A 144,179-nucleotide genomic window follows, 5' to 3' on the forward strand; every position below is an offset into this window, starting at 1 on the left:
CTGATCGCCGAAGAATTGATGCTTTTGAATTATGGTGCTGGAGGAGACTCTTGAGAGTCCCATGGGCTGCAAGAAGATCAAACCTATCCATTCTTAAGGAAATCAGTCCTGAGTGCTCACTGGAAGGACAGATCCTGAAGCTGAGGCTCCAGTACTTTGGCCACCTCATGAGAAGAGAAGACTCCCTGGAAAAGACCCTGATGTTGGGAAAGATTGAGGGCACAAGGAGAAGGGGACGACAAAGGACGAGATGGTTGGACAGTGTTCTCGAAGCTACCAGCATGAGTTTGACCAAACTGCAATACAGTGGAAGACAGTGGAAGACAGGAGTGCCTGGCGTGCTCTGGTCCATAGAGTCACAAAGAGTCGGACATGACTAAACGACTAAACAAAACAAAACAATTAGTCCCCTTAGGTTTGCAGCAACAAATTTGTGTTATTTTCTGAATCTTGCTAACCCAGTTGCAGAAACTGGATCACAGGGGCTGTGGCACTGCTGTTCTTTGGGGCTTAATTCCACCATGTCCCTGAAAAGGTCTAAATGCATTTGAAACTTTCCAACTGCTTGACCCCTTTGTGTGCTCTGTTAACTGTGAATCCTCTAATTCTTTTTATTTTACTTTTAGGCACAATTGCATTTTTACAAGGATTGTGCCAATATATTGTTGTTATTGATGACCCTTTGGGTGTGTCTTTAGCGCAATCAATGGCTGTCATTTTTTTTCAGTTTTGTGCACGATTAAGTCATTCTCAAATCCTAAAAGCTTACTTGGAAATCACAGGCCCCATTAATTTCAAAGGCGCTTGCTTCCAAATGAATGGAATATTAGATTTCCCCCCCTCCCTTGTTATGTAATATATTTTGATTGATATAATGGTTGCCCTTATCCTCCAAACTGTTTAATCCTCACAGAAATTTCACAGCTGAAATATAATCTTGCTTAGGAACCAGCTATAACTACTTCTGAACTGACTTAATTAAGAAAGACCTAAGTTGCGACAAATATTAACTTAATTCCCAAACTCTAAGCAGTTTAATGTCTGTGGCCTGATTATCAACCCTTGGCTTGTTTGAACTGACACCCACCTTTGTGTGCTCTTGCAAAGCTCATGAGGTTTTGGCATGTGAATGCTAATAACCATGACAGCATAGATGCATCATGCTCTGAGTCGTGTATGTGTTTGTAGCTGCTCATATTTCATGAATATGAGCTCATTTGACAGCTGCCTTAAATTCTCTTTTAATACCGTATCAGGAGTAGTCATAAAGTCCATAATGGCCTCATTATTGAGGCAATATAGCTCTTGGATAAAGATTAGGGAGCGTAATTCTGTAATGAACCCTTGCCAAAGATGGAACTCCTCCTGAAATCAATGTGAGCAAATGGGCTTTGGATTTGGGCAAATATTGCAAAACTCTTGGGGTGGGGAGAGGGTGGAAGCAATGAGAGGATCCGGTCAGTTTAAAAGCTGAAGGATATGTCATTCATATAAGCAGCAGTTGGCGAGGGAGTTCTCTAGTGGGGACATCTGACCTCACTGATAGGACCTCACTCTTCCACATCTGAAACCATTGAGAGGTGTGGGGTGGTTTGATGAGAACCATGCAAATGTGCAGTTTATGATTGGCTATGGGTGCAGGTAAAAATTGTGGGAATGTTAAAGATAGTAGGAAAGGATTTATTGAATAAGTATTATCCTACCTGCACTCACGCTAGTGAAGTGATGTAGCAAAGCAGATTCCCCACAATATTCTTGGAAGGTACCGTATTTTTTGCACCATAACACTCACTTTTTTCCTCCTAAAAAGTAAGGGGAAATGTCTGTGCGTGTTATGGAGGGAATGCCTACGGGTGGCATGCCTACGGATTTTCCTCCTCTAAAAACTATGTGCGTGTTATGGTCGGGTGCGTGTTATAGAGCGAAAAATACGGTACTTTGCAGATTTGTTTGAATCTCTTAGTTAAGTTTGTTTCCTGGTGTCCCCTTTTGATCCCTCTTAAAAGAATAAAGACACAAGAGTCTTTCTGAGTAAAGTAAAAAAAAAGTTTACTCAGTTGACGATTTGATAGTTACACAAAGAAATTATGAATATAAATTAAAAAATTAAAAAAATTGTCCAGTAGCGCCTTAGAGACCAACTAAGTTTGTTCTAGGTATAAGCTTTCGTGTGCATGCACACTTCAAAGCTTATACCCAGAACAAACTTACAGTGGTACTTCGGGTTAAGTACTTAATTCATTCCGGAGGTCTGTTCTTAACCTGAAATTGTTCTTAACCTAAAGAACCACCTTAGCTAATGGGGCCTCCTGCTGCTGCCGTGCCACCGGAGCACAATTTCTGTTCTCATCCTGAAGCAAAGTTCTTAACCCGAGGTACTATTTCTGGGTTAGAGGAGTCTGTAACCTGAAGCGTATGTAACCCGAGGTACCACTGTAGTTGGTTTCTAAGGTGGTACTGGACAATTTTTAATTTTATTTATTTATTTCGACTATGTCAGACCAACACGGATATCTACCTGAAAGAAATTGTGAGTTTGTCTCGTATGGAGACTGAACTGGTGCTGCTGGCTAAGAGCCAGCAGACAGCAAAATTACATTAATACAACAAAATGGCTGCAGGAGAGCAGCATGACAGCAAAAGATCAGCAAGACAATAGAAAGATAAAACAGACTGCAAGTAAGAAAATGGCTGCATGACTCGGCTGTTTTGTAGAGTCAGCCAGGACCATGCCCATCTCCTAGATCACATGCAGGGGGAATAAGGAATGTTGCATTTGACTGTACCAATGGATTACATACCACAAAAATGAGCTTTTCCCTTCCTCCTGAATTCCCCCATAGTGACTGTGGGTATCTTCTGCTGCAAAAGAAACCTCACGGGTTGCCATGGCTGCTAACAATACTGATGTGCATTCATGATTGCAAAGATAGCCATCCTGGTATCCTTGACCCTTGCCTATGATCTGGACCACTTCTGCACCATAACATAATTCCACTTTAGCAGTTGTGGCTCCCCCTGAGCAAGAATCCTGGAAACTGTAGTTTGTTAGGGGTGCTGAAAGTTATTAGGACACCACTATTCCCCTCACAGAGCTACAGTTTCCAGGTTTTGCAGTCAGTTTCTCTTTCCAGGGAGTTGCAGCTCTTTGGGGGAATAGAGATTTCCTAACAATACTCAGGATTCCTAACTAACCACAGTTTCCAAGATTTTTTGGGGAAGCCACTATACTACATTGGCCCAATTTGGTGCCTATTGATTTGTTTAATGGGGTTTGCTTCCTCATAAATGCACTAGGAATTGCAGTCGCTGTGCAGGACAGACACTAGGTGGTTTCTTTTTCTACCAGACTCTCTAATGTAACATTGCACTCTCCAGATTTAATTCATTTGCCCGTATTTAAAAAATTAGAGATGGAGCCTAAGAAGTTATTTATATCTTTGCTTGAGGCAGATGATTTATGCAAAGGAGTTAGAGGCAGGAAGCTGGTGCTTTTTACTATTATTTTTGCCACTCGGCAGGCTGGGATGTTTGGTGTATGAATATTTACTCTTCCTGCCACCAAACTTCAGGGCACAATATTTGGTTTGGGTGCATCAAAGCTTTGGGGATCCTAACTGAAGGCGGAAGAAAATTCAGTCAACCTGTGCAAATAATGCACATGTCAGAAAATGACAGAACTTCACATTATTACAGATAAAACAGGGTGGGTTGTTGTTGTTGTTTTTTAAAAGTTCAAAGCACCAGTGGCGTAGCGTGGGGGTGCAGGGGGGGCTGGCCGCACCGGGCGCAACATCTGGGGGTTAGGGTTAGGGGGCGCAAATTACTTGTCTTGCCCTGGGTGCTGACAACCCATGCTACGCCACTGCAAAGCACTTCTCTGCCAGGCTTTATCTCAGTAACCTTCAGAACACTGCGCATGAAAACTTATAACCAGAACAAACTTAGTTGGTCTTTTAGGTGGTACTGGACAATTTTTAATTTTTTTTTTTTTTTTACTGCGTCAGACCAACTCGGCTACCTACCTGACTTCAGAAAACTGGTACAAGATAGCTTGGTTTTATCATCACCATTTTACAGAGTGATTTCTGAGGATGAAGGGAGAAACTATTGCCTGAGTCCAGCTCATTTTTTTAAAGTGCTAAAATGTGCTAAAATACATATTTTGATAGAAACTACATTTAGAAATAAGCATTGAGTTTAGTCAGTCCACTGCAGAAAGCAGACCGAACCAACCCCTCCCCCTTCCTTCCTTTTCAGAAGCAAGTTGATATTTATAGCCACTTTGGTGCGCTTGTTACTTGAATAGCCCACAGTATCGTTAAGAGAGAAAGCATCTTCATTTTCTGAAATGGGAATTATCGCTTAGCTTGGCATGTTGCTATTTTGTATTTTCTGTTGCATTTTAACTGACTGGACTATTTTTGTTTTTCACACAGTGGTTTGCTGGCTTAACTGTGTCCCCTTCGCTTTGGAAGAGGAAAATTCATGCTATCAATTTTAATATAAATAAAATAAAATAATTGATATAGGAAAACAGGGACACAGGACAGTTTCCATGTAAACAATTCCTGTGATTTGGTGCTGACATTAGAAAAAAGAATTATGGGGGTGGGCCAGGAGGGTCAGAAAGCATTTCAAGCATGAGGAAGCTCAACCATGAATTCTACTTTACTGGAAGAGAAATATTCTATTTTTAATCAATACTTCCATCTAAATATGTTTTCTCTGAAGTCAATCCTTTTGATTTTGATGAGGCTAACTTTCAAGTAAGCATGCATAGGTGTGAAGTGCCACAGCAAGCATTAGGGAATTACACGATGGCTCGGTGGACGATTGCCTCAGGTCACATGCAGGTTTACTGTCATATGACCAGGGCCAGTGTTATGTCCTGAGTTGAATAGGAGCCAAAATGCAGCAGTCTGATTGGTCCTAGAACAATAGGATTCAGAATGCAGCAGTCGGATTGGTCCTAGAACAATGCAGCAGTATGATTGGTCCACAGGAGCCACCCAATCCAGCTGCAGGTGGAAGTGAATCCACAACCTGATTGGCCTACAGGAGAATCCCAGAATTAGCCAATCACGTGCAGCCCATTGTGTAAATAATGTATATAAAGCAGATATTGTGGGGGGAACTTCCATTCCTCCTCACCACTATGAGCTGAATAAAGAGCATGAAATCCACTCTCAACTTTGAGTATATTTCAGCTAGATTTAGGTCTGATGAGGCCCTAAGTTGCTAAAGGTAAGGGGGCCCTTTATATGTCCAGCTGTCCTTGGTTGACAACAAATTGTCACAGTTTTTTTGTGTTGAATATATGCTATAATAGGTATCCAAAGCCATTTGCACTTGTTGCCATGTAACCAGTCCATGCAGAATGTAGGTACCCTGTATATAGAAATGAGCAAACTAGTGATATTTTAGGGAGCAGGCTAGCAGGCAGGGCCTATTACTTACATTATAGGAGCCTACACAACACAGAGCACTGTTGCTGTATGTAGGTTTTATTTTATTTGTTTTTTATCTTATATTTTGGAAATATACATCCAGTTATTTTTTTCCTTTAATTTTTTTGGGGGCCCCCAAGAGAGTGGGGCCCTAAGCTATAGCTTGTTTAGCTTATATATAAATCCGGCACTGCATATGCCTGAGCATCGGTTCAACAAGCATGCATCTGTGTTTGCCATGTGACAACCTGTGCCTCTGTTGTGGCATTTCAGTACTTAAATGTGACAGTGAGGTGCCTGGATTCACCCAAACTAATTAAAAGAAATAGGATAGATCAACTGAGTAATAATAATAGCAAAAGTAGAAATAAATAAATATTTAGTCAGTGTATAAACAAGGAATCCATTTATTAACTGGGATATTAATTCCCAAAACTATTGCTAGAAATTTTTATTATTAGTAACAGGAGAAAAAGCTGTTTGATTGTGACTTCCGTTGCTACCAGGAATGTGATGCTAACTCGACAAGCCTGCCACATTTTTCAAAGCCAAGCATCTCAAGTTATGCCCTGCTGGAGCGGCCCCATAATATCTGCTTGGTATTCACTTCAGTCGTCCTCACCACTCTTCCCCATCATGATAAAAGTTGTGGAATAAGGGAAGCTGGGTCTCAGTGCTGTCATGGTTAGAGAACATAGGAGATGAAGCTCCACAACATTCCCTCGTCACCATGCATCTGCCCAGCACATCTGCATGTCTTTGCTTCTCTCCATCTTTCTGAGAAATAGCGATGTACAATACGACAAGGAGAAGCTGGGGAATAAATGAAATGGAGGGCAGAGCCATCAGAAGACCATTAAAAAAACATTAAATGCTATTCATTTCAGTCACTTGGCTTACAGTTGCAAAACCGAGGATGGGGGATGATGACTGTGGGCCGGTTCTCTAGTTAGTTTCTCAAACATGAATTGAAGTTTTTAACGTGTGAGAAAATACTTGACGCACCCTACTGTACTGAGAGCTATTGGTACTATCTGCCACACCAGTGCAGGCTATTTAATCTGAATATTGGTGCAGAAGGACATGGTGCAACACAGTGTAAGATCTGCTCAGGGTGACTTTATTCAAAGGCTCAGTCCTCAGAAAATGTTTGTCTCTCCTACTGTGGTAATAGTCTGACATCAAACAAACAAACAAAATCCATGAGGGAAATTTTAGATAACCAGCATTCTGTATCTGTACAAACTCATGAATAGTAATTCACTCTGGGTCAAAGAAATAAATAAAATGCAAGTGGTGTGTATTAGGTTGCTAGATTTCTTTCTTTATATTCATTTCTTTACATGAATATTTATAAACCACATTTCACCTTACAGTCACAGGGCAATGTACAGAAAAGGACAAGTAGAAAACATTAAAAGTAACATAATTAAACAGTACAAGAGGGGCAAATTAATTTTTTTTTTAAAATTTATTATTTATACCCCGCCCATCTGGCTGGGCCTCCCCAGCCACTCTGGGCGGCTTCCATAAAAACCAAAAATACAATAAAATATCACACGTTAAAAACTTCCCTGAACAGGGCTGCCTTAAGATGTCTCCTGAATGTCAGGTAGTTGTTTATCGCCTTGACATCTGCTGGAAGGGCGTTCCACAGGGCGGGCGCCACTACCGAGAAGGCCCTCTGCCTGGTTCCCTGTAGCTTTGCTTCTCGCAATGAGGGAACCGCCAGAAGGCCCTCGGCGCTGGACCTCAGCGTCCGGGCAGAATGATGGGGGTGGAGACGCTCCTTCAGGTATACTGGACCGAGGCCGTTTAGGGCTTTAAAGGTCAGCACCAACACTTTGAATTGTGCTCGGAAACGTACTGGGAGCCAATGCAGGTCTTTCAAGACCGGTGTTATATGGTCTCGGCGGCCGCTCCCAGTCACCAGTCTAGCTGCCGCATTCTGGATTAGTTATAGTTTCCGAGTCACCTTCAAAGGTAGCCCCATGTAGAGTGCATTGCAGTAGTCCAAGCGGGAGATAACCAGAGCATGCACCACTCTGGCGAGACAGTCCGCAGGCAGATAGGGTCTCAGCCTACGTACCAGATGGAGCTGGTAAACAGCTGCCCTGGACACAGATTTGACCTGTGCCTCCATGGACAGCTGTGAGTCCAAAATGACTCCCAGGCTGCGCACCTGGTCCTTCAGGGGCACAGTTACCCCATTCAGGACCAGGGAATCCTCCACACCTGCCCACCTTCTGTCCCCCAAGAACAGTACTTCTGTCTTGTCAGGATTCAACCTCAATCTGTTAGCCGCCATCCATCCTCCAACCGCCTCCAGACACTCACACAGGACCTTCACCGCCTTCACTGGTTCTGATTTAAAAGAGAGGTAGAGCTGGGTATCATCCGCATACTGATGAACACCCAGCCCAAACCTCCTGATGATCTCTCCCAGCGGCCGCATGTAGATGTTGAAAAGCATGGGGGAGAGGACAGAACCCTGAGGCACCCCACAAGTGAGAGCCCAGGGGTCTGAGCACTCATCCCCCCCCCACCACTTTCTGAACACGGCCCATTGAATTCACCCAAATCATCCTACCCACCATCCCAAAACTTGGTGGAAGAGGTACATCTTTAGCTGTTGATATTGAAGCAGCAAGATGCACCTCAGGATATTCATATGCACAGAGCCACCACTGAAAAGCCCCTTCCATAGGATGCCACATTTCATCCAACACATGGACCATTTCTGGTGGGGAAGCTAATTTTATGATCTAAGGAACTGAACAGGTCAATATGAGAGTTCTTTCAAGTACCTGAGTTTCAGGTCACTTAGGGTTGTAAAAATCAACCTAGGCACATTTTCACAGGGAGGGGATGCCAGTCCTATAATGCTCTGCAACACAATGAAAGGATTCATTTGCAAACTTTCCTCTAACACCTGCAATAGAGTCTGGTTTTTGACCCACCAAAAGTGAAAGATGAAACTGACACACCATGAGTTCTCTGCAATGGACATTAATAAACAACAACATACATTATACATAAATAAAAATGTAAATTGTTTTGCAATGTTTGTTAATTACATATTTGCTGACGTATTATAGGAGCCTCTTTATTTATTTTTTCTTGTTTCTCACTTAACAAGGAAGTTGTTTGTTAATTATTCGTTGACACAGGCAATCAGAGGTGAGGGGTGTTTGCCTCCAGCACAATGATGACATAAAACCTTTTCTTACTACCTTTCTTTCTCCCTTGTTCTATCCATAATATCCAAATATGATGTATTCCCAAGAAATCATTCATTAGGCAAATGTTCATATAATGAGTTGGCAATTTCCACTGATTCCTATGGGAAACTTTCTAATTCATCCCTGACCACAGAATTGTGGTTCCCAAAAGCCAAAATAAACCCCAGGAAAAACCAGGGGAAAACGCTCTCTGATTTCTCCAATCACTCTCCCTCCTTCATTCTTCAGCCAACTAGAAAAGGGCAAACAATGAAGTAAAAAAATGCTCTCTATTCAGATATCTGAATCTGCAGCATGTATAGCAAGGTTTGAGTACTAATTTCTCATGTTTGGATAAGTGAATTTTTGTATAGCAAATATTCATAGCGTGTAAACCCCATTGTTCTCCAACCACCTCTGTCTAATGGTAAAGCAAGTCTTGTTTTCAAAATGTAGAAAAATTAATATTGGATTTGGTGCCACATCTTCCAAAAGCAAAATTCTGGGTGAATTTGGCATTCCCTGTTTAGGCAAAAGCATATGAGAGAATGCTTTATTTTTAAGCAACCAGAAAATTGTAATCTTAGTAATGTTTCTGACAAAAGTTTTGTTATCTTTGGTCACCTCCAAATTTCATTTCCCACAAACTTCAAACATTTAAAGACTCCTGCTCAGATGGAACATTTGCAGGAAGTTAATGGAAAGACAGAATAATGTGAAGATAATTGGCATTTTTCCAGGAGTTTTTCACATATTTCTGTACTCAGATTTATTGCTGTAAGTAATAGGGCAATGTGACTGTTACATGTAAGACTGTGTGATGATGACTAGCTTCAAAAAAGGATGATCATTACCTTTCTGGTAATAACTCAGGAGGAACTAAAATGAATTAATGATATTGAGAGACAAAGTGAATTAAAAATGACAGGTTATTTATTTCTGGGCTGAGATAGCCCTTCGGCAGCAGAAAGAGTCCAACGAAAACTGCTTTCGAAAGCTCTCCCCTTGTTAAACCTTCCCTATAACTCTTCCTGCCAAGCTGGCAAGTAAATAACTCCTCTTGTCTAATGGATATAGTTCTAATTTATTTTCAATAGAGAGTCCAGGTACATTAAAATAAAAAATAAAAACCTAAATTGTAGAGCTAGAAGCTTCACAGCTACCACTAGTCTGAGTACAAAGTAGGGGAAATGATGCTTATTCAAGATGAGTTGAATCTAGTTTATGTATTTTGGCAGGTAGTTCTGGTGGTCCACCATGTTTCTGAAACCCCCTGCCATGCCACCCACTATGCACGGGTCTTTCTTTTGCAATTCTGAGACAGCAGCTAGTGTAGAATTCAGTGGTCAGCTTGCTGACCATGATCATATAACATCGATTGAGGCAAAACTTCATTGGCTCCCTGTTCTGGAGGATAAAATAGAAGGTTGGGGTAACAGAGGGGAATGATGAAATACTAAGATCATCACCACAATAACTCACTGTTCCGCGCCCATTTCTAACCATGCAAGTGGAATATACTGAAATTCAGAAACATGCAGAAAAGTGCACTGTTGAAATTAGTTATGCTGTCCATACTGTATGTGCTTCTTTTCTTTTTTTAAAAAAGTATGACAAACAGTGGTTTTTTGGGGGGAGGAATGCAGAGGTATACATACCCCTAAACATTTTGTGAATCTTTGTACTTTTGTCCATTTACTGTATTTTTCCCATTTTGAACAATAAAATGGTGATTTTCTTGAGTCAGAATGAGAGTACCCCTAAACATTTTTTTAAGAAAAAAAGCACATGATGATGATGATGATAAAGAAAATGTGAAAACCAAGCAAACCTCTTCTCTGACCACCTCTGATTTTCATATAAGATATAAAGAAGATGGAGGTTGTGGACCATTTAGTTTTTCCAGGCAGCATTCAAATGTGTTGCTTGGCTAAGGATTGTTGTTTTCAGCTCTAAACTTAAAGCTTCCTAAGGGACCGAGGAAGCTCAGATGTACTGGAAGTATGTTAGAGAGAGATTGGCTTAGAATATTTCTGCATACCACTAGGTTAAGCACTTTTCCACTGAGCTCAAAGCAATTAGGGATATATGTATATAAATAGGCTCTAACAAATCATCTAGGGGGTTGGGTACATTGAATTACTGTCTTGCTTAAATACTCCTAGATGCAGACACCTATAAATGACATTCTTCTCTCTGTAAGCACCTGTTCCTAGTAGAAACAAGAGTTATATTGATTAGCTGCAATTTATCTTCTCCCTGGATTTTGGTCCTGACAGTGTGAGACGATTAATTGGAATTAATGGCATTTGCACAGCTAATTAAAGTCACTCTCGCTAAAGTCAAATCAATTCCTTTAATCAGGGAAGTGACAGAGTCTTGCTTACTTGCTACAGTCTGCATGTAAATGTGTTCTGGCTGAATAAGCATTTCGACAATCATTTGTGATTGAACACACTAACTGCTTAGGTTACCCAGTAATTTCCATGATATTTAAAGGGCACAATTCACAGTAGAATAATACTGTCCCAGATAATACAATAAGATGTGACAGGGATGAAAAAATATATAGATTTTTGTCTGTTCTTTAAGTAACCACTATTAGGGTGCACTGTGGGGACTAGAGAAGCTTCCCCAAATCTGGTGCCAGTGGCGTAGCGTGGGGGGTGCAGGGGGGGCCGGCCGCACCGGGCGCAACATCTGGGGGTTAGGGTTAGGGGGCGCAAATCCACGGGTTAGGGGGCGCAAATTACTTGCCTTGCCCCGGGTGCTGACAACCCACGCTACGCCACTGTCTGGTGCCTTTTAGGTGTTTTGGACAACAAATCCCATCACCAAGGCTGTCTTTAGCATATGTGCTGCTGGGGTGCAAAGATCTGCCCAGCGCCCCCAAATTTAGTTTAGCCCCCAAATTAACTTTTATTATGCTTATGTCACTATTATAATTTGATAAATAGTGCTCACACCTACATGGCTACAAAAGGGGGGGGGTTTTGTGTTTTTTGTTTAAAACCAGCTTTTCTAAAGAAGACAAAGAACACATTGGGAGTTGGTGTAAAGACTCCATGCATGCACTTACAGTCATTGGGAGGTGTCTGAAAGATGAGATGGGCGGGCATTGTGCGCATGCGTGGGAGAGCCATCTTGGGCAGCCTTTCATGTGGGAGCAACCTTATATCTAGAGGAGCTGGGAGGGCCCTTGCAAGCACGCATATACGAGTTCTGCTTCTGGAGCCCGTGCACGCTCCTGTCACTAGATAGGCGTGTTCTCTTTCTGTCCGTCTCTCCCTCTTTCCTGTCACTCTCCCTCCTCCCGGCTTTGGTGTTAAAGTTATACGTTTGATATGCATAAAAATGTAATGTTTGCATGCATTTTGTTTGAAAATATTTTATAAAGAGAAGCTTGCATTAGGCAGGAGGTTACTTATGTGATTACTTATCCCTGGGGAAACCTGAAAACTCAGCATCACAGCAGGAGATGGAGCCATCAGCAGCTGTAGAAGAAGCTTAGTTCAGTATTGTTGAACAGGCTCAGGATCTCTCTCTGGGAACAGAGAGAGTAAAGTTATTGAACCATGTTAAGGACTTAAAGAAGATGGGACCACATTGTTTGTTGTTTAAGAGAAATGTGTTACTTTGTATTTTGTAACATTTATTTGTAACTATTTAAGACTCTGAAACTCTGAAACTTATTCTTGTGGCGGAGAGCATATCAATTTTCAGCACTGCACAAGGTCTGGATCAGGGATTCCACTTGCAGCAACTCTTAACAGACTGCAGCCCTAATCCCATTGATTTCAGGGGGAACTATTAATCTGCTTACATATCGGCTGAATTGAGTCATGCACACATGAGTTACATTGTCAGCATTCCTTTACCTACTCTACTATTTACTGAAAGCAAACCATATAGAGTGATGGGTAGACAGAATTCAATACATCTGAGAACAGAAGAAGAAGAAAAATGGCTTGAAAATCCTCGGTCCTGTACACACACACACACACACACAGCATGTGTTTGTGCACTTTTTGGGAGAAAGAATACTGAACTGTGTTGCTCATTTATCTTCCTCATCAGTGTTCAACTCTTTTCCTTGTGGAGAGCTTGACTAGTCAGCTTTGTCCGCCTACTGCTTATCCAGCTCATTAATTTTGTTTTTCATGGTCTTCTAGGTCAAGACAGTTTGATACTGAAGTTTTTTTTTCAAAGTGGCTTGTTAAAGGCCCAGTATTTCTGTTCTCGTGCAGAAAGATGTCCTTTAGAAAACCTTTTTGCTTTGTTTTTTAGCTGTTATCACACTTTGGTTGTATTAGTTAGCATCACCTATTAAGGGGATAGGATCTTGAGATGTTGCAGCTGAGACTTAGATCTGGAGCTTTGTTGATATGTTGTCAACTGAAACCAGTTTTCATTGGTTAAAGTTATCGTATTGCCGTTAGAGATGAGAGACAAATTCAATTCGGTACACATTTAAAGATGAGCCTACCTGCTTGCCACTTGCCCAAACAGCATAGCCCTCTTTCAGAATTCACATTTTTACAAATTTTGCAATGCAGTAATCTAGTCATGTAGGGTATACAAGAATGTATATACTAGGGTGTGAATAAAACTATAAGCATGAGTGAAAATAACAGAAAAATGCATTATATTAGCAAAAATTGTACAAATGTGTGTATATTAGGCAAAATGCTGATGATATTTCATTAGATGTTTGTTCTATTTTAAATAATAATAATAATAATAATAATAATAATAATAATAATAATAAACATAGCCTGATGTAGAAATAGATCTTTAAAGCCCACACGGCCTTGGCCCAATATACCTGAAATAGTGTCTCCACCCCCATCGTCCAGCCCAGACACTGAGGTCCATCTCCGAGGGCATTCTGACTGACTTTGGAGGCTGACAGATCTAATGGGTTTCCAGGCGACTCCAGGGGATTATCTGGCTGATATGACTGGTGCCCTGGCTAATCTCTGGCACATCTGAATGGCTTGGGGCATTGACACAATCACCCTTGAGTGCCATCTCCCGCTTCATGGAGCCCATTTGGCTTCCTGATATTCTCCAGAGCTTAGAGTGAGGAAACAAGAAGAGAAGACTCAAATGAACATAGAGGAAAGATCTGGCAATCAAATGCTGGCGAGTGCTCATCATCAAGCCTACCTAGTGGCAGTGAAGGGAACAATGAAGTCATAGTTTACTGCCCTCATTGCATACTCGTTGTACTGTCTGGAGGAGCTCCTCTGGTAGTGTGGGGCCTCTTTCAGTCTGGCCTGGAGGAGGTGGCAGAACCAACGGCAGCTCACTGTGATTTGTTCGCAAATCATTTTGAGGATAAAATTGCTTGCATCCACCAGGATCTTGACTCTGCTATTACAGCAGATGAGGCTCAAGTTGTGTCCAGAGAACTGCCTAGTCCTGTTGTGTTGAAGGGGTATGTAGCTTGGGGGTTATTCTGGATCCTCTGCTTTCGTCTGAGACTCAGGTGGCCTCAGTGGTGTGGAGTGCCTTTCATCAGCTTTGGCTGATGGCCCGGCTGCGTCCCTATCTGGACAGGGATAGCTTCACTTCTGTTGTCTATGCTTGGGTAAACTCTAGGATAGATTACTGCACCATATTATCTGCCTCTGAAGATAGTTCAGGAACTTCAGGTGCTGCAGAACTCAATGGCCAGGTTGGGGCAAGATGGTTTGACCATATTACACTGATCTCCTGGCCCAAGTGGTTTTAGGGTTGCCATATTTCAAAAAGTGAAAATAAAATCCGGACCTCTTTTTATTTTTGGCCAAAGTTGGTGAGCTTATTTAAGTTTTGCTCAAAAACTTCACTTCCGACATGGGCTGCCATATGTCCAGATTTTCCTGGACATTCCAGCAATTTTTGCCCGGATGATGTTTATGAGGGCTAAATACCGACTATGTCCGGGAAATTCCAGGCGTATGACAACCCTAGCCAGGTTTTGAACTATAAAGACTTAAATGGCTCTGGACTGCAATACCTCAAGTGCTACCTCTCCCCGTATGAACTGATCTGGATCCCGCAACCATCAACTGAGACCCTTCTTTGTGTGGCTCGTCCATGATAGGTTCAGAGGGCGAGGACACGAGAATAGGCCTTTTCTGCAATGGCTCCCTGTTTCTGGAATGCTGTCCCCAGGGTGGTTCGCCTGGCTTTTTCATTATGTATCTTTAGGCATCAGGTGAAAACACTTCTCTATTAACTAGGCCTTGGGCTAATTAACATTCTATGGCCTTTTCAATGTGTTTGTGGGTGGGGGGTTATTGGTTTGCTTTATTATGTATTTTGTGTTTTTATTGTGTATTTTAATGTTATGGACTGCCCCGTGACCTTCAGATGAAAGGTGGGATACAAATTTAAGCAGCAGCAGATTCTCCAAATGAAATAAATAAATCCATATATTCTATAATGCAACCTGGAAGAAGACCATCCTATTTGCGAAGCTGATTTTCTAGCCAACATCTAGCAGCAGCCAGAAAAGACAACTAACAACTTCGTGCTGGTTGAAATATTGGCAGTGCCGGTGGCCAATCTTATTATACCCCCTCTGCTCTGTTTGCATTGTATCAGGGATGGCAAAGGTACCAGATAAATATCACATCCATGCTGCAGTTTTTCCCTGCTAATCACTCTCCTCGGAAAGTGTGCAATATTGTCTTTTGTTTGCCGCCTGGAAACGAAACATATGGCATCATCACCAAGGGGGTCTATCTGCTAGCCAGGCTTAGTGGAGGCAGTGATCTGATAGGAGTTTGGCTCTCACTGTTGGCTGAGAGATATTGCCATGGCCTGGGCTTGGTGCGGGGAATTTTTATTTTATCTTAAACAAACTCTAAAAGCAAGTCTGAGCAGAGCTGAACTGTCTATTCAAGCCCTCCTAGAGTTGACAGGAGCCATGGAGGAGCCAAGCTTGGGCACAGCAACATGTTATTGTGGGTGACATGGAGATTCTGCTGAAAATGACATCCCTGCATTGACTTCTCCACATCTGCTGCTCTCCGCCTGTTCCTTGCAAAGCGCAGGATCACCTAACCCTGTTGTGACACCATCACATTGCACATTTCTCCCCTCTCTGCATTATTGCCTACCACTGGTAGGTGGGAATCTGCACAAGATGACATCATATCCAATAGGAGAATTCCTCACAGGAATCCTTGTGTTGCCTAAAATGAAGCAGTTTTAGGTATAAAGTAATAAATAAATAGATCACAAGTAGTTTATCAAAACATCACCAGCAGTAAAATTCACTGCATGCTGTTCGTTGAAAGAAAATTATATGAAAATGATATATCGCTGGTATCTAACACTGAGTAAAATTGCTAAAATGTACAAAACAAGTTCAAAATTGTGTTGGAAATATAAAGAGAAAGAGGGTACCTTTTACCATATGTGTACCTTGGTAAAGGCTTTCTGGGAAATGATATATAATGAACTAAATAAAATGTTTAAAAATACATTTGTCAAAAAACCAGAAGCCTTTTGACTAGGTATACAATGGAACCTCTGGTTATGTACCATCCTCCTTACAAATGCTTTGGGTAATAAGCTCCGCTAACCCAGAAGTAGATGCTCCTGGAAGCAAACTTTGTCCCAGGATGTGAGCAGAAGTCGCGTGCCAAAGGCCCCATTTGCGAAAGCGCGTCTCAGGTTATGAACGGTTTTGACTTAAGAACAAACCTCTGGAACGAATTAAGTTCATAACCAGAGGTACCACTTTAATAGGTGAAGAGTTGCCAAGAGAAGACAAAAGACATTTTATGTATGCAACGATGGCAGCAAGAATGCTACCAGCGCATAGATGGAAGGAAGGAGAAATACCAACAAAAGAAGAATGGCAGATGAAACTGATGGAATATGCGGAAATGGCGAAACTGACGGGGAAGATCCAAAAAAGGAAGATCAAGTATTTTCTAAAGACTGGAGTAAATTTGTAATTTATTTAAAAGGCCACTGTAAACAGTTTCAAATCTTTGGCAGGGATGTAATGACACTTGTAATGTGGAATTATTTATGGTTATATAATTGATGGATAGCGGTAAAAGATGCAGGAAACTTATATTTAAATAATGGAACCCATGGAGGGAGGGAAGGAAATCTGATGATTGTATTAAAATACCTTGTATTTTAATGTTTGAAATGGTTTTGTTTTATATGTGTAAAATTATCAAAAACTCAATAAAAAATATTTTTAAAAAAACATCACCAGCAGACTCATGAACCACATTTTTCCAGTGGTTGGAGCCACTGCATATCTCGACCAATCCCAGAACACATTTTTTTTCTAGGCTCAAGTCTGGGATTCCAGGTCTGTGTTTGAATCAGAGCAAATGGCAACCAGGCTTTCCATTGCTGCAGTGTTTAAACTACTTTTTATGTATTTGGTGTTTAACTCTTAGATATGTGGTATGTTTAAGTGTTTATTCTGACTGAAAGAAAGGCAGACTGTTCATTTCAGTATAAAGTAATCAATAAATAAATCACAACTTTTGGGGGATTTCTTTGAGTTTCCCAGCAGTGCTGGGCATTCCCTGCTTGTAATAAATAAATATAATCACATATAATATTTAAAATGACGATGTACCAAAAATTACAGGACATGTGAAGCTTTTAAATGTGTTACTAGGAATAAATGTTTTAAGACAGCATCTGAGAAGCTTTACACAGTATTAAACCTTTAAATTATTTTTATTCATCGTTAACTTTTTTATAGTATCAAGGGCAATTTTTATGCATAATAAGTTAGCCCAATTAGTGAACCCCCAGTGATCAATCCCATTGCAATGGGAAGAAACGCAAGTACCTTAAGGGCTATAATAAAGGAATGAGTGGTATGGCAAATTTCAAGAGGGAATGGATAGCATATATGCGAAAATAATTCTACTGGCCACAATTCAAGACTGGAGATGAAACTTTTTGCTGGGCCATTTCTTAAGGAATAATTAGGCAAGAAGTGAAAGCCAAAGATGGTCTCATAGTCAGCATAGTGAGGAAGCTGCCAGTCCCTTGTGACCTTCTGGTGTTGCTTCTGCACTCTCTGTTCTCCTCATTCTTACCTTGCTCACCCCCAATTAAGAAAGCAAGCTACGAAAGGAATCAAAAGAAGGTGCATCAATATCTATGATCTTTTGATGCAGACTAGGGCCAGAGGCAACCATAGGAGCATACCCTCCAACATTTCTCCAATGAAAATAGGGACTTCTTCTTCTTCTTCTTCTTCTTCTTCTTCTTCTTCTTCTTCTTCTTCTTCTTCTTCTCCTCCTCCTCCTCCTCCTCCTCCTCCTCCTCCTTCTTCTTGGTGGCTTCCAACATATATGAAAACGTAATAAAACATTAAATATTAAAAAAGCTCAAAAACTCTTGTTGTTACTTTTTGAAATATGGCAACCCTATGCTTACTTGCCCCATAGATTGTGGCGAAAGGGCTTGAATAACTTCAAGAATCTATGAGCTACGCCATGCAGGGCCACACAAGACAGACAGGTCATAGCCGAGAGTTTAGACTACATGGTGATCCACCTGGAGAAGGAACTGGCAATCCACTCCGGTATTTTGCCAGGAAAACCCCATAGACATAAAAAAGGAGAAGCTTTGAGAAGAAAGTGAGAGTTTCCAAGGCATGCTCTGGTTCATGGGGTCAAGGAGAGTCAAACACGACTTAGACGACTAAACAACATGCTTACTTGACCTCCTGGCAGGTTAGTCACTGCTGCTTAACGGGAGGGAGAGGTGCAAGGCAGCAGGGATGGAAGTGTGGTGCAAACATACCAGGAGGGGCACTCAATTGGTTCCCTTAGTATGTCTGCACCGCTTTGAACTCATCACTGCCTCACCCCTTCCCCTTCCAGTAAGCAGTAGCGACTCATCTGTCAGGAGGTCAGGTAAGCACCCCCTCAGCACCATGTCATCTGCTGCTGCCTGACCCATGTAAGGAAATGCACATGGGAGAACTTCCCAAGTAAACATGGATTTGCTTGACAAATCTGGGCAGCAACTGGCAGAACTCGACAGGGGTCACCAAATTTGCACAAGCACCATTTTGAATTTTGAGGAGGGCCTTCTGCAAAATGGTTGCCATGTCTAAAGCAGCAATAAAGAGAGAAGAGATCACAAAATGACCTGAGCATGTCCCTTCTATTAGTGGAAAGAGAAGAACCTACATCAGCTACCGTTTTGTTTACTGAGGCAGTATTTAATTAATTTATTGAATTTATATCCTGCACTTCCTTCTAAAGGAGCTCAGGGAAGCTGTCCACTGTCTGGTTAAGATGGTCCTGTTTGGGTAGGGGTTTTGTTAACTGTTTGATGTTCTGCTAACTCTGCTATTTTAAATCATCTTTCACATTATCCCTTTTCGTTTTCATTTAGGCCCCGTCTGTGAGTTTCCTCACAAGTATATCACACAGAAGGTGCATTTTTTCCGCCAACATGAACCTTCCCTCTCAGGAGCTAAAATGTCTGTGAATATCCCATACTGTCAGCGAAGTGGTGCAGGATGAAAGATGTGTGGCACATTTTAATACATTATCTATACCTGGAATCTACCTGTGATTAACTGCAGCTTTCAGGGTTAGAGCTATAATCCTGAATATTGCTTAAAGATACTTTTTTGAAAGTCTCAACTTTTCTGTCCAAGGGCAAGGCCATAAAAAGTCAATCTATTCCGGAAAATGTTTAAAAGATAACAATACTTGTACCACAGCCAATGGGGGGGGGGGGATTCAGTCAGAAAGTTTATTTCTTATGGGAGAATAGTCTGAAGACTGTTGAGTACTATCACCAAAGTTTCAGATCGTTGCTCTAGGCTACACTGGTCCCCATATCAGTACGTTAAATGGCTTAGGGCAATACTTAAATGTTGTATATCAGAGAAGCTGATAAATTGCTGAACTATGGAATTGTTCCCCACAATCTTGAGTGCTCTCAAAACAGATAAACACTTCAGTTTTTCATTGCTGTAGCTGCTTTTGGAACCCAGCACATTTTTGCACAGTGCTTCAGATACTGTTGACTGAACCTAAGTTCAAGTTAACATCTGCAATGAAAAGCAAGAGGTTTCATGGCTCTTTCTGCTTTGTTTTAAAAACAACAACACCACACATACAGAAATATGAACAGAATACCTTTTCTGTGAAGTGTCAAATAGGTGTTGTTCTTCCATAACACGGGGCATAGCGAGAGAGCCACCAGAGAGTTGTTGGACTACCAGTGGCCATGTTGGCCGACCAGTAGCCATGGTGACTGGAGTTTATGGGAGTTTATGGGAGTTGGAGTTCAATAATACCTGGAGGCAGGGCCATGCAGAGAATGAAGGGGCAGGTGAGGACACCTGTTGGTCACAATCCAACAGAGAGTTGCATGGGTTTATGTTTATGTTCAAGCTGGTCAGAGACTGTATAGCCCTTGAAACAGGACAGCTTCCTATTAGGCTTGGGCTTAGTGTTCCATTTACATTGGGAATTTGCCGGTTGTGCAGTTAGTAAGCTGCTAGTCTGATGGAAATGGGAATTTCAAGCAAATTTCTGCATTCTGTGGAATTCTGCAGCAAAGCAACCTTCTGGCATAGACTCTTTGCACCTACGCTGACATATTTGAAATGACAATGTAGCAAACTTGGGAAGTGGGGCAGGTTGCCACAAAGGCTGCTACCATTTCCTTTCGTATGCATGATCCAGTACAATTCCAACATGCTTACATCTCTTTGAATACAAAGGAAGAATTAAGCAGAGGTAGTTTTAGGGGAGTGCAACTGATTCGGTTGCACTGGGCATGGAGCATGGAGCATGGAGCACCCCATCTTACCCCCATGATTGAGGGAGCCAGGGCTGTGCAACATGAGCACACTGCATGGCATGTGCACATGACATCAGCAAGTCCTGTGGCATGCTCATGCCATGCCACAGAGCATGCTGGTGTGTAGTGTGCATGCCCCGCTGTGTGTGTGCATGACCACTGGGAAATTCTGAGGTGGCATGGCCCCTTCCATAAATTTATTGTGGGAGCTTTGGCCCCCTGGTCCCCACCCCCAATAGCGTGCCTGTCTATTATTTAGAATGGAGCACAAGAGGCAGTGGGGGGGGCTGAATTTCGGTGTTGCGCAGGGCACTGTTGGAATTTGAGATCCTGAGATCCACCACGGAATTAAGCATGTGCTTAAAATAAAATAAATAGGACTCAGAACAGCTTAACGTCAAGACTGATTTGTGCCTATTCTTTGCTTAATCATGTGGACAAATGTACTTTTTGAACTTTTCATTCCTGGAATGTAGCTGCCTTTTCTATTTTTTCAAAAAGTTAAAAGTAGAGAACTTCCTCCTTGATCTCAGCTAATGCTCAATGTTATTGATCCTCTTAGGCTTGATCTCACGCCATTCCTAATTGTTGCAGACAGGAGGGCTAGTCTAGACTCTTAGGTGTGCCTTAGCCTATCTGATTTGTGTTTGTTTTAAAGATCCAACATTAGCCATCTGGCAACGGCATCTTTCATTGCATTAGGGAGCAATAAATTAGGATTTAAGTATAGGAGGACTTGGAGCTGGCTTAATAATACTTAGAATAAATTGTTACTCACAGATACACCTTATATATAACATACATGTTGGGAATACTTTGAAATATGAATTAGGATTTTTTTGAAAATAACCAAGAACACCTATTTCTTGTTATATAGGATGCCGCACCAGCACCTGACATAGTAAGGGGAAACTTGTGCCCTTGGCAGGGTACACAGCTTCTGATACCAGGCTGCTATCTCCCATCTATGTGGTGCCAGCACTGAGAGGACTCTGTACTCCAAAACATCAAGAGAGCACCAGGTTGGCAAAGGCTTTCCCCCTGTAACATCCACTTTATGCATAGTGCTTCCAAAAGGGTTCTGCCGCTCTGTCTCAGACAGCCAGACTGGCATGCTGCATACATATGCTGACTGAAGGCTTGAATGGGTGAGAGTTAAGCACACTTAACTTCTTCTTACGCCTCCCTCACGGTGGTGTTGTGGTCTAAACCACCGAGCCTCTTGGGCTGGCAGATCGTAAAGTCAGCAGTTCAAATCCACATGATGGGGTGAGCTCCCATTGCTCTGTCCCAGCTCCTGCCACCCTAGCAATTTGAAAGCATACTAGCACAAGTAAATAAATTGGTACTGCGGCGGCGGGAAGGTAAACAGCGTTTCCATATGCTCTGGCTTCCGTCACGGTGTACTGTTGTGCCAGAAGTTGTTTAGTCATGCTGGCCACATGACCCAGAAAAGCTGTCTGCAGACAAATGCTGACTCCCTTGGCCTGAAAGCGGAGATGAGTGCTGCACACCATATTCAAATTCAACCAGACTTAACCATCCAGGGGTCCTTTACCTTTCTACCTTTTACCATGAAGCAATGATAAATGGTATTTAACTTTGGATGGACCATGACCATAAATAGTATTTGGAAAATATGCATCATAACCTGTTTCTCTAGACCCAAGGGTTTGGAGTAGGCTGGGAGAGTAAGGTGCTTTGCCATTTAATTAATAACAAAATGAATAATGAATGGGATGTCTAATTCACTTGCAAGCCAGAGTATGTCGATTAATAATGTATAATAATAAATTAGCATTTAGGTAAGACACTAGAGTGTTCAAAGCAGTTCATCTGCATTATCTCAGTGGTCCTTGCAACATCCCTGCCAGGTAGGTCACTGCTATCTTGGTTTTGCAGAGGAAGGGTGGTGGTGGGCTGAGGCACAGTGAAATTGGCTTGCCTAAGCCCTTCTGGTATGTTAATTGGAAGATTAAAATTTGAACATAACTTTTCCTGGTGTACAGCTTTGTCTCTTAGCCACTGCGCACAGTTAGATTGACAGAGGGGTGTGTTTGGGAAAGGGCCATAGCTCAGTCTTAGTGTTATGTACTGAAGTTCTCACCCTAGGCCAGCAGGGGGATACTGTAGATAGTTATGCAAATAAGGGATCGAAAGTGATGTTCAGTGATTGGATAGTTTTAGAAAATTGTTACAGTTACATTGTACTGGAGCTCTATGTAAGCAGGCTGACTGAAGCCTTCAGTTCAGTTCTGTCCTGGCCTGTGAATAAACAAGAGCTGTTTGAAGAATCGCTGTGTCGTCTGATATGTTCACCCACAACTTAACACTTAGAGCATCTGGTTTCCTCTGGACTCCTCCCAAGCAGATGTAAACTATGGGGAGAAGAAGGGATCCCCCTCTGGGCCTGTCTGGCCTGTTGCTCAGCAATCTCTGTGTGAGAAGAGCTCACTCTAGAGGGAATGGCCAGCTGCTGTGAAACTGAAGTAGTATCTGACTCCTCTTTCTACTCTCTATCAGTCTGCACTCAAACTGAGACCTTCAGCACCCAGCCCTGTCCTTGAAAGACTTTCTTCTTCTGAGTCCCCAGTTTCACTCACGCTTCCTGCTTCTACCATCTCTCAGCTTGCCCTTTCCTCTGAACAGTCCCCTGTATCCCACCACCACTGCCTCGGGTCCAAGTCTTCTTCATCTGCGTCATCCCTGGAGGGTTCTTGGGTGGGTGGCACCCGCCACTCTTCCTCATCCAGCAAGTCCCTGACACAACAGCCTCTCGCAGTCTATTCTAAATCAGAGTTGTGGTGCCCCCAGCAGCACCCCTGAACCTCTGTGCAAAGGAAATGTTAATAGTGAGTTGAGGCCCCACCCTCGCTTGGAGATAAAATAAGACAGGATAAAATAAGATATGGCAGCTAAGCAGAGGGTTGTGGAGAATTCCAATCATTGAGATATTGTGATCACGAAGGTACCCCCCCCCCCCATTTTTTATTGAATTTTAATAATGACAACCAGGTTACAGAAAAAAGAAATGAAACAAAAATTAGTTTAAGAAAAGATAAGTTGTCACAACTGCCAATAAAGAAATATAGGATACAGTTATGTGATTTACTGAGTCAATAATCAAACATACCAAGAGAATCACAAAGGTTTGATTAATGGATGCCTAACAATTCTGCTGCTGGGGCCCTGCATTTTTATTATTATTTCGATTGCTGAAATTGATTTGAATGAATACAATACTTAACAACATGAAGAGGAGAGCACAGCTCATTCTTTCATAAACTGTAAACATTTTCAGCTGCAGCACACATTTACCATAATGTCTGGTATCATGGATTTGCATTCAACATAATGCCATGGGTAGCATTACATTGCAAGGATTACCCCTTCTGCAATTGAATATTCTCTCCCTCTCTCCCCTGTGCATCTCCTAAATACGTTATGTGGTTTTCCCCAAACCTCTAGAGAAGATTTAGGAATGGTGTGGGGTGCAAGTGGGGGGAAAGGGTGCAGGAACTTTCTCTTTCAAGTCCTGTTGTGCTAGGTGTAACCCTTGTATTCACACAACTATTTAGTTGAATACCACCCAAGGCCGGGGCCTTGAAAGCCATTTTGCCCATCTCTCTGGTTGATGCAATAAATTCACAGCCATCCTTCAAAATTTGCACTTCTCTTTTAGATATCCGGACTCATATAACCAACATGCTTAACTCTAATTAATGCATGAAAGGATTAATACCATAGTGTAAGCTGTCCTGTCAGGCTTAGCTAGATCACTCCCTCTCACCTTGGAGCAAGGGTTACCAAGCCTTTGTTCACCCACATTCCACCATGTGAACCCTACCAGCAAGGAGGTTTAAACTGGATGCTGCAAGCTTGGACTGTGTGGTTAAAGCAAGCCACCTTTGTATTTCTACACAAATAATTTAGAAACATTTACCATTTTGGAACCTAAGTTATGCTGCCTGTCTTTTCTTGCTGCTGTATGGAAAAGCACATGAATCTGACCTTTGAAGAGTGTAAGTAAGTAAACCACTTTTACCTTACTAAACGTGTTGTCTCTTTTTATGCTAAGGAAAGTGAAGAATTTTGGAAGCAACTTAGAAGGGGATATTTTAAACGTCTAACAGCCTATGTTTCAAGCCAAGGAATGTGTACAAAAATGCATATGCCAGGGTAAAAGAATTGTGTACAATGTCATAACAGGTTCCTCTTTCCCCTTCACTCATTGGCTCAGTTTTTAAATGACTGTGCAACTATGTTCAGTGGCAGAGGAAAAAGAAGAAGAAGAAGAAGAAGAAGAAGAAGAAGAAGAAGAAGAAGAAGAGGAGGAGGAGGAGGAGGAGTTTGAATTTGATATCCTGCCTTTCACTCCTTTTAAGGAGTCTCAAAGCAGTTAACAATCTCCTTTCCCTTCCTCCCCCACAACAAACACTCTGTGAGGTGAGTGAGGCTGAGAGACTTCAGCAAAGTGTGGCTAGCCCAAAATCACCCAGCAGCTGCATGTAGAGGAGTGGAGACGTGAACCCGGTTCACCGGATTACAAGTCTACCGCTCTTAACTACTATACCACATTGACTCCCAGGTAAATGTGCGCAGGACGGCAGCCATAAACCATTAACCATCAAAAAGAGCATAATTGGCTCTGTCAAGTTATCATAAGGATACAGAGGGTGAGTTATCTGAGTTTAGTTATGAAGAATTTTGAGACCATTCCTTTCAGGATATGAGAGGACATATGATATATTAATTGACTCTTATCATATGTAATACTTCCTTACCTTATACACTGAAAGCATGGTGACCTTGATAATTCTCTTTGACTGGGGTTCCATAATATACATTTGCGAATGCATTCAATGGACACAGTTCCTCCATGGCAATGAAGTCCTTTCCCAGTATACACTTCAGAATAGTATCCTGGGTAACCACAAAGGGATTTGCATGCCCTTGGTATCCTTTCCTCATGAATTGCAAAGCTGATGAGTTAAAAGCAGCCTTTGTGGTATTACTGTGTATTAATCAACCCTGTGATTCCTGTCTTGTTTAATCAAGAAGACTATGTAAGGCTTTCGAGCTTGGCTACCTCCCCACATCTCAGGTTAATCACATGCTGACTAGTTTTTATGTTAAACAAATTAAATCTTACTTTCCTTCTAGCCTTTCCTGGATTGCTCTGTCATGGAAGGTGATGGCTTAGAATTCACAGCAATTGACTTGGACGTTTTTGTATAGATGAGATCTGATTGCTATATAAACTAATTTAAAGCTAATGTTTCATATGTCATGCTTGACGCTTCCTGACATAGATGTCGTGTAGAAGCTGAGTGAACCAGTGTTTCCTAAAAAGGTGGCTTCTATTCCTAGCTCTGTCCCAAACTTTTACCTCCAGTGCAACCCCCCCAACATCTTTCCATGCTTGCCTTGATTTTCCAGGAATGTTACATCCTCTGCACTGAAGCAAACAAGAATAAACCATTCATTGTTGATCTAAATACAATAGACCTGCAGAACTATTGTATTTGAAAAGCATAGAATAAGAATGCTTTCAAAATTCACCACAGTTGAATTTCTCCCTGGATAGAAACTCCAGTGGGTGCAGAATGCCACAGCAAGACTCCTTACAGGGTCCACGCCACGGGATCTATAGTATAGCACCACCCGGTGCTATACTAGCTGCACTGGCTCCCGGTGGAGTACAGAATCAGGTTTAAGGTGCTGGCTTTAACCTTTAAAGCCCTATATGGCCTCGGACCCTAGTACCTATGGGACCGCCTCTCCTGGTATGTCCCACGGAGGACCTTACGGTCTTCAAACAAAAACATCTTGGAGGTCCTGGGCCACAGGGAGGTTAGGCTGGTCTCAACCAGAGCCAGGGCTTTTTCGGCTGTGGCCCCGATCTGGTGGAACACTCTGTCACAAGAGATTAGGGTCCTGCAGGACATGACATCTTTCCGCAGGGCCTGCAAGACAGAGATGTTCCACCAGGCCTTTGGCCAAGGCACAGTCTGACCCCCTCCTTTGGTAATCCTCATAGAACTGTAGCCCAATGGTTGCCATTAATTTGATTCTGAATTGATTTTAGAATGAATTGATTTTAGAATGTATTTCAATTAATTGATTGTGATTTTATGTAAGCTGTGTTACTTTTATTGTTGTTAGCCGCTCTGAGCCCAGCTTCGGCTGGGGAGGGCGGGATATAAATAAAATATTATTATTACTATTTTGAGGTTTCCATATAGCTGATCTCGTTCCTAGTGCAGCAGCAAAACCTGCCATTCCTTTCTTTCTGATATCCTGACTACCGCACATGATCAGCTTGTTTGTCTTTTCTTTTTCTTGTGTTACAGATTACTGAGGTGCAGAAGGATATTGATTAAAGCAGGGCAAGAAAGTGTATTCATGATGAAATTGCACAACAGCATCAAATTTTGTCTCTGTGTTTACCATGAATTGAGGGAAGGGCAGGCATATCAATTTTGGTTCTCTCCATTTTTCATACTCAGTTTCCCACATTCCTGCAGTAATTTGAAATTTTTATTAAAAACCCATGAAAATGTGTCAGTATTTTAGTGTGGATTTCTCCAAATAATCACATTTTTATATGCAGTTTTGAATAACCTGCACAATTTTTCAAGCAATTTCCCCAACATTTGTTTGCTATTTTCACTAATATATTAATTTCATTTACCCCCCCCCCCCAAATATGCATTTCTTTATCAACATCATTTTGCTGAAGAACTGCAAAATTCAGAGAAGTGCAGATTTTGAAGGGTGACTGTGTTTTGGTTCTCAAGTTGTTTTGGAAAGCACGAATTAAGTAGTTCCACAATTAAAAGTGAACGGAACAAAATTTACCCCCTGTCCCTACACTAATCAATCAAACTGTGTCACCAGAGTTGGCCCAAGACATTATAGCATCTGAGACAAACCCAAAAATGGCACCCCCCTTGCCCAGAGAAGAAAGGAACATGGGGAGAATCAAGTCAGCCTTACCTGATGGTTGAAGTGGGAATCAAATGTCATCATGGGGGCAGAGGGGCCCATTCTGTTTCACACCAGGTGGGTGCAGAACCCAGGAGAGCCAAGAGGGCAGCCCCATCATTTCCTCCCTAGAGGTGTGAGGAGACCAGCAGACCTCCTATTCATTGAGAGGCCACTGTAGAGGTGTCAGGGGGGGGGGGGGTCTGCCAAGAAGGCAGAAGATCTGGCCTTCAAGCAGCACACAGCAGCCATTGCTGCCACTGCAGCAGTAGCAGTGGGCAATTTGTTCCTTGGAGGCCAATTCTGCTACCCCTGTGGATCTTGCCACCTGAGGCGGTCCCCTCACCTTGCCTCATGGGTGGGCTGGCCCTGTGCGGCACACGTTGTTAATGTGTATGTGTGGCAGGGGGAGGTGCAAACTGAGTATCAAGGAAACTGCAACATTAATACAGTGGTACCTCGGGTTAAGTACTTAATTCGTTCCGGAGGTCCGTTCTTAACCTGAAACTGTTCTTAACCTGAAGACCACTTTAGCTAATGGGGCCTGCTGCTGCTGCCGTGCCGCCGAAGCACAATTTCTGTTCTTATCCTGAAGCAAAGTTCTTAACCTGAAGCACTATTTCTGGGTTAGCGGAGTCTGTAACCTGAAGCGTATGTAACCTGAAGCGTATGTAACCCGAGGTACCACTGTACATGTTTCAAAAATTCCAAAGTTATGCTGCAAAACAAGCAGAGCAGAATATAGGACATATCAAACATGTGGAACAATTGCAGAATGAAAATCTGTCCCTCTCTAACGTAGTACAGGCCGCCAAAGTTCTTTTTTAAAAATGTATTTTTTATCATTCCAATAGCAACCTCATTATAGAAATACCAATTTAATCCAATTAATACAATTATTAATGCCAATTATTCAAATGTCAAATTATACAATTCAATTAAACTGCCCCCCTCACATGCTAGAGTTGATGAGTTCATTCTTCTACATTTTATCTGGTATGACGCTGCCAAAGTTCTTGAGACATTGCTAAGGCAGCTGAACGTTAACATCACAAGCCAGAATCCTTGTCCTGGAAGTGAGGTGATCCCAAGAACCAACTATGAGCCAAGGCTTGGTTTATACCTGCAAAGTCTAGTATATGCTTTCAGTCTGGGCTGCTTATTGCTGATAGGGGCAGAGGAATTTTATTTTATTTGAAGTGAATTGACCAAAATTGGAACACCGTTCTGCGATTCTCTGAATTTTGCAGTGCAGTTTTGATTTAGAAATGTACAAAAAGCTGAATATTCTATGGTAAACATGTGCTGTATACCAAAATGCATATTTTATGGGATGAGTGCATTCCAGCTGTGCACTTTGGGGAGAAATGCATGCAATTTCAATGCTTTTTTTTCATGATTTTTTTTTTTTTTTTTTTTTTTTTGCCTCTGTGTTGCATTAAAATCCACAATAAACAGGACAGGACAGAGATGCATGTGATGTAGCTCGTGTGAAACTGACATAGATCAGAAACCAGCTAATCCCTCCATTCCTACTAAGAGAGACGACTAGGCTATATCCCTCTGTGCTTCCAGTTTGATTGACTCCCATTGCTCCATTTGCTTGCTGCCTCTCCTGCCATAGGGTGGGAGCAGTGCTGGATATACGTATAAGCTAAGCAAGCTACAGCTGAGGGTCCCAGTCTCTTGGGGTCCCCCCCAAAAAATTAAAGGAAAAAACCCACTGGATACACATTTCCAAAATATAAGATAAAAAACTAATAAAATAAAACCTACATAAACTTAGAGCTTAATAATTATTTCACTGTTAATATACTTCTTCTTAATTGTATTTCACTGTTTTAATATACTTCTTCTCAACTGTATTTCAGTTCAACAATTATTTTGATAAAATACAGTGGTACCTTGGGTTACAGACGCTTCAGGTTTCAGACTCCGCTAACCCAGAAATAGTACCATGGGTTAAGAATTTTGCTTCAGCATGAGAACAGAAATCGCGCAGTGGTGGTGCAGCGACAGCGGGAAGCCCCATTAGCTAAAGTGGTACCTCGGGTTAAGAACAGTTTCAGCTTAAGAACAGACCTCCAGAGTGAATTAAGTTCTTAACCCGAGTTACCACTGTACATATTTTGTTACGTACAAATGGCTTTAGATACCTATTAGGTCCATAAATTACCATATAGCATATATCCAACACAAAAACAGCAACAATTTGTTGTTGACAAAGGACAGCTGGACATATAAAGGGCCCCATTACCTTCAGTAGCTGAGGGCCTCATCAAACCTAAATTCGGCCCTGGGTGGGAGGCTGAATCTTGAAAAAACTCTGGCCTGGGCACCTGAATCATCCCTGACAGAAGTGTTAAGACAGCGGACAAGTCATATTTTGCAGGCAAAAATGGCTTCCCAAAGCTTCTGAGAAGCCTACAAGCACTTCATGTAACAAAAAAAGATGGTTGATTTTCCAGCAAACGCTACAGTGGGCATGATTAATTCCTCATATAATCTTTGTGGCACTTTTCCTATATGGCAGTCGATGCACTCTTTCTTCTCAAGCAAATAAATAATGAATAAAAGCTGGATGACCTTATTGGAGCCGGAATCCCAGGGACGTTTCTATTCTCTTAAGATGGACATGAAAAGCCCAGTACATGAAATATGGATACTTAAAGTAAAGAGCATGAGCACTCCCAAAAGACAACGAGGCATTTGAAGATTGTCTCGTTAAATATTTCGGTTCTTGCTGCAGATTCTTCCATGTTTGTTTTGCAAATGAATTGAAAAGTAACTTTTGAAAATATATTTCACTCCCAAACTTTTTCTCCCTTTTTCAGATTAGCATTTTTAGCATTCTGCTGAAACACACACAGGGCCCCTTTCCATGGGAATAGAGACCATCTATCTCAATAACATTTTCCATAATTCATCACTTGGTTTTCCAAAAGAGTGATAACTACATCTGTATTTGTTTGTTTGTTTGGGGTAATTATCTCAGCCAGATGCACATAGCATATCATTTGAGAAATAGAGCCATTTTGAACACGGTAACAATCACATGGAAATCCACACATGGAAACTCAAAAGCATCTCCACGTCGTAGCCAATGGCATGTCTAACAGCACAATCCTATGCTTCAAACACACCAGCTGGAGAGCTTTAGGAGTCTAACTTAAATCCCATGTGCTGGGTAGATCCTGAAGATATGCAACTACTGGCATTGCTTCATAGGTAGATCACAAAAGGATATCCCAGCATAATGTTTTATCAGTGTATCCATTCTACATCATTGTTGTGGCACCCTCTGCAGAGCCGGAGCTCAGTGCAGATGAACAGTCGTGCTACCCTAAAACTGCCTCTGCTTCCAGTCAGACAACTAATCACCAGCTCCTTTACAAGGCCACAAACCTGTCTCCAACTGCAGTGATATTAGTCTCATGAATAACAAGCTCACAGAGACTAAATAAACACATAAATAAAATCCAAACTCACTGTGATACTGCAACCAATGGGAGAAGGAAGGAAAAGTATCTCAGGAACTTCTAAAAAATAAATTAGTCCCTTCAGGGACATAAGGATACCTGAAACATTGACCTTTATCCATAAGTGAAGGTTATTTCTCAAGGGGCTTACTCACCAAGACTCATCAGAAGCTTGTATAGAATCAAAATAAAAAAATTCCTTCCAGTAGCACCTTAAAGACCAACTAAGTTAGTTCTTGGTATGAGCTTTCGTGTGCATGCACACTTCTTCAGGTATCTGAAGAAGTGTGCATGCACACGAAAGCTCATACCAAGAACTAACTTAGTTGGTCTTTAAGGTGCTACTGGAAGGAATTTTTTTATTTTGACTATGGCAGACCAACACGGCTACCTATCTACTACTTGTATAGAATCAGTTTAACATTTTTGTTTGTTGGTTGGTTTTAAAGAATGATTATTGCACCCTAAAAAGGAATAAACGTGTTGATATCAAATATGGTCATGTCCTCCTAATAGCTATGCTAAGCCTATTAGGCCTAATTAGTGTTTTGTTTCTGCAACGTTTCGTTCGTTAAAAGCTCACCCAAGTCTGAATCAAAATCCAAGTACTGAATTGATGTCGCACAGGCATTCTTCATTCACATCGTGTGCTTCAAGAAACTGCTGTATGTTTACATATGTAAGCCATTTTTAAATCTTTGAGCACATGCTCAGTAACAATGGAACTTAAATCTACATTCAAGGATTAGTGGGGGATTATAGCTTTGGTTGGCTGAAGGGGGACTTGGATAGGTGGATAGAAACAGCACCAATGAGATAAACAGATTTGTGGACTGAAGGGGCAATATTTTACTGAGTCCTGTTGGGCATGATGATTTCTGCTAATGGAATGAGACCCTGTCCATGTGCCCTGCCTATACTCTTCCCAAATCTTCCCCGAAGGGCTGGGGGAACCCCTAAAGAAGATTTAGGGGCTGTGGGAGATGAGATGGGGGGAAAATCTGTTATGCAAGCAGAAGTCCTTGTGATGATACAATACTTGCCTTAGTGCTTTGTTGCATTCCACCCAAGTCAGTTTATGGAAAGAAGGTCAGATTGTAGCAACAATTATCTTCACTGTAGATACACAATGCTGCAGGGTTCCTCGTATTTCAATTCTTTCAATTACTGTAGGTACTACAGATAAACTTTCAACAGACTGGTCTTAGAGGAATGACTCAAGGAACAAAATTTACTTGAAACAAATAAAATGCATGTCTATATAAAATGCATGGCAGTTTATACTGTTGATTGTAATTATATATATTACAGAGATTGGGGACTCATCCAAACATCCTTTTGTTGTGATTTCATGCTTATGTGTGCTCATGCTTGCATCAGAGCAGTAACACCTGATTCTGCTTTCAATACTGTTTATGCCTGCAAAAGTTTCCAGGTGTCATACTGTGCCATTTCCAATTGGCAGATGCCCCAGAACTTCCTGCAGAAATCCTGAAACTTTTTTTGCCACAAAGGTCTTGAGAAGGTGTTGTCAATATATGATCACAGAGGAGAAAGCAGCATTTTTCCCCCAGTGTTCAAACCCCATCATCACATGTTTGTTTCCCTTTTCACACAAAAAGTCAAAAAGGGGGTTTATTAATTTCGATGTTATGTTGGAGCGAATGTTTTGAATAATTATTTTTACATAACTGACAGAGAATTGGAAGCCCCTTCCTTCCTTCCTTCCTTCCTTCCTTCCTTCCTTCCTTCCTTCCTTCCTTTTCTCCTCCTTGTTTGTTTCCATATACATGCACATCTCTGTCTCTCCCCCCCCCCCCACTTTCTGCTTTTCTTTTCATGTAGATTAGGTTTTTTGGTTGTATCAAAAAAAGCTTTCATGGAAAAATTGTGGAGGGGGGAAGCAAGCCTGCCCCCCGAATGGCCCTAATGTGATAACCTTGTAGCAGCATCACAGAACGACGAATAAAACAGAATTATGTGTGGATGGTCCTATATAAATCCACCATTAACACAGTCTTACTGTGTCAATGGCATGTTGCCGAATACACCAGTAAGAAACACAGCTGTCTGTGGGTGATTTAAGTAATCCCTGTCAGAAAACAGCCCATAAATGTGTTTATGTGGGTTGGTGTTGGATGCTTTGACTGGTCCTGCAGTCCCTGACAGATTTTCTAATCAGTGGGACTTTTTTCTAAGTAAATATGATAGGCATGAGAAGCTTATGTGGGGAATAAGCCTTACTGAAGTATTTGAGACTTGCATCCATGTAAGCACAAATACATCAGGCTACACAGCACTGCTTGAAAATGGTCCCCTTTTTTTGTTGTTTTAAAAGAGACAAGTTTTGCCTAGGGACAATCAGTGTCACACCTGTTAAGCTGGCTAAGCCTCACAGGTGTACAAGGCTGCTATCCAGAAATCTCTTGTGATGTATTTTTAGATGGCAAACTTCCACATACTGCGACTCTGAGAGGGTGGGGGGTAGGAGAAACAAACCCTGAATTCTTGTGTGTGTGTTAAACCACCATATATAAATATATATATATCACAATTGCACCGATCTCTCTGAAATGGATCCAAGGCTCAGTTGTCTCAGACTGGAATGCTAAATTGCTACTGCAGGACTCGGAGGACACAGACAACATCTTCCTGCAGTAATTTAAACGTCTTCTGTGATAAGGCTACTGATCCATGAGAAGGTTAACAGCCTTCACATCAAAGAGCTGACATTTTTCATTTTGGTGTGTTTACTGGAAAGTGTTTGTTGATAAACCCAGCAACACATATGTGTTTTGAAGTTTGTTGGTCTTTTTTAAAAAAAATCACTAATCCTGCCCACACGAGAAATGTGAGTTCTGTATGCTTTTTATTCCTACGATGTTGCAATCTTCTCCTTAACTTGTTCTGTTACACCAGAGAAGCCATGTTCTGCGGTTGTGCTATTAGGCATTGTTTCGTCACGTACAAGGGCAGACGTTGTGCCGGTTTGGCTCGGAGGTCTCCTGTACGGTACATTCAAATTACCATGCAGTTTCTTCGAAAAAGCCTTCTAATCATCAATCAGCTGGCTCGAACACAGAACTGGATTGTACCCTGTCTCTGGATGGACAAATCATTCAGTTTTGATTTCCCTCAGATTCTCATTTTTCTAATCTTACATTCACTTCTTGTGTTCGCTTCTTATATTCACCCTGCCACTGCCCCTCCACCAAAGCCTCTCATGAGATCTCACCAGAAGCCCCTGCTGCTTCTGATTGCTTCGCTGGAGGCAGCAGCAGGGAACCACAAGGGTTTCTGCCCATGCATACAGCAGCTCCTTTCTAGAGACCATTTCCACCACCCATGTAGGTGCTGGGGGGCAGTGGATGCAGCAGATGTGGTACAGAAGGGTTTCCCAAACTTGGGTCTTGAGAAGTTTTTGAACTACAGTTCCCATTGTCCCTGACCACTGGGCCAGCTAGCTAGGGATGATGGGAGTTGTAGTCCAAAAACTGCTGGAGACCCAGATTTGAGAAAGCCTAGGCTGGGGTTAGCCAGTGCAGCCTCCCTCTTTTTCTCCATGCATTATGTTAATCACATGAGTGGATGTCTGAAGAGGAAAAGTGATATTCTGTTGTTTTGTTCACTCTTATATTAGACGTGAGTGGCTGAAGAAAAATAGGACTACCCATAAATGAGACTAGATTCAGAATACTCGAGAGAAACCCCAGGTTAACTAGAAATACATGTCCTTTGGAATGAAGCCTTCAAAAGAAGGCCAACAAAAAATGATGTTTGAGTACTGCACCTCACAAACTTATTTTGTTCCCTTAAACATTCCCACTCCCTTTGTTCTGTACGGAGTCCCGGCTGTGTACACCAGCATATTTTGGAAAGAGGCTCAAGATGAGCAGGTCCACGTAAGAAAGGTGGCTGGTTAATCTCTCAACTCTAGAAATAACAGGATGGCATATCCAACACACCATCCTGGCATACCACAATACTGCTGATCTCAACACATAAATCTGGGGCTGCCTATTCTAATGAGTGGGAAGTATATCTGATTAGCAGATAACATCTGATCTAGATGCAGGAAGGCACAAGCAAAGGAAATGAACATCAGCTTGAATGACACATCATAATCAAGCTGTCCCAGGGGAGTGGAAATGGAATCACAGCTTGATTTGACTGCAGTTTCTCGTATGAATCTATAGCCATTTATTTCAAGCACACAGCTGCTTACAATACAACACTTCCTTGCTTGCTAGCACACCTCAGATTAAAGTGTGTTACTGCTAATCCCAATAGTTTTCTTCTGAGATGAGCAACATGTCCCGAATATATGTGGGATGAAGGAAATAGGTACCAGGGGCATTTAAACTAGGGCTGTTCATCACATCTGGACAAATCCTCAATCCCAAGATGTATTGGATAAAATTGTGAGGTTTCTCTGAAGCTAAGTGAGATCTCGCTGAAGCATTCTGAACCAAAGTGGAGACCCCCAAAGTGATTTAGAATGCTTCAGAGATTTGGACATTTTTTTAAAAAACAACAACAACACAACAAGACTGCAGACAGTGTGCCTGCAGAAACCAAAACATTTCTCTGCAAGTTTGCTGTCTAAGGAAAACACCATAGTGGGAAGACAGAGAGGGACAGCTCTTTTGTAATGGTTAGACCTAATTTACAACCTGAGGAAATGGCTTTACCAGGTCTCCCCAATCACAGAGTATTGGAGGAAAGATGTTGAAGTAATTTTGAAGTGATTGTTATCTTTTTTTCTTGTGCTCTTTGCCAGTTCTCTTGGTGGTGTTTGCTTGGACATTCATGTCTTTCTGTCTCTGTGCCACATGTCCACACATCGACTCCAGTCAAACAAACTTCACATTTACTTCCTGCAACTATTGGTGCCAACTGGGCAGAACACAAACTTGAAGCTGTTATTTTTAATTGGTAATATTTCCCTAGTCCCTGCACCTATCCTTCTGAGATTCTGGAGGTACGGTAATTTCCCTAGGGGCATCTTCACTATGTGACCATTTTCATAATAAAATAATTCCCCACAAAGCCACAGAGAAGGAAGTGAAATCCTTTAAATTCTCCTTCCTCCCATCCTACCAAAAAACACAAAACCTTAAGGGACCCTGAAACACACATGCAAAAGCATCTATCCTTCTGAAATTGGTCAGCTTTCTTCCTTAAGGGAATCTCTTTGATATATGCTGCTTTCATATCAATTGCCCATAAAATAATATGGGAAACTAAGTGAATCCTTCTGCAACCACCCCCAAGCTGTAATGGCTGCCCTTTCAGGAAGACGATGGCAGCTAGCTCATAATTCAACCCATTTACTGTGCCTTTCTTCCAGGAGTGTGGGGGCAACCTTCCTTTCCCACCTTTTATCTATCAGGGAGGGAGAACTTCTAGACCAGGGGTCAAATTCTACCCTCCAACTTAGCTGGCCCCTCACTCAGTACGTAAGTAGTAAGAGTCATGGACTGTTTGAGTCATGGAAATTCCAGATTGAAACAATGGTTCCTTCCATCAATCTTTCTTCTTTTTCCTTTCATGTACATTACTGTTTTGGGGGGACAGGAGGCGGGCAGGTGTGGAGGATTCCCTGGTCCTGAATGGGGTAACTGTGTTCCTGAAGGACCAGGTGTGCAGCCTGGGAGTCATTTTGGACTCACAGCTGTCCATGGAGGCACAGGTCAAATCTGTGTCCAGGGCAGCTGTTTACCAGCTCCATCTGGTACGTAGGCTGAGACCCTATCCGCCTGCGGACTGTCTTGCCAGAGTGGTACATGCTCTGGTTATCTCCCGCTTGGACTACTGCAATGCGCTCTACGTGGGGCTACCTTTGAAGGTGACTCGGAAACTACAACTAATCCAGAATGCAGCAGCTAGACTGGTGACTGGGGGCGTTCGCCGAGACCATATAACACCAGTCTTGAAAGACCTACATTGGCTCCCAGTACGTTTCCGAGCACAATTCAAAGTGTTGGTGCTGACCTTTAAAGCCCTAAACGGCCTCGGTCCAGTATACCTGAAGGAGCGTCTCCACCCCCATCGTTCTGCCCGGATGCTGAGGTCCAGCTCCGAGGGCCTTCTGGCGGTTCCCTCATTGCGAGAAGCAAAGCTACAGGGAACCAGGCAGAGGGCCTTCTCGGTAGTGGTGCCCGCCCTGTGGAATGCCCTTCCAGCAGATGTCAAAGCGACAAACAACTACCTGACATTCAGAAGACATCTTAAGGCAGCCCTGTTCAGGGAAGTTTTTAACGTGTGATATTTTAGTGTATTTTTGGTTTCTATGGAAGCCTCCCAGAGTGGCCCTACTCAGCATGGATAGCAGGACACAAGTGAGAAGCAGGGCCTTATTGATTATCTCTCCCACCTAGCACCCACTCAAAGAATACAGATATCTGATGGGATGGACCAGTCTTTGTGTGTCCAGGCATCCATGCAATCTGGACCCCTGAATGATGCTTGTATCAAAATTATTTCTGCATGATGTCAATCAATGGAAAAATGTTAGTCATCATGGCTTAGTGAAGTCCTACTGATTTCACCAGCAACTGAACCTAAACCGGTTTAGTCTGGATCCAGCACAATGTGTGTTGCACAGACAATGCAAATGAACATTGCAGAAAAAGAAGAAGTAGGTGCTTATTGTGAACTGTAATTATACAAAATGAAGCCATCTCCATCCTGTAAGGGGAAATGAAACATAAATATGTAAAATCTTAACAAGTTACAATTTAGTACATGATGAATTGAGTGCTCTGTAACAAGTGACAATTCATTATTCATGTAATAGAGAAGGACCACGGCCGGCATCAGGGCTCACTCTGCATTCAGTTAACAAATTACAAACACAGCTCTGGGGCATAATTTTGGTGAGAAATTGAACAGGCTCCCTACTTGTTTTGAGTGGAAAAGGTTGGATTCTGGGAAATAAATGTTTAATTTAAATCAATGTACCTACAGCTTTATCCATCTTTAGGAGAATAGCTGGGAGGCAATTAATGCAGGTTATCTGCAGTCCAGTAGTTTAGGCAGCAATTTTAATTGGTGCAAGTGCCTCAGTCAAAAATGTGTGAGGGAGCAGATTTTGCAATGACTTGTCTTATCTCAGTGTATATATCTCGTTCAAAGGGAGGAATTTTACATCACACTTTTCCAATCTTTGCATCAGCACAAGCATTTCAGCTTGCCCAATGGAACAATTATCCCTCACCTCCCACCAAGCACTGTTCTGGGGGTTCCTTCAGACCCCCCCAACCCAGTTTAGGGAGCACAAGAGGTATGCAGGGAGAAGAGATGGGGGAATGCCCTGTTACATCAGCCTCATTGCTGCTGGATCCTGCAAGCACACATGCATGGTTGAATCTGGCCCATAGTTTTTGAGTTCTTCTCGCGTCCTCCCTGCCAGAGGCCATCCAAGAATCACTCTGTGGTGCAGACCTTGACAGAGCAGTGCCACCTTAGAAGTTGCATGAAGATTGCCTGCACTCAAATTTCCCCTGTTCCTCATACCAGGTAGAATTAGTTCATTAATTCAGTTACAGTATATGATACAACTATATCACACAGGACAATCAAATGCAGTTCTTGATGGATTAGTAGAATGATCCCAACCAATCAGGGACCACACACTGAATAGCAGTATACAGCAGTTCCTTGTTTTCCAAACAGCTTAGTTCTCGAATGTTTTGGCTCCCAAACGCTGCGTACCCAGAAGTGACCTTTCTAGTTCGTGAACTATTTTTGGAAGCCAAATGCCCAACATGGCTTCCAATTGACTTCAAGAGCTTCCTGCAGCCAATCAGAAGCCACGCTTTGGTTTCCAAATGTTTTGGAAGTCAAACGGACTTCCGGTACGGATTCCATTCGACTTCCAAGGTATGACTGTACTCTGAAAAAAAGTTACCAAATGGGTCTGGGGGAGAAGCAGTAATTCTACAAGAAATTACTCACATTGACCCAATAATTACAGTCACTCAGAGCTCCTGATGGTCATGCATAGCTCCTGATTGTGCATCGGTCCTGAGAGATCTGCATTGGCTCCCAGCATGTTTCTGAGCACAATTCAAAGTGTTGGTGCTGACCTTTAAAGCCCTAAACGGCCTCGGTCCTGTATACCTAACGGAGCATCTCCTCCCCCATCGTTCAGTCCGGACACTGAGATCCAGCACCGAGGACCTTCTGGCGGTTCCCTCACTGTGAGAAGTGAGGTTACAGGGAACCAGGCAGAGGGCCTTCTCGGTAGTGGCGCCCACCCTGTGGAACACCCTCCCATCAGATGTGAAGGAAATAAGCAGCTATCTTATCTTTAAAAGACATCTGAAGGCAGCCCTGTTTAGAGAAGTTTTTAATATTTAATTCTGTATTGTTTTTAACACTCGATTGGGAGCCACCCAGAATGGCTGGAGAAGCTCAGCCAGATGGACGGGGTATAAATAATTTATTATTATTATTATTATTATTATTATTATTATTATTATTATTATTATTATTATTATTATTATTATTATCCTCCATGCAATCTGACCTCACTACCACCCTCCCTCCCTGCTCCATTCCTGTCCAGGTAACCTGTAGCAATGGTGGCGATAGGAGGGCCATTCTGTGGTTCTCTCCCACCACACTGACCGCTACTAGGTTAGACCCCTATTTTCCAAAGCTACTGTCATAGCTGGTAATATTAGGCTATAGGCATCTTAAAATAAGAATGTTCTATCAACTTGTACTTGTGTTTCTGCACTTAATCAAATACATCCCAGTAACCACCTTCCATGGAAACCAAATCTCCCCTATCAAGAATGAACTATTTTCCTTTTAGCAACGAGGATTGCTCCAAAACAAGATGAAAGAGAACTTGACAGAAGGGGTGGAAGACAGGAGATTTCATTTGTTGTTTTCTGGGGTGGAGGGAATGATGTGACAAAATATTGATTTTGAGCTGCAACAAAATTAAAGCGAGTGAACACAATGTGACAAGAAAGGGCCTTGTGTGTCACACCTTATTCCTTCTGAGGTTTCTTTTGGAAATGGTTAAATGGTTTGTCAGGCGGTAAAAGGTAAGTCTCTGTCGGAGCAAGATCGTCTAATTTAAAAGTATTGATTACATTTATTGCTTTCGGCGTTTGGGGGAAGCAGAGGCCCTTCTGTTTAAGGGAGGAGATGTGAGACCTCCATCTGTAGTATTCAGGAGGTTGGGGGTTGCTGGTGAGGATTACGCCAAGGCAAATTGCAATTTGACATTTTGGAGTGTCTGTAAAGAGCTGTTTCCTCACTTTGCCAGGTTCAGAGTGACAAGATAGCAAATAATGGAAATGAACTTGTAAAGATTCCCCCACTCACCTCCTTCATGTTGTCCTTAACCCTTTATCAAACACAACAATTGCCCAAGTACTTAAACTGCTTTGGAGCTTTTTCAAAGGAAAACGGGGGGTGAGTGGGGTGGGGTAGGGAAAACACTCTTACCACTGCTCAGAGGCAACCTGAGACAAATTTGTTGTAAGTACTATCATTTCCAGTATTCATTTTTTAAAAAAATCATTAATATCCACACAGAAATTGGATCCCCATGCAGAACTCCGATGAGCTAGATTTTAATGGGTTTTTCTATCCCTAGAATGAAGCACTATTTCAGAAACAAAACGTAAGGTGCAACCACTTTGCTACTTTCCTCATCTTCAGCAGAAAGTGTCTACATCTGTTACATAAATGTAGAACATTTCTGGCTGAAGGTAAGGCAAGTAACAGAGCGTTAGGTGAATTGGTGAGGAATCAGGGTGGTTGGCACGTCTTGTAGAACTTGAATGCAGAAACCCCCCAAATGGAAGCACCTTTAGAGATGAGTGTGTACTGCTGATTAGTTTTAAATGCTTTTTGTGTGGCTTTTGCACCAACCATTGCCCTCCAAGCATCTCATCACAGCAGCTTATCAATACAGATCTCTAATCAATGAAAGTAAAAATAAAAAAATTCCTTCCAGTAGCACCTTAAAGACCAACTAAGTTAGTTCTTGGTATGAGCTTTCGTGTGCATGCACACTTCTTCAGATACACTGAAACAGAAGTTGCCAGATCCTTCTATATAGTGAGAAGGTGGGGAGGGGTATTACTCAGAAGGGTGGTGGGAATGGGTGATTGGCAGATAGCTGAGATGAGCCTGTTGACGACTCTTAATGACTGCAATAGGTCTTACAGGAAAAGGCAAGGGGTGAGAAGGTGAAATGGCTTAGTCATGTATAATGAGATAAGAATCCAATGTCTTTGTTCAGACCAGGTCTCTCCATGGTTTTACGTACTTTACAATGAAAGTAAAAGCGATGAAAAGCAAACTTATATACTGCAAAAGCAATAGTAGGTTGTGTCAAGGACCACACACATACAAAGATAGGTTGTGTGATTGGAAGCAAACGTACAGACTGTGACTAAACAGCAAGCTAATGCTATCTTAGGAATGGAGGAGAATTGTAGTCACAACACATTTTAAAGTGAACTGAACCCATTTGCCTAGACATATATGGATTAGAACACAGTAAGACATCAAATAGGGTATGTTTCTCAATTTTGTGACATAATTTCAATTTATTTCATTTTAAAAAATTAATTAACCCCCCCCCACACACACACGCAAAAGATACCAGTAAGTAAAATGCATGGAAGCTGATGTTGGTGCTGAACTTTAAAGCCCTAAACGGCCTTAGTCCAGTTTACCTGAAGGAACGTCTCCACCTCCATCGTTCAGCTTGGACACTGAGGTCCAGCTCTGAGGGCCTTCTGGCAATTCCGTCACTGTGAGAAGTGAGGTTACAGGGAACCAGGCAGAGGGCCTTCTCAGTGGTGGTGCCCGCCTTGTGGAATGCCCTCCCATCTGATGTCAAGGAAATAAACAACTTCCTGACTTTTAGAAAACATCTGAAGGCAGCCCTGTTTAGGGAATTTTTTTAATGCTTGATGTTTTGTCGTGTTTTTAATAATCTATTGGGAGCCGCTCAGAGTGGCTGGGGAAACCCAGCCAGATGGGTGGGGTATAAAATAATAGTTGTTGTTGTTGTCATCATCATCATCATCATCATCATCATCATTATCATTTTCTTGAATCAAGTGTCATCTCCCAGTTATCCTTATGCAACTTTAGCTCAGTCATAATGCAATGTTTCCCCTTTCAGCTCTGAGTTGATGTGACTGCTTCTGACCACCTAATGGGTGAGCTGTCTCCGCTGGAGGATGATGGAAGTTGGTGTCCATCATCACCTAGGGAGTCACAGGTTTCCTAACCCTGATTTTACATCCTCTACATTCAGCAAAAATGTGTGTACAGTTTTGACAATCCACCCAAACGTATAGTTTTCTCTTATGCACCGGTGCTTCCCTTGTTGGTAATCCATAACCTTTGGATGGGTACTCTGTGTTGTAGGAGTGGAAAACAAGTTGGCCAGACCCTTGGGGAGAACCAAAGTGTTTTGGAATACAATGTAGCTATTTTGTTCTTGAGTTTGCAGCAGTGCCTTTGACCCTCAATGGCACACACTGAGTAGTCAAAGATGCCCTTATGACCAAGATCATCTTCTCCTTTTCGTAGAAAAGCACAGACCAAACCACCTGGACTTTTTGTTAAGGATAAAATTCCCTCACCTGTAGACTTTAGGAGCAAAGAGAATTGAGGGAAGGGTTCATTCTTTGAGACAGGGTTGTCTTTCATCTCTCCGTGATATCAAAGGACTGATCTAAATTTCAAGAAAATGAGAGCTCAGATCAAGGTTAAAGGTGTCCATCTTCATGACAAGTCTAGCAGTGAGGTGTTCAGCAATCTCAGGAACTATAGTAGTGAAAAGAGTTCAGTTCAGATAACTGCAGCTGTGTGAGTTAGATGGAGATGACTTCATACCCTGTCTTTCACATCCCCCCCCCTGAATTTGTATGTAATTCAACAGGCTGTAACTGAGTAGGAAGTGCTTGGTAATTCTGAAGCCCCTGCTAGGTAATCCAAACTTTATTATTGATCCTGACAACTCAATGACAGGTTGCACTGTGTGAAAATTAGGAACAAGGGGAGGAATTTGATTCTGTGCATTTAGAGGCGAATCTATCAAACCCACACTTCCCAAAACCAATATGATATCTGAAACACAGCAATCCCTCTAAATTCGCACTTTCCTGAATTTTCAAAGGGTTCTTCTTTGTCTTTTTTTAAAAGTGCAAATTGCTACAGAAAAGTGGAGAGTTGAATTTAAGACTGGGGAAAATGGGAAGCTGAGAGATCTGAAATGGACAGGTGTTTTCATCCCTTGTGACAGCACCGACCTCTGCCCATGACACATACACCCCCCCTCTCTCTATATATACAGTGATTTTTTTCTGGGGGGAACGCAGGGGAACGCATACCCCTAAACATTTTGTGAATCTAAGTTTGGCCTCATTGAGGGGCAATATTTCAATATGAGTAGGAAAATGAGAGTAACCCTAAACATTATTTATTTATTTTTAGGGAAAAAGCACTGACTATATTATTAAATTTTCACATAGTCCATTTAAGAACATCACAAGTTACCATTTTTGTTTTTCTTTGACTTCCCATATCACTCAATAAGATGTTATATCTAACATTATACAAAGTATAAAATATAAACCTGAAAATAGCATAATCTTGTTCTTCTGTTGTTCAAGATATAAATCCATCTCATATTGAAAAAGAATTACCCGAAAAGGGTTTCCAGTCTTCTACAAACACCTCATCGTATTAGTTTTGCCATTTTGGCATAGTCCATTACAGTGGTACCTCGCAAGACGAATGCCTCGCAAGATGAAAAACGCGCAAGACGAAAGAGTTTTCCATTTTTTGAGTCGTTCCGCAAGACGAATTTCCCTATGGGCTTGCTTCGCAAGACGAAACGTGTTGCGAGTTCTTGCGAGTTTGTTTCCTTTTTCTTAAAGCCGCTAAGCCGCTAATAGCCATGCTTCGCAAGACGAAAAAACCGCAAGACGAAGAGACTCGCGGAATGGATTAATTTCATCTTGCGAGGCACCACTGTAGCTTGTTAATCCGTTCTTCTTTTGTGGGTATTGCTGTTTCCTTTGGCTCCATAACTCTTGTTTGGAGAACAAAACTGCTGCAAGAATACAGGAGCTGGTTCTCCTCAGTATCAGGGCCAGCATCAGCCACTGGCATCCTCTGGCAGTGCCCGTGAAGGAAGCTGCCTTATATTGAAACAGAACACTGGTCCATTTGTTTCAGTATTGCCTACTCAGAAAAAACAACAACAAACAAACCTGGAGGTGCTGGGGATCAAATCTGGGACCTTCTGCATTTGAAGCAGATATTTAACCACCAACTGTTTGGATCTAGGCACCCATTTAATTCCACATGATGCCCCAAACAAATCACTGTGACCCTTTTTGAGCAATTTAAAGGCTAGCAAGTCCCAGCCAGGAAACCCTCGCTAGGGCTCACTAAGAGAGGAAGGAACCTACTGGAGGACACTGTGCACAAGGCCTCTTCAAACATGGATCTGGCCCTGCCTCATCTAAATTGGTAACATTTGTGCATTGGTTTTACATTTGAAATTCTTAGAGGTGCTCACACCAGTTTTCATGCAACACAATATCTATTTTATGGACACCTACTATGCATTTTGGAAAGGATCAGGTGCCTGAGTCTTAGACCGAGTTAACAGAAAGGCAACTTTGGCATCAATGCAATACCCTGGCTTGATGATTCATGGGACGACTTGGAAATAGGAAAGGTGAGTCACTATTGTGCTGTTAAAATAACAAGATGTAGTAAAAGGGGAAATAAAGCCTCCCATTTGAATTATGCTAGCTATCAGGGGATATTTAACAACTTGTGATTGGGGGACATGGTTGTGCCTATTGAACAGGAAAGACATCAAGGAGAGAAAACCAAATAATCAATTTTATCAGGCTATGTTTATTAATCCTGGGGATTTTGACCTGAGTCTCCAAATCCATTCATATAATACAGCAATTCCTTAAAAAAGAAAAAGAAAAAAAAAGTAGACCAATATAAGAAACAGAACTACAAGGAAAGACAGAAGGCTGAAGATCTGATCTGGAGTTTTCTGAGGCAAAGCAGAGGGTCAGCTGAGATATTGACTCTACCAAGGATTCTCTACAGAAGCTCTGTTGATCTATGTAAGGAATTGCTGTGTTGGATCTTCTTCCTGAAAAAAAATCATGGTTTTCTGTAGAGATGTTCAAATACGTGAGCACCTACCTGTGGATAAGGGCACTGTAGGATCAGAACACCTGGTTGAGGAGTACTTAGGAAGTAAACCAAGGGCTTACTCTTTCATTTTGTTCTGGTTTTGACACTGTAAAGCTTCCTGGAGCAGCTTTCAAAGCCTGGAAAATCTGTTGTGCCAGTAATTGTTCAGGAAGGAACTGAATATCATTTTTGTGCGATTTTGTTGTAGTTGTTTAGTCGTTTAATCATGTCCGACGCTTTGTGACCCCATGGACCAGAGCACGCCAGGCACTCCTGTTTTCCACTGCCTCCCGCAGTTTGGTCAAACTCATGTTCGTAGCTTCGAGAACACTATCCAACCATCTCGTCCTCTGTCGTCCCCTTCTCCTTGTGTCCTCCATCTTTCCCAACATCAGGGTCTTTTAAACAGCCTCATATAACCAACATGCTTAAGTCTAACTAATGCATGAAGGGGTTGATACCATAAAGTAAGCTGGCCCACCAGGCTTAGTTACATTCCCTTACCTTGGGGGGGGGGAATGGGCTATTATTGTTCAACCTCCAATCTACCTGAAGAGCTTAGTGTCTAAAGAGGTTTCAACTAGTTCCTCCAGCTCAGACCGCATGGCTCTCACAAGCCACTCTTGAGTTCCTATACCAATAATATAGGAAGCTTCACCACTTTGTAACAAAGCTAAATTTTACTGCCTGTGTAACTTTCTGAAGCACATGAGTCTGACCTTTGGAGAGTTTGCAAATTAACCATTTATAACATACCAAAAATGTGTTGTTTTTCTTTGCTAGGGGAAGCGGGAAACTTTGTAAAGAAACTTTTTAAGGTAACTCACTTTAAAGGGCAGGTATTTTAAAGGTCTGACAGTCTATATTTCCATGCTTTGCTTTGCTGCATATTTTGTGATTTTTAATCTCTGCTGAGGTTCTCTCATCAAAGAGTACTTGGCCCAAACTTGGATTTTGTTAACCAGGAATCTTGCACGCTTGCATTGGGGGGAGGGGGCTGGTTCCCTGCAAAATCCAACCTCAACTGAAATCCTGTATGCCATCATAACCCTAACCCCAAAATTACAGGTAGTAGAACCAAAATATAATTTTATCGTTTCAGAGAGAGCTTGGCCCAGTCTGAGGAATCTCACTGCAAAGCTTGACTAAGAACCTCTCAAGGTGGAGTCTCATTAGAAGAATGCAAGAACCTCCCCAAGTAATTTTGTTCATCTGATCAAATCTCTTTTTTTTTCTGCCCCAGAAAATTCTGTTGTTGTTCTGCCTGGGTAGGAATCTCAATATTGTCTTGGGATGTTGCTGCAGGTGAAATTCATTTCCAAATATTCTCCAACTACATATAAAGAAAGGGGGTTAAATATGTAACAGTTAAGATGGGGGGGGGGAGACCCGAATCACTGTAGCGCACTGTGTCATGCCTTTGCTCTATTATTAATGGAAATATAATCATCAAGGCTAGCTGTGATCTCTGAATATTCATGGTCATTCTAAAGCATTAGTCCTTCCTTTTTTCCATTAAAAACCTATTTTATAACAGTTAAGCATTTAATAGAAATTATTTGTCAGCCAATTTAGAAGGTAACGCTCAGCTCTGCAGTGCTTTTTACTTCATTTTATTTGAATTGTGGTAACAGCGTTGGCACACACGGCTAATACATAACTGGGACTTATTCATACATTTGGTGCCCAGTGATTTAGACCCATCTCCCTAGCCTGCCCAGTCCATCAAAAACCAGAAATGCCTTTTCATTACAACGAGGAACGGCTTTTCACTTCACAGGTGCCTGCTGTGTCGGGTTCCAAGTTTTCTACTTAATTTTCTGAAAAGATCATTTTCATTCAAAATCACTAATTAATTGAAAGCCTCGATATTGGCACCAGTATGGTGGAAAAGCTCATTTCGCAGTATCAAGCTGTAGAATGGTAAGGAGAAATCCCAGTGAAATATGTCAGATCAGCTCAAGAAGTCCAAATGCTACATGTAAATGAGGATACTAGTACAAAACATCTGAGGTAATTGGTATTAGACACTGACTGCTCCAAAGGCAGATAGGGCAGCTCAAGCCGTGCTCTGTTTCTTGATTGGTCAAGGGCAGTCAAAACATGTTCCACTGTGGGTGGTCCAAATTATCAACAACCAAAATTGTGTTTCGACTTTTCCAGGGCTTTTATTACATTTATCTTCAAAATTGCACCTTGTAACCTCAGAAGTCAAAGAAAAGTGAGCTTGTCTCCATTAATACATTCCTTGACATTATGGTAAAGGTGCAAACTTTCTACATAAATATACAGACTGAGTATAAAGGTACCCCTGCCCATACGGGCCAGTCTTGCCAGACTCTAGGGTTGTGCGCTCATCTCACTTAAGAGGCCGGGAGCCGGAGCCGTCCAAAGACACTTCCGGGTCATGTGGCTAGCATGACGAAGCTGCACTGGCGAGCCAGCACCAGCGCCGCACACGGAAACACCATTTACCTTCCCGCTATAAAGCGGTACCTATTTATCTACTTGCACTTAGGGGTGCTTTCGAACTGCTAGGTGGGCAGGAGCTGGGACCGAACGATGGGAGCTCACCCCGCCGTGGGGATTCGAACCGCCGACCTTATGATCAGCAAGTCCTAGGCACTGAGGTTTTACCCCACAGCGCCACCCGCGTCCCCAGACTGAGTATACATCTTGTTTATTATACAAGTCACATTCTTCTGTTACCTGTTTCCATCCAGGATTTGTGGCAAATGCTTGGGCCATTCCCTTGTGCTTTATTAACATAAATCATTTTATTTATTTTTTGTAAAGCAAGTTGTTAGGTTTATTGCTTTTCCCACCTTTTGATCATTACATATGTCCTTCCTTTCTTGTCAAATTGGAATCATGCAGCAACCAGTTCTTTAACAGTGCATTCCTATGAATATTTACTTGGAAATAAATTTCCTCGGTGTTCATTGGGGCTGATTCCCAGGAAGCTATGCATTTAATTGCTGCTTAAGTGACTGAAGTTACTCAGCCGGTAGGGACTCTAGCACAACAAGCTTTCATGCCTTGCTGTTTGACCAGGCATGGGAGCAGCCAATGGCCAGTCAGACAGTGAGGCACTGCCCACTAAGGGGCCCAGTAAAGGGGCCTCTGATAGGCCCATTCATTTTCAGCTTTTGGCAGGCAGCCCCACGTTGCAGTCCGGCGGCCAGGAAAATTCCCAATGGCTGGTTGACTATGTGTGCTCTGGCTTCCGGGGATGGCAGCTGGATGTGAGGGGCCGCAACTGCCACCAGGGCCAGATTTAGGTTTGACGAGGCCCTAAGCTACTGAAGGTAATGGGGCCCTTTATATGTCCAGCTGTCCTTTGACAACAAAAAATTGTTGGGGTTTTTTTTTTTTTTTGCTGTTGTTGTTGAATATATGCTATATGGTAATTTATGGACCTAATAGTTATCTAAAGCCATTTACACATAACAAAATATGTATTTTATCAAAGTAATTGTTGAATTGAAATACAATTAAGAAGTATATTAATAGTGAAATAATTATTGAGCTCTAACTTAAAATGATCGGGGGCCCATTATTTACATCATAGGAGTCTACACAACACAAAACACTGCTGCTGTATGTAGGTTTTATTTTATTTGTATTTATCTTATATTTTGGAAACGTACATCCAGTTTTGTTTCCTTTAATTTTTTGGGGGGCCCCCAAAGAGAGTGGGGCCCTAAGCTATATCTTGTTTAGCTTATATGTAAACCTGACTGCTGCCCACCCAGGAAAAGGGTAAGCAGCCATTACTGTACTTGGTGGGAATGTTCTGCTCTGAAGCTGAGGCTCATTCCCCTAAGCCAGGGGTGGAACCAGGGAATGAAGGCAAGCCTCTTTTTCTGATCCTCAGAAATCTCTCCATGTCATGCATTTGCCTGACTGGAACTGTACTTTGAAGTATGATCTTGCGTACCTTGATGGAAGGTGGAAAGAAGTTGGTGAAGGATGGAAAGAAATCTCTGACTTTTATCTGACCTACATTACAATGGCAAGTCTTGCATCCATTGTACCATCCATTTTTCACTTTGGCTCTACCCACTACCGGTATATGATCCCCAGATGTTTGTCTTCTGGCCCTCAACCATGAGTGGATCTACTATGAAATTAATGAAGCTTACACTTCAGGGACCCTAATTCTTTTGGCCACACTGCTTAAACCTTTTGGGTCTAGTAGACCCAATTTGAGTAGCATGACACAAATTGATTATTTTTGTTGTTGTGTATATTTCAACAGGTGTTGTAAAGGTGTGGTAATCCATCATGGAACAACCCCATTGAAGGAGATAACAATGGTTATCCAAACTCGTTGCTGGTTGTGAAGGGGATCTCAGGCAGAGGGCCTTCTCAGTAGTGGTGCCTGCCCTGTGGAACGCCCTCCCATCAGATGTCAAGGAAATAAACAACTATCTGACTTTTAGAAGACATCTGAAGGCAGCCCTGTTTCCACAGCTTCAGGGTGGGGGGCTTCTGAAACACTTTAAGGAAATTGATTCTGGGTTCTTTACAGGCCATGTCACATATCTCTAGCAGTAGCTGTAAGGTTGGGCCTTTCTCTTTCCTTAGAATTGAATACCCATTTCCTGTGTTGTTTGTTGGTTCTTTTTCCACTGCTATGTAGTGTGTGGATTGGGATTTATCCCTTCGCCCTATATCATGGCGCTGTGGTTTAAACCATAGAGCCTAGGGCTTGCCGATCAGAAGGTCGGCTGTTCAAATCCCTGCGATGGGGTGAGCTACCATTGCTCGGTCCCAGCTCCTGCCAACCTAGCAGTTGGAAAGCATGTCAAAGTGCAAGTAGATAAATAGGTACCGCTTCGGTGGGAAGGTAAACAGTGTTTCCGTGTGCTGCTCTGGTTCGCCAGAAGCGGCTTAGTCATGCTGGCCACATGACCCAGAAAAACTGTCTGTGGACAAATGCTGGCTCCCTTGGCCAGTAAAATGAGATGAGCACCGCAACCCCAGAGTCGTCCATGACTGGACCTAACGGTCAGGGGTCCTTTACCTTTACCTATATCATAGTACAAGGGTGCCAAGTTAAATAAAATATTGTGGGGGCCCAGGTAAGCCCCACCCTATAGAATAAATCACATGATGCAGTGCACACACACTGTTTGAATAGGAATGTCCATCAACTTTGTGGGGGCCTGGCCCCCTCAAATATTTTATTTTGGGGGATGAATTTCCCACGGCCGCGAGGAGCAGGCACCTATGTAACAATATATTTAATATCAAAGGCTGATTGACTTCCTAACATAGAGGGCAACAATGTGGCTCAAAAAGCTAGTACAAGCCTGTCTGAAGAGGCTTGTAGAATGCCGGTAGCTAGAAATTTTGGCAAGCATACAAGATCCAATTGTATGTATAATCAAAAATTTTATTCAGCAGGGGCACTATGTGCTGAAGAGAGATTATTCCAGCTGCTCCTAGGCCAAGCACACCATCTCAAAATGATATTCAAAATAAATCGAAATAACCTCTGATGTTTCACACTTTCAAAGGGAAGAGTAGTTATTTCTCCTTTGCCTTCACATGCCTTAAACTTGAGGTCCTTTCACACCAGGCACAATCTAACCTGGGATGGGTGGGTGGCAGAGACCTTTTTTGACCTGGGGAGTCACATTTCCTTCTGGTCACCTGTAGCCAAGTGTTTGTCAGTGCTTTTGTTCTTATTTTTATTTTTAAAACACATTGTTCTATGAACCTCTAAGTAGCAACAACTATTCCGAGAAACTTTAGAGGTGTGGGTAGAGAACAGAGTGGACAATGGTGGCCTTGCCTGCACCTTTCACAGCAAGTCTTTCTTTTAAATAAGTTGTTTCTTGCCTTCTGCTGTCGATGCCAGACAGGCATGTCAGTGAAGTCTGCCTTCCCCCTAGCAAAGACAAGATCAGATGATTTTTAGATCAACAGGGGGCCACTCACCACCTCTGGCTAATGAATGCTTTGTCCGCCTTAACAATTCATTTCCCTCATCAATATTCTTTGCACTTCACTTTTTCATCCTGCCTGGGCTCTGCCGCTTGCGAATTGGTTTCTTGGTTATAATTGCAGCCGGCATAAATTCAGAGCCACTAAAACACAGCTTGAGATGCTAGGGACTGATTTTGTCTATTAGATAGTCGTATTTTGACAACTGCTCAGGCTATTGGCAGTCCAGCCAAAGCACGATCTAGAGGATGGAGCGAAGTCAGAGACTGTCACACAAATGGGACTGCCAAAATGAAAATGAAATAAATAAAAAGGCTCCAACTGTCACTGAATGGAAGTATTTTCTGCAGAGTGTAAAGTCCTTAAATTGAGGGAAATGTGTTTTTTAGTTACAGAGCTGTGAGTGTATGAAACAAAGAGATTTTGCTTCAAAGCAACATGAGAAAACTGTTGACTTCTAGATGTTGCTGAACCACAGTTCCCATCATCCCTGATCATTGGCCATGCTGGCAGGGGCTCATGGGAACTAGTATGAGTCCAACATAATCTGGTTGGCCACTTGGAAGCCCATTATGCCTTAAAATAAGAGCAGCCTTTTAAAAAAAAAAAAGACATACACAGCAAGTCTTTATGAAAAGACCATCCATGAATCATCAGAACCTGAATTGATCAAGTGGCGATCTCTCTTTAGTCCCTCAGATTCGGACCAAGTTAACATCATTCATTTGTTTGATCCATTTGTCGTTTTCCACCAGAGTCTCAAAGTGATATGCAACAATAAAATTCACCCAAAGGAGATACAATAGGGATAATGCTTCTCTAAAACATATGCTTTTTCATTGTCCTATATTGAAAGATTTTAGTTAGACTTAAGCATGTTGGTTATATGAGGCTGTTTAAAAGACCCTGATGTTGGGAAAGATGGAGGACACAAGGAGAAGGGGACGACAGAGGACGAGATGGTTGGACAGTGTTCTCAAAGCTACGAACATGAGTTTGACGAAACTGCGGGAGGCAGTGGAAAACAGGAGTGCCTGGCGTGCTCTGGTCCATGGGGTCACAAAGAGTCGGACACGATTAAACGACTAAACAACTACAACAAAATTGCACAAAAATGATATTCAGTTCCTTCCTGAACAATTACTGGCACAACAGATTTTCCAGGCTTTGAAAGCTGCTCCAGGAAGCTTTACAGTGTCAAAACCAGAACAAAATGAAAGACTAAGCCCTTGGTTTACTTCCTAAGTACTCCTCAACCAGGTGTTCTGATCCTACAGTGCCCTTATCCACAGGTAGGTGCTCACGTATTTGAACATCTCTACAGAAAACCATGATATTTTTTTCAGGAAGAAGATCCAACACAGCAATTCCTTACATAGTTCAACAGAGCTTCTGTAGAGAATCCTTGATAGAGTGAATATCTCAGCTGACCCTCTGCTTTGCCTCAGAAAACTCCAGATCAGATCTTCAGCCTTCTGTCTTTCCTTGTAGTTCTCTTTGGCAATGGAATTCTCTTTTCACAGTCTCCATATCAGGGACTGGTTGAATGATGAGGAATGGAGGAAGCTGCCTGACCATGACATACACAAGTACCAGAAAAGAACAGAGGGAGAGGACTGGAATTCTGGCTCCTGGTGATGGTAAACTACTGGCCACACCCCAGAGGAGGGGAAGAGCTGGGAAGTACTGGAGGCTGGGAGCTTGGAGGATGAAGAAGAGGAGGAAACAGTCAAGTGTTCCAGCAAAGACAGGAATCAAACTTAGCTCCACCACAGAATCACCCTGAGAGCTTCTCTGCTGACAACCTGCAAGGCCCACTCCCCAACTCCCAGAACAAGGTGTCTGTTGTGTGCTGTAACAGAGAGGCAGGCAAACACACACAGAGAGGGTCCCTTGGTGCTCGCCGTAGACAGAGAAAGGGGCCTGACACAGAGGGGTAGAGAATGAAGGGGGAGTTAAAAAGCCAGTCCAGGCAACTGCTTCATATAGACAGGAGCAACCCTTAGAAATATCTGTGTGTTCTCTGCTTCTTTAATAAAGAAACTAACTGTAAGTTAGCCGGTGTTTCATTGTCTTTCTCTGATCTACGAATGGCCTGTTCTCTTGGTTGGTTTTAAGATCTGGAATTATAGCTGCTGTTGGCCTGAACTGGAATTCTGCTGTTAGGTTACATCCACACTAGGATCTCCATGCTATTGGGGTCACTGTTTCCATGTTTGCATTAGCCACCTTTGAATTCACAACTGAGTGCTTTCGATTTTATTCCTTTTAAACCTAGCTTGATGTTTCCCGTCCACATTAGTGGGATGTATTCACACTGTGTTTTGTTGCCTCTGGCCCTCCCACCCATGACATGCAACCCCTCAACTCAATTACTCCTTCTCTACTCACCATAAGTTCTGGAAACCTCAGGTCCACTGTGGGCACAGGTTTAGCTGTGCAAGCACACCTTTACATGTTTTATTTTTTGAAATAAACCCTTTCAGATATAACAGATTTGCAACCATAAAATAGGCAATTATAAAACAAATTATACAATTACAATCATAAAACAATTGGGAAAACAATTAAAAACAGTAAAATGTCAATCAGTCTTGATGGTAGATCTGCGGAATGGGTGTTCATGTTTCTCTTAATTGATTTTTCCACCTCAGTGACTTTCTGTAGATAATCTTCATGCCTCTGTCACCCCATTTCAGCACATCATGGCATCTGTCACATTGTCCCTGCTCTGAAGATGGTAACTGGAAACAGGAATCCTGTTCCCCAGATGGAAATGTGGTTACTTCTTTACTTTTCTATTTCATTGATTGAGCTTCAGTTGTTTGGGGATTCAATGAAGTTCTCACGTTAGATGATGGAGAGATGTTATTGCTCAGTCCAAAATAATACTTACTCAAACTTTGTGACTAACCCCTGACTAATCCTTGTCTTCTCCAGTCAATGTGAACTGTTACTTATGAATTTATCCTGGCTGAGTTTGAAAGTATCGACAAATGAAAACTATCTCCCTGGGGATAGTCACCCCCTGCCCCGCTCCCCAGATCTATAGAACAGCTTCCTTTAAACACAAATTCACCATATTACACAGAGAGCGATATCTCACTTCCTGCAGGAAACAAACTCTGGGGTTTAATACACTATTGATTCCTTGCTCAATGGGCAGCGAGAGGGAGAGGCACTCTTACCTACATTATGAAACTGGCAGGGATATAAAACAGAGAACTTGGAAAGCACACAGCTTTTTCCTCATGCAAGGAAGGGAAGTAATCTGGTGTAAAGAGAAATGCAGAGGATCTTTTTTATGTGTCAATGTTATCTGTACCCCACTAGCCCCATTTAATGCCACCTCCTCTTCTATTTCTTTAAAGAAACACTGAGCAATCCAAGTGGGGGCAGGGCAGAGTGGGCGACCCACAGCCACATTAGAAGCCATTCCTAATAGCAGCTCATCTAAACATGACCACCTATTCCAAGGGCTTGATACTCTCAGCCATAGTTTCCCCAATAGGTCCTCAAACCTGGAAGCAAGGGACTCACCACTGCTGAAGGCCTGAAGGGCCTTGCCTGCTTCCTTCCATCTGGGCAGAGAGGGCTCCATTTTTGTTTTTGTTTTTTAAATTGCTTTTATTTTTTATTTATGTCATCGTAAATTGTAATTGATATGAATGCTGTATTCTTAGTTTTAGATTTTATGATTGATGTGGAAATTGATTTCCATTTGGTTGTGTACTTTTTGATGTGTTTTATTTATTGCTTATTACTTTTGCTATGTTGGTAATTATGTAAATCTTGTCATGTTGTGAGCCGCCTTGAGCATTGTTTTAATTATGGAAAGGCAGCATACCAATAAAATGATGATGATGATGGAGGAAGCGAGACATGCAAAGTCAGAAGCATTGTAGGCTGCACCTATTCAATACACATTGAACAGTTGAGATTATGGTTTTAGGGAGAGCCATGTTCAAACTTCATGCAATTACCAATGTAAGGCTATAGTTGAGATTAGTTTGGGCCAGAGAGCTTCAGATTTGCATGGGTGCCAGAAAGTGCACAAATCATGCTGTGCTCATTGTCAAAGTAATAACTTTTTCTTTCTTTCTTTGCTAAATCCTCTATTTTTATAGTTAGTAATCTGTATTATATGTGGCATAACACAACTGCAATAAAACTCTGAAAAATTCTTATTTCATCCTTGAAAAGTCTTTAGGAGTTTTCAAATGAAGTAGATAAAGAAGAGTGCTTTATGATGACTTGGTGCTGGTGAGCATGATTTGTGCACGAGAGAAGCAGTCAGAAACAATGGTTTGGCAGCAGTTTTGGATTACATCTTCCATTGAGTGAAACTCAAAGGCATGAAAATTAATAGCTCCCCTAAAAGGTTGAGTTTTTATATTAGGTTTTTAGTTTTTGAATGAGATCTGAATATTCATAAAAACTGCTTTCTTGCGTAGACAGGGGACATAAGACGCTCAGGCATTTATTTATTTATTTGCAAAAAAATTATTAGTTTTTACAATATCAACAACAAACAAAAACATAAAACAAACAAGACATAACAAACATAAATCATAACCTTATTGAAAATAACAGTTATTTACTTTGTAAAACGACTTCCTCGTTTCCCCTTAGTTGAATTTCATTGCATATCCTTATAACTGTTTTCCAAATCCCAATTTTAATACCCTTTAAATTAAACATTAACATTTTTAAATCTTCTCCTTCTTGTATTAGACATATTATTTTATCAGTTAACATAAATACAATCCTAAGCCCATTAAGTATCTGGAGGCTATTTCCAGTTATTTTAGCTTAACAAATTTAGCTAAATAATCATTAAATTTCTTCCATTCTTCATGGTTTTCCTCCTCCTTCTGGTCGCGGACTCTTCCGGTTAGATCGGCTAGCTCCATAAAATCCATCATCTTCATCTGCCATTCTTCCACTGTTGGTAATTCTTGAGTTTTCCACTTTTTAGCTAACAAAATACGAGCCGCAGTTGTGGCATACAAAAATAGATTAACATCTTTCTCGGGCAATTCCGAACCTGTTATTCCAAGAAGAAAGGCCTCTGGTTTCTTTCTAAATGTATATTTCAACATTTTTTTCAATTCGTTATAAATAAGATGCTCAGGCATTTAATTTCATAGGTCAAACATAAAGATGGGTGAATCAGTTTCTCTCGCTTTCTCATTTTTTCCAACCTTAGATGCTCCACATTTCCACATCCGAGGTTTTTCTTTTTAAGTCTTCATATAAATTTAGCAGCATTTCATTGTGAATTTCTCATAATATACAAAACTTTGCATGCAATTTTGCTTAATTTACACATTTTTGCAAAGGCATTGGACTCACATTTTGCATGTTATTTTGCTAATATATGTGTCATTATGCGCACTTTACCATTGTATATGCATGTTTCTGCACATTACTTGATTGGAGAAATGCTCTGTTAAATCACGTTTGAATTTCAGAGGATGACTGTTTCTGCTACTCATATTATCTTGGAAATTGTAGATTAGACAGGTTTGTCTATAAATGCCTATAGTCAGATGTCACCTCTGAACTTAGTTGGGGAGTTTGATCTAGGTGGAGACTGTGAGTGAACTTTCACACGGAAAACGGCCCCAAAATAGCCACTTTGCTTTGACTATTCAGAGATGCAGGACCCATGGCCTTGCTACTTCTGAATCCACACATCTCTGTAACATCTGAAGTCAAATATTCACATCCTTTAATATAGTTAGATAGGACCATGTGTGATGAAAACAGCACTTTGAAAAAAGATACACGACTATGTGGTTATTTAGAAGGCGAATACATGTACACTCTTTCACACAAAGACTTGTACACATGCACAGACATGTGGTATGAATGTCCAGTGTGCATACAACTTTAAAAGGAGGCAGCTGCCCAGGCAGCAGGGGAAGGCAGGAAGTGGTGGTAAATGTTGGAGAACAGAGTTGTGTGGGGGAAAGGTTGCCATTTTGTCCTCTGCCTCAGTCAGCAAAACATATTGGACTACCCTTGAATTAAGGCCAGGATAGTGCTGTTCCGTTTTTCTATTTCATTTCAGCACTGCTTGTTCAGCTTGCCCATGGTTTATGTACCACAAAATTAAGGGGGTTCAGATGTTACATTTAATGAGTGTACAATCTGTGTGCTCATGTACACAAATAGTTGAACTGTACACTCATACCTTTGTTCACATGCAATGTTCAATGAGTGTATAATCTATGTACCTGTGTGCAACCAGGACACAGGTGGCACTGTGGTCTAATCCACTGAGCCTCTTGGGCTTGCTGATCAGAAGGTCAGCGGTTTGAATCCCCGCAATGGAGTGAGCTCCCATTTGCTCTGTCCCAGCTCCTGCCAACCTAGCAGTTCAAAAGCATGCCAGTGCAAGTAGATAAATAGGTACCACTGCGGTGGGAAGGTAAACAGCATTTCTGTGCGCTCTGGCACTCATCACAGTCCTCCATGAACCAGTAGTGGTTTAGTCATGCTGGCCACATGACCCGGAAAACTGTCTGTGGACAAATGCCGGCTCTCTCAGCCTGAAAGTGAGATGAGCACCACAACCCCATAGTCACCTTTGACTGGTCTTAACCATCCAGGGGTCCTTTACCTTTACCTTTTTTTACCTGTGTGAGCAATAGTTGAATGATACAAATAAACACAAGCACATACCTTCACACAAACACTTGTGCATGTGTAGAGAGTCCTTGGACCTGTGTTCAGTGTAACATGTGAACAAACCTTGGATCTGGCACCATTGCTGTTTAGCTAAACTTTGACAGGTAGCAGATGAGGACTTGAAGAGCAAATGGGAACTAAACTTCACTTTCCTTTCCCCCCACCCCAGTCCATGGGTAGCACCTACTGTAAGGACTGAGCCAGTACTTCTCCACTGACATCTAATTTATTGCATGTTTTGTTTAGCAGGTAGGCACTTGAGAAATGTTCTAGCACCATTTAATTTTCTGTGCCTGCCTGCCTGCCTGTTCCAGCTCTTGTTGTCTGCTGTTTTCTGGTAATCTTTTAATCTGAGAGAAGCTAGGAGGCTGCCTTCTCTTATTTCCCATGAGTTTTGAAGCAAAGGCCTCTGTAGTACAATACAAGCGCTGTTGTTTCCCTGAAGGCTTAACTGCTTTCTCAAATGTTACTCTTGCATCTAGAGGCACCAGCTCTCAGGAGCCCCATGTATGTAAGCAAGGCTCCCCGCCCCCACTCTGCACACCAGGCCTTGAAGCAAACAATAAGATATTGGCAGTGCTAAGCCAAGTCTTTAATTCTTTACAAGATGCTGAGAGCATCCATCACTTTCATAGGTGGAAGAGCTGCATCTCTCCAGTGACTGAATCTTCCAGAAAGCTATGCTGATATACACTGAAAAGCTCAGGCAGACCTTGAATTATTTGCGCAAATGGACGCTATTGACCTTTTTCAATTCATTTATCAAATCCACCCCCTCCCGTTTGAGTTCAGTCCTTCCCCCAGTTAGGAAAAAGCCTCATTGATTTGAGGGGAGCATATGCAAAGGAACCCAGGGGCAGAAATGCAGGCTTCAGATGTGATGAAGTAAAAGGGTGTTTTGCCCCAGTGCTGTGCTCTGCTTGAAAGTGCTATAATGATAAATAATGTGTCATCTTACTTTTAAAGAATTGTGTGAGAGCAGCATAATAGGCTTTTATGACAAATAAGGACTTTGAGGAGTTGGCTCAAACATGCAGAGCTTTTTCAAATGCAAGAATCAACTCCCGATGCTAAATATCTAGCAAATACTTGTCACGCTGTTTGTTACATGTACTAGCACAAGGTGACAACTGCCTCATTGCTTTGGGGAAGAATTAGAGTATAGCATTGGGCAAGCTTCCAATTTTGATGCAGATCATGTTGAAACACCAGAAATTAATATACATGATTAATATACATACAGTGGTACCTCGGTTCTCGAAATGTTCAGCTTCCGAAATGTTCAGAAACCGAGGTGCGGTTTCCCATTGGTTGCACTCAGCGAAAGCCGCGTCATACATTCGGGTTCCGAAAAACATGAAAAAGGGAAGCATTTACTTCTGGGTCTTTGGCGTTCGAGAACTGAAACATACGACAATGGAGGCGTTCGGGAACGGAAGTTCCACTGTACTTTTACTTGTGTTTAGTTTTAATACAACAATTCTCATGCACCAGAACTTATTGGAGCCACATCATCAGTGCCAGATTGTGAGGGGTCCCTGAGATTTTGACTGCCTAGGGGCCTCCACTGAATATAGCAACACTGAGGGCCAGTTTGAATGGTATTTTTCAAGGAGTCACTGGAATTTGAGTATAGTCATAGCCAAAAGAAGCTATGTATATTGCCATGAAATATACAAATAATTCCTATTGAAACTACAAGCTAAAATATATTTTGAAGCATATGATCTGGAGTTGGGGTGTGAAGTAGTCATAGCTTTTCAAGAAAAAAAAATACAAGCAAATGGGCTGAGAATGATTTAAGCAGGTGAGTATTTTACTTCAGTAAAAATTGCCTCAAATGTACTTTAACGGCAGGGTATCCTTTTTCTTTTCTTTTTCTAAATGCTCAGTTTAATGTGAGTTGACTGGTGAATGTGCATAAAGACCGCAATTGTGTGCATTCACATGAAGCCATGGAGAATGAGGGCGTCTTGATAGCATGAACAGGGGATTTTACATATTGGCTGGCAAATATGAATAATCGCCAACAGATGTCACAGAATGCACACTGTTGCATGAAAATTCATGCATCGCGCCAGCAATATTTATAAGCATAAAATATGTAGATTGGCCCCAACTGATTTTGTCCACTTGTTTGAACCTTCTCCATTATCACTTGGAGACAGTACAGTTCGTTCATTCATTCATTGAAATTATTTATATTCAGGATATAAATCTTTCCAGGGTGGCTTATTACAGTGACATATTATTGAAATGCAATAAAAATAGTAACATATCAAAAACACATCAGCATCCTTTCCACATGATGGTAGTTGATGGTAGTTCACACTGTGGTGTATCCTGCACAGATGGTCTTGCTCCCATGAAGCAGCTGATGGTAGAAGACTTTTCTTTTTTCTTTTTCTTTTTAAAGAAGCATAGAAAATCACAGCACACCTAAATCTCTATCCCAGTGAGGAAACATCAAACGTGGATGAAGACAGCTAAAAATGGTAAATGACCCCTGGACAGTTAAGTCCTTCTTCTTCTTTGGTGATCACTCATAGCCAAGTAAGATTGTCTTCTATAAACATGGTTTTAACAATGAGTCTGTAAGTAACTGTGGTGGCCAATTCTGGATCCAAATGTCCTTCCACAGTCGGGACATTGGTTTCCGGGTGGGAGTTGATCACAGTGTGGATTTGCCAAGCTTGCCTTCCTCTTAGCACATTTCTGCCTTGTGTCCTGAGTTCGAGTGTCTTCAAAGCCCATGACACCTTTGGTAAAGGCTGTTCTCAAACTGGAGCACTCGCAGGCCAGTGTTTCCGAGTTGTCAGTGTTCATACTACATTTTTAAGATTTGCCTTGAGACAGTCTTTAAACCTCTTTTGTTGACCACCAGCATTACGCTTTCCATTTTTAAGTTCGGAATAGAATAATTGCTTTGCAAGACAATCATCAGGCATCCAAACAACATGACAAGTCCAACAAAGTTGATGTTGAAGAATCATTGCTTCAACACTGGTGATCTTTGCTTCTTCCAGTACACTGATATTAGTTCGCCTGTCTTCTTTCCGGGTTGTGTGATGAGCATGCCTAAACCACATCTGGTGCAACGGGACACCGTGACAGAAACCAGAGTGCACGGAAACGCTGTTTACCTTCCAGCTGCAGCAATACCTGTTTATCTACTTGCACTGGTGTGCTTTCAAACTGCTAGGTTGGCAGGAATGAAGACAGAGATGAGGTGGAATATCAATGAGTTCTGTGGGTGGTCACTGCACTGTTGCTATGGCTAGCTGCACAAGGAAGAGGTATACCAATAGGGAAGGCCAATGGGGGCCTAATCCAAGTTCCTGTATCAGCCAGCTGGTCCTCAAGCCACATGCCACTGCTTTACTTTCTTTCAGCCCAATGACGTGCAAAAGGGTGTTTTGTGCACATTCACTCCATGCTTTCTTGTGGATGCACAGCATCACATTTAGGCACATTATCAGTTGTGCCAGCATGAGCCAAAAGATGTGCAATTTATAATGGAATACTCCTGCAGGCCCCACGGCCATCCTCTGGAACTGGAACAGCTAAGCAGCATTCCCAGGAAGGGGTCCTGGTGTTCTGGGACTCACAGCTGCTCTCATGTGAGCACCCAGTCTTAGCACAGTAAAGCAGTGCAGATGGAGGTGAGGAGGTATCTGGGCATACCTACTTTATCTCTACTAATTACAGATTAAAGAACATAACAAACATGCATGAGAGGAGCAGCTCTCATACAGACATAGTGTATCATCGCAAAACAGAGCAGAAAGAAAAACAATAGTACCAGAGACAGAAGTCACACAGACTGGCTTCCTTTCTCGTGGAACAGAAAGTAAACAAGAATCAGATGTTCCTTTCAATGGGAGGAGTGAAATGCTAACAATTTATAGCCCAGAAAGCAAAAAGGAAGATCTTAGACATTTTCTGTGGACATAATTGTTGACTATTTTAAAACCAAACTAATAATTATTATGAACGTGATCAACCTGGTTGGCTCTTCCATAGAAGGAATTTCTAGTAGTTTTTGCTCGCAAATAGTGCAAGTCTGGGGTGGTTAACTTTTAGTAATAGCTTTGTGAAAAAGGAAGTTGACATCTCTATTTCTAGATCATCATGAAATGTGAGTCTTAGTGTAACATTTCTTGGAATCAAATAGTTGGTTTATGGCAGCTGAGATAAGAGAGAAAACACTGACATAAATGCTTTCCTGGAGTCTCCTAAAAGAAGGTGGAGTGTAGATGAACAGAGATTGGGGGGGGGGATGAGGGAGAAGTCATTATAAAAATGGAACATACGCTTGGCTGGGGTGGAGTAAAACCAAAGGAAAATATATCTTACTGTCACTCTGATATTAATGCATTGAACTGACTAGCAGAGAGGATCAGAAGGAAAACTCATTCAAATTATTGAAATCTATTTAACCCAGATCTTTGTAGGGGCTCTGTATGATTCCAAGTCAACTTTCGAATCAGGTTGCTTCGGGGCATTCTTGTTTTTAGTCCAAGAGTAATGTTAACAAGTTACCTCAAGTTAGAGTGGTGTTTCCACTGAAATCTCCATGTCACTCTGTTGACCATCTGGACAGGCATAGCATAACTACTGTTGTCTATGTTCTGGTTACCTCTAGGTTAGATTACTTCAACGTGTTATATGTAGGGCTGCCTCTGAAGAAAGTTTAGCTGGTGAAGAATTCAGCAACCAGGTTCCTCTCTGGAGCAAGACAGTTTAACCATATTACACCGGTCCTACCCCAACTGCACTGATTGCCAAATAGTTTCTGGGCTCAATTCCAAGTGCTGGTTTTGACCTGGGGAGCCAGACTGCAATACCTCAAGGTCTGCCTCTCTCTCGATATGAACCTATCTAGACCCTGAAATTATCCTCTGAAGCTATTCTTAGAGTGCCTCCTCCATGAGAGGTCCAGACAACAGCAACACCAGAATGTGCAGTGGCTCCCCTTTTGTGGAATGGTCTCCTCAGGGAGGTTCACCTGGTGCTTCCATTATACACTTTTAGGTGCCAGGCAATAATGTTCCTCTTAAACCAGACCTTTGGCTGATTAACATTCCATAGCCTTTTAAATGTGTTTGTGGGAGTGGGGGTAGTGGTTTTGTTTTTGTTCTTGTTTTCATTATGTATTTTGTGTATTTTACCTTGTACTTTTGTGTTGTGAATCGCCCTGGGATCTGCGGATGAATGGTAGTAGACAAAATTAATAATTTCTGGTGGTTCCCTCCCTGTGAGAAGCAAAGTTACAGGAAACCAGGCAGAGTGCTTTCTCCGTAGTGGCACCCACCCTGTGGAACACCCTCCCATCAGATGTCAAAGAAATTAACAACTATGCGACTTTTAGAAGACATCTGAAGGCAGTCCTGTTTAGGGAAGCTTTTAATATCTGATGAATTATTGTATTTTAATGTTTTGTTGGAAGCCGCCCAGAGTGGCTGGGGAAACCCAGCCAGATGGGTGGGGTATAAATAATAAATTATGGTGATGATGATGATGAACAACAATAATAACACACCCTCCAACATTTCTAAAATGAAAATAGGGATGTCCTAAGGAAAAGTGGGACATTCTGAGATCAAATCAGAAACTGGGATGGAGGGTCTGTAATAAATACACAAAAACTTATTTCAATCTGAGGTCCTCCTCTGAGGGTCTTCTGCCGATTCCTTCACTGGTTCCCTCACTGTGAGAAGCGAAGTTACAGGGAACCAGGCAGAGGGCCTTCTTGGTAGTGACACCTTTCCTGTGGAACACCATCCCTTCAGATGTCAAGGAAATGATCAACTATATGACTATTTTAGAAGACATCTGAAGGCAGCTCTGTATAGGGAAGTTTTTAATGTTTGATATTTTATCGTGTTTTTACTATTCTGCTGGCAGCCACCCAGAGTGGCCGGGGAAACCCAGCCAGATGGGCGGGCTATAAGGAAGACGAAGAAGAAGAAGAAGAAGAAGAAGAAGAAGAAGAAGAAGAAGAAGAAGAAGAGGAAGAAGAAGAAGAAGAAGAAGAAGAAGAAGAAGAAGAAGAAGAAGAACAGCTGTATGTGCCAATGCATTTTTTTAAAAAAAGATCTTAAATCCTACTTATCAGCTACGTTGAAGGAAGTAAAAAAGAATTCATCACAAACACCCATTTGTTCTTCCCCACTATGTAGCTGATTACCAGAATGTAGCTTTTGAAAATGGTGTTGCAAATGCAGCCTCAACTTCTTCACAGTCAGCGGAGTTTAGCTTTTATTTATTTCTTATTTTTAAGGGCTTCAGAAATGGAGGCCTGGCTGTACCACCTGCCCACTGCTGGGCCTGAAGCTAATCTCTCTGAGGCAGTAGATATATAGGCAGGTGAGCAAAGCTCTAAAGTGAGTAGCCTTGCTTTGGTTAAGTAATGCTTTAGATTTTACAGAGAGCCAAATCAGCATGTGTGCACAGAATTCCATCATGTTCTATGGGAAGAGAAGTAAACAGCAGAGGAGAATTGATCTTTTCATACCAGGCATGGAGCACTCAAGTTCTGTTAATCTGATTTCTGGAGAGTGGAATAGATTTATTTATTTCCTTTATAAATCACCAACAGCCATCTCTGTCCTGCACTGTGAGTGTGGCACAGTGCATTACCTGTCTTGCACTTCTGAAATTGTTTAATTGTAGAGGTGGAAGTATAGTGATTGCAGAAACTGCCTTGATTGCAATTGAAATAAATATTGTTGTTTTCCTCCAATCAATAGTCAAATATTCAAATCCACCTGCTTTTTTATCTTATTTTTTATATTGCCAAACTGGAAACAGAAGGTCCATTTTCATGGTTATAGTCAGTGCTTTTTTCCAAGAAAAATACGTGCTGGAACTCACCATGAGGTTGTTACAGTAAGTCGCTGAGCGACTCAGGGCAGTCCTGAACAGATGCCAGTTTGATAGCAGTCCCATTCATCACCTGCAGAGGTGCTAAAAGCTAGGGCAAGCTGTCTTCCTAGTTTGTTTGGGGCTGGCCACTGGTTGTGGTACAGATAAAAAAAAATGTGCCCCACCAGCCTTATTCTCTTAGATTCAGGAAGATGCCTAGGGCAGCTCAGAAGGGCCCTCATGCAAATGTGTGCATGTGCAACAGTGGAAAGCTTAAAGTCCACTGCCACTACATGGAAGATGGATTGAAGAAAAAGAAATAGGAACCAATCACAGCTAGGAGCAAGTAGGAGCTAGGCAGAATCACAGATCTAAAAAAATTGTAGACGTGCACATGCTGGCCAGCTTCATATTAACTTGAAATGTTTGTTCTGGGCTTATCAGAAGTACATAAAGGCAAGAAATGGGGGGAGGGGGTGCTGACCCACAATGGCGGCCACCTGACAGGTGCTGGAACTGTGCTCCAGTGCACTCTGGCTGAAAACAAACACTGGTTATAGGTTAGGGATGGGGAAAGTTTCTTAGCCTCGTCTTAGGAGTTCAGACAGAAGTTTTCCCAGCCATTCCTGGAGACTCCAAGGCTGAATGTAGGACATTCAGCATGGGAAAAATGGGCTCTACCACTGAGCTGCGACCCATTAAATCTCTCTCTCTCTCTCTCTCTCTCTCTCTCTCTCTCTCTCTCTCTCACACACACACACACACACACACACACACACACACAGTTTTGCAAGTGGAAAACTGAATGATTGTATGCTTGCTTGCATTAATGTGTTCTGCCCATGGATAGTTAGCCAATGTACTGGAGAGAAAGGATCTAGCCAACCTTCTCAATGACTTTTTTTCTTTGACATAGCGCTGAATTCAAACTTTTGATTGCCCTCCACCTACATTCTGAAGTGGCACTGTCTTTATCAGAATTATGAGATCAGCTCCTTTTCTCCTTCCCTTTTCTCTGACATTTGCTTCTTTCCCCCCTCTTTTCAATCCCATTGTAATAGAGCAATTCATCATGCAATATTCCTGGTCTGATCGGAGCAGCTTCCTCTGCCTACATTTATATTTGAAGTGGTGGGGCCTCTCTTCACCACCACATCCTCCGGCTTGTTCCAGCTTGCTCTGTAATTCTCAGTGCCATCAGTTATTCAGCCCAAGCCACATTATGCATCTGCTCAAGAATGATTATCTAGCCAGAGAAATCAATAAACTGAAGCTCTATTAATAACGCCCATTGTAAGGGGGATGCCAAAATGATTGTCGTGCTCTCTTGTGTATGCAGAGCCTTAACAGAGAGGAAACCATCAGAAAACTATTAGAATTAAATCATTCTGACACCATCATTTAAGGTTTCTTTAATAGCTGGGTGTCAGCACCTTAATACTTCTGTGTGCTAATAGCTTTTCTGCAAGGGGTGGGAGCTGGGAGCTGTGAAAGCTTGCCATCTAATCAAGAGACCTTTGAATGCTTTCCTTTCTCTGGCAACTCAAATGCAAGCACCTTGCCCTCAGATTGCTTTATTAGTGACTGGAAATTCTCCGGCTTAAAGTCATCCTGAAACCAGAGTGCTTGGGTAATGATCCTGTCTCAAAAAACCCCCCAAACAAAACAAAACAAAAAACGTAAGATGAACAGCGAGACCAATGGATGATGTTGATCAGGGCTGTTTTTCAGCTGGAACTCAACAGAACTTAGTTCCAGCACTTCTCAGGTGGGCACCATTGCCATTATAAGAGAACAAGGAGGTGTTCATGGTGAGTTTTGGCACCTCTTCTTCTCCTAGAAAAAGAGCACTGATGATGATGATGAAAATTAAATTTGTATACTGCTCTTCCTCTGGAGATCTCAGGGCGGTTCACAACATAAGAATACAATATAAAAACACAAAATAGATGATAAAAACAAGAACAAAAAACAACAACAACACAACCTCATAAACCTCCCTGGCCCACTCCTCCCATATACACATTTAAAAGAGGTATAAGATGTTAACAGAATAGAATCCTGTTTTGTGGCAACCTGCTTTTGTACTCATGTGTATCCTTTATCCCAGGGGTCAGCAAACTTTTTCAGCAGGAGGCCGGTCCACTGTCCCTCAGACCTTGTGGGGGGCCAGACTATATTTTTTGGGGGGAGGGGGGAATGAATGAATTCCTATGCCCCACAAATAACCCAGAGATGCATTTTAAATAAAAGGACACATTCTACTCATATAAAAACACGCTGATTCCCAGACTGTCCGTGGGCCAGATTTAGAAGGCAATTGGGTCGGATCCAGCCCCCAGGCCTTAGTTTGCCTACCCATGCATTATCCTAGGTATGCTTACTTGGAAGAAGTAACAGGAAGTGAAACCTACTCCCTGTTTGCATATTTATGATAATAGTCTAAGTAGACCAAAATGACACAGGTGATGGACATACAAAACTGCCAGGAAATGAATCAGACAATTGGTCTGTCTAGCCCCGTACTGGCCACACCCACATTTACACTTTGGCCACACTCAATTTTTGATGTGCATCCCACAGAGGGCTGAGCGGCTTGCCCTGAAATGCTGCGGAATTCTGTAGGGCCATTCACTTCCTCGTGGACTTGGAGGGAAATATTTTTGCACTTTTCATAGGGGCCATGAGAATATCCCCCAAAGGAGAAGCTAGCCTCAGGAAACCCTCATCACATTGCCCTTGATAACTCAAGGTGGCCAGTGATCTCTGTTGCACTATCTCTCTTCCGCCTTGCTGGTGTTTTCCATCTGTGAGGCAAAGGGGACCATTTTTTTTTTCACCAGCCACACTCAGCTGATCAGTGCAGATCAACCAAAACTACCAATGTGAAATTTTTGGAGGGAGAATTCCTCCTCTGCCTAGTTGTGATGTGTATTGCATTTCATATTCTGGGTTTTTCTTTCTGAACACTACTCAGCTATTCTTTCTTCTTCTTTTGAAATCATTTTTATTTTTATTTTACAATACAAAATTCTAAAAAAAAAATAAATCAAATATATATTCATATATATTCCTCCGAATCTCAGGACTTCCCCCCACCCTCTCTCTGGAGTCCCATTTTAAACACTGGAAACTGCATCTTCTTCTATACTTTAACTATTATATCAATCCATATTTTCCATGGTAATTGTTACACTACAAGGAAAATAAAAATCCTGCCAATGTTTCCATCTGCTTATGGTGGTCTTTTAAATAACTTATAAATTTTTCCCACTCTTTTGTAAAGTTTTTGGTTCCTCAGTTTTCCAGTCAGCTTTGCCATTTTGGCATAGTCAATCAGCTTGGTTTGCCATTCTTCTCTGGTAGGGACTTTGTCTTCTTTCTATCTCTGAGCTAGTAACATCTGAGCAGCTATTGTTCTATACATAAAAAGTCTTTTCTGGTCCTTTGGAGTGTAATTCCTAATAAAAAAAGCTTCTGCTTTTTTATCAAAACTTATTTTAAACATTGTTTTCCCCATTTCATTGTATATCATCTCCCAGAAAGCTTTTACCACTGTACAAATCCACCACATATGATAAAAGGTACCTTCTTTTTCTTTATGTTTCCAGTAGGTATTTGTACTCGTCCTATACATTTTTGCCACCTTACTAGGAGTCAAATGCCACCAGTACATCATTTTCATATAATTCTCTTTCAAAGTAGAACAGAACTCAGCTATTCTTTCAATGTGGCATGGCTTATAAATCCTGAAATATAGTCTCTCTCTCTCTCTCTCTCTCTCTCTCTCTCTCTCTCTCTCTCTCTCTCTGTGTGTGTGTGTGTGTGTGTGTGTATTTACTCAATAACCGATTAAGGAAACAAACAGTAAATAAAGGCACATGGACAGTAGCTAAGATGCTTTCTAATGGCCTCTAGAAGGTGGGCCTTCCAAATTATGATTTGCAAGGCCATGTGCCCTGATCATTGGCTGTCACCTTCATGAGGCTATATAACTCTCCAGTTATAACTCGCCAGAAGCCATCTTATTTCCCCCCTCAGATGTACAAAAGATGCTTTATCAATGAGTGCTAGGCATCAAAAGCTTGCAACTAAAATATAATCATTGATATTTCTCCTTTTGCAGCACACATTCCTTTCAAGTAAACTAGCAATATTAACATGAGAAACGGCAATGAAAACAATTAAGGACCTAAAACAACCCAGTCAGAAGCAGCAAAGCACTAATGAAACCACCAGGGGGAAGAGAAGCTCAACACAACAGCTAAGTGAGAAAAATCCCATATAAGGAAAAGAGTTAGAAATGTGAGCACTGGCTCCCTTCTCTGATCTTCACCAGCAAAATATAGATCAGTGGTTCTCAAAGGGTGCGGCAGGAGAGGGTGGCAGGTGTGGAGGGAAGATTCAAGGACAATTAAAGAAACGTTTAAGCCTTTCAGTGTAGTACAGTACCAAAACGTTTTTTTGTTTTATTTGCAGAATATGGATGGATACCTTTCCAAAATCAAACACTGCTAGCAGTTGTTTCTTTTGGTTTTCCAATGTATTCCTTATCAACAGCAAAATTGGTGTGATCATGTGTGGCTGCTTGGCTTTGCCATCCATCCCCCCCCCCCCATTTGCTCCCAGAATCCTGCACAATAAAGCTTCCAGGATCTAGGGGTTCCTATGTGTGTAGAGGTCTATATGCAAATACTCCTCCCCTCCACCAGGTGTCCATGTTCATATGTGGATTGAGGTGGACAGAGGGGCAAGCCACATATCAGTTGAGTGGGAAAGGTGCTCCTTCCTACATCCTGTTCTACCTGTGTTTCCCCTTCCTCTGTGCCACATGTGATGGAAGTTACAGTGATGAAGCTCAGTTTAGTGATGGGAGCTCTAGGTTGCTTTGGCTAAGGCAAGCCAGCTGTCTTCCCTACCTGTAAAGTGGGGAAAATACTGATTTCCTTCACTATTGCGATGATAAATTATCTATGTACCATATATGAAACTGGCAACTACAAACCTTGCAAACCAGATGCCATGCATGAGAGCCACCAGTTTAAATATACCAGCCTTATGCTACTGATAAAGAAGAAACTCCTAATACATGTAGCATTCTCTCAGTACATAAAGCAGTCCAAAGATATAGATTTGGTTCTGTTCTGTTTTGTTTCTCATAGAATCATAGAATTGTGGCACTGTGGGTTAAACCACAGAGCCTAGGACTTGCTGATCAGAAGGTTGGTGGTTCGAATCCCCGTGATGGGGTGAGCTCCCATTGCTTGGTCCCTGCTCCTGCCCACCTAGCAGTTCGAAAGCACGTCAGAGTGCAAGTAGATAAATAGGTACCACTCCAGCGGGAAGGTAAACGGTGTTTCCGTGTGCTGCTCTGGTTCACCAGAAGCAGCTTAGTCACATGACCTGCCACATGACCCAGAAGCTGTACGCCAGCTCCCTCAGCCAATAAAGCGAGATGAGTGCCGCATCCCCAGAGTCGGTCACGACTAGACCTAATGGTCAGGGGTCCCTTTACCTTTTACCTTTAAGAGACCCCAAGAGTCATCAAGTACGATCTCTTGCAATGCAAGAATATCAACTAGAGCATCCAGGACAGCTGGCCATCCAACCACTGCTTAAAAACCTCCAAGGAAGGAGGTCCATAACCTCCTGAGGGAGACTGTTCCACTGTCAAATAATTCTTGCTGTCAGAAAGTTTTTCCTGATGTTTAGTTGGAATCTCCTTCCTTGTTACTTGAAGTCATTGGGTCAAGTCCTACATTCCAGAGCAGGAGAAAGCAGGCTTGCTCCATCCTCCATGTGGCAGCCCTTGAGATATTTGAAGATGGGTATCACATATCCTCTCAGTCTCCTCTTTCCCAGGCTAAATGTACCCAGCTTCCTCAACTATTCATCATAAGGCTTGGTTTCCAGACCCTTGGTTGTCTCTGGTTGCCCTCCTCTGCACATGTTCCAGGTTGTGAATATCTTTCTTAAACTGTCAGTATTCCAGGTGTGGTCTGACCAAGACAGAATAGAGTAGTACCATTACTTCCCTTGGTCTGGATACTATCCTTCTGTTGATGCTGCTATAAGAGGCCTGCTGTAATGCCAAAGTCTTTTGACTTGGTTTTGCTTTCTGCCTGCTCTAAATATTGCATGCCACTCTCAGGCAGCTGTCGGAACTGCTCCCTAACATTTTGCAAATGATCCTGGCTGCCCTTTAAACAGGCTGGTAAAAGAGAATCAGAAGGGGTGGGGGTGCGGAACCAACATCTATGCTATTTGCAAGCGCTCCTGGAAAAATAACTGTTTTGCCGCAGACTTTTGTAGCCTTTTGAGATTTATGCTTCCTTTTAGAGACTCTCTCCTCCTTTTGTATTTGCTTTTAATGCTTAAATGGTGGTCTATAATCCTGATGGAAAAGATGCCTTCAGTCAGCAGGATTGTTTATTTATCCAAGCTGTAGACAATGCACTGGCAGGTAAAGGGCTGCCATTCAGATGCATGGATAACAAATGCTGGTGTATTAGTGCAAAAGATTAAAGATAGCTCTCTATTGCCTTGGGAGGAAAGTAGCTCCTTTTGTATTTTCAGCAGAGGGAAAGAGGCTGGAAATACGATGAATAGGTGCTGTTATCTGTATTAATGTAGCATATGGAGATCCACAACATTTTTCAAGGCCCCATTGTGCTAAACGTTGTAGTAAGTGCCCCTCTCTGCCTCCTGTATCTCCTATCAATGTAGACAAGATAAGTGCAAGCTCCAGGGATGAAAGGGATGGGACTAACCTGGGAGAAGGAGCTTCCATTTCTGCTCCTGCTATAGGAATGACAACTTAATTCCTGGCTCCAACTCCTGTGTGTTTAACACCAACTTAATCTGCAGATGCTCACAGATGATGATGCTTACCACCGTGCCCTAAGACACATCACATGCCGTGGATGATACTGCTGCTAAAAGTACAAGAGCGGGACATGCCCCTTTCCCTGATCAGTTGACAACCCTATGCTGAAGAAATCCCATACGACAACAAGGTCTTTCCAAAGGGGACTCCCTTTGGATGCCTGTTAGTCTAAAATGCCTTCTTCTTTTCTTTGGTGATTGCTCATAGCCCAGTAAGATTGTCTTCCACAAATATGGTCTTCACAGTGTTCCCGTAATGACTGTGGAGGCCAATTCTGGGTCTACACATCCTTCCACAGTGGGGACATAGGTTTCGGGGGGGGGGGGAGTTGATCACAGTGCCTTCCTCTTAGCTCATTTCTGCTATCTGCCCTGAGTTCATGTTTCTTCAAAGTCCATGGCACCCTTGGTCGCCTTTGGTCCAATTGGAGTGCTCTCAGGCCATTGAGTTATCCCAGTTATCCCAGTTATCAGTGCTTTAAACCTCTTTTGTTGTCCACTGGTATTTTGATTTCCATTCTTAATTTGGGGATAGATTATCTGCTTTGGAAGACGATAATCATTGCTGACGATGGACCAGTGGCCTGGGTTGGTATAAGATAGCTTTCTATATAGCTTCCTATGTTCCTACAACACAATTTAATAATTTTATGTAAAAGAAAGAAAGAAGGAAAGAAGGAAAGAAGGAAGGAAGGAAGGAAGGAAGGAAGGAAGGAAGGAAAGAAAGAAAGAAAGAAACAAAGAAAGAAAGAAAGAAAGAAAGAAGTTTTGAATTTGCCACACCCCTCCTCCCATAGAAGAAGAGGAGAGGTGGTATCTCCCTAGGCGAGAACGTTGTGACCTCAGGGCGATTTCACCCAGTGGGGAGAAGTGGTGACAGGATGTTTAAGCCTGCTGCACCCCACACTCTTCCCTCTTCACTATTTCAAATATTGAAACTGTTATCTTATTTTTATGAGACCAAATTTCTTAACCACTTAAGATGCTTCCAAGAATGCAGTCCTGTTGTGAATGTATTGTTTGATCATCATGAATGAATGGTCAGGGGCTTTAACAAATGTTTAGGTTTCTTAATAACTCTGGATGTTACACACACACTCCAAGCTCTCCACTTGCTATCTGAACTAGTACAGTCCAGACGCAGATTTAGAACATCATCGTTTGTGGGAATTGGACTTAAAATGTGGGCGATTGAAGTTAGTTGGTATGGAAAGGCAAAAGTTGGATCAATGAAAGGTCATAAATAAGTGTTTAGATTCAGCGGTGTGTACTTTTCAAAGTGTGTGTTACCCCTCACCATTCATTTATCATGGAATAGTTGTTTACAGACCAGGCAACATATCCTTTTGAGACATTAAGTTATTGTAAACCCAGGCATTATTCTTGGTAGGAGTACATATCAGCCAATTTGTCATTTTGTATAGAACTCCCAGTGCATTAAAATGTGGAAACAATTGCAGCTTGTTTTGCTCCCCCCCACCCTCTTTTGCACAACTTTGTATAAATATACTATATAATAGGAATAGAAGTAGACTCTGTTTCTACAATACAATTAAATTGGAAGCCATAAATCTTTAATTCCCCCCCCCCTGTGCTCTTCCTCTGGGATCGTATCAGGCATGGAAGCTTTATTATGTAGTGATGTTATTAAATCTCTCTCTAGCTCAGGATATGCAAGATAACAGAGCATTTCATGACTTTGTGGGTTAATGTCTTTTTACTGCCATTTCCTCCTAGTGCAAATATTAATAAAATTGTCTGAGTTGTTAGGGACTGGCTGGTAATAGAATCATGAGGTCCCAGTGGGAACATTATTAGGACTAGGGGAAATTGAAACCCATTGCAGACATTTGGGGGAAGCGATTTCCATCCACTTGAAGCCAACGTAAGGTCAAGAACAGAATAAGTTGTCTGTTCAGTCCCCATGGTCAGCTTGGGAATAATTTCATAACTGAAAGAGTCGAAGTCACACAGAAGTATATACTGTGGGGCTCAATTCAAAGAAGAGGAAGAAACTGTTGTTTTTAACTTTTTGGAAAGCTTCGTGTAAAGCTACCAGCTGAACGGGGGGAAGGGAGAGTGTTCTTCTACCTTAAAAAAAAAGCAGTTTGGTGTTCAGAAATCAGAACAGGAAGAGTATTTCACACGTTAAAGATAGAGGAGCAATCCAGAGTTAATTTCTAATGCAGGAATTGAAGCACAGCTGTCATTCAAAATTCACACTTCTCTGAATTTTGAGAGGCAGTTCTTCAACCAAACAAGAGGCACAAGAATGCAAATATTAGGGGAAAGTGCGCATTAAAATGAAGTTATTGCTGAAAATAACACAGAAGAATGCATGGCCATCTCTAGTGGCGCAGCAGCAGCAGCAAAAAAATCTGCTAGCACATTTGCCAAGTTAACCAGGGCCCGATACGGTTTTAAGTTGGATAGGGAACCACATGTTGAGACGTGTTGGAACAGATGACCTTTTGGATCCCTTCTAATTCTATGATCGTGTTCCTTTCAAAAATGGATATGAGGCAAAATTGCATACAGAGAAAGTGTCTATGTGGAGAAATGCACACACAAATGCTGACATGTTTTCTTAAGGGTTTTAAAAAGGAAACACAGGCTGGTGTGGAAATGTGGAGAATTGTACTATATAGCAGGGATGCTGTTCCATGAAAAAGGGACAGTTATGCTGAAACCCTTTCCCAAGTTGCCGAGAAGTGAGCTTCTGACATTTTAGGGATTTCAGTAAAAATACGGGTGAACACCCCTATGGAAGGGGTGAAGTACTTTCTCTCCCTCCCCCCCTCTTTCTTAACCTGGTTCCAAGTTTTTTGGGGGCTTATTTAGTATCAAAACCTTGTATTTGGTTGGAAGGAGAATGGTAGCCAGTACACATCTCACAGACAAGGTGTTATATGCTGGCAGTACTTTGCTCCCAGGGATGGGAAAATCTGCCAATTTCTCATTTTCCCAGACTGAAGCTCACCTCTCCACATTTCCACACTAGTCTGCAGGGGTGGGAAGGTAGGGAGGATTTAAGTCCTCATGAAAATTCATTTTACTGCAAATTTATTCTAATATACATACATTTGTATGCAATTTTCCCCAATAAAGACATTTGTTGCAAAGCAATTGCCCCTGATATGATACATTTTTGTATGACATTTCCTCTCCCCTAGGCACATTTTACCCCAGTATATTCATTCTCTTGGCTGGAGAACTGCTTTGAAATTTGGACAAGTGCCCATTTCAAAGAATAGTTGTCATTTTGTTCACATATTGTTTGTGTAAGTGCAGATTTTGGCAGGTTGGACTATAAATGTGAACTAAATCAAATTTCTCTGCCATCCATACTTGCAGAGAGTTCAAATTCAGTTCCAGCACACAAATTCACATGCTCAGGGACTGAAGTCTGCATGAGTGCGAAGACTTCCGGGGTCACGCCACCGGTAATGGCGGACTCCCTCTGAACTGGAGGGACCAGCTCCACATGAAACGGGTCTTTTCCGCTGCGGCGTAGCGGGGACCCTTCTGGAAATCACAGGCGGATGAAGCCTGTGACCGTGGGACTCAGCGGGCACCCTTAGCGCCCCCCAAACCCACAAAGGAACCCACAAACGGGCTCCGAAGTGAAGAGGGGGAAGTGCCGCGGTGCTGTGAGTTTACTGCTTTTGCTGTGGAGCGAAGCCGCATAGCTGTTGCCGGAGAGCGCTGCCTTTTTCCTGGGACAATTTGGCATCTAAAATAACCAACCGTGAGTACTGGAACACTAAATATTTGGACTTCAGATAAGAATTGGTGAAATAAGAAGGAATCTGGACTTTAAAACTAACCCTAATTTGGTACTAAAACAGGAAGGATAAACAGGAAGTCACCCTTCCGTTTCTTTGTAGTTAGAACAAAGCAAAGACAATACAAACTAGAGCCTTAAAAATTATTTTCAAAGGATCGACTTTCATTATTTTAAATCGCTGAACCCCTCTTCGGCAGCAGGAGAAGAAGGGGGATTTTTCCTGAGTCGTTTAAACCTGCAGAAGTGAAGTTAAAGCAAAGTAATTTCCCACCGTCCTGACCCTGGAGCGGGGTGTCAGATTTGATGTTTGAAGCTCATTGACCAGAAATAAATGTTTTGACAGATAGTTAAAAGAAGAGAGACATTGTGACTCCATTGTATCCTTTCGTTTTTTAAAAGAACAAATATGGACAAGATATCTTGAAAAAGAAACTTTGTTGTTATTGTTTCTAAGGAAAAGAACTACCAGAAGTCTTCCCCCTAGAGGGGAACTGTGAGATTGTAACTAAACTCTGGGAACTTGCAGCTGTTACTGATTACAACTGTGGGAAAGAATTTGTGACCTTATAGGACAATGCCTTCAGAAGCACTGTTGGGTGCTTTCTGCAAAATACCGTATTTTTTGCACCATAACACTCACTTTTTCCCTCCTAGAAAGTAAGGGGAAATGTCTGTGCGTGTTATGGAGCGAATGCCTGCGGGTGGCGGGGGGGGATCTGCTGCAGTCGTGAGCAGAGGATCCATGGTTCCCCTTCCTTCCCTCCTCCATGGTTACAAAGCATGGATCCACAAGGATCCTCAGGATTTTTGCATTGGGCTACCCCAAACTCACTGTCAGATCACATGTCTGTGGCCACAGCATGAACCACAAAAATCATATATCCACTATTTCGTTTAGAATATTTTTTTTCTTGTTTTCCTCCTCTAAAAACTACGTGCGTGTTATGGTCTGGTGCGTGTTAAGTAGAAGACGGATTTTATGACTAATGCGGCCAGAACCTTTGAACAGGTAGTGGGAAATAATATGGAGCCCACCCAAGAACTAAAACAGGAGCGTGCAATGACAGAACAACTGAAAGAAGAGGATCTTGTTGAACCATGGGCGCCAGGGATGGAGGGACTTTTGGACCAGCAAGAAAATGAGTCTTTGGATTTGATAAATGAACTTGGAAAAAAACAGATTCTGAAAGACAAAGTTTGGCTGGAAATGGGGGGTTGGACTGACCCTCCTATGCAGGGATGTTTGGACTCTCAGAACCTGGCAACGGGCCGTCAGAGGTTTGGAGCGGTTGGGATTTACCTTGGAGGGAATTGGAAACATGTTTACTACTTGAAATATGTTTTAAAATACCACATGGAGTTTAGTCTGGACTATGAGAAAGGGGCTGATCTGTCGAAAAGGGTCAAAAACACTATCAAGCTGGAGTTCCCACGTATGAAAGGAAAATATGAAGAAGAACTGCGGAAGGGACATGGAAGAGATTTGATGGCCTCGGATATAAGATCACCAGGTTAAATGGGCCAGACTAATGGGACAAAAAGGACTGATAACCCAGGACCGGGGGGAGGGGACGCTGGAAGAAGATTGGATTGTTTTTATTCTCTTTTTTTATTGTCAGAAATGTTTTTATGAAAGTTGCAAAAATGTTGAAATGAAATTATTAGGCTTTTGTAAGAATGTTTAAAGAATTAGGTAAAAAGGTAATGGTTATGAGAAGCTGGTAAAAATAAGATTTAAATTTTAAGTTTTAAGGTTTTATATAAGATAAGATGAAAATAGAGCAAGGTAATGTATTGACAGAATATTATGAATTATGGAAAGGATTTGCTGTGACAATTATCAATTAAGATACAAGAGATGGGAGGAGGAGGAGGTCATGGAAAGAAGGTAAAGAAAGTGGAGAATTTGAAAATGATGGTTTTATTTTTTTTATTTTTTATCTCTGTTTTTGTCCTTTTTTCTGTAACTTTGTTTTTTTTTCTTTTTGTGATTTTAAAAATTCTTTTTTCAATAAATATTATTTGGGGGAAAAAATGAAGTCTGCATGAGTGCCATTCTTCTATAATCTCACCTATATTCCCTCCCACCACCCACCCTCAGTCCTGTTGCTGAAATGCACGAGGCAATGTGGCTGGAGGGAGAGCAACATACTAACTTGGCATCAACAGAAGCTGAGAAAAATCCACTTCCTAGTGCAATTTATTTTTTCCTTTTTAATTTTTTTTAAACAAATGAATTTAATACACAAACATATAATCCCTTTTTTGACAAAGTAAAATAATAAATAAATAAGAATAAAAATGTGCACCCCACCACCGAGACCATTCCATTGTAACTTTCTAACCTCCCAAAATTTCAAGACCTCTTACGATGGTTTGATCTCTTTCCGTTTTAACAGTACAAATTCTACAAACACCTTCCATATCTCCTCAAAATCATTTCTCCTGCATCCTTCTGAGAAAAAACCCCCTCCCACCATATATAAGGGTCTTTATACCATTCTTCCATTTTATATTCTGCTTGACCCTTCCGCTTCCTAGCTATCGTAATTTGTGCAGCTGTCAATAAATTTGTGAGTAAGTCCTTCATAGCCTGCAAACCTTCCACCCCACCATAAATTGATAATAATGCTACCTCTGGACTTTCAGTCAGCTTTAACCCAGTGATTTCAATTATCTCTATGCAATTTCTCCCTTTACTCTCAGGTACAATTCTTCCTCTTCCTCTTCCTTATCCCCCATTCCTTGTTAGCAGAACAAATAGCAAAGAGGGAAAAAAGGAGGGGGGAATCCCCTCCTGTGGTTGATATTCCAGGTGCAGTGAGTGCCACCTCTCTTGGCATTGCCCTAGAACCCAAGCACGGGTCCTGCAAATTGCATGTGCCAGCACCAGTCACAGGAGGACTGTCTCTGGAATCATGAGCTATAGAGCTCACACAGTAGGAAGCTGAAAGTTGAGAAGCCTGCTGTGTGTTTATTGGAGATGGCTAGTAGCAGTGGTGGCTGCAGATAAATTCTGCAATGATGAACAAGCTTAGGATCTCCTTCTGGGACCAGAGAGAGGAAGTTTACTGAACTGCATAAAGGACTGAGTCCCATTGCTTATTTGCAACTCCAACAAGCTTAAGCTCTAATAAACCTCTTTTTTTGTAACTAAGGGAAAGGCAACGGTTCTTCCAGTCAAGTGCTCCAGACCCTCCCCACCCCCGCGAAGTGAAGCAAGCCTTACTGCAGAGACAATTAAGGCCCTCCTTAACCTTTCTTTTGGAAATGTTCCCTTTCAATTTGCAGCGAGCTTATTTCTTCCGGAGCTGAATTCTTAGAAATGCATTAGTGCAGTTTAGCTGCCTCACGGAGCACTTGCTAATTAGCCTTAAATTAACTCACATGCCTCATAGGATTGAAGGAAGGACAATTAACTTAATCTGAAGTCACCACATTTTTGGGGGTGGGATCCTCAGCGCTTAGTTAAGGAGGCTTAAAGGAATCAGGTCCCTTGGAGCATCCATCGCTACCATCTCCAGGCTCAATAGCAAAAGTTCTTTTTAGAGGGCTACATAACCCAACTTCTGATGCAGTGGGACTTTCTTTTCCCCATCATGGTTTCACAGCTGGGGCTACAGAAGGGAACTGTTGGAAGCACTTCAAAGCAAAATGCTTTGGGGAGCATTTCTGAAGGGCTGTCTATAAGCACAATGTTGCCTGGGTGATTGTGTAAGTGGGCAGCAGGAGGGAGAGGTATGGTGGAATGAAACATTAACCAAAGCAGCAGCCCTCTTGCCTCATTTCCCCTTCCCCACTAATGTAAGATGTAGCACTTAGATCTATAACAATGAAGCAAATGATGGAACTTCACCCTTCATGTCATTGGCTGCTGTCTTACTATGGTGGCGTTTTTATGTGTCATGATCATGACAAGCTAGGGTTGCTGGCTTATTGTGGTTTACTGGAAGCCAGGGATGGAGAACTTCAGGACCATGGACCAAAAATGGTCATCCAGGTGCTTAAGACAGTCTGCAGGTTGCTCTCTCACTCCTCTAGTTTTGCTGCCAAGCTGGAATTTTTCCTCAAACTTCTACAATGCCTCTTGCCTGCCTGGATGGAGAGATGTACATGTAGAAACTTTTGTTTGGCTGCATTGTAGCCTCCTGTACAGAGATAAGACCCACAGCAGTTGCTCCAACCTGACTGGCCCCTGGAAGTTAGTCTACTAAGGAATGTGGACCTTCAGCTGAAAGCGCTTCCTTGCTCCTCCTGTAAATGATTGCTCCTGCTTTACCCCTTCTTGGTATAAGTAGGAGGACCAAACCAGGAAGCCATGTTAAAGCTCGGCTCTCAGTTATGTCCAAATCTAGCATCATGGCTTGTTTTGAAGGAATGGGTTTCTGTGCAGTCAGTTTAAAACTGACTCAACCCCTCCCCCTTTCTTGTTTCTCCAAGAGAGCACTCTAAAATGCATAAAACTTGAGCTGTTGAGCAAATGCATAACAAGGACACAGCTGTATAAACAAACTCTCTCCTTTATCAGTCACGGCAAGGGATGACCCTGACTGTACCAGTAGAACAGAGAAAACAGGTCTGTGCCTTATCTTATGTCCTGACCACAAAAGACGCACAGACCTAAGTCCGGGAACAACACCAGAGCGTGTTCTCGAAGATGACGACCTCTTCCTCCAAGATAAGAGTAGGAAGAGGAAGATCCTCTTATGGTCAGAAGTACAGGAAGGAATACCCTTTTATGGTTAAGAATACCAGAGCAAGAACATATGTGATGTCAACCTGCGTACATAGGCTGACGTGGTTGGATACCTGGGGAAGGAGGGAGAGGGTGCCTGGAGGATATATATATTGCATGTAATCTCTGATTTCTTTGGACTTGCTGTGGACCCACTATGCAAGTGCCTTCTGCTATCCGGGGAGCAGAATAAACTCTTTCTTTGAACCAACCTCGGTGTCATTTGACTTCCTTCCTCCTGTCCCGGAGCAACGCAGACCCAATCAGTGAACTCTAATAAGGCTACAGTTTCTCCTCAACAAGCCTGGTTTGCTAGTCAGCGTTTATAACCAAGTTCAATGTGTTCACTGATGAATCCTGGCTTCCTAAGAAAAATCAAAGCTCAATCCTGGGTTCAGATCTCATGGTAAGCCCAGATTAATTTTGATATGTTGGTTTGTTTCTCCTGCTCATGCTAAGGTAGAGTGAAGTGGAAGTGATAATTCACAGTTAGGGATGGATGGATGGATGGGTAGATGGAAGGATCTGTCTATTTTGATTCTTTCTGTTTCTCATCCCCCCCCCCAGTCTAAAATTCAATTCTTTACATTTTGTAGCAACTGAAAAATATTCACCTGCATTTTGGTGCAAATTTGCTTATTATTTTCACAAATATCTTAATTTTCATGCACACTTTTCTCTAACACAATGTTATGAGTTCAGGAGGTAGACTGTATGCCTGAGGTTCAATTACTGGAACAGACAGGCTAGCTTCCTTGTGAGGTAAAGGCCCTCCAAGGATGGGCCATTAAGGTAACAAAGCAAGTGGCTATCTGCTAGACAGCAAAACTGGTAGGCTGCAGGCTGGGCAGCTGGGAGACATAGCTGTGCCTGATTTCTATTGAAATCCAAGGCTGTGGCTATGGGAGAAGCAATTCCTTCTTGGGGTGTTAATGATGTGTCCTCTATCATAGGCTCAGGTTGTATATGTGTGTAAATAAACCACATTATCATAAAGAAGTGTGCATGCACACGAAAGCTCATACCAATAACAAACTTAGCTGGTCTCTAAGGTGCTACTGGAAGGATTTTTTGTTTTGTTTTGTTCAGTCTCCATTGTACCTTATTCCAAAGAAAACACGAATCCTGGGTAAGCGATTGGAACCCCTGGAATCTCACACTACTTGAAGATTGAGGTGGCATGCAACAAGATGCATTTTTTATAAACATTATTTGGTGGGAGAAACTGCATCACAGATTCTAGTTAAGTGTGAATTTTGAAGCATAGCTGTGTTTCAGTTTGCATATTGTTTCAGAAAATGCAAACTTGATAGATCCAGCTTTAAATGTGTATTGAATTGAATTTCTCCTCCATCCATACCTACAATTCATGGTATACATATTCAGAGTGGAGAGGATCAGAACCTGCACAAAAGGCCATTGTTTTCTCAGCAGTCCCATGCTTTTGTTAAAGTCTAGTTCCACCTTCAACTAATGTTGGTAGGGACCACTCAAATCAACGTAGGGAAGTTTCAGCATGGCAGACATGGGACAGGGAAAAGCTGAAAAAAGGGTTGGGGAAGATCAATAATGTGTGAATGATGAATACAGATAGCTTTTACCAACTTACAACTTACCATAGTGATTTGGTAATGATTTGGTAAAGTGGCTGAGAATAAAGTGTTGAGAATAACCATATTACACTTCTACATGCGATAAGAACAATGTATTTGAAAACAATTCTCCATTCATTCAGGTGAACCTGCCCTATCCCCGCGGTTTATGACCATTCTGCATTAAGTTCACAATTAGCCACAATGAACCAGAATCAGCTATTTTTATAGGATTCCAGTAATCTGTAGTCTGCTCCACATTTTCCAACCTTCTGCAAGCAATGCATATTCAGGGTAAAATGAAGATGATAAGAATTCCTCCTCACTGGTATAATTTTACACAGCATCTTGAATTAAGCCTTATGGATAAATATGTCTTTTTGTGTAGCTGCTGCATTCAGCAAAATTTCATGCAAATAACTTTATTTTAACTGCATGTTACATTTTGTGTGTGTATGTTTGTGTGATATTAAGCGACTGATGACTTGGAGGCATAAAACACAAGAGAATATTTTTTTTAAAAGTGAGCCAATTTATAATGAGCCAACATGTCTGCATTTTAATCTTTAAGCCCCCGAAGTCCTTTAATTATCAAGGAACGCTCAGATGATAAGCAACAGGATCACTGTTAATTATTGAAGCGAGTGATTGTATACATCAGATTTACTCATCCCCCCACCCCCTGGTTTTTACAACCCGCTCAGAGGTTTGTTTTATACAATTGTTTCGTGACAAGGCCAAGGAGAGATCCAGGCCATGGTGGCATATGAAGAACAACCGAGGTCAACAGACTCCAGGAAGGAAAATTACTTGGTGGTTTACTGAAAATCCTTTTTCAATACAATCCATTTCCCAAAGTTAGAGTTGCTCTTAAATATTAATGAGTTTCTCTGTTTATTGAAGCAATCATTTCCCAAGGTTATTCCATGGAAAACTATTATCTAACTTCATCAACAGGACACAATGTGTTCTTTTTTTAGTGGCCTTAGGGTATTTCTTGACAACTTCATCTCGCGCTTTTAAGACAGACATTAATTTTATGGCTGAACTTCAGGATTCCCCCCCCCCCCCATTTAGAGAAGGCGAAACCAAAATAATTCATCTTCTGAGGTCCTACAACCTGCGGGCTATTCAATGAGAGTAATAGAACATATGCATTATCTAAGGACATTTTGGAACCTCCTTTGTGGTGTCTGTCCATGGATCAATCTTAGATAGGGATGAATTGGATAGGGATGAATTGGGATAAAATTCATGTATAAGCCTCCCACTGTTTTTCTCATTTAAACAGCTAACTAGGTATGCTTTGATCCTATTCGTGTTGTGCCCATGAACCAATTTTTTTAATATCAGCATTTATGCACATCACAAATTAATAAATACAGTTATACCTCGGGTTACAGGTTTCAGGTTGCGTTTTTTCGAGTTATGGATGCGCCAAAACCCGGAAGTACCAGAATGGGTTACTTCTGGGTTTTGGTGGTCGTGCACATGCAGAAGCCCTAAATCGCAACCTGCACATGCTCAGACACTGTGCTGCGAGTTGCGAACGTGCCTCCTGCGCAGATCACGTTCGCAAACCGAATAATAATAACAACAACAACAACAACAACAACAACAATTGCTTGTACTCTACCCACTTCCCATCTTCAGCAGTATGAGTCCCCCCCCCAGGATGATGCAGAAATGCTCAAAAGTAAGATTACTACCACACCCTCTGGTGAAAATACGGAACCAGGCAGAGGGCCTTCTCGGTAGTGGCACCCACCTTATGGAACGCCCTCCCATCAGATGTCAAAGTCCTAGCTACTGATGCTAGAGAAGCAAACCCAGGAATGTGACATCACATTTCAACAAAATCTTTCCCTTCCTTGTCATAAATTTGACACGGTTCCTTTATTAATGATCCTGGGCTGTACAGTTCAGTTAACCTTCTCAATGTGCATTGCCAGGTGCCACCAATGCACCAGCTGTTTTCTCTCCATCCAGTCATGTTAAAGAGTGTCATTTTATGCTTGCTCCTGCTGACCATTTAGCACAATTGGAGCATCCTGAAGAAATTGTGAATGTTGGTTGCCAACTTGAAAGAAACCTTATGCGTTTCAGCTCTGAATGCTCCATCCCTTTAAGTTCTTTTTAAAAAAACAAACCCAAAACTGGGAACAACATAATTATACAATAGCAACATTAAGAGGATTACTTTTTATCTAATCTTTTTGTTTCTTTTTTCAACTTACTTATTTAAAGATATGGATAAACCTAGTAAGCTGCAATGTAATCAGGTTGGGCTGTACAAAAAGCCTGGCTGGTGGTCTCCTGAAGTATCTATGTTAGTCGTAAAAGAAAAAAGAATCTGTTAGCTTGAAGGATATAAACCCCATTTTATATTCTTAGATGGTTCTCAAATCCCCCAAAATCAGTGATGGGGGCAGAAGTCTCTACTCCAAATAACCCCTGGGATAACAGGGTCTTTGGTAGGGATGGCATTTCCGTCACAACTGTAAGATTTGTGTTTCCTTAGTGCTCCTGCTGCTTTTACCAAGGCCTGTTTACTTTTCCTACATTCTGCATCGAACCATGTTTTTATATAAGGTTCTATCTTTCGGTACCCAGTTTTCATCAGGAATGGTGAATTTTCTGTCAGGATCTGATACAGATTGGGAACACTACCCATCTTGCCTACAATATCCTCTCTTAATTTCATCATAGTCTGATTCCCAAAGATTTGTTGTACTTTGTCTTGCCACTATTGGTGCCCATGTTATGCGCCTTTCCCCAAGACACACTCCCTCGAGAGCCAGTGTGGTGTAGTGGTTAAGAGTGATAGACTCGTAATCTGGGGAACCGGGTTCGTGTCCCTGCTCCTCCACATGCAGCTGCTGGGTGACCTTGGGCCAGTCACACTTCTTTGAAGTCTCTCAGCCCCACTCACCTCACAGAGTGTTTGTTGTGGGGGAGGAAGGGAAAGGAGAATGTTAGCTGCTTTGAGATTCCCTAAAGGTAAAGGTACCCTTTCCCGTACGGGCCAGTCGTGTCTGACTCTAGGGTTGCGCACTCATCTCGCTCAAGAGGCCGTGAGCCGGCGCCGTCCGAAGACACTTCCGGGTCACGTGGCCAGCGTGACAAAGCTGCAGCTGGCGAGCCAACACCAGCGCAGCACACGGAAACGCCGTTTACCTTCCCGCTATAAAGCGGTACCTATTTATCTACTTGCACTTAAGGGTGCTTTCGAACTGGGTTGGTGACGAGAAAATACAGCTTTATTTTTAATGAATCTAATTTAGATCTTAATAATGAGTTGAACTGGAAATGCACAGAGGCTCCGAAACAGATCCAGCTGTTTCCGAAAGCTACAGATACAGATACAATCTCATGGCTCATGCAAACCCCTACAATTCAAAGAATTAGCAATTACCGTATTTTTTGCACCATAACACTCACTTTTCCCCTCCTAGAAAGTAAGGGGAAATGTCTATGCGTGTTATGGAGGGAATGCCTACGGGTGGCATGCCTACGGATTTTCCTCCTCTAAAAACTATGTGTGTGTTATGGTTGGGTGCGTGTTATAGAGCGAAAAATACGGTACTTGAATTGATTTTCAAAACTAAATAGCAGGTGGGGGGATCACCTCACTCTTTGCACTGGGAGATTCCCTCCCCGTTTGGAATGAGTGGAAGTTTTGCACTGAACACAGACACCTAGATCAGGACTACAAGGGAGGAGGGATTAGAGCCCCTTGATCCTCTTCCAGATCCCAATTCAGATCCCTCCCACACCTTCTTTTTACTACACACACACACATACACACACACACATGTTACAATTTGGCCCTATGTAGATATTGTTCTGGAATTGTTCTGGAAGACAGCAAATAATATGTTCATTATAACTTCCCATTTATATCTCCTTCAAGATCTGGGAAAAGGGAAGTGTGAAACCAGCCAAAGAAATCCTGCTCGTTTTAGCAAAAGTGGGAGGCCTAAGCAAAAAATCTACTCCCCTTGATTTATGTTTCATTTTCATGATTTTCAAAAAGAACCTCCTATTTTCAGCAATGGTGGTCACTGTGAACAATTGTGCATCATTTTATAGTTGCTGGTGTAAGGGTCCATTTCTGGGTAAGGCTTCCTTCCTGGAGGCAGTGTGGTGTAGTGGTTAAGAGCGGTAGTCTCGTAATCTGGGGAACTGGGTTCGCGTCTCCGCTCCTCCACATGCAGCTGCTGGATGACCTTGGGCTAGTCACACTTCCTTGAAGTCTCTCAGCCCCACGCACCTCACAGTGTTTGTTGTGGGGGAGGAAGGGAAAGGAGAATGTTAGCCACTTTGAGACTCCTTTGGGTAGTGACAAAGCAGGATATCAAACCCAAACTACTACTACTACTACTACTACTACTACTCTTCTTCTTCTTCTTCTTCTTCTTCTTCTTCTTCTTCTTCTTCTTCTTCTTCTTCTTCTTCTTCTTTTCTCCACGCCCTGCAGTACCCACACTGGCATTAAACCTGTTGTCTGCAGGTTACCAGTTTGACATAATGGATGACACCAGAATGCTGCATCTAAGGAGATGGTGCAAAAAGAGGCTTGTAAAGCAAAATCTTCTTGAACACTAGACACACCAAAGTTAAACAGCTGCACTGGTGGCTGGTGCCCAATTGGACTGGCTGGACAGAAGGCATGGAGGCCAACAGTAGGTGGAGCTAGAACCAATGACCGAGTGGACCAGTTCGTTCTACTGTTGTCCCCATCCTCCTCCCTGCTAAATTCAACAAAAACAACATTATTATTATTAGTAGTAGTAGTAGTAGTACCCTCACATCTGGCTGGATTTCCCCAGCCACTCTGGGAGGCTCCCAACAGAATATGAAAAAAAAACCAAACGATAAAAGATCAAACATTAAAAACTTCCCTAAACAGGGCTGCCTTCAGATGTCTTCTAAAAGTCAGATAGTTGTATATTTCCTTGACATCTGATGGGAGGGCATTCCACAGGGCGGGTGCTACTACCAAGAAGGCCCTCTGCCTGGTTCCCTTAAGCCTCACTTCTCGCAGAGAGAATCGCCAGAATGCCCTTGGAGCTGGACCTCAGTGAATGATGGGGGTGGAGATGCTTCTTCAGGTATACTGGGCTGAGGCCATTTAGGGCTTTAAAGGTCAGCACCAACACTTTGAATTGTGCTCGGAAATGTACTGGGAGCCAATGTAGCCCTTTCAGGACTGATGTTATATGGTTTGGCGGCCGCTCCCAGTCATCAGACTAGCTGCTGTATTCTGGATTAATGGTAGTTTCTGGCTCACCTTCAAAGGTAGCCCCACGTAGAGCGCATTGCAGTAGTCCAAGGGCAAAGCTGAGACCAAGAAGAATGTCAACAGCTAGGAACACCCTCTGAATAGGTTGTGAGTAAGAAGAAAGGTAGACTTATAGGAACCAAGACTAAGGTTGGTGGGGCAGTGCCCCATTTGTCCTAACAGAACAACCTCCGTTGAATAGAAGTGAGGGCAAAAAAAGCTATGGTCAGTGAGGGCAAAGAAGAAATAGGAGAAGAACAATAAGGGGGAAATTCAGGTCAATAAAAGCATGGTGAAAAGCAATGAAATGTTTGGCAAGGAGTATTCCCCCCCCACCCCCGGTTTCTTCTCTCTCTCTCTAATGGATTGAACATGCTACTTCCACTACATTTCTATTATCCTCCCTGGAGTCAAAACACCCACTTTATTAATTTATTCCTCTATTGAACTCGTATGTACTATCGAGTCTTTTCCTTACCCAGAGCAATCATACTTTTTGTCTCTCTTACATACTTTAGTAGCACTTCTAAAGAAGTGTGAAAATGTTAGGATTTAAAGATCACAGATATCAAAATAGACTTTGTGACACTGGCACAATCATCCTTCCATATTATTAAAAGAACAGATTGTCTGCTCTACTGCAGCGTTAAAAATGTCTAGGACAAAAAAATTAAAAAATAATAATTCAAAGGTGGGGGATGATCTCTTTCATTTAAAAGAGGTCTTTTCACTTGATGGTTTTCTACCTAATTGCATTCTACTTTGATGCTTATTAAAATTGCGTTAAAAACCTCCCAAGGACTATATAAAAGAACCAGATGTCAAAAGGGTGGTAACATTGGCACTTATTTCAATTGCAGGAAATTGTCATCTAGTATAAAACAAACTGTGAAGATTTCACGCACGGTCCAATCCTATTCTCATTAAAAAGTATGCTTTGGAAGTACAAAACTAGCAAGGAAACGGTCCGGCCAGAAGTTTCTCCTGGATTTGCTAGCATTGAATTTTCAAGGAGGATTTTATATGGTGAATCTCTGAAACACTTGATCTCCCACCTATGGGGCTCCAGCACAGCTCAGCCACACGCACACCAACCACATGGAGCTTTTGTTCATCCCCTTCAGCCCTCAGTATGTGTTTCAACCAGAAGCAGAAAATACAGAACTTGAGAAATGTTTCCCGGTCTCTATGGATACAGATTTATTTCTCAGCCTTATGTGGCTATAACCAGAAGCAGCTTGTGACTGTATCTTGAACTCCATGACTGGGGGTGGCCTTAATTGTGTCAGCCAATGACAAATATTATGAGCTGTCCTAAAATAGTGTATTCAGATGTGAGGATTGTTGCATGTGTTTCCTTGATTATAATGCTAGCTCTTCTATCCCAGATTCTTAAGCTCCTTTTCTATTGTGCAACCTGCTGTGTTATGGAACCACAGTGTTTTGACTGATATGCTATCATGCCACACAAAACTTTAAATGGTGGGAAGGAACTGCATGCCTGGATACTGCCTCCAATTTTGATATGTGGCACTGTAGTGCAAAACTCCCATGATTTCCCAGGCTAGCCAGGCTGCAAATGGATTTTTAAGGGGCATAAATGCTAAGCTTGCACTAGATTCTGCTAGATTTCCGGAAGTGTCTTCTATTGCATATGAACGGTCACGTAAAATGTGGAAATCATCAGGTAAAGAAACATTGAGAAAATGGGGGAAAGTGCCGTCTGAATGCAGTCTGAGAGATCCTAGCACGAGGAGAAGGCATTTGCAAGTGGAGATCAATGTTTTCTGCTTCCCTTCAACTGCATCGTCTCCCCACCATATACTCAACACTATTCTTGAGCATCTCCTCACCTGATAATCCTACCTTCAGGGTGCTATAGTAGGGAGTGTATCACCTATGCTGCTATTAAGTGGAACATGTGGAGTTTTGTCTAAGCAGCATCGTGTGAGCACTCAAGATTTTCTTTCCTGCTTATCTGCTCAATCTCACTCTCTCACACTCACTGGAAGCTTCTGGGTCCTGTAATATCCCTCAAACAATAGAATGACAGTTGAGGAAGTCAAGAATGTAACTGGAGCCACAAATGGAAATCACATATGTTGAAACACTAAGCACCTCCAATTTGGATTGGGGTGTGATCCAGCAATTCTGAACAGGTCCCATTCTGACCTGGATTGACGCAGCCCTATTATTTAATCAGGGTTTTTAAAACCCTAATTAAACATGAAGTTGGTAGCATTGTCTCCATCTCCCTCCCTCCCAATTAGGGCGTTAAACCCTAATTAAACATAATGTCGGTGGTGAGACCTAACCTGGAACTCAGCTACACTGGTAAATTATGTTGAAAATGCATTATAAATATGTGACACCAGAGGGTGTTGTAGAACAGCAATCTGTCCCCAATGGAAAATTGCACACACAGGTATATTTTTATAGCGTTTTTCAGTTCAGTGTAGATTCAGCCCTGGGGTTATCTCAACTGTTCAGCAACTGCCAAGACAAGAGCCAGAAATTGAATCAAGCATCGTTGCTCCCTACTGCAATTGAGAGCTTCATGTTGGGAAAAACCCCTGCACATGAAGAAATGACCCAACACTTTCCCCCTCCTAAAAATAAATGAATACAGCACACTCACATGTGGTGCTAATTCAAGCAAAGCTAAACTACAGCCTTGTGACTGAAAGCAGGTTGGGCATAGCTTATCCACCCCCTCCTTCACTCCCCCCTAAAAGAAAGCTGGCCCATCAATTGTTGAAGTGTGAGCAGGACAATTAAATTAAGAGCCATGGCAAGAGCTCAGGACCCGAAAAAACAAGTGCCCCGATTTTGATGCTCAATTATGAAGATGACTAGGATACCAGGATGGTGATGGGCTTGGAACTCAAGTCCCATGAGAAACAGTTGGAAGAGCTAAGAATGTTTAGTCTAGACTGGAGGAGCGATGGTTAAGGGAAAGCATGAGAGTCACTATGGGCAGAAACTGAAGAGGAGGCATGATTGCTGTTTGGAAATAGAAATAGAAATAGATACCATGTGGCCAAGGTATAGAGGAAGTGAGCTGTGAATATATATAAACACACATACCCATGTTGAAGCTCATGCTAGGTGAGCATTAATTGTAGGCGAGATTTACAATAAGAACTTATAAAATCAATTGACACTGCTCCACCTAACATTTATTCAAAGCTGTTTGGGGGTGTTATTTGAAATGGCATTGCTCCTGTTTCACTTTTCTTCTATGTTGATACCTGTTGAAAATTTCTTCCCAGAGGTGGTTCATCTGAAAGTTTGACAGGCTAGTCCAAGCTCTTTCATGAAGATTTCCACCAATATTTGTACAGTGGCTGCTCTGGGCAAGGCCTCCTTGTAAAACTGACTTGTAGGAGCGAACCTGAGGATTTTCTTATTTGTACAAGACAACATTAGATCTGATGAATGGGATTAGCAAGACTAAAAGCCAAACAAACATGCAATTAAACAGCACAATAAAGGAAAACAAATGCAAACAGCACTAATCCACCTACTCTATTGAATACATTGCCAAATACATTGCGGTGACAGGAATGCTGAATCCTGCATCAATAGAGGGCTTAAATTGTACTCCCTTCAGGAACCATCAAGCTAAGGCTTAATATTAGAATGCAGAATAGTACTGATTTTTTCTTTCTTTCTTTCTTAAAAAAGAAAACTACAATGTTTACATTCTTGTTTCGTTGCAAACGTAGTGTGCTTTTAAAAATAAACAAGGTTGCATATAGACAATCAACAATTTGTGAACACTACATAAGAAGAGCACACTGGATCAGGCTAAGGTAAAGGTAAAGGGACACCTGACCATTAGGTCCAGTCGTGACCGATTCTGGGGTTGCGGCGCTCATCTCACTTTATTGGCTGAGGGAGCCGGCGTATAGCTTCCGGGTCATGTGGCCAGCATGACTAAGCTGCTTCTGGCGAACCAGAGCAGTTCACGGAAACGCCATTTACCTTCCCGCCGGAGCGGTACCTATTTATCTACTTGCACTTTGATGTGCTTTTGAACTGCTAGGTTGGCAGGAGCAGGGACCGAGCAACAGGAGCTCACCCCGTCGCAGGAATTCGAACCGCCGACCCACAGAGCCATCCGCGTCCAATGACCCATAAATTCTGGCATCCTGTTCTCCTAGTGGCCAACCAGATGCCATGGCAAAACCAACTAACAGGGTTTGAGGACAAGAGCCCTCTCTTGTCCTGTGGTTTCCAGCAACTATGGAGGGAGGCAGAGAATAGACATCCTGGCTAGAAACCATCAATAGCCTTGTCCTCAATGAATTTCTCTAATCCTCTTTTAAAGCCACCACTGCCTCATGTGGGAAAAGTTCCTTAGTTCCATGGTTTTAACCAGTACTTATTCACCTAGGTTCCATTAAACTCTGTGGAACTTACTTCTGAGTGGACATGCTTAGGGTCATACATTTAGATTGTAAGTTACTCAAGTCATGGAGCTGAGGTGCTTCTTTCTTGTTGTTGCTCCTGCTATTCTGTGAGGTTTCATGTGCTAAATACATACATGCTGCATAAATACATTTTGTTGGTGTTTTAGTTTTAGATATATCCTTCCACCAAGTTCTAAGAGGTTGTTCAAGACTCATGTAAGAGACCCTGTGAGTTGTTTCTGAATGCTATCTTCCAGTTCCTGACTGCAATCAAAAAGCTGATAATGTGCATTTGCCATTTTTGCAAAATGCCTCAAACCAAAATTATTGCAGGTACACATCCGGAGGGCACCGGGTTGGGGAAGGCTGTCACAGGATCCTTTCCTAGTTTCCCATGTACTTCACCTAACCATTTGCAGTGCAATGGTAGGCAGATCTACTCAGAAGTAAGCCCCACTGAGTTCAATAGAACTTGCTCCCATGTAACTGGGAATAGGGTTGAAGCCTTAGAGTTTCTAAACTATATTTCTAAAATATTTAAGCATGTTCCAACAAACAAACAAATGAAACCGAACTCACAATAATTTCACTGGAGGAGGTAAACTCATGCTGTGGAGTCTTTCTATTAAACTAAGGTGGAATCTACACACATATAAAAAATGCTGTGAAAATGCTTTTAATTTTATTTTATTTTTTGAAAAATACATTGAATTAAGCATAGCTCACTTTCACCATCTAGTGTCACATTTGTATATTGCACTTTACAACACATTTAAAACGTTTTATTTGCAACTGTATAGCTGAGTCCCAAGGCTAATAGTAAGCAATGACAGCTATGTAAACCCTTGGTGCTTATCTAAGGGCTTATTTTTGAATAGCAGATGTAAGAAAACCAGTTAGCAGGAGATGTTATCTTCATGCCATGCTGAGACATCTGACCAAGACCCTTGGTCTGATCTGGTAGAGCAGTTTGCCTGTTTTTAATAGTGCCTGGATCTTGAAATAGGGCCTGGATCAAGCCATAGAATGCTTTCCTTGCAAATGTTCCTTTTTCAATAATCTCCTCATCTTCTGCATTTGTCAGCAAAGTGCCATTTCGGGCTGCACTCCTGGTTCTGATTACGACAGGAACTTTGTTTGATTCATGATAAATGTTAATTGCTTTTCCGCCGTTTCCAACCTGTCCGAGGAAGAGATCTAGAATTGTAAATGTTGTGCTTGCTCAAGCGTGCTATGTTGTGAATATTATCTATTAAACCCATTGTGGGCTAAATGAAGCAGATTACATTAAATGGAATGTTTATTCATTTGTTTGGCACCTGCTCAAGTACATATGCATACAGGTCTGAGGGAGGGTATATGCACATGAACAAACACAAATGTTACATGCATGTTTGGGTGCTTTGCCATAATGGTTGTTGTTAAAGTCCACATATGATAACCCAGGTATGTTTTTTTGTAGGTGCTTGGAAAAAAATGTAACGCAAACTGACTGCTTCTGAGTAGACCTGCAAAAGAGTGCACTGTAAATCTGGTTAAAAGCAGTGGAATAAGACATAGTACAGATCCTACCAATTTCAGTGGGACTTGAGCTGTGATTTTATACAAACGTACTTGAGAGTACGTTCCATAGTATTCAATTAGATTTACATCTGTGTAAACCTGCATAGAATCAGAGTGCAAATAGCAATTGCTTTTTGCCTAGGTGTACTTTGTGAATCTAGGGCAACGTTTGAGTGTTCAAGATCCTTCAATGGACAAGAGTCCACCACCTTCTGAGGGAGTTAGTTCCACTGTCGAACAGCTCTTACTGTCAGAAAGTTAAAATAAAAAAATTCCTTCCAGTAGCACCTTAAAGACCAACTAAGTTAGCTCTTGGTATGAGCTTTCGTGTGCATGCACACTTCTTCAGATACACACAGAAAGTTCTTCCTGATGTTTATTCAGAATCTCATTTCTTGTAACTTGGTTTTGGTCTTAACCTCCAGAGTAGGATAAAAGAAACTTGCTCTATCCTCCATGTGACAGTCCTTTAGATATTTGAAGATGGCTATCATAACTTCTCTCAGTCTCCTCTTTACTTGGCTAAATATACCCAATTTCCTCAACCGTTCCTCATAGGATATGATTTCCAGGTCGTTAATCATCTTGGGCTCCCTTCCTCTGCACTTGTTCCAGCTTTGTCAGTATCCTTCTTAAACTGTGGTACCCAGAACTGGACACAGTATTCCAGGTGTGGTCTGACCAAGGCAGAATAGAGTGGTACTATTACTTCCCTTGATTGGGACACTATACTTCTGATGATACAGTCTAGAATAGCATTAGATTTTTTTGCTGCTTAATCACACTGTTAGGTGGTGGTGGTGGGGGGGGAAACCAGCCTCCCCAAAAACAAAACACACAATGGAGGAAATTCAGCAAAATCACCATTCTATTTACCCAGCGAAAGAAAAAGTAAAAAGGACATTCTCAAAGATTGTCACAGATCTCTTCCAATAAATTTCAGCAGACTTTCCCGTTTCATGCTGTTGGTTTCTGCACTTCCACGCTTCCTCGCTGGTTTGCTGATAGGCATGCGGAAAAAATGGCATGCAGTACATACCGTATTTTTCGCCCTATAGGACGCTCCGTCCCATAAGGCGCACCTAGTTTTTTGGGAGGGAAATAAAGGGAAAAAAATTCATTTCCCCCCCAGGCACGGGGCTGAGGCGGGGGAAGCCCGAGCTTCCCCCAACCCCAGCCCCCAGAACAGGCAACTCTCCACAAGCCGTGGGAGCCCGGCGCAGGGCTCCCGCGCCTTGCGGAGAGGTGCACAAAGTCTGGGAGCGCTGAGCTCAGCGCGCCCAGCCTTCGGCATGCAGGCAACTCTCCGCAAGCCGTGGGAGCCTGCGCGGGCTCCCACGGCTTATGGAGATCTGCACGAAGCCTGGAGAGTGAGAGGGGTCGGTGCGCACCGACCCCTCTCGCTCTCCAGGCTTCAGCGAAAGCCTGCATTCGCCCCATAGGACGCACACACATTTCCCCTTCATTTTTGGAGGGGAAAAAGTGCATCCTATGGGGCGAAAAATACGGTAGGTAAATCTGCCAAAATGTCATGTAGAAGCAGGAGAGGCAAAAACTCTGCCCTGGTTTTCCTTCTGCGCAGTCGCCCCATGTTAAGCATCAGACAAGGTAGACATGATCAATGCCTTCAAATATCTCTGTCACACAGGAGAAGATGAAGCAGAGGCTAGGACTAGAAATCTCAGGGAATGACTAGAAGTTGATTTTGGCTAAACATTAGGAGAACCATCCTAATCTTAAGGGTTGCTCAACAAGAGCCATTTTGAGAGGGATCAGTGGAGATATTTAATAAGCGGCAATACATCAATCTATGAGGAATGCTGAAATTGCATCCTGCATGGCAGATTCTGCATTTATGAGGGGGTCAGAGTAGATGAAATGATTCTACTTCCTTCGCTGAATGAAGTTCCTACTGTCTGGTTTGTAGCACACTAGATTTCATCACTATGACAGGCTAGTGATTACCGTATTTTTCGCTCTATAAGACGCACCAGACCACAAGACGCACCTAGTTTTTGGAGGAGGAAAACAAGAAAAAAAAATATTCTGAATCTCAGAAGTCAGAACAGCAAGAGGGATCGCTGTGCAGCGATCCCTCTTGCTGTTCTGGCTTCTGGGATAGCTATGCAGCCTGCATTCGCTCCATAAGATGCACACACATTTCTCCTTACTTTTTAGGAGGGAAAAAGTAAGTCTTATAGAGCAAAAAATACGGTAGATGTCTATCTAGGGCAGCCCTCCAGAGAGAGCATGGGGGAGACAGACAGACAGACAGACACAGAAAGAGAGAAAGACAGTCTCATTAATATGATCCAGTGCACAGAAAGAACAATAGATCCTCTGTTTCGTTTGACTAAATTCACCTAATACCCTTTCCCCCTCTGTGTGGTAGACATTGGTGCATAACTCATAATGCACTCCTTGCCTAGCTTCTCTTTATAGACATTTTGCCTCAAGGGACTGTTCCCGAGTAAATCCATCACAGGCAAGTATCAGCAGTGACACATCATCTATTGCACTGTATGATGAAGGATTGCCGACTGTGATCATAGCAACTTCCTCACGGTGTCATTACTGACTCCCCGCCACCTAAAGGGAAGCTTTGAATCATGGCTTAAGTGCCTACTAAGCACATCTAATAGCATTTCTGTAGAAGGCTCAGAAGATGTTGGCGAATAAGAATCATGTTTCGGTGCCCGCAATGTGTCTCTAGTCCAGCCACAGTGTTAACCAAAAAGCCATCCTTGATGCTCAACCCTAATCTGGTGAGGATTTCCACAGGTGTAGTCTATTGAAACCAAAGAGCATGGTGTCCATGTCTGCCTCTTTTATTTGCATCTCTTAGTTGCTCCCCATGGACTGTTAGCACACCTGCTGAGCCTTCTCTCACACTGTGGGTTGTCTCTGGCATGTTAAATGGGGCACTGGAAGGCTAGATCACCCAGTTTAAATGAGATGCCAACTGGCAGATGAGACCTAAGAGTTCAGGTTCATTACCAGCTCCAGCATGATGGCTGCTGCTCTTACGGTGAGAATCAGACAGTTAGCTACAATAAACACAGATAGTGGCAGTGTATAAGAATGCTTCGTGGATTTGAGCTTCAGCACAACTTGTACATAGTTGGAGATTATCATTAATAGGGGCATATGTCAAGGACTGGGCAGAGGAGGAATGGTGGAGACTGCCTCCCCATCCTGACCCTCCCAGGGAGGAGGAAAAGGAAGACAATATAGATTTGCAACAAGGGTTTTAGGCAGCAGCTCAGAGGCAGATGAGGGGGAAAGCTGGGGAAACTGTGGGAGAGCCAGAACAGTTGGCTGACATGTTGTCATTAGAAAGCATTCCAGACCCTCCATCTCCCAGAATCCATTGAGCCTTAAAAGTAGTAGAACAAAGAACTCAAAGACAGAGGGCATGTAGCAGCACCCATAGAAGTGAGGAAGTGGGAGAGAAAGGGGGTGGAGATTACTCGGGACAATGCCATTACCCAAGAGGCTGGGTTCTATAGCCTCTCTCTGTAATGATTGAAATAAAAAAGGATGGTAAGAAACTTTCCCTTGTCTTTATACTTTCCTGGGCAACCAGCCAGGAGCTGCTGACAGCATCCTGACAGCATCACACCCTTCATAGGACTGCTGGGAGCACGCTGTGATAATAAGGCCTCAGTCACAACATTGCTTTCAAATGAGTTTTTGAGCTTCCATGTTATCATCTGACACCTGCAGGTGTTGTGTATGCAAGTGCCATAAGCTAAGCTAGGAACATATGAAGGTGTCTTATGCCTAACCAGACAACTGGTCCATCTAATGGTCCCTATATGTGGAGATCATGGGCCCTCCAGATGATGTTGGACGCACATCATGGTCAAGGATGATGGGGATTGTAGTCCAACAACATCTGGAACACCTCAGGTTCCTCATCCCTGGTCTATGTGAAGTGGTTGAGGAGCTTCAAATGACCTCTCAAAATTCTTAGCCCGATTTGTGGCAGAGAAATTGCAAGATGATTTATTTAGACGGCAAATAAATTATCCAATAGTTTATTTCTTGGGGGAGTGTGGTGGTCCACAAACAGCAATGGTATTCTTTCTCCATTTGCTGCAACTTCCTGTCGCAGCATGAACTGCTTGGGCGGTGTGATGACCACATTGTATCACAGGTGTAGCATTGTTCTGGGGCATTGTGGGAGAATTGGAAGCTGCCACAAAGAAAGAAAATGGAGGGGATCTTGAGAAAAACTTGCAAGTGGCTCTCTTTTCTCCCCTGGAAGGATAAGAAAAATAAAAATCTCAGGACATTTCTTAGGAAAAGAAATTTCTTAGTAATTACGGACCAGTTCTGGTTTCAGACAGGGTTAACTTTTCCTGGGCTACCTGGAGATGTGAGGGATTGAATGTACAATCTTCTACATGCAAAGGATGTTCTGTTTTTTGTTCTGTTCTGTTTTGTTTAAATTATTTATTTATTATTATTAATGCACAATGAAAAAAGCCATACATCAAAACTGAACAAAAAACAAGTAGAAATAATAATAAACAAAGTAAAAACAACAACAAAAAACACAAAGCATTATAACAAAAAGAGAAGAGGTCTTTTGACTACAGACCTGACCTCCCGTCTACCCCTTAATTCAATTACATATGACTTATTGCCGGTAAAAACTATTATCGTGATGTGAGATCAAAGAAAAACTAAGAATAAGTTAAACCACGCAAAGGATGTTCTGAGTGGCTCCTGTCACCAGAAGCAGAGCAACCTGCTCTGGTACCCAGAACGGCGCTTGTCCTAGGGGGTGTGGCATGCATCCGTGTCACTCCTCCTTCGGAATGGCACCTGGGGTGGACCGCCCTGCCACCCCACCGCCGCCTCGGAACGCCCCTGCTTGTCACTGCCAATTTCACAAACAGAACACTACACAAATCAGGCTTCTGCACACAACTGCAAACAGGACATCCCAATCCGTTGCTGTGACTAGGAAGCTAGATGGAGCCGGCAGTGGGCAGTCACATAATTTCTCCAGCTCGTGGTAATGGCTGGCATGCAACCATGCTTGAAAACATTTGTGTGCTAGATTGTTCCCATTACATCTATTATCGACACATATAATAGTGCTTAGCTCATTTGAAAGAAGAACGAAAGAAAGAAAGCTCCTGTTTGTCTAGGTTATGTTTGCTTTCATTCAATGAAAATCCAAAATCCATGCTGTTGAATAGAAAGCATGGTTAACACTTGCCATTAGGGGAAGCCAGTTGCATAGAGAGACAGGGGGTGGCAATGCTCTGATGTGGTTTAACGGCAGATGCTTCCAGTACATCGCTGCCCTTGAAATCGGTTTTAATGTAGGAGTCCCTGGCAGGCTCTTTGATTGACTTGGCTGCACTGCGGTTCTGTATTAACCATAATTTTATCTTGTGCCGAAGACAAGATGAACATGCTTTTAAAAATCTGGGGAGTCAATGACTTTGTTGCTATGTGCCCCCCTCCTTTTTATACTAAATAAACATGTGCATTTCCTATACCTCTAACTCCGAGTACATTTCCATCTCCAGCTTCTGTGAGGCAGACTTTTCTCTCTCCTCATAGATCTTTCTCTGCATGACAACCATGTTAAAACATGTGGTTCAGTTGCTGAGAAGTAATTGTCTGACCACAGCCAGAGATCTTTTGCAAATATTTTCCAGCTGCATCAGAGTACAGTCTCTGGGCATCTCTCTCCCTCTCTCTTGTTCAATAAATCAAAATCAAGCCAGGCCACTCTCTGCTTTCTAATCTTCTTTTGCAAAACAACATATTATCACGGTCATGCCAGTCTTAGCTTCATGCTGAGGGGGTCACATTTGAGGGCAGCAGCAGCTTACAGTGGTAGCCGGGGTTTTTTTTGGTTTTTTAAAAGCACCTAGGCTAAGCACAACACATCTGATTGCATTCTCTGTTAACAGCGTCAGACTTTTGCAAGAGAGGACAATTTTTCATCTGGTATGGATGCTTGACCCTCCACTGATTTTGCTTAAGCCTCATTTAATGATATGAGCTAATGACCTGAGATAAGACATAATGTCAAGAACTAGTATCCGGCACAATCTCTCTGCAGATTCAGAATCTCCATTTTCATTACTGCTTTCACGACTGGCATGACAATCAGCTATGCAACTTCCATGAGACTAGCATATGAAGCATAAAAAAAGGTAAAGGACCCCTGACAGTTAAGTCCTGTCCCGAACGGCTGTTGGGTTGCGGCGCTCATCTCGCTTTACTGGCCGAGGGAGCCGACGTTTGTCCGCAGGCAGTTTTTCAGGGTCATGTGGCCAGCATGACTAAGCCGCTTCTGGCAAAACCAGAGCACCACACGGAAACACTGTTTACCTTCCTGCCAGAGTGGTACCTCCTTATCTACTTGCACTTTGATGTGCTTTCAAACTGGTAGGTTGGTAGGAGTTGGGACAGAGCAATGGGAGCTCACCCTGTCGTGGGGATTCGAACCACCAACCTTCCAATCAGCAAGCCCTAGGCTCAGTGGTTTAGACCACAGCGCCACCTGCGTCCCCTACATGAAGCATAGTATTTCCTTAAATCTTATTTTCAGTATGAATGTAGCAGTCTTCAGGGTTTCAGACAATTGCCTTTCCCAGTCCTACTGGGTTCAAAGAATTATGGAATCAAAGAGTTCTAAGCAAAGGATCACAAGAGCCATTTAGTCGAACTCCCTGCAATACAGAAGTGTTTTGCCTAACGTGGGGCTCGAATCCATGACCCTGAGATAGTGTCTCATTCTTCACCAACTGAACTATCACGCAAAACACGTGCTCTAGCACTGAGTTTTGGCCCTTGACCATCTTATATTTTCCTCTGGTGTCGCAATGTTGAAAGCTTCCTCTGCTGGCAGAAGACCTGCTGCATGTAAAACCCAAGGGCCTCTTTGGTCACATCCAAACAAAAACAAAAAAAAACCATGCACACACTGCAGGGAATTGATCATTCCACTGCCACTAACGATAGGGAAATGGTCCCCTCTGCCTCACTTCTTATAAACACAAGTTTAGGTTTTTTTTACTTCTCTAATGTTTCTATTTCAGGGTCTATAGAATTCCCCACCACAATAACTCAGAGTTCCTCAATGGGACCCTATTGCACCAGGTACCTTGAAGAATGTAAGAGCCTACTGGATCAGGCCAATGGTCCATCTAGTCCAGCACTCTGTGGGAAACTCACAAGCAGAACCAAAGCACAAGAGCAGTCTCCTCCTGTCAATAAGGATTAATCAAGCCTGCAACTGCAAGCTCCCCTTCTAGCAACCCCTGCCATTGACTCTTGATAAAAAGCACCAGGTACCAACATAATATGGGATGGAGGTGGCACTGTGGGCTAAACCACTGAGCCTAGGGCTTGCTGATCGGAAGGTTGGTGGTTCGAATCCCCGCGACAGGGTGAGCTCCCATTGCTTGGTCCCAGCTCCTGCCCACCTTGCAGTTCGAAAGCACATCAAAGTGCAAGTAGAAAAATAGTTACCACTCTGGCAGGAAGGTAAACAGTGTTTCCGTGTGCTGCTCTGGCTTTGCCAGAAGCGGCTTAGTCATGCTGGCCACATGACCTGGAAAAACTGTCTGCGGAAGTGGACAAACGCCGGCTCCCTCGGCCTGTAAAGCAAGAGGAGCGCCGCAACCCCAGAGTCATTTGTGACTGGACTTAAACTGTCAGGGGTCCCTTTACCTTTACCAACATAATACAGGCCAATTTAGCCAGTTTCACAAAGTTTGGACAACTAGAGGTCAAGCTTACATTAAGTATGCCAAGGAAATATGAATCAATTAGTAAATCTTGTGGGGTATTTTTTGTGGGGTGGGGGATTAAATATCCTGTTGTATATATTCATAAATATAATTATATCTATCTATCTATCTATCAATCAATCATCTATCTATCTATATCTATCTATCTATCTGTATATATATATATATATATATATAAAACACCCAATCTTGCTATATATAGTCACAAATGATGTAATCATGGCCAGAGCAAGAAACAACTCAGAAATCTCATTCTAACAGTAGTTTCTTAGTCCCAAATGTTGCTTATTTGTTCTCAGGGCAGGCTGATATGTGGAAGCACAGTTGCCTGTCTTTTTAGCCAGTGTATGCCTCAGGTGGAATCATTTACATACAGTTAGAGGGGTTAATGAATAGAAAAGTGCTGGCAGTGATGAGCTTTTGATGACTTTTCTGCTGATTTTTCTTTCCTCCCAAGCAAAATCTGCGTGGGAAATGATGTAAATGGACCATAACAATAACACATTAACGGATGGAGCCCTAGGTATCCATTTTTGTATGATATATCTCATTTGAACTTGGCTTTCGAAAGGGCTGTTATGCTGGTGTGCGATGGGTGTTGGAAGATAAGCAAATCTGTAAACATTTGCCTTTGTTTTTTGTACAAGCAAAGGCAAACTTGATGGAGATGCAGGGCGAGCCATTTCCATCCATTAATATCTCCCCACCATTGTGTTGGTGAAGGAAAAAGATGGAAGGAACAAGTAGAACAAGTGTTTCCCTAGTTATGATTCTTCCCATCTCAGGAATTTCATTCAGCTTACATAGGAACATGGGAAGCTGCCTTACACTGGTACATATAGCTTTGTATTGTATACACTGATTGGCTAGTGACTTTATAGAGTTCTAGATTATCTTTGATGTTAGGTTTTTGTTGGTTACTGATACATTTACAGAACCTTGAAAGGAAGATGTTTATGGTGTCATTCATTTTGCTACTTGAAGCCCAGCACTGGTACTTCTGCTCCTCCCTTGTGTTTAGGCTGAGCAGTGGCCAACTTTGGGCTCTCAAATCTCAGTGACGCCCTGTGCAATGCTAAAATTTAGTGCCCTCTTCTTTCTTACTCTGTTCTGCAGCATTGTTGTGGCTCCCCCTTCAGTGCAGCACCCAGTACGGTAGAAACAGAACCCTACGGTACCCTAAAACAGCCTCTGGGCTGAGAGACAGTGACTGGCCCAAGGTCATCCGGTGGGCTTCACAGCTGAATGGAACTAAAACCCTGGTCTTCTAGATCCTTGTCTGACACTCTAGCCACTAACCGGCTCTCTCTTTTAGAGGGATTTATTTGCCCACTTCCTTAGATCTGCTTTACATAACCAGTTACGATTCAGTGCTTAAAGTATTGCCAGCAGTTTCATAGATTTGCTGCTGTTTTCTTTCAAGGAGGTGGCTATCAGATAGGGGAGGACAAGTTCAGTTCCCATCTCTGCCATTGCTCCTGGGTAGGCTATGAATCAGCCAAACTAGAAGGAGATGAACTTTGCTGTGAATATTTGGTTCTGCTCCAGTTTTAATTTGAGCTATGTAGGTTGGGGATTTACCATATTGAGCGGTTTGAAGTTTGTACATAGACGGATGTATTTCTCCCTTTCCCTCAGGGCCATATTAGAATTTTAATCTCCTAAAGCAGAACTTCCAGAGCATGAACTCTCATCATTAGCACAATGGATGTACTTTTGAAGAAAAACCAAGCCACATGTTAATACAAGGTGGGATAGAGAACCGGCAAAAATATGATACCCTATTAGATTTGACTTACATACAGATGATGGTGTATCTAAACTAGTGTTGGGTTGCATTTTTTTTTTTGCCCCCTTTCTCTCTCTCTCTCTCTCTCTCTCTCTCTCTCTCTCTCTCTCTCTCAATTTGAGGAGCTGGCAGTGAATGGAAGTATCCTGTGAAGCAGTGGCATCTGGTGCCCTTCAGGACTGGAAGGAGAGATGGCAGGAAGACCAACAGTAGGTGGCGCCAGAGGCAATGACCGACCGAATCAACTAATACTCATTTTCTCCCTGTCCTCTTCCCCACTGCATTCTATCAGGGCAACACTAAGACAAACAAGAAGGGAGCCAACAGATGGTGTCACCCCCTGAACTGGTTTTAAGTAGTAAGGTACGCAAATGGGGAAGGTAGGCAGGTGGAGGCTGGTTGAGGGGGATACTGAAGCTGGTGGGGCAGTGCCCTATTCTCCCTAATGGATCCTCCTCCGCTACAGTCAAGGGACTGGGAGAACTGTGAAAATATAATTGGTGGGTGGGTTGCAGTTACTTTTCTGCCAGCTGGACCTTTCTTTCCCACCTTTCTTTTCCCTTCAAAATTGTAAATGTTGTTTACAAATTGCGAGTCTCTTGGTATAAGGTCTTAGACCTCCTAGAAGGACCATGTGAGCATATGACATCACATGCTGCTGGAATGCAAGCCTTTGTGCTAAGAGAGGAAGCTTTAAAGAATCAAAGGAGAAGAGAATCCATTCAGTCAGCTGCTGTAAACCTCCTTCTGCCCTTACAAATTATTTTTTGGAAGTTCTTCCTCTCTCGGGAAAAGAGCCATGATTTTCATGGAGAATTAATATCTTTGCAAAAATAGGAGATAGGGTTTGGCTCCGAACTAGTCTAAGCTTCCAATATGGATGTATTATTATTTATTGTTTATTTGTTGGATCCATACCCCATATTTTTGCCCCAATGAGCTCAAAGGGCTGTACATGGCACCCCTGTTCCTCATTTAGACATCACATCAACACTGTGAGAAAAAGTTGGGCTGAGAGATGGCAACAGGCCCATGCAGGGGTGCCAACTTGGACCCCAGATTATGGGTGCCCAATTGCAGCTGCTATATAATGTGGCGTCATGACATCCCATTACATCAGCGTGCCGCAGCGGCACTTCTGAGAGTTCGCGGGGCCTTGGAGGTCATGTGCGAGACATCTGACAAAACTTCTGTGTCGGAGCCATATGGTGTGGGTGCCAAGGACCCACAAAAATTGTTTGTGGGTGTCCGGGCACCCAGGGCTCCCTATAGTTGATGCCACTGAGCACAAGGTCACAAAGTGAGCTTTATAGCCTACTGGGGTTTGAACCCTGGTCTTCCAGGTCCTTGTCTGACACACTAACCAATAAACTGCCTCCACCATCATGTACATATCATCTTTTGAAGGTGGAAAATACCCACATTTATTAATATTTTTAGTCACATGCCATATATATATATATATAGAGAGAGAGAGAGAGTGCACACACACACACAGTGGTACCTTGGTTTATGAATTTAATCCATTCTGGAAGTCAGTTCTTAAATCAAAGCGTTCTTAAACCAAGGTGTGCTTTCCCATAACAGTGGGGGACTCAATTTACAAATGGAACACACTCAACAGGAAACGAAACATGTTCTTATTCCAAGGCAAAGTTCACAAACCAAAACACTTACTTCTGGGTTTGCAGCATTCTTAATCCAAGTTGTTCATAAACTAAGCTGTTCTTAAACCAAGGTACCACTGTATACACACGCGCTCTCTCTTTCTATATGTATGTGTGTGTGTCTGTTTCCGTGTGTGTGAGAGAGAGACAAAGGGATCTCTACGGTTGGACTACAATATGCAAGCTTTTGAAATTTATTCAGACTTTTCTTATACCATTGACACCTTGAGGATGGAGAGAAGTACATAGCTGAGTCTTCCTGAAACTGTTATGGTATTTATAGTGTTTTAACTTTATCCAAAATAGATATGCAGCCAAATCGGACACATCTGACAGCCAGTTCTGATGATTTCAATGGGACATTTCCAACTAAGTGTCCATTACGAAGGCAGATTCTGTATTTGCTGCCAATATCAGGTGGAAGACATTATTCACTATTGCTTAATCTGCCTTTTATATAGTGATTCAAGAGAGAGATTTCTGAAAACCTTTGCTGACATATGAAAGCAGGAACATCTTTGTAGAAACACTACAATTTCTGTTGAATGACACTAACAGCTTTGTGACACACAAAGTGGCTCTTTTTACACTGGCCGCAAAAAAAACCAAAAAAAAAAAAACCAAAACCTTAGAGAGTTAATATTGCTGTAAGTTGTTTTGGAAATTTTGAGTTTAATCTGAAGTTCAGTTAGCTGATGTTACTTCTGATTTTTCTCCTTTTATATTATTGATGTTCTATTTTTACTATGTTTGTATTGAGGTGCATTTTATGGACTAGCACAATAAACTCAGCTGTAGCTGAGCTGCTGTAGCATTGCAGGGGGTTGGACTAGATAACCCGTGGGGTTCCCTTCTAACTCTACAATTCTATGATTCTATGAACTAAGGACTCATCCTCACTTTCACTTTTGAGGCACGGGTCTAAGTGGTTTGGGCCTTTGCCTTGCAGCTTTCCTCCAGAAATCCCACTCCTTAGTGCTAATTCAGAGCAAACATCAAAGAAAACCTGATTAATGTTTTGCTCTGATTCAGCAGTAAAGAGCAGGTTTCCCTGGGGGAAACAGTGGGGCAAGTGGAAGTATGGATGACACCTTAGTGTACATAAAATGCTGATTGTTCCCACCTTTATTTCCCCCTCTTGCACTGAATGTGTGGTTCCCAATGTAATTTATTGCACGCACTTCTACAGGCCTGTGGAACCTGTGGCCCCCTCGATCAGGCTTCCTCAACCTCAGCCCTCCAGATGTTTTTGGCCTACAACCCCCATGATCCCTAGCCAGCAGGACCAGTGGTCAGGGATGACGGGAACTGTAGTCTCAAAACATCTGGAGGGCCAAGGTTGAGGAAGTCTCCTCTAGATGTTGCATACCCTCCAACATTGATCCAATGGAAATTGTAATGTCCTACCATGCCCTTCCCTGTTCAGGGAAGTTTTTAAATGTTTGATGTTGTTTGTGTTTTAATTTGTTGGAAGCCACCCAGAGTGGCTGGGGGAACCCAGTCAGATGGGCGGTATATAAATAATATGGGCACAGGTGGCGCTGTGGTCTAAACCACTTAGCCTCTTGGGCTTGCTGATCAAAAGGTCGGGGTTCGAATCCCCGTGACGGGGTGAGCTGCTGTTGCTGTCCCAGCTCCTGCCAACCTAGCAGTTAAAAAGCATGCCAGTGCAAGTAGATAAATAGGTACCACTGCGGCAGGAAGGTAGATGGTGTTTCCGTATGCTCTGGTTTCCGTTGCGGTGTTCCGTTGCACTAGAAGCAGTTTAGTCATGCTGGCCACATGACCCAGAAAGCTGTCTGTGGACAAACGCCGGCTCCCTCGGCCTGTAAGCAAGATGAGTGCTGCAACCCCATAGTCGCCTTTGACTGGACTTAACCATCCAGGGGTCCTTTACCTTTTACCTTTTTTATAGAGATGATGATGATGATGATGATGATGATGATGATGATGATGACATTGGTTGACAGTTCTCTGGTAAAAGTGAGTCAGCTCAAAGGTGGGGGTTAGGGGTAAAAGGTTTTACATAGCCACCCTCACTCACCATTTTGACCACTGCCACAACTGAGTCAATCATTCCTATTGATACAGACTGCATTTTTAAGGCATCACTTTTTCTATCCTTGGTAAGATACATACGTTGGGGCGGGGGGAGGAAATAAAGAAACATTGGAGGTGGGGAGGGTCACAGATGCCTTGTGGAAGAATTGACCTTGCAGTATATCAGGGAGAACATTACAAATGAAAACATGCAAAAATATCTTTCCTTTTCTCTCTACTTTATGGTCCAGATCTCTCAGCTAATGCATCCTAATGCAATGCATGGTGATGTATTGGACCATGCCTTGTACGCATTTGCTAGAGTGCCCTGGATATCCTATTTAGTGGAATGGTTTTCGATTGCTGCTTCAGTGCCATTCTCTTTAATAGGTTGGGAACTTTGATTCCATTAGCATGTTTAGCACACTCCTCCTGCTGATGTGTTTTCAGGGTCACTTCCAGGATATAAGGAGATGAAAATTAGCAAGAGCAGGTCCTGGGTGACCTAGTTTCAACCTGGGAGATGGCTCTGGTGCAAAAGGGAAAAAAGAAAAGAAAAGAAAAAGCAGCTGTAGATTTGATTGACTCATTGTGTCAGGGAGGCAGAGTATTATAAATGAAGGAATTATTAACAGATTGAGCCTCCTGGGATCGATTCACCTTCAGCGCTAAGCAATGGCAGGAGTAGTGAGGCATTTGCATTTGAAACAGTGTTGATTCTTTTTTCTATCTCCTGTCAAAATCACTATCTCATTTCCATGGAACTTTTACAGAGAGTGAAAATGGAACGTGGGCTCCTAAGTCTGGAGTGTCAGTAAAAGAGGTTATTTAAGATCCTTTAGTAAGGTGATGCTGATGATAATTTTTACCATTGTTGTTGCTGTTATCGTTGTTACTACAACTGCTGCTGCTGAAAGGGTCCCAAATGAATAAATGGATGGATGATAAAATTAAGCATCTAATGCTCAGAAATGATTTATTAACTATTGTTATTAATGGTATTGTTATTAACGGCTTAATGCCAAAATAGGCTTCTAAGCAGTTTACAGGTACAAAAGCCAATGACACAATCATTAAAAGATGAACATCCATAATTAAAATACACAATAAAGCAATCCCATTAAAACACCAAAATATAAACATCCATAATTAAGATGTATAATAAAACAATTCCATTAAAATGGCATAGCAATGAAATCAAGAGACTCAGATCAAGGAACCAAGGGAACGTCTGTGTAAATGGATGTGTCTTCAAAAGCTAGCAGAATGCCAGTATGGCATCTGGCACAGCACTTTCCATTTGCTATAAGAGGCAGAGAAACGATTAAGAGGTCCTCCAAGACCCTCAGCAATTTTCAAGTGGTATGTGATGGTGGGGAGTTTGGGAACCATTCATCTAAGATGCTGTCTCCATTATTGTCTCTCTGTCACATAGGTTAGGCCTGGAGATTGTGACTCGCCCTGGACAATACAAAATTCCCTGGACAATTCCCAAAATGCACCCCAAAAGCACAATAAGAAAGACAAAGCCTACCCTACCCCGGGAAAAGATGAGCAGAACAGTAGAGGTCAACTTAACTACCAACTATTCAACTACTTAACTACATTCCAACTCTACAGCAGTTCTATGATTCTATGAATCGGCTCCGCAGGATTTGGGTCTTGCCGCTGCGGCGACGCGGAGACCCTTAAAAATCACAGGCAGTGAAGCCTATGAACCTGGTGACTCGGTGGGCACCATTTGCGCCCCCCTGACCCGTGAAGGAGCCTTTTTAAAGGCTTCGGAACGGGAGATGGGGTGAGTGGCGCGGTGCTGTGAGTCGACTGCTTCTCCTACGGAGTGAAGCCGCATGCCATGGCCGGAGAGTGCTGACTTCTTCTTGTGAACAATTGGATTTTAAAGCAGCAACCCGTGAGTAGTACGGAAATTGGATTTCTAAAGGATTTTTTTTTTTTTAAATTAGGCACGATCGGGGAAGGCGTAAACAGGAAGTCCGCCTCCCCGTCCTATAAATAATCTAAAGCAAGGACTAACTAACTAAGGTCAAGAGGATTTTCCCCCTCTTATTGGGCAAAAGATATTAATTTCACGATTTGGCAGTTTAAGTAATTTTTACTGGAGGATAAGAGCTAATTTTTGGAGCTGAAGTGCCCCCCCCCGGACCTGGGAGCGATCCGCGAGAAAGCCTGTTGGAGAGATATCGAAGAGCTTGACAGCAGTCAAATTAGCTGTCAAGACGGAAAAAGCGAACTTTGTTTTCTATTGTCTCTGCTGCTTATATCTGTTACAATTTGGTTATACTTTGTTGAAAATAAGGAAGAACCGATACAAACTAACTTGATTTTTGGATTTGAACTGGAAGGAATACTAAGTAACCAAAATCCCTCTAGAGGGGGTTTTGGGACATTACAAGAATGGCTGAAGGAGGGAAAATTCAAGCTAAATTGGACAGAATTTTCTTTCTCTTGGGAAAGTTACAAGGCCAAATTGATGTTTTGGCTACTAACGTTGCAACCCTGGACTTAACAGTAAACAACGTTGCAACCCTGGACTTAACAGTAAACAAGTGCATTGAATTTGATAAGGATTTGATCCGGGAAGTTCATGCAGCTGGACAAGAGGAGAAAGTTGAGAACTTTGAGAGTGTGGAGAAAGAGACACATGTTGTTTTTGAGGAAAGGGAAGGAGGAGATGTGGTGTTGCAGATGACAAAGGGGAGCCAGAGTCCTGACATGATGGCTACAAAGGAAAACAAGAATTGGATGATGAAAATCTGGTCTAAATTGGAGACTGAAGAATGGAGAGATCTCTATATGTGGAGATCTGAAGACCTAAGGATTATAAATTTGATTAAGGTGAAAGCTGGAGCTTTGGGGACATTTGGACTTGAAAGGAGCAAGAAACAAGATTTGGGCTCCACTTTTAAGTATGGTGGTCTGGCTGGAGGAAACATTGTCCCCATCGGGTCAGAGCATCTCCGAGATCTGGTGTTTAATATTAAGGACTATCAAAAAAACCGGCAGAGAGGAACTGAGAGACAATTAAGGGCCTCGGACGTGAGATCTCCAGGCTGATAGTAGATTAAGACTGATGGACATTTGTTGGGGATTGAAACCGGGAAAGGGGATGGGGTGGGGTTTGGAGATCCAAAGGGTGTATAATTATAATTTGTCTTTTTCTTTTTATTCTGGTTTGTTATCAGTATGAAAAGTGGGGAATTCGTGGAAGGGAATTTGGGTTGACTTTAGAAAAAAGGATTTAAGAATGAGTACTGAGGTATAAATTTTGATGTTTATAAGGTAAAATTGGTTTTTTAAAATGAATTAAATATAAAAAGGTTAAAAATTGGGGATAAGAACTTGTTGAATTTACAATTTGAATTGGAATATAAGAAGGGGAGGTGTGGGGAAGTCAGGGAAATATGTTATAGAAAATAAGGATTGTAAAATGTATATGTTTTTAATTTTTCTTTTTGTTTCTTCTTTTTGGCTTTTTAAAATGGAAAATTCTGAATAAATATATATTTTTTTAAAAAAGAAAGACATGTGGAAGCCAAAATCAATGCCTTTCTTCTGGGAAACACAACAACATTGAGTTTTCTCTGCCCACACTCCCTTGGCCTGGCCTTGTATTCAGGGGAGAAAAGCGGTATCATTTCCTGAGCATGCTGCCGGCACAGCCATTGTCCTACTCACGTCAAAAGTCTGAAATGTACACCTGCTTCATGTCTCCATTCTGGTTTGCCACACATGCGTAATGGGCTTTTGGGGAGGAAGCAGTTCATTATGTCAAGGACAGCATGAGTCAATGATTTTAGGGAATTCAATAACAAGCTTGAGAAATCTGCTCTGGGAGAAATTTGCTCTGACACATCCCTCAGAAGTGTCATACAGGCCTCGCAGAATTGTATTGCTGAAGAAGGTACTCCAGGAGAGCGAGGAGAAAGTGCTCTAAATGTGGGTCATCATGTTCTTCTTGTGTAATCATGGTGAAGTAGCAACTAGGCCTTTATTATGCTGGGAACTTGAAAAATAAAGGCGTGAAATGCTGCTGCCACAATCGCCCAGAATACACCAGCCACTTAATAAGCTGTTCCATTTTCTAGACGTCAGTCTAGTGATTGGCAAAAATTGAAAGGTCCAGAGGTCCAGATAACCAGAGCCTTAACATTTTGCTACATGTCCCAAGCTCTTTGGTTTGGCTTGTGAAACAAAATAAGCAGGCCAGCAATCTGATATGGTCATGGCTTGCTTTTTCAATTTGGATGTGTTATGCATACAAGGACACTCTTACATGGCAACATTTTCAAAGCGATCATCGCCAAAGGTGCATTCTGACATGTTTATTCCACAAAAGAGCTGTATTGTGTGCCCTTCTGCATTTTTTCAGTTAGCTCTGAATAAAAGCAGATTGGCTTGCATCTATTTTATCAACCAATATATACAGTATTATTTTTGTAGGATCTGTTGGTACAGCTTTATCCATGTAATTGTTGTCCCAAGCAGTAATTTTCTCTCAGTCCCTAAATTCTCCGAAGCACAGATTGACTGTTACAACTTGAACTTTGACAGATGTTGAGGGAGACAGCTGAAGCCCTGTCAATTTAAAATTCATTCAGAGAGACCCACCAAATTCAGGTGGTATTTTCTGACAGGAAGGGAAGTCAAGCCTCACAGTTTTCTGGCAATACTCTGTCACTTCCTATCAGTTCATTTTGTGCTGTTTCTGTCTATAAGCATTGACACAATTCTCTGAGATGTGTGTAAACAAACTACAGAATTCTGGTTGAAGCTAAGTACCTCAAAATAGCATGGGTGGAGGAGAAGTTTGGGGAAGCTTTCCTCTGAAGCTCAAACTGCAGGTTACAAGGAAAGTGTGGCCATTTCAAGCCAACATCTCTTCTCCACTAAGAAACTTTAACTAAACCAGGGGTTACAAACATGGCAGACTTAGTGGACAGTATGTTTACCACTACATCCTATGGTGGCCATGGAAGGACTCTGTAAATATTTGATTTGTGTTATGCCATGCCCCTATAGCATCCATTTTGTGAAGGGCACCAATTGCACTTTCTCAAAATTCTTAATGTGCCCACTGACTCTCAAAGGCTGGCAAAGCCTGAAATGAACATTACCGGGAAGAAATGGAAAAGATCTGTTCCACTGTGGGTAAGAGCCACATTTTATTTGTCAAATTTAGTTTGGGCTGAAGCACCGTTATTTAGAGATGCAAGAACATTGTAAGGGAGATGCTCAACTTAAGCTTTTCTAAGGGTCTGTTTTAACGCCCAGGAGTGAACACAAACGCACAGTGCTATTCTCAAACAGCTTCATTAGAGGAAAATATGGTACTGCAAGGCTGGTCATTGGTCCATCTCCACCAGGCTCTTCCCTTCTCCATTTGTCACCTTGTGGTAGCCTTTACATCAGGCTGCAGCGGAGATAAAAATAGGCTATTCCATCAGCTCTGCTGAGTGAACAGTTCCACCATGAAAACATAAGAAGAACCATGCTGAAGCAGACAAAAGGCCCATTGAGTCCACCATCCTGTTGTCACAGTGGCCAGCCAGATGCCTCTGGGAAGCCTCATTCCATCCATTGTCACACCATGAGGGCAATGTTCTGAAAGAGTGCTGGGGAAGTCTGCCTTGGTGTCAATCCATTTGCGCGGACAGGCGGAGTCCCCAGATCCTGCACGGTCCCCCCGTCATGTGGAATAACGACTCAAGACAATGTACTATGGGATTAAATTGGCCACAACTTTATTAAATTTCAAATGTGGGTAGACCTTGGCTCAGGCATTGGGTGTTCTCCCTCCCTGGTCCCCAGCCGGGGACCTAGGGAGCATCAGGGTTATCCAGTGTGTGGGGGGGGGATGGGCCGGCTCTGGAGAACATATGTTCAAGCAGAGATGGCCGCCCCCGTAACGCCGCTGCCGCAGGAGAGAGCAATGACGACCTTTCGGTGTACGGCCAAAGCCTCCCTTCAGAAAACCCCTTTAACGGGGAACCCTGGTATCGCCGCCGCAAGAGGAAGATGGACAAAAGGATTCCGCCCAAGGCCTGATACCGCCAAAGTTGTGACGTTTTGCTACGGGAAAGGCGAAACCTGCCAATGCAGGGAAATTCCTTTCCGGCCCTTTAACAGCGACCTTAACGTAGCAGCGCCCGCATACCTGTGAAGAAACGTTAACCTGCAAAACCTGTGAAGAAAAGTTAACCTGCAAAATAAGACATTAACTGAGGGTGGGTAGGGTGGGAGAAGCTCTGGAGCCAAGTGAGGATTCCTAGGTAAGATCCTCCCTCTATTGTGTGGGCAGGTAATCCCTCCCCTACCTGGCCTGGTCTCCTTGGCAACGCTTCCCCCAGGTGGGATTGGACAACTGACTGAGGTAGGCGGAGACCTCCAGGTATCCCACCTGAGGGAAGGCAAAGCCAAGCCTATGCTGTTGGGGCCGCTCCAGATCTAGGGGCTGCACGCACCCGCGCAAAGGGCGCCCCCCGTTTTAAGTGGGGAGCGGTCATTCCCAACGTTCAAAGCCACACTCCCATCAGAGAAAGTGTTTGAGTGGAGTGGTCAGAGTGTTCAGGAAGCAGTCTCAACCCATCATCTTATCTTTAGTTGCAGCTGCAATGATGAGGGAGAATTTCAGGAATCTCTATTTGGGATATTGTGACTTTGGCAGCAGACTTCCACATCTCTCTTTTATGCCTCAAGAGTTGCTCATGTTGCTATTTTTCTTCTGTCATCTCCTTTGCTGGGATACAACTTATTACTTTCTGTCTCAATCCCGGCCATTGCTTGGAGGAAACCATTTCCACTAAGGCTGAACATACCAAGTCATTTATCAGCAAAGGGGGTGACAGACTGTTTAGTACCTTTTGCAGGAGGTCACCAGGTTTCCGCCAATAGTGAAGGTAAACAGCATAGTTGAGGATTCTACTGTGCCACAAACCTCTGCCAGTTGTGGGGTGGGGGAAGGTGTGGTGGCAAGGAAGCCATTTTTGTGTGTGGGGGGGGGGTAACCATCTCCCTACCCCTTGGATGCCCCTCTCCCTGAATGGTACAATCTATTCCCATGAAAATGATGGCATTTCTCCCATCAATACTGTTTGTCTACAAGAATCCTATGCATTGCTATACTTGGAATCAAGCTCTATGGAATCCATTGGGGCTTACTGCCAAATTAGCATGCACAGGATAGCAGTCTAAATAATGTTATCTGTTCCAAACATTTAAGCTAAGCTGATGGAAATAATAATATAAATATTATACATTATTTAAAACTCATTAAATTATGCTTTGCTTTTTAAAAAAGAAACCTCACCATGACATTATGCAGAAATGATTTCTCATTCTGAGTAATTGCAATTAATTACATAGCGTTTGTGTGTTTGTGTGTCAATGGCTAAGCAAAATAAATATTTTTTTCATAAATTGATGCATCATCCAATATGTAAATAATGATTTTGCTATACCGTACTAGCATCCAAAGAACATGAGAAGCATATTTGTCGAATGGGAGGGGGAGAAGAAGAAGTTAAGATTTGTTTTGAATCAAACAAAATCATGTATTGGCATTGGGACAATGAGCAGCATTCAGCTTTGCTGCTTTAAATTCTGGTTCCTGCCTAGAATTCAATTTTAATTCCCATTGAAGTATGTTTCCCGATCTCATTGAAGCACCTCCAGTTCAAAAGCAGATGACTTTGGTCAGATTGCATTAGCTTGGGAGGGACCTGAGGTTATTGTCACTCGATGAGACATCTTTATGTAAAAGCTGCTTTGGGCATGATGCGCCGAAACTGACTCCTGCTGTATTATAGTTTATCATTTGTTTAATGGAAGCATGTGTTCTGATTACTGCCGGATGACCACAACAGCGCTGCATATTACAGATAACAAGACAATTATAAAACCCACTTGGCATTGTTGAAAATGGTAAACATCCTTATATTTACAACTCAACAGATGCTATACGGCTTTCATGTTTTGCTTCTCTTTTGCGTGCTAGTACATTGGCGCGGAATGGATATACCCTCCTCCCCCCCACCCAAAGATGCTAATGCAAATATGAAGTGCTAGGGATAAGAGCATGGTTGAAGGAGACTAAGTGAAACAAAAGTAATTAGAAAGACAGAATTAAGAGACTCAATGAACAATTAGTGTCTCGTCAGCAGTTCTTTTCAGTATTGCCCTGGTCCTGTTCTTAACTCAGGGTGTGCAGAATGCTGAAGGCGTAGAGCCTAGCAGGGGTGGTTCATAGGTCTAGTGAGCCAGGGATTGAGCTGAAAAGACTGATCAAACAATAGAGATAAGGGAGAAATTTAGTTTGGGTTCTCTAATTCACAGTTCCCTAAACAATACACTGTGATGGACTGGCTGGATAAAGGGGGGGGGTGGCAGGCACCAACTAAGGAACCCTCAAAGAAAGAAGGCTCAGTGTCCAGGCAGTAGTGATGGGATGGCAATGAGTGGAGAAGAGGGAGCAGACTGGGAGGAAGAGGCGTCAGAAACTGAAAAGGTGACAGGGTTTGGTGAGCAGGAAGAATCTGAGGCAGAGAGCAGTCCACAATCAGAGGCAGAAGTGGAGACTGGAGAGGAGGGGAGCCAAGAGGCAGCCAGGGTATTTACTTCACCTGCGCTGATCAGCTCCCCTCCCTCTGGTCTTCCAGAACCCAAAGAGGTATGAAGAGGGTGGAGCAAAGACGGGCAAGATGAAGGAGCCTCAGATTGCTTGGTAAGGAACCTGGGGAGGAGGCTTAGAGGTGAGGACTTTCAGTCTTCACACCTGCCTCACTGGGGCAAGATCTACCAGGAAGAGTTGCTGTGCAAGAGGCCTGAGCTGTTCGTTTATCTGAATAAAGAGTTAACTTTACTGATACCATGTGAGTTATGACTGACTTAATCCTGGCACCTGTCCCTGACATACACCAAGGGTGGGCCTGATCTTTATTTCTCTCACCTGCCAAGAGCCAGGTTTGACAGGTGGGCAGCTTCACCCACCTGTCAATCATCTGACATCACGATGTTTTTTGCCCGGTGCTGTTCATGGTGCTTTGTAAGCCCCAATAAGAAATATGGCTCATAGTCTTGTTCCTTTTGAAATTTGCCAGATATTTCTCCCAAGTGGGAATGAGGCTTGACATTCTGTTTCACTTCTGTGGAAACACAGCGGAAACTCCCTAATCAACCCTAAATATCAAATGTCATTAATGCAAACATGCAAGAAGGAATATTATCGGCACCTTGCAGTTGTATGCACTTCCCAAGTAAAACTTTGCCTATTTGGCAGTCTTATCGTCTGAGATACAGAGAACAAAGCAGTGTAAAAATCTGCCATTTCTTCGGAAAATGCAGTCCTTACCGAGAGCAGCTGGCAATTTGGACAGCTACGTTGTTTCATGTGTTCAGTTACTAAAGCGTAAGATGACAGGGAGAGTTGCTATTTGTGGCTCCAAATCAAAATTGGCTTTGGCTTCTCCATGTGGTTGGATGTCCCCAGTGGGCTGCCATTGTACTCCCCTGAGAGGCTCCTGAAGCGAAATCTGAGCTTTACTTCCTTTTCAAGCGCACAGTGGCCACAATACAACCCACCTATCTTATCACCTGTGTCCTTGGAGCCTCAAGGGAATCCGTAGCATCTCACAAAATAATCTCTATTTGAGTATTTGTTTCCCTCACACAATTAAAGCCACATGAAGGAGAACAGAGGCATGCAGGCAAAGCGCTGTCCCGTGTTGCACGTGGCCTTCCCCTTGTTTACTACTAAGGATGTAAAAAACTGTCAATTTCTAGCCCAGTATGTATGCATTAAAGAAATAAATTTTTTCCATTTCACCGTTCCTGCATTCTGCTAAACACAACTCAATCATAATCTATTCTATTTTATTCTACTATCTCAGGGCTCCATCACTATATACAGCAATGCAGGCACAGGCGTCAGATTAAATCTGCCCAGAAAGACTGCTTACCACAACTCAGATGGTGGTGGCAATTGTGGCCTGGCATGGTTGCTGGGGAATGAGAGAGGAGAGGCAGTCAGCCCCTGGCTGCAGTCAAAATTGCCCCCGGCCTGCCATAGGGGCTGGCACTATGGCCCATCAAAATTTAAAATTTAATTGGGTTAATTAAGGCCTAGGGGGTGGGGGATGCTATGGTGGGGGATCTGGCAGGCCTTCTGAGGGGTCCACCAACCAGGCATAAAAGCTGGCTGTGCGTCCAGTGGCAGAGCTTCATGCTCCGGTACCGTGGGGCAGAGAGCAGGCGGGGGCGTGTCTGGCACACCTCTCCTGGGGCATGCATCCCGGGGGTGTAGCACGCCGTCTGTGGGGACATGGTGCCCAGCACGGGCAAAGGGGCAGCTGTGATGGCACCCCACCGGGATCACGCTGCTGGGGTTGGTGCACTCCACCCCCCCTCTTCCTCTGCCAGTGTGTGCGTCCGGCAGGCAGCACCGCTGGAAAGCGGTCATGAGGAAAAGTCAGGTTGAATAGACCTAAGGCAGGTCCAGGGCCGGATTTAGGTTTGATGAGGCCCTAAGCTACTGAAAGTAATGGGCCCCTTTAATGAGCCAGTGTGGTGTAGTGGTTAAGAGCGGTAGACTCGTAATCTGGTGAACCGGGTTCGCTTCCCTGCTCCTCCACATGCAGCTGCTGGGTGACCTTGGGCTAGTCACATTTCTTTGAAGTCTCTCAGCCCCACTCACCTCACAGAGTGTTTGTTGTGGGGGAGGAAGGGAAAGGAGATTGTTAGCCGCTTTGAGACTCCTTCGGGTAGTGATAAAGCGGGATATCAAATCCAAACTCTTCTCCATATGTCCAGCTGTCCTTTGTCAACAACAAATTGTTGCTTTTTTGTGTGTTGAATATTTGATATATGGTAATTTATGGACCTAATAGATATCTAAAGCCATTTGCACATGCAGAATGTAGGCGGGGCCCATTACTTACATCATAGGCGCCTACACAACACAAAACACTATGGCTGTATGTAGGTTTTATTTTATTTGTTTTTTTATCTTATATTTTGGAAATGTACATCCAGTTGTTTTTCCCTTTAAAAAAATTTTGGGGCCCCCAAGAGATTGGGGCCCTAAGCTATAGCTTGTTTAGCTTCTACATAAATTCGGCACTGGGCAAGTCCAAGCACTGCTGACATTGCTGGGCTGCCTCTGCTTATGTGTCTCCTGAAGGCCAGTTGCCTATGGGTGCAGGGAATGTCAAGAATTGGTGGGTAGGGGCAGCAAGGCAAAAGAAGGGGGCAAAGCTGTATTATCCATCTTCTTGATTTCAACTAGGAAGCCAACTATTTGGTTGCATGTTGAAGTTCATTATATTATTCCCTCCCTGTGGAGCGCCTTCCCATCAGATGTCAAGGAGATAATGAACTACATAACTTTTAGAAGACATCTGAAGGCAGCCCTATTTGTTTTTGTTTTTTCCTGGAAAGCCACCCAGAGTGGCTGGGGAAACCCAGCCAGTTGGGCAGGATATAAATAATAACATAATACTCCCACCCTCATTGCATCTCATGTAAAAGAGTAGAAGAATATTGGGAATTAATTCATAATGAATTTTTTAAAAAAGGTTAAAAGTACTCCCCCCCCCAAAAAAACCCCAGTCCTTTTTGTTGGGGATAACTCAGGTAGAGATTCCCAGGTGTCAAAAAAAGTTATTTATGCATGCCACTACTGCAGCCTGTGTTTTGTTAGCCCCCAAATGGAAAATGAGCGAGGTCCCAACTAAAGAAGAATAGCAATTTAGACTGATGGAATATGTGCTACTTGCAGACCTAACATATAGAATAAGGAAACAAGAAGAATGTACGTTTAAAGAAGATTGGAAAATGTTTATTGAATATATGAGGGGAAATTGTGTACACTTGAAAACGTTGGCAGCATTAAGATAAATTCCACAGTGCAAATAGTTTCGATGGATGTCATAATGGAATACTAAATGATTTAGTTTATGTAAAATATGCAGGGATTTCTGTTATGAAAAATGAACCATGGAAAGAGAAGAAGGGAAGTCATTGACTACTACTTATTATTATTTTATTTTATTTTTACTATGATTTTTATTAAATTATCTGTTTTACATTCATTTACACAACGTTAAAATATCAATGACTTCCCTTCTTCTCTTTCCATGGTTCATTTTTCATTGGGGCTTCTCCAAACTGAAATTAAAGAATGTTGCAATGCAAGGGAATCTGCTATGTCTCATTCGCACATGCAAGTCACCGCTTGATGTTGTAGTCATCAAGGGATGAACATGGTTGTGTGAAGCAACCCTTACTTAGGGTTTTTCCCCTGCCCAAGGGACTTAAAAAAGTAAAGGACCCCTGACAGTTAAGTCCAGTCGCAGATGACTCTGGGGTTGCGGCGCTCATCTTGCTTTACAGGCCGAGGGAGCCGGCATACAGCTTCTGGGTCATGTGGTCGACTAAGCCACTTCTGGCACAACGGAACACCGAAACCAGAGCAGCGCATGGAAATGCCCTTTACCTTCCTGCCACAGCAGTACCTATTTATCTACTTGCACTTTTTGGCGTGCTTTCGAACTGCTAGGTTGGCAGGAGCTGGGACCGAACAATGAGAGCTCACCCCGTCGAACCGCCAACCTTCTGATCAGCAAGCCCAAGAAGCTCAGTGGTTTAGACCACAGCATGAAGACAAATGTGCTTAGGATCAGCACTGGTATCAGAATGTGCCCAAACATTACACTAAGTCACAAGTCAGAAATTGGTCTGAAAGAAAAGTGTGCATTATTTTTTTATGCTGTAGTTCAGCTAGCAGTGTCCCTTTCAAGCCACCACAATACAGCAGCTGGTGAATATTTAGAATTCTACTTGAAGTCTCACCAGTTTTGATCAGCGGATCAGGCCATCATCGGGGGATCAATCAGCTGCCAGCAAATGTGGATTGTGATTTGAGTGGGAGGCCAGGACAGCTTAATTGGGGGAAGGGGTGTTAAAAGTTAAATTGACAGTCATGTTACATTTTTTGATTGAACTCCCAGTGCTGCAATTCTTGTCTGAGGAGAGGATAGAGTTGCACTCTTTATTAAGCGGGAGCAAATTCAGGTCCCTGCATTTCTCACACATCTCATATATTTCTGTATCTGGAAATAAATCCATACCGGAGCAAATAAACTGGAAATAATTAAAACTGAAAATAACTAAGAGACCAGAGAAGCAATTTCATGGTTGATATTATTTTGTTGTGTAATGGGATGGCTTCATTGGAAGCAACCCATCACCAAACTTGTTACCCACCAAACCCTATATTTTGTGACTGAGTAGCAGTTGCAGAGTAGCATGCCCCAGAACTTCATCTCTTTCCCAGTGGGCTCAACTGATGCATTGCCATTGACTTGCGCACTTTTGTTTTGTTTTTGAAAAATGTAGAATAATGAGGGAAAGGGGCAAAAAAGATTTATGGTTAAGCACATGTAAAACTGATATGGACCAGAACTGGACTGATTCATGCATCCGAATCATATTAAACAGGCTTGGTTCTATTTGCACTGGGCTTGAAGGCAGTGGTTGATTGACTTTGTCTATTAGTAATGCTACATATGGTGCCTTGCTCTGGTCTCAGACATAGGGGTAACTATGTCATAAGTGAAGCCTGTAGTACACAGTGAAGCCAGAAGTGGATATGATATGCTTCTAACGCTGGTAAATGTGAGCCACCTGCTACCTGCTATATTTTTTATATCTTTGTTTTCAGTTCTGATCCTGAACCTGGTAGCATCAGTGCATAACAATTTTGTAGTGGTGGCAGAAAGCCAGTGCAATTTTTTAGCATAGAACACATAACTGAATTACAAATAAAATTATTGTTGACAGCAAATCACCACCTGCCTTTAGCCAAGCCAATAGTTGGCAAAGTGTGTGTGTGTGTGTGTGTGTGTAAAATATCCTTCCTTCCTTCCTTCCTTTTTTGCATCCTAGATATTAAGGGCATCAGTGACTAGATCCAACGGCGCTGGTTATATGGGGCACCTCAATATTTTGAAGCAGGGGGCCCAGCCCCCCCAATATTGAGGGGGCCAACATCCCTCGCCACCGCTGAGGGATATAGCATGCAGTAACCAGCATCACACCTTTTTTGCAATTGTTGTTTACATCCTCATCTTTCTTTATGTCAAATATTTTATCAAATCTATGTCTACATCATAATTTGAAAGTGTAAAACACAACATGTATAACCTACCTTGTAATTATTTGTTGGAGGAACCCCTAATCAGCATTAATTAAATTAGCACGGGAAATCAAAGTCGAAAAAGTCAGAGTTTATTTGCTGGCAAGCTACAGAAATTAGTGGGTTATACAAGATTTGCATTTTAATTAATCATTGAACACAGTAGAACAAGAATGAAGACTGATCATTTGGATTTGATGGATGGAGGCTCTTCAACTTGAACTGGACCAACCACCTTTTCATTTCTGTACAACATCATGTCAGTGGAACAAGCTGCATTATGCATCATTACCACTATAACCAAAGTTAATTGGTTTTAATTTTCATTGATTTCATTTGGAGTGAATTAAGCACTTGCTTAATTCCCCATTGAAATCAGCAAGATGAGCGGGCCTAGTCTTAGCATGACAGGATCACTCTATTTTGTCTTGGTCAGACCACACCTGCAATACTGTGTTGAATTCTGGTCACCACAATTTCAGAAGGATGTTGACAAGCTGGAATGTGTGCAGAGGAGGGCAACCAAGATGATCAAGAGTCTGGAAACCAAGACTATTGAGAAATGGTTGAAGGAGCTGCGTATATTTAGCCTGGAAAAGAGGATACTGAGAAGAGATATGATAGCCATCTTCAAATATCTCAAGGACTGTGACATGGAAGATGCAGCAAGCTTGTTTTCTCCTGCTCTGGAGGACAGGTCTTGAACCAATGGCTTCAAATTACAAGAAAGGAGATTCTGACTAAACATCAGGAAAAACTTTCTGACAGTAAGAGCTGTTTGACAATGGAACAGTCTCTTCTGGGAGAGTGTGGACTCTTCTTCCTTGGAGGTTTTAAAGCAGAGGTTGGATGGCCATCTGTCATGGATGCTTTAGCTGAGATTCCTGCATTGGATGAGGGCTGGACTAGATGACTCTTGGGGTCCCTTCCAACTCTACAATTCTACGATTCTATTATCTCTTCCATGAGTTGTAAATGGGTTGGCATCTGTCCACTGCCCCTCTTAGTAAGAGGCAGTGTTGTGTGACACTGGAAAAGCAGGTCAGCAACACAGCTCCACCCCCATGCTAGCCACTAATGATATTGTTATTGTTTTGGAGGTGGGACCTCTGAAAACCCTATAGATTGATTATTTGGGATATGAAAGATGTAGAGGAATTCCTCAACTAGCTTCTGCAAAACGACCTGGCCCAGCTAGGGCCATGAAGAAACAATATAGGGCCATTGCGGGCGATGCAAGAGAACTGTCCTCCCCCCTTGCCCTGAAGTATGAACAGAGACTGGGGGTTTGGAAGGTTGCCAGAGTAACTGGGTGTGAGGCAGCAGGAAGAGTTTGGGGCTTTTGGCATGAGCGGGTTTTTCTTTTCTTCAGCTGGAGCTCACAGGAACTCACTTCCGGCACCTCTCAGGTGGGCACCATTGCCATTATCAGAGAACAAGGGAGGTGTTCATGGTGAGTTCCGGTCAGGTGTGGTATCCATGGGGGCTGGGGGGGAATCAACCCCCCACATTTTTTTCAGTGAGGGGTTCAGGCTCCCTCAACATTCCACAGCTGGGTGGGCCCTATCAAGCCTCTTCAAAACATGTGATGTTACATGCATTTTTTAATGTTATCTTCATTTACGCATCTATTTTTATGCACTTAGTGTATGCATTTCTGTAAACATTTGTTGTATGGAGAACTGCCCTGCAAAATGTGAATAAGGGTGAATTTTGAAGAAGGGTCATGTTTCGGTTCTCATATTGTTTCAGAAAGTGCAAATCTGGTAGATTCTCCTTAAAATGAAAACTTAGCTGAATTCCTCCCCCATTCCTACCGGGCATGTTCAATATTTGTAGGCATTCCCTGGTTTAGCTGCACACCCCACATGCAGGTTAAACCAGAACAGGTATACCAAGACTTGATTCTGTCGATTACATAAATCATCCCATAAAGTACGGAAGGAAAATAAAAATGACAGATGTAAATCTTTTTTGTGACGGGCAAACATGTTTTCAAATGATCTCTTGGTTATCTCCTATACTCCATGGGAAAACCAAAGAAGTCAAATGTTACAAACTACAGGGTGCAGCGAATGTTACATGATTCAAGAGCAATTCTGTCTCTCAGTACTTCCATCCTCATTGGTATGTACTACATGCCACAAACCAAGCATGAGCGTTGGAGGGAGGAAAAAAGCTGAATAGAGTAAATGTCAACACTAAATAAATCCTATTGCCAACAAGCTGCCAGCAAACGTTTATCACACTTCTGGTAATGCTCAAAACAGTTACTACACAATGATGAATCATACCCTTATATTGCACACATGTTGATCATAAACATTTATCAGGCTTCTGGCAGTGTGCACAGCTCTGGAGAGACAGTATGGCTTGCCGAAGAATGCCTGTCCCTCACTTGGTCCCCTGTGGATTCTCAGGGTTTTAAACCACAATGAAATGGAGGCTGCTGATTACTGGGGAACATAAGGCAGGCGGCCTGGGCTGCATTCCCCATGTTGTCCTAAATAAAAGAGGAGATTGGCAACCTAATCCTCAACATGTGTATTTGGATGTAAATTCCAGTCAGTTTAAAAGGATTGCCTTCATGGTAATCCTGCTTAGGTTTTCAGCACTGAAGATCTGCCCCTCCCCCCACAAATTAGTATTATTACATCTTATTTATCTCATGTTTATCCTACCCTTACTGCAAGGAGCGATTCATCCTATATCATATTCTCTCTCTGTCTCTGTCTCTGCCTCTCTCTCACACACACGCATACACATGATGAATTAGTCTTGGATGGTGATCAAATCTCTGTTATACATTGCTTGAGAGAAAGAGAGAGAGAAAGGTATGTGATGGTACTATGAAGTTGTTAAAGTAAGTGCCACACTTTTAACATTTTGGGGGGAGGTGTTGAGTACCCCTAGAAAAATGCACTGCTGAGATAGATGATAGATAGATGATAGATAGATTGATAGATGATTGATAGATAGATAGATAGATATATGAACATTTTTATTAGGTTTTACAATTTAATCAAAATACTCCATTAACATAAATCACAAAAATAAATAAAAATGATTCCTCTCCCCCCCCCCCCAGTGACTTTCCTCAACCTCCCCTTCTGGTTCTTTTAATATTTTCTCATTCTGCATATTTTAATATATTTTATTTCATTCTCTTTTGCCTAAATGCTCTGCCCCCCCATGTTTTATACTAAACCATTAAAATCCCATATTATACTTATTTATTTTCAAATCCTCCTTCTACATCTTTCAAATTCTATTTTCTTAATTGTAAGTGTTTACACAAACCCTGCTAATGGGTCTAATTCTTTACAATATTTCTGCATATATAATGTAAATAAATCCCAATCTTTTTAAAAAGTCTCTGTTGTCTTTGTCTCTTAATCTTGCTGTAAGTTTCGCCATTTCTGCATATTCCATCAATTTAATTTGCCAGTCTCCTTTCGTTGGTATGCTGTTATATATTTTTAAGCAGAGACTGGATGGATTCCTTTCAGGGATGCTTTGATGCTGGTTAGATGAGCCAGGAGGTCCAATCCTTTTCTATGATTCTGTGATGTGTTGGGGGGTATGTCATAGCTGAGTGTTGAAGCCTTTCAGTAGCATAGTGCACTGTTGCCAATTCCAGGGAGCCCAAGGAAGCCCAGGCACCTACAATATTTTTGTTGTGGGTGCTCAGTACACACTCCGCGGGGCCTTGGACACGACTTCTGGGTCCCATCCGAGGCCTCAGGGGGCCTCGGAAACAGCAGAGCCTCCTATACCACTTCAGGTTCCTCATGAGGAACCAGAAGTCACATTGGAGGCCATGTGGGCCTAGGTTGACACTTTCAAGGCCCTACAAGACCTAGGATGGGACCTCTGGTTCTTATTGAGGTCCTGTAGGTCCTGTCTGAGGCCTCGCAGGGCCTTGGAAATAGCATCCAATGTCCCGTGGTGCCTTGGAAGTAGCTTCCTAGGTCCTGCAGGGCCTTGGACACTGCCTCCAAGACCTTGTAGGGCCTCCTAGGAAGTGGCCTCCTAGGCCTTGCAGGGCCTCTAACACCACTTCCAGGGATGCCGTAACATGACATGATGTCACATTACCATTGGGCACCCATGATCTTGGGCCCAAGTTGGCAACCCTGACGTAGTATTGGCCTTTGGAGGAATTTTGCAGCAATGACAAATATACTGCTTTGGTGCATTACCACTACTGTGAGAGTTGTTAGCTAACTAGAGGTGTTAATATACAATGGCTGAAAGTAAACAGAAAACATAGGAAGCTGCCTTATACTGAATCAGACCTTTGGTCCATCCAGTTTAGCATTGTACAGGCTGCTCTCCAGGGTTTTCAGGTAGGATCTTTCCCCAACTTTACCTGGAGATGCCTGTGATTGACCCTAGGAGCTTCTGCATGCAAAGCAGAGCACTACCACTGAACTATGGACCTGAGGTCAGGTGTCAGGATGGAAAACTCAGTTTCTATTTCTCTCCTTTTCCCAAACTGAAATTCAGTTCTCTCAATTTCTAGGTTGTGATTTTTTCATACATATGCATTTTCTTCGCATTTCTCCTAATATTTTTGCACACTTCACCCCCTATACTTTCTCTCTAAGCCGAATGCATTTTTACACCTTATTTTCATGGATATATTAATTTTCACATGCATTCTTTGGTTGGAGAACTGCACCAAAATTTTTTTAAAAATGTGAATTTCAGCGGAGATGTTTGCCTCTTGATTTGGGGAGAGTCCAAATTTGGAAGGTTATCACTGAAATGCAAACTGGAAAAAAAAAATCTTACCTATATCCACTCTATAGACAATTGCCGGCAATATCGGGGGGAGGGGGGCGGAGCCCATGGATTGAAGAAGTGTTGCCTCCCAGGTGAGATATGAAGCCTGAGAACGTTGCTTCATCTATGAAGTTTGAGAATAAAGACTTTGCCGTAGCACCAAAGTGCTGCTTAAAAGTACACGTGTGGGGTGATATCAATTGCACTGAAAGATGGGAAGCAGAGACTGTAAAGAGATGGTGTTTAAAGAGTTGCCATGAGTTCACAAGACCATGAAAACTGAGTGAAAATGGCTGGACAGAGGGTAGTGACTCTACTGTAAGAAACGAAAACAAGCTAGCCTGTCAAGTAGGCAGAATTTTCCCCATCCTGCTCACCACCTCCATATGTTACCTGAAAGTCATTCCCACACCCACTGTTGACTGCATCTCCAAAATTGCAAAGTAGCTTTGATGCAGAAAGCACAAGTGAACTAAATTCCTCCATTTTCCCACCTGCACTTTAGAATGAGAAATTTCAGAAGCACAAAATGCTGAATTTTCCATTGTGAATGTCATTTTCCTCAATGCAAAATGACTAGAATCTGATTCCTCCTTCCAACTTGTTGCCGCCTCTTGATTGGTTTGATGTTGGCAAGCTTCAAATATGAAGTCTCATATGTTATTAAATACTAATTAGCATTTCCTGCTAATTGCTATAATATATCAAACACTAATTACGATGGCTCGTTATGTGTCAAATTATATAGGATAAAAAAATACCGCCGAAAATCAGCTATCAAGTGCTATTTAATATATTAAGTATTGTTGCATTCTAATAATCAAATACCGTTTATAACTGTCTTTCGGGGTTCTTTGGAGACTTTGTTAAAGATGTTGAGAGCAGTTAGGAGACTCTTATTTCCCTCACAAAGCTACAATTCCCAGACTTCCATGGGAAGAGGAATTGACAGTTGAACCACTCTGATAATTGTAGCTCTGTGAAGTGAATCATTGGTCTCCTAACAACTCTCATCCTTACCAAGCTACAGTGTCCAAGATTCTGTGGGAGAAGCCATGACTGTCTAGAATGGTATGATGATGATGATGATTTAAATATATAATGTAGCTGGATGGGGCCATAGAAAACTGTTATCTCACACCCCCGGCTAGTCAGTAGGACTTCAGACGTGGTGGCGTATGCTTCTTCAGCAGTGTCGACTTTACGTATAAGCTAAACAAGCTACAGCTTAGGGCCCCACTCTCTTCATGGCCCCACAAAAAAGGGGGGGGGGGAAACCTGGATGTACATTTCCAGAATATAAGATAAAAATTAAAAAATAAAAATAAAACCTACATACAGCAACAGTGTTTTGTGTTGTGTAGGCTCCTATGATGTAAATAATGGGCCCCGCCTGCTAGCCTGCTCCCTAAAATATCACTGGTTTGCTCATTTCTATACAGTATATAGGGTGCCTACATTCTGCATGGACTGGTTGCATGGCAACAAGTGCAAATGGCTTTAGATACCTATTAGGTCCATAAATTCCATATAGCATATATTCAACACACACACACACAGACACAAAAAAGTGACAATTTGTTGTTGACAAAGGACAGCTGGACATATAAAGGGGCCCATTACCTTCATCAAACCTAAAGCCGACCCTGTTCTTCACTGTAATAGAGCTGCAGTCTAGTTACAATTTCACATGGCAGTTCCCACCTCCATACAGGGATGATATCCCTCTTAAGAAAAAGAAATCTCTCCTACCAAGTCAGATGTAGCTTGAAGTACAAAAGGCACTATGCTCAATATCCCAGGCTTCTCCCGTTAAATTGTCAAGTAGCAGGAACAATCTCTACTAGAGGTCCTGGAGACCTCCTGCTAGACAGAATTGACCAGACTGGGCTTGACTGACCAGGGTTTGGACCCAGTGTAAGGCAACATCCAATGTCCATATAGATGCCTATTTCCCCACAGCTGTATGTGTTGGAAAGTGAGTGCACATAGTGGCTTCTCCAGGTGCATAATTAAGTGGGGGGAGATGGAATTGGGATGGTTAAGCCAGGTTCAATTATGTAAAAGAAGTGGCATGGTGTTTCATTCACTTCCATACCACTTTGTGTAATGGTTATACTGATGTACGCTCATGACACATTTTTTATGCACAATAGTGCCCTCTTTTCTTCATTTTGCACTGACGTTTATCATACATAAAACAGTACTCAGTAGATGGGTTAAGGTCTAGCTGCCATGATGGCAAACTCTCCAAATGTCCCTATTTTCCAGGGAGAGTCTCAGGTTTACAGAAGCCACCCTGGTTTCTGATTTGATTGCAGAATGTCCTGTACCTATTTCCATCAGAGAAATGTTGGAGGACTTGGTAGCATATCCCTATTTTCATCAAAGAATGTGTGTATCTGAAGAAGTGTGCATGCACACGAAAGCTCATACCAAGAACTAACTTAGTTGGTCTTTAAGGTGCTACTGGAAGGAATTTTTTATTTCATCAAAGAATACAACCTTTAGATGACCTCTGAAAGCAGCCTTGTATAGGGGAGGTTTTTTTTTTTAATCTTTAATGTTTCATTATGTTTTTATATATGCTGGAAGCAGCCCAGAGCGGCTGGGGCAACCCCGTCAGATGGGCAGGGTACAATAATAATAATAATTGAATAGGACATTCCTATTTTCATTGGAGAAATGTTGGAATGTATGTGATGGTTGTCACTTGCAAAAAAACAGCAGGGGTGCAGGCAAATGATTGTCTGGGCTTGTGAACCCCTATGCATTTGTCAGTGCAGTTTGATTTCAAAGGAAAATGCATAACCTGACATCATTGCAACATCAGATGATTGACAAACTGGCAGTCTTGCCCCACTTTCCAAAGTTGGCCAGTGGAATGGGGTGGCATAGGGGAAGTAATGATTCCGCTCATCTCTTGAATCCAGATCCCCACGCCTGGACTAAGCCATGAACGAATATCCCTTGTCTATTTGCTGTGTTGCATATCTTGAAAATGAATTTTCTGCACTTAATTTTTGAACCAAGGGCTGGACGGAGGGAGGAAATCCTGTTTATTGTAATGTATGTAGCCTGTTTGTTTCACATATGGTGTTTATGTAGCAATATCGATAAAACACATTCTCAAGAGAAAATAGATGCTAGATCTTCCCTGCCTCCCCCAGTATTGCGGTTACTGTTTTGTCCTCATGTATTTTTTCGCTATTGAATTACTACAGTGACTGTAGGCTAGTACCAGGAATGAGTGTTTTCATTGACTACAAAATTATATTTGACTGTTAGGAGAAAAGTGGGAAATGGAAAGCCAGTGGGGCATGGAATGGAATGTCCTGCAGGAGGGAGTGGCAGGCTGTCTGGAACCCAGAACAGGAGCATTGCACTAGGAATGAAGGAGATCTTCATTTGGTCTATTTGCAGAGGACCAACTCATTCTGATGCTTCTGATCTTGACTTAGAACCAGAACCCAATTGCCAGTCAGTTTATAAATCTCTCTGGATTTTATGGTGCAGCCTTCCTGTGCAAAAAGTGCACTGGGACACTATACTTCTGTTGATGTAGCTTGGAATTGCATTTGGTTTGGGGAGGGGGATTTGGAATTGTGACAACTGTCTCCCCCCCCCAAAAAAATCTGAAATTGCACCCCTGAATCCAAGGCAATATCTATGCCCATCTTTTTCATACATCCAGATTTATCTTGTAATGACACTGGCTTTTACCGGGAGCATGTTTTCACTTCCTTCACTCTCCTTCCATCGGCCTGAGATGATCCTCTCTTATGAAAATGAAATATCGTAAGTTTAATTGCTCTGCACTGCCTCTGGGGACTGGCTATGACAGGTACGAAGGGGATAACAGAAAAGCAATTACAAAATAGAGGATTATACGTTTTGAGGACTGCGGCTTAGAGGTTTAATGTTGACTTGGTCTGCATTTTTTGAGACTTCTAGGCTTCCTCCATAAAAGCATTTGCTGTTGGAGGGGAAAGGGTTTTATGCAGCTGCCTCAGCTGCAGGGAGGGCTGCTAATCAGTCGTAAATTAGTTTTAGACATTAGCAAACATTAGCAAGCCCTCATTATATATAGAATGTGATCTTAATTAAAGGGGTGCTTTCGTCGGAGCATTGCAACCACCCATAGAAGAGAATTGAGATAGACCAAAGTGGGTGGCACTGTGGTCTAAACCACTGAGCCTGGGGCTTGCTGATCGGAAGGTCGGCAGTTCGAATCCCCACGACGGGGTGAGCTCCCGTTGCTTGGTCCCTGCTCCTGCCAACCTAGCAGTTTGAAAGCACATCAAAGTGCAAGTAGATAAATAGATACCGCTCTGGCGGGAAGGTAAACGGCATTTCCGTGCGCTGCTCTGGTTTCACCAGAAGCAGCTTAGTCATGCTGGCCACATGATCCAGAAAAACTCATGGACAAACGCCGGCTCCCTTGGCCAGTAAAGCAAGATGAGTGCCACAACCCCTGAGTCGTTCGCGACTGGACTTAACTGTCAGGGGTCTCTTACCTTTACCTTTTTAAAGCCTGAGAACTGAACGTGTCTTGTTTGTTTCTGGACAAAATGTGGCTCCAGGGTTGGCTCATACATGCATGGACATTGCCAACTCACCTGGATGACTTCAGACCAACAATGGTGGAAAGGTCCTATTTTTTAAATATAAAATATCTGCCAGCAAATATGCAAGAAAAGGCGATTATGGAAAATCCATTCTCCATTCTAACCAGCTCTGGCTGTTAAATTATTTTCTTTGAGATATCCACATTGTTTTCCAGTTGAAAGGGTCATGGTTTTCATGAGTTTTTCTACATGGAACTCATTCTGGAAAATGAGTTTTGGAATCAGCATTCTAGTTTCTTTGTGGAAGGGGTGTTTTCCCGCATTCAGTCAAGAGATAAGAAAATGGAGATTATAACCATCTTCATCCAATGCTGCAATCTCCCGTCAAATTTGTGTACCTTTTCATTTGCTGTTGTAGACTTTCAGTACTTGAACAAAAGTCACAATTCCGCAAAGTACCTAGGTGTCAATATGCTATCACCTGGAAACAATTAGCAGCTAAGTTGGAGGAGATTGGCTATTAAAACTCACAGAAACACAGCTATATACCACTTGACTAATGAAGCTGCAGTTATTGAGATCAGTTCACGAAGTGATAGACATTAATGCAGCTGGTGAAATTTTAAAGTCATTTTCTTCTCTGTTTGGGTGAAGGGGCTATTGGGCTTAGGTCCTGTTGGCAGACTTCCCATAGGTTCAGGTTTATTAAGGTATATCACTTCCCACTAAAATGTCCTGAAGTGATCTATCAGCAAGTTTTATAAATGCAGCAATAATATTCACAAAAACATAGGCATCTGGTTTGCCACAGTGAGATCAGAATGCTGGAGAAGATGGCTCTCTCATGCTGTTATGGGGGACCAATCGAGAGGTGTTCCTTTTTTTATCTGATATTGTCAGGGCTATAGTCAGGACACAGGTCTGCAAGCAAGAAGCAGAGCTTGCCAAAGAAGTTAACCCTTTATTCAAAGAAATGGAATACAACTCAGCAACGCATCCAGGTAAGTCCTGCCCCTATAGAGCAGTTGCCAGTCCTGATGGTTCAGGACTGATGGTCCTTGCCTTCAGCCACCTTTAAGGCTCCTCGTCTCCCAGATGTTTCCCAAGCAGACTCAAACTGTGTCTGGGCATCTCTAATCTCTCTGCGCATCCTTGGAGAAAAGAGGGGAGGGAAGCTTGTCACAGTAGGAGAGAAAGATTCCCTGTACAGTATTCTTCTGCAGCCTCTTGATCCTTCTCCACTGCTTCAGCCTTGGAGTCTGAACTGCTCCCCATCACAAACCCTTCCTGCTCACTAAACCCTGTTGCCCCCTCAGCATCCAACTTCTCCTCCCAATCTTCTCTCTCTGACCAATCCTCTTTGTGCAGCCAGTCCCCAACAGATACTTCCTGAAGTAAACACAAAAGCTTGGCAGCCTGATGCTGTTATTTTATGGCCAAGGTTGAAAGAGGTTCATTAACCTCAGCGACCTTCCTCCAGCAACAGCAATTAACCATGCATATTGAAAAGAAAGGTTTCATCACCTGTCCTCTAATTTGGCTAGGTTCCAGATAGGATGCACTGGAAGATTGTGGACATATTGTAATAAAGTAATAATAATACAATTTTATTTTATTTTACCCTGCCCATCTGACTGAATTCCTCAGCCACTCTGGGTGACTTCCAACAAAATATACAAGAACACAACAGAATATCACATATCAAAAGCTTCCCAATACAGGGCTGCCTTCAGATGTCTATGGAAGGTTGTATATTTATTTATCTCTTTTGACATTTGATGGGAGAGCATTACACAGAGATTCCCTCACAGAGGGAAGCATTCACCATCCCATTGCCCAGTCCTATCAGGCTTGCTGTTATAAGCCAGGATGGACAAGGGTCAATAAATTTATTATTTATTATGTTTTTATATGTGCTGGAAGCTGCCCAGAGTGGCTGGGGAACCCAGCCAGGTGGGTGGGATATAAATAATAAAATTATTAGTATTAAGAAGGCAGGTGATCAGTTTTGTTTCTCCAAGCAGCCTGTCAACATCCTCAGAGCCAACAGGTTCAAACTGACCTCATACAACAGCCAGTATACCACCTCTGCATGAAATGGTCCTGGGAGGGATCAACCTGGGCCTCCTTTGCTTACTGGAGCCACTGCATCACATGATGGAGGCCTTGTCTGTTTCCTCAGTGCCCCTAGAAAACTAGGCACAGCTGCTTCATTGCTTTTCCACTTTTTGCTTTATAAAATGGCTGCTTGCACCCAAATGGCTGAAGCCTGGACTTCATAACCACTACAATGAGACTGCTGGAGTGATAAGAGCTCCCTGTCCTATGCTTTTTTGCTTCTTTTGAACCCCCCCCCCAAAAAAAAAAAGTACACACACAAATGAAATTTGGCTGTTGCTGTTGATTTCCCATTCAAAAGATGAGATTGGACACTCATACTTGTAGGCTTGCTATACGTCAGGAAATTTCCTGACATGTCCTGGCTTTCTGGTGTAAAAATGGTGGGGGGGGGGGCAGAATTTTGCTGAATTGGCAAAATGTCAGGGAAAACCTGGGTGTATGGCAATGTGGTGGAAAAAGCAGCTGAAACAGCTTAAAATCACTATTTTGGGGTTAGGTTTCCCCCAGAAAGGTTGAAAAAAACGAAGTCTTCCCAGTGCTTTTTTTCTGGGAGACACAGGGGTACATATACCCCTAAACATTTTGTGAATCTAAGTTTGGCCTCATTGAGGGGCAGTATTTCAATATGAGTAGGGAAATGAGAGTACCCCTAAAGATTTTTAAAGAAAAAAACCACTGGGTCTTCCTTAAAAAATCAACTCTACATACTTGAGCCCTACATACTTGAAACACCTTGAGCACCAAGTGCCTGATTGTTCATGTGCTGTTCTGTTCTGTTCTGTTCTGTTCGTCCTGTTTCAAATACACCCCTATGTGACTGCCTATTGCTTCTTCCGAAAAAAAGTGGCTCTTTGCTCTGGGAGCAAAAGATCACAGCAATTTGCTGCAGCTCTAACTCAGTCCCTTGAAAAAGATTGCTTTAGATACAGGCTTTATTAGCAGTGTAGCCCATTGATAGAAGACTTGTTTATTCCTATTTTCAGTACATAGCATTTTTTATTTAATCTGGTAAAGTTTTGCAAGTGACATGCAGCACTCTCTTAATGGACCTACATATCTGAGAAATACATCACTGCTTGAAATTTGAATAGTGCCAAGTACCAAATCTAAATATTTACGACACTGCAGACCAATGCACGTGAAAAGCAAAAAAAAGAAAGAAAGAGAAAGTTTTGGTGCTTGGTAACATGAGTAGTGGTTCCTAGCTTCTCGAGGTGGGAGGGCCTGTAATTTTAAAACTAATCATGTCCTCCCTCAAAGAGGGTGCTGTGGTGAGACCTGGAGACCAATCCCGTGTTGTGGATGGGTAAGATTTGTCAGTCACAACACCCTATTGGTAGGTCCCTCGATGTTGGGTTCAATCTGGCCAATGGGGTGCAGTCCAAATGATTCAAGGGACCTATTTATGCCCATGCATGTGACCCAGAGCTTCCTCTTTTGGCACGTGCATTCGGAACACCTGCCCACCTCTCCCTAATTTTAGGTTTTGTGCGCTTGACCTTGCTATGCCGTCATGTGTCGTCTGCCATTGGGACAGGGGCACGGCAGGAATTTTCCCCACTTGGCTGATTGGCTATTGCCATTTGGGTTTCGCCTGCCACATAGCAAATTGTCACAACTTGTAAGGTTGCGGATAGGCTCTGGTTCAGGTGATAGGGATGGGGGAACGCTCTCACCATCCCTATGTGAAGGGTATTCTGTTAAAGGATCCAGGGACCCGATGGCTTGGTCAACACCTGAGAGGGGGTTGTGCCCGTGCCTGAGTCCAGGGGGACATTTGGGTGATGGAGTTAGCCCGTTCCCGGCTTTCCGCTTATCCAGGTGTACAGTGGTGCCTCGCAAGACAAAATTAATTCGTTCCGCGAGTTTTGTCGCCTTGCGATTTTTTTCGTCTTGCGAAGCACGGTGTCAGGAAAGTTTTGGAAAAGCTTCAAAAATCACCAAAGTCTTTAAAAACCTCTAAAAAGGCTACCACACCGCGTTCTATGAGTTGCTCCTCGAAGTCAAGTCGCAACTGTATTAATGGTGTTAAGAAAAAGGAAACAAACTTGCAAGACGTTTCCGTCTCGCGAAGCAAGCCCATAGGGAAAATCGTCTTGCGAAGCAGCTCAAAAAACCAAAAACCCTTTCGTCTAGCAAGTTTTTTGTCTTGCGAGGCATTCATCTTGCGAGGTCCCACTGTACACCCTTGGCTGACCTATGCTGGAACTCTGGGTCAGCGCTACCTGCAACCAGTCAAACCAGAGCCTATGCAACCAGTCACTTTCTGTAATCAATAAAGTTGTGGCCTAAATTCTGCCAAAAACCAAACTAAAATTTGAGTCAAGTGTGAATTTATTTAGGGAGGTCTCTGGGTCTGAACACACAACTTCACTTTGCTACAACAGGACTTCTGCAGCCCTTATAAAGAGAAGACTGCTTTTAATCTAATGCTGACCACCTTGCCACTAACTACTTTGGAGTGCAATGGTGAGACATGCAATGGTGAGGATTGCTTAAGGACATTGGGTGGTATTCAGCTAAACTGTGCTCTAGGTAGATCCACTGAACTTAGCCATGCACATTAATTTAAGTCAACTTACTTGAGTACAATGTGGTTGAATACTACCCACTGATCTCTGCAAATTCATGTTTCCAGTACATTTATGAGCACAATTCAAAGTGCTGGTGCTGACCTTTAAAGCCCTAAATGGCCTCAGCCCAGTATACCTGAAGGAGCATCTCCATCTCCATCGTTCAGCCTGGACACTGAGGTCCAGCTCTGAGAGTCTTCTGGCAGTTCCCTCACTGTGAGAAGCAAAGTTACAGGGAACCAGGCAGAGGGCGTTCTCAGTTTAGTGTTTGTTATTTTACTGTACTATGTCTTATATATGCTGTAAGGCGCCCAGAGTGGCTGGGGAAACCCAGCCCAATGGGTGGCGTATTAATGATGATGATAATAATAATAATAATAATAATAATAATAATAATAATAATAATAATAATAATAATAATTAAAGATTAGGTAAGAGAGAGATTTAAGTGAGCAACAATAATTGTATTATTATTATCAATGTTTTACTTTATGAAAAGAATTGTGTGGCGGGACTCACGATGAACTTATTACAGTAATTGCCAGACTTTTAACATTTGTGGAAAAAAGGTGCCAGTACTGCGTATCCTTGAGTCCCGTCCCCCCAAAAAAAGTACTGATTATTATTAATAATAATAACAATTAATTAATGGATTTCTGAAATACATCTAATAATAGATGTGGGCTGGGGTGCTTACACATTAAATTTTCTATTTTCTATTTTTTATTTTATATGAATAACATCAAGGTTTTCCTGTTTTTAAAAGGTTTTTCCTTTTTATTTTCCATTTGGGTTGCAATTACAGAAACTTCTTACACAAACGTAACTATTTTTGAAACTGGTCTTCCCTTGGAGGTTTGGGGTCTTCCCCTCGTTCAAAGCAATGCCTCCCATTGGCCTCTCACATAGGCATTCAGTTCTTAATTGCCCAATAAAACCATCAAGGCCGCCATCTGGAAGTCTGTGCACTTTGGTAGACCAGCTGCTGCAGGCTCATTACTCGCCAAGAGGTGATAGGGTGGGTTTTTTTTGTTAGCAGAACCACTATCATCATAACATGCTCTTTTTACGATTTCCACACTCTGCTTCCGTATGGCTTCAATCTATGCAGGATGCTTTCCACGATGTGGCTACCTCCAATGTATGGATCTTTGAAAAATAACATTGGTATGTATAGGTCACACTTGAATCTAACCTAAATAGCCTTCACTGGTGTGGCGGCAAAAAAAGAAGAAAAAGTATCCAAACATTTTATTGCATCCACACATTCCTGTCCTGTCCATCAAAACCATAGAGGCTGCAAGTTCATTAGTATGAACCACAAATAGATACTTGTTTGCTTCTTAATGAGGTATGGTGTGGTCAAAAGCCCGCCAGGGACTTTGGTGGTTGCCAGTCTTCAAGGCAGGAGTCAGCAACTTTTTCAGCAGGGGGCCGGTCCACTGTCCCTCAGACCTTGTGGGGTGTTGGACTATATTTGAAAATAAAAATAAAAATGAACGAATTCCTATGCCACACAAATAACCCAGAGATGCATTTTAAATAAAAGGATACATTTTACTCGTGTAAAAACACACTGATTCCCAGACTGTCCGAGGGCCGGATTGAGAAGGCGATTAGGCTGAATCTGGGTCCCGGACTTTAGTTTGCCTACCCATGCTTCAAAGCCACACCTCCCTCCCTCCAGCTAAAAAACAGTAAGGCACTATTGCTCTGCCATGAGGGCGAATGAAGGCAATTATTGTCTCCCTCAAGCATAGCATGAGGAAAAACTGAAAGGAAAGATCTCACACAACTGGTGCTTCTAACTACTTTGGGATGTGGCAGTCAGTGGGAGTCTTCTCCACTCCGACCTAGATATTACCAGAGGCACCCTGGCAAAACCCACTAGTGATGGCTGCTGTAGCTCCCCACTCCTTTTTGGCTTAGTACTTGAAGTAGCAAAAGCCATCTGGATCTAGCTACCCTTTTAATTTCCCACAATGTCCCTGACCTAGCATCACTCCGGTGCATTGTGGGGAAATTCAAAGGGGGCTAAGTCCAGGCACGCAGTGATACTTGGAGTTCTGCCACCACAGCCAGGTTAAGCCTGCCAGGGCCAATTAGCAGAATAGAGGGTTCACCAAGCAAAACTTTGCCAAGGGACCCCCTCTAACCTCAAGCTGTCCCTGGACAAAAAAATAAGCTTTCCTGTTAATCAAACCATGGAATGCAGCAGCAGGTTGCTCTTTACTCTTCCTAGGATGATTTTAGGGTACATGAAAATGTTGTAGACAAACATGAGTGTTTTGTTTTTCTTTACACTCTTCTACTACTAAGAGATTCTTCTGAAGGTCTCTTTATTTCCTTTCCATTAATCAGCTCCAGAACTAGTGCAAGTTGCCATTTGGGGAGATTATGTAGAAATCTGTTGTTGTACTGCGAAGATCAGAGAGTTTACTGCAAGTGTAGGCATGGCACAGCTCAGGGAGGACTTAATGTGATAAATAATAGAGAGTTCTGTGAAGAACTGTTTATGCATAACAAAATAATCCTCGCACACGCATTGACAGTTATTTGTGTGGTGGGAGGAACACATGGAAGGGATTTATGTGTCCAGAAAGCAGTAACACAGGGTTTGGTTTTAATTGGGAGAAGAAGCGGGTCCGATTCTTCAAAAGAAATAAAACTTCTTACAGTTTTCAGAATAACATACAAGGCTCCTAATTATCTTTCTTCCTTCTTTTAAGAAAACATTATGTTAGTATTCCCCATTAGTAAAATCTGTTGTTGTTTTTTAATGTAAAAGAAATCTTCCTGTTATGGTGAGTTTCACTTTATTCCCCAGTAGTTCCAGCAAGAAACGCTGTAAGCAATAACGTTTTAATTGGAAGCAAGCTTTCCGGTCATACATATTTTCAGGAATAGTCCTACAGTGTTTGGCATCTGTCTGTCTCATGCAATGGAGGGTGACGTCAACCACTGCATTATCAGCATCTAAGTGACCTCCTTTGGGTGCAAGCCTGGGCAGTATGTATGGAGGTCCTGGGCTGCCCAGGTGACAAGACTCCCCTTTTGGCCTTGCTGATGTGGTCCAAAGGGAAGCAGAGAAATTGCTACCATTAATAACAACAGCCGCAACACACAGGTAAGTAGATGAGGATGCACTCTCCCTGAAGGAGCAGATACACAGCTGGGTAGGGCTCCTAGATCCATTGATGTCCATGGAGGCACAGGTGTCCTCAGTGGCCAGGCATTTTCTTCCAGCATCAGCTGCCTATATCAGCTACATGGGGCTACCCTTGAAGGTGGTTTGGATATAGCAGGTAGTCAAGAATGCTGTGGCCCAGTAGTTCTGTATTAACATATTGCACTTATGGTAAAAGCGCCGCACTGGGTTCCAGTGTATTTCTGAGCTAAGGGCAAGATAGTTGCAAATGTAGTCCCACTCCAAGGCAGAGAAATTTCTCAGTAAGGGATAGTGAACTCTGATGAACTGCAGCAACTTTCCTCCCCTATAACCAGCCCAGTGGGGCAGAGCTGGTAACACTTGCTTCATCCATCTCCCAAACCCAGGTCTTCGCAATGCATGCCTGGTTGGAATCTTCATACATTATTTACATTGTGGATGAGTGTAGTCTTACTATGTTGGTGTTTAACAACAACAACAACTTTTTATTTATACCCCACCCTCCCTGGCCAGAACTGGGCCCAGAGCGGCTAACACCAAGAAAATTACAATAAAACATAATAGGAAAGTGGAAAAAAGTTAATTAAAATACAATTTAAAATGCAGCCTCATTTTAGTAGTAGCCCATAAATCAAAACCATAAGGGGAGGGAAACGTAAGGGTCAGACTGAATCCAAACCAAAGGCCAGGCAGAACAGCTCTGTCTTGCAGGCCCTCCGGAAATATGTCAAGTCCCACAACAGCACCACCATGCAATTGGGCTTATTGGAACATCATGCCACCATACCATGGGGATGTGGAGTTGGAAGATAGGTACCATGGCCTTCAATGGTTCAAACTTTCCATCACTTCTGCTGCATTTTCACCAGTTAACTGTGAAAAGAACAAACACTAGCACCTGCACAAGACCTCTTCAAAAAAGTCAGCCAAGGAAGGTTGCCCATTATTATTTTCTCTGCAGAAATAAAAATAAAAGACTATTGGATCAAGGGGCAATGGCTAAATTCAAAATAGAATTTAAATTTTTAATTAGAATTTTCATAAAGATGAAAATTCTAAAACACTTCATTGTGAAGTAAATCTTACTGAAATCAGTCTGTCTAACTTCTAAATAAGCATGTTTAGGATCAGAATGATAACTGAAAAAACACATCATATGGAGACATTTTACATGTCTCCACTGTCCCCATCCAATCTGGCTGTCTTGAAATTTTAAGTATCTTAGCTTCAGGTCAATTAGCAAACAAAGCAACTTCCTTCCTACAGGACTCAACAAGCATTTCTGACAAACTTCTTCCATTCTTTATTTTTCCGAATAACTTCTTTCTCAAGCATCAAATGTTAGTTCTACTCAAGAGTAGACTGACTGAAATTAAAGGACATTACTAACAAAAATTCATTAATCTGGATGGATCTAATCTGTGGATATTTATTTTAAAACTTGAAGGTGGAAACCCATTGAGAGTGGTATTTAACTAATTTTTACTCAGAACGTTAAAAAACTTCCCTATACAGATGTCTTCTAAAGGTTGTATAGTTACTTATCTCATTGGTTTGATAACTTCATATTCTCCAACATTTCTCCAAGGAAGACATGCATGTCCAAAAGAAAAGTGGGACATTCCAGGATCAAACCAGAAAGCGGGACAGCTTCTTGAAAATAGGGATTCTTGGAGGTTCTGGAACACGCTCACCAAACAAAATACTAAGTTTGCTCAAATTTGGGCTTCTTGAATGGTGCATAGATTAATAGGAGGATAGCTTCTTCCAACTCTGGTCACTTTCCTTCATTATATTTACAGTTGTGAGATAAGTCAGCCTGTGGAGAAGAGTGGATCTTTCCCCTCTTGTGGGACAAGAATTGAATTCCACCTGTTCAGAGATTTCCAATGAATTCACGGCAGCAGAAACTAAATGACATCTAGGTCAACCATAGGAGAGGAATTGGAACTACATCTCTTTAGCATGCAAGTTTCTGCCTCCAATGAAACAGCAGAATATTAACTGCAACTGAACTCGGGGCTTCTGGGGACTGAACTTCAAATGACAGGGTTGAGCTAACAGTGGCTGAAAAGCAGAATCTGCACTTAACGGGCTCCCAGCGCAACAGAAATCAGGATGAATGTTCTTAATTCCAGTTTATGGCTTAACTTCTCTTCTCGTGCCAAAGCATTTTAGTGTTGCTTGTTTTGCTCATATGAGTGCAGCCAAAGTGATGAGGAAACTTCATTCCTGAGATGCTGAACATCGAGACCTTGCCACAGGTGACATTCAGCCAGTACTCTTATGCTCATGGCAGGCTGGGTTTTTATTTATTTAGTTAACAGACACCTGCACTAGTGGGAGAGGGGAAGCCATTTTTGTTGGCTCCTTCCCACCACCATAGCAACTTTACACCCTGTTTTGGAAGAGGGCAACTCTCTGCAGGACTTGTTGTCCGCTTCACTCAGAAGAGATCTCTGCTGGATGAAAATCCCTTCCATGAGTTTAAAGGTACTAGCAGGAGATCACTACACATTTTAAAAACATAATCCCAAAAACTGTATTTCCATAGGATCTTTCCCCCCACATTTTTTCTCCATGCTGAAAACCCTCCAGAGGTCTTGCGACAAACTCAATACCTGATCTGAAATCATTAGAAAGCTGAAACAAAGTAATTAAGATGTTAAATAAATAATGTTAATGCATCCCAAACCCTCTTTTAAAATATTCTGTTTAATGGAGGACAACAAAAGGAAGGGAGGGTCATCTAAAGTTTCCCTGGAGCTATTTAGCTCATAGAAATGAGGTGAAGGGGGGGCTGGTATGCATAAAAAAGGCTCCTGGCATGAAATATTAAATGTTCTATGCATCCAGACTAAACTAGGCATAGGACAGGCAAGAACAATTTCTAAATTATTCATGGCTGTCATAGCAAATTCATATATTACCCAAGACATGGACGGATAGAGGTGGCAAATGAAACAAAGCTATTTTTGTACTTTGCCGCAAAGACAGTTGTAACTTTCTCTTTGGCTAAAAGAACTCAAGGGACTGTATACATGGAACCTTTAGCATCATCAGCAGATGGCTTTCTCCTGCTACATTTTTCTTATTGTCAACTCCCCACCAGCACCACCGCCGCCTTAAAATGAACTGCGTTTTTATTTCTGTTTTGAAAATTCATTATTTAAGAGAAAGCCAGGAGCTGGTTGAGCTACTCCCTTTGCATCCTCCTTCCTCTCTGACAACTTCCACTCTCAAACCACTCCTCAGGGCCAGTCTCTGCTACATATTCATGTAGGTTACTCTCTTAGTTAGTTTCATACAAAGGCAAGCAAAGAAAAGTTAATCTCTCAAAATGCCTTTCCACTTATCTTCCACTTATAATGAATAATAATTTTATTATTTGTACCCCACCCATCGGACTGGGTTGCCCCAGCCACACTGGGCAGCTTCCAAACATATATAAAAGCATAATAAAGCATCAAACGTTAAAAGCATCCCTGTACAGGGCTGCCTTCAGATGTCTTCTAAAAGTTGTATAGCTATTGATCTCCTTGACGTTTGATGGGAGGGCATTCCACAGGGTGAAACATAGGAAGCTACGTTATACTGAGTCAGGCTGTTGGTCCATTCAGTTCAACATAGCCAATGCTAACTGGGAGTGGCTCTGTGGGATTTCATCTCAGCCCTACCTTGAGATGCCTGGGATCAAAACTGGGAGCTTCTGCATGCAAAGCAGGTCTTCTATGGCAGAGCTACAGCCCCTCTCCATTAGTGAGTGTTACACGCTGTCAATTATTAGTATCAGTGTACTTGTATTACCGTATTTTTCTGGTCCATAAGGCGCACCTGACCATAAGGCGCACCTAGTTTTTAGAGGGGGGAATTCAAGAAAAAAAGTATTATTTAAAGGGAGCGCTGAGCAGAGCCTGTATGCATCCCATGGAATGCATCCCAGGCTCTGCTCAGTGCTCCCTTTCATGAGCCGCGTGGAGTGTGTGTGCGGCGATTGCAGGCTTTTCCCCAAGGAGGGAGAAGGGCAGCCTGTCACTGACGGGTTGCCCTTCTCCCTCCTCGGGGAAAAGCCCCCAAGAGACACACACACACTCTGTGCGGCTCTTTAAAGGGAGCATGGCTCTTGGGCGATTTTGTGGGAGGTGGGGGAAGGGACAGAGCGTGGCTCTTCCCCCCCCCCCAGCCCCAAAGAGCAGCTCAGGGAGCAGCGGACAGGCTGTGCGCAGATGCCCCGCTGCTCCCAGAGCTTGAAATTTGGTGAGCAATACCACAAGTCCTTACACAAGTCCTTACATCAGCCAACCCCATGGACTAATGCTTCCTTCCCTCAAATCCCTGGCAGTTGTGCTGGGTTGCAACAGCTGCCATTGTCAGAATCCTGGTAAGCAGTCTTTATTCTGCTATTAGAGATATTTTGTGTTTTTGAATGAAGAACATTATGCCCAGGCGAGCCGTTTGCAGAAAATACACATGCAATATGCAACGATGGTTTCCGTCTAACTATTCTATTCTTGTGGATAAATATTGGTCTAAACATTGAATGCCAAGATACACGCACACATACAAACAAACAAGATGCAGGGAGGCTGAATGAAATGCGCAGGGATTAAAGTCCTGGTTTGATGCATCCCTACTTTTTAACAATAATTTACATTAATCCAGTGGAGGTTTACTTTTTGCTCTTGTGTGAAAACTCCCTACATCAAGCACATTAACTTTCTCTCTTTTCAGTCTTGGCTTCAGAAATCGATTTTGCATTGTACAATTGCAACTTCAAAGAACTGCCTACAGAGTGGTGGGTGAGAGGGCGGGGAGAGAAGTCTGCAGCAAATAAAATATTGACAAGCTGTTCACTACAAACTGCTTTAGTTCATATTCTCCCATGAAATTATGCTAATACAGTTTGAGCAACACTCGGCGTTCGAATGCATTCCTGTTGGCCTCTGAATACCATTCCAATGTATCTGTCATTAGTATGTGAATCAAAACAGGATAAATTGATTAAGTAAGTATGAAAATTTATAAGACCTTTTATTATTCAGGACACAAAAGATCCTTACATGCAGTTAAATGTGAAACAAACAGAATGCTCTGATTCTTTCCCCTGCCGCATTGCATCCATTCCTCCTCATCCAGTACATTGTTGACGCTGGTGGCACTGTGGTCTAAACCACTGAGCCTCTTGGGCTTGCTGATCAGAAGGTTGGCAGTTTGAATCCTTGTGACGGGGTGAGCTCCTGTTGCTCTGCCCCAGCTCCTGCCAACCTAGCAGTTCGAAAGCACACCAGTTCCAGGAGATAAATAGGATGGGAACAGTGTTTCTGTGCGCTCTGGTTTCCACCACAGTGTTCCGTTGTACCAGAAGTGGTTTAGTCATGTTGGCTACATGACCCAGAAAGCTGTCTGTGGACTAACACTGGCTCCCTCGGCCTGAAAGCAAGATGAGCGCTGCAACCCCATAGTTGCCTCTGAGGATGATGCCTCTGTCTGGGTTAAGCAGAAGGCCACCCCCTCATCACCAGCTGGAACAAAGGACACAGACTCCAATGATTTCTGGGAGAATAATGTCCAGGTTGCATAAGCAGTGCTGCCAAAACCAAGCCTAGCCAACAGGGAGAACAAGATGGCGGAAAAATGTGGCTCAGTTGCCATAGTGGCAGGAAGCCTATAGGTACTGGGAGTGTGATCACCAAGCAGGTTCAGTCATAGAGCATTTTTATTGAGCAGAGTAGGCTGAAGGCAGAAGAAAGCTCAGTAAGAGAGGAGGAAGACAATGGGTACATGAGCTCCACCCTCTCTTACTTAAGTGGCCAAAGTAAGAGAGTGGGACAGACCGCTCTGTGCATGGGAGTCTCCTATGATTATGACTTCTCCCTTTCAGCAGGTCTTCCAGGCATTTTTCCTTCAATTCCTAAGGCTCACTGTTATTGTTCTTTTCTACTTGTGGGTGATTCAAACTATTTGAATTTGAGCATCCTCTGGGGTATATTGAGTCAGCACTCGGTGTTGAAATTTTGCACTCCTAATATTTTTGTGCCCAGGGCTACTGCCCCCATTGCCCACCCCCACATGCTACTTTACTGTTTCTAAATACTGCATTTTGGCAATTCAAGATGCATTTTACTCTTCAATGCTATTTTTCTGCTTATAGTAAAATATATATATATATAAATCCCACTTTTTTCTTTAGCAAAGATTGAGACCCAGTGATTTCTGTGAATTTTCCATGGTTGTAACAGGCCAGCTTCTCCATGGCAAACCATGATTCTGCACTTAAGTTCTCAAAATATCATGCCACTGTAGTGACAAATTTTGCATATGCATGTCAAAATGTAATGTGTGGGGTCAGGGACATGTAGAAACATGGTACCAAAATGTTGACATTGAAGGTTGTGGGAGTCAGAAAAATAATCAAGCTTCAAAATGCCTGGTTTTGTTGTTGAGTAAAGTTGTTGTTGTTGTTTAGTCATTTAGTCATGTCCAACTCTTTGTGACCCCATGGACCAGAGCACGCCAGG

Source organism: Podarcis liolepis (assembly GCF_965112155.1).
Source record: "Podarcis liolepis genome assembly, chromosome: 17".
NCBI classification, from domain to species: domain Eukaryota; kingdom Metazoa; phylum Chordata; class Lepidosauria; order Squamata; family Lacertidae; genus Podarcis; species Podarcis liolepis.